General features: G+C 38.4%; 1 protein-coding gene and 3 long non-coding RNA genes across 8 annotated transcripts; all 4 read right to left on the bottom strand.

Annotated features, from left to right (window-relative positions):
• Window positions 1-13,642: 13,642 nt before the first annotated feature.
• On the bottom strand, window positions 13,643-57,493 carry PLPP4 (phospholipid phosphatase 4). Of its 2 annotated transcripts, XM_015867468.3 has the most exons (7): window positions 56,767-57,493; window positions 41,803-41,911; window positions 36,981-37,071; window positions 34,436-34,499; window positions 32,874-32,998; window positions 18,055-18,225; window positions 13,643-16,684 (listed from the first exon to the last, which is right to left on the bottom strand). In XM_015867468.3, exons 1-7 carry the CDS (start codon window positions 56,820-56,822, stop codon window positions 16,485-16,487), a joined length of 816 nt encoding a protein of 271 aa, XP_015722954.2. In that variant the 5' UTR covers window positions 56,823-57,493; the 3' UTR covers window positions 13,643-16,484. The 2 variants fall into 2 exon arrangements, with proteins under 2 accessions (XP_015722954.2, XP_085410965.1); XM_085554839.1 differs by lacking the exons at window positions 41,803-41,911; window positions 56,767-57,493 and having other exon boundaries at window positions 32,874-32,963; window positions 36,981-37,054.
• An 8,745-nt stretch (window positions 57,494-66,238) lies between these two features.
• On the bottom strand, window positions 66,239-69,927 carry LOC146760011 (uncharacterized). Of its 4 annotated transcripts, none has more exons than XR_014948786.1 (4): window positions 69,815-69,927; window positions 69,315-69,377; window positions 68,217-68,309; window positions 66,239-66,541 (listed from the first exon to the last, which is right to left on the bottom strand). It is a non-coding gene; the product is annotated as an uncharacterized LOC146760011 (long non-coding RNA). The 4 variants fall into 4 exon arrangements; XR_014948787.1 differs by lacking the exon at window positions 69,815-69,927 and adding an exon at window positions 69,643-69,735; XR_014948788.1 differs by lacking the exon at window positions 69,815-69,927 and having other exon boundaries at window positions 69,232-69,349.
• Window positions 69,928-71,195: 1,268 nt separating this feature from the next.
• LOC146760010 (uncharacterized) lies at window positions 71,196-72,633 on the bottom strand. The gene is made up of 3 exons (XR_014948790.1): window positions 72,506-72,633; window positions 71,532-71,627; window positions 71,196-71,328 (listed from the first exon to the last, which is right to left on the bottom strand). It is a non-coding gene; the product is annotated as an uncharacterized LOC146760010 (long non-coding RNA).
• A 658-nt stretch (window positions 72,634-73,291) lies between these two features.
• On the bottom strand, window positions 73,292-87,393 carry LOC107316214 (uncharacterized). Its single transcript, XR_014948789.1, has 4 exons — window positions 87,275-87,393; window positions 83,973-84,091; window positions 76,486-76,672; window positions 73,292-73,416 (listed from the first exon to the last, which is right to left on the bottom strand). It is a non-coding gene; the product is annotated as an uncharacterized LOC107316214 (long non-coding RNA).
• Window positions 87,394-132,362: the final 44,969 nt, after the last annotated feature.

The raw sequence follows: 132,362 nt of genomic DNA, 5'->3' as shown, positions 1-132,362 counted from the left end.
CCATAGATGTACCAACAATGTGTGTCAAAGGTTTGTCAAGTAGGTTTGTCTCCAAAGGGAGAGAGTGTAATAGGCTATGTGAAATTTTTCCACAACCTTAAATCCTGTAACCTTGATTTTATACCCTGAGTATTGTCACTCATCAACAGCTGATTTTGACCACTCCCCTTTATGGTACATCCTTTTGGCATGGCAGACCTCACAGGAGATGTCAATGTGGGCTACAGTTCAGATAGAAAACTTTCTATCTAAATCCAGACAGGGCTTGATTCCACCTCTGCAGGTTTTGCAGCAAGAGACTAATGCTTTTGCAAATAAAAAGGGTGTATCAGAGAGCAAACTGTGCTATAGCAGTGAGACTTTGCAAGAGTAGAGCTTTTTCAAAGCTTTTAGCTTTAACACTTACGGAGAAGGTAGGGGCTAATAAAAGAAAAATGCTGATATGTTGATTAACGTGATGGTAGGGACAGAACAGATGAAGAAAAATTAATGGACCACCATGGCAGCACAGGCAAGCAATGTTCAGAAGTCTTATTCTACTGTTCTATCTTGTTCTACTTTTAAAGTCTGTCTTTGGTTCCTCTACCCTCACCTGCAGCTGCAGATTTTTAAGTAAAGCATACAAAAATTGCAGAAACAAACAAAAATACGTAATAAAAAGGAATATTAGTTATCAGCTCTTTCTGCAACACAAAATCCCTCTGCCTCGTGAATTTCCCTCTCTTAGGATTTTGCACACGTTAATTAATGATACGATGCCATTCAGTTCCAGCCTGGGTTTCACGCTCACAGCATGAGCCACAGTAATTCCACTTGGCCTGTACAGAACTGTGGGCTCAGCAGTTTGGTAGACATAGCTTTAAAGAAAATGATGAGATTGTAGGAATGAGCGGAGGAAGACCAATCCTTTTGCTTTACTAATACATTTTCCTAGAATTAATAAGCAATGGAGAGGAATGATCAGAGTAGATCCAGTTTGCTTTTATCACGTAAATCCAAGCTTGTGCTATTTGAGAATAGCACAAATTTGGACAAACAATAATGCAATACTGTTTATTTAGGAAGAAAAGCAGGTATTTATCAGATCATTTATAATATACCATCTTTAGCATGACACAGTGCTTAGGGAACAACTGCAGTCTTCTGCATGTGAATAGGAAAGTGATCTCCAAAACCATGCAAAAAAAAAAATAAAAAAATCAGGAATTTCACCCACATTTGTCTTAATATAAAAGCCACCGGGAATAAAATGAAGTTTCATTATTCATAATTTGGGGCATAATCCAAGAAAGGATGCAGAATTGAACAAAATAAGTAGCACTGTACTGCTTCTAATAAAGAGCACAGATCTCTATAGAAATGCCTATTTCTGGTGTGCATGAATTTGGTATTGATCAGGTTATCGGCCTGTAAAACAGCTTTCTCACTCCTATTAATTTATACTCCTCTTCCTGCTCATCAAATGCTTTGTGTCTCTTCAGACAAGGTATCTCAAGTGTTTATATCCAGCTACTATGAGTAAATGCTTGGGGCAGAAAACTGTTAAAGAAAATAATTGAAATTAAAACATGGAAACACACCAGCAAAATCAGATCCTTCACAGATAACAAATCAATCAAAGTTATGCATTCTGGCTGGTGAGAATGGATTGACTCCATTTTCTGTACTGTGCAGGTTACACATTATCACTGCTAATCACTAATTAATCATAACAGTTCCCTGAGTAAACTCAGTATCAATCTTTTATGTACTTCTAGAGATTGCCAAACTTTTTATTCAATCCATACAGATGCTGCAGCATTATGAGATCATGATTAATCAGTTATACTTCCACTTACTTTTAATTTTAGCTAAGCATCATGAGTTAAACCAAAGCAGCCATTTTCCCTCTCTGAAGCCCATGTGAGCCCTCACTTTCAGCACTTTATCAGAAGAACTATGTATATTTAATAGGCCTGATAAAGGCCTGATATGATTTCTCCACTGAAACAAAGGTATCCTAAGGAAAGAGGAATATAGAAGCACAGTGCACATCTCCATCACCATAGGATGATCAGAGAAGGCAATAAGTCAGGATGTATTACAACATACATGATTGACATCAAAGTTCTAATGTTCCAGGATTTCACTGAACGGAGACACTGCGTTCAGGTTATGTAATATTTTAGTGCTGTTACAATTAAGCTCCAGTAGAAGAGAATATAGACATTTTAATGTAAATATCTATGCAAGCTTGGTCGACGGGTATGCATTGCAGGGCTATCTGGGATAACCATGTAGAGTTGAAGGCTCTCAAAACCCAAGAGCACTTCAATAATATAAAGATGAAATTTATCTGTTTATTTCCTGAAACCAGAAGAACTTGAGAAAAGCCATTCATGTTTATCCTTCATTTGGGTGGATTGCCATGTAGGAGGGAATTCGGCTCACATGCAGTGTAGTGCTCACAGCTGGTGACCAGACAGAGCTGGAAATTTGGTAACACAGTTCCAGTTTTGTTCTCTTTAAGTCTACATTTCTCTTCACCTGGACAGAGAATATAAAGGAAAGCAGCCAGCGAAGCACAGCAAGAACACACCTCTCCTGACTTATAATGGGAGCAAAACTCAATTCCTGCTTACATGGAGAAGCTGCCTTACTTTTGTCAGCTTGCTAACCTAAACTATAGCTGTAGAACTGGAAGTAGTAGCTTTATATAATGTCCAAAGCTCACAGATAAACAGATTTTAAGGAGACAATGACATACTTATGTTGAGCAGAGTTAAGAAATGAGCAATCTAGCATTGCAGAATTTTGGATGCAGCAAAACATCAATAAAGAGTGCAAAAATTATATATATATATATATATCCTGTATGGAATATGAAGTGTAAGCCTGAGTGCGGCTATTATTTCAGAAAGCACTGAAAAACATCACAGAACTCAACTCACAGAGGGCCACTGACCCCATCTTAGTGAGGAATTAAACACAGCTTAGTGTATGACAGGGTGATTTAGGTCTGCATCTCACTCCCCACTTTGGCATCCAAAAGAAACAAATCATTTTCAATCTGTGTTTATTATCTTGCAGCTGTTCTGATTCAAAATGTTCCATGTAAACAATTAAATCCTATGATATTGATCCAAGCTGAAATGGCACTCAAAGTTTTGTTATTCACTTGTCCCTTCTCTGCAGATTGCAGTTTTTCAGCAGCAGCTTCTTACCAGACAATTAGGCTGGTGGCAGCTCTGACTGCTGAGATCATGAGATGAATAATAGCGTTACTTCTGTGATAAATGTCAAGGTTTTGTGCTGAGCTGGTGGAATTAGCAAGACAAATTACAAGTGATGGACACAAACGATTCGAGGAATTCCAGCCTGGAGCACAATGCTGCCTGTGAATTCGCTGAGTGCTTCTGCCTGCAGAAATGCTTTCTAGAGATTTCAGGAAGATTGAAACCACGAAAACATGAACGTGCCTGAGAGAGGAATACAGCTGTTCCCATTTATATCTCCCACTCCTTCAGGTGGTCTTCATTATCTGAACTTTGTGACCAACTGCAGATTGAGAGCTGCAGAACCAGGGCACTGTTGCTCAAACCTGGTTTTCCCAAGTCTTCCACTTCACTGGTTGACAAAGTATAGGGCGATTAAAAACTACCATCATATGGAGTTTTCATTAAGCACCAAGTAAGCATTCATATTATAACTTCCTCACAGCTAGTTTCATACTTCACAAACTTCTTTTAATATTGTTTCTTTTCCCTTAGTCTAAAGACCAAGATAATGATAGTACATAAGCAAGCATTTTCAGAATAAAAATGCAATGCTATTATCTGAACACTTTCCATTTTCCCTTTCATTAACTTTCTGTTATACAAAACTGCCAATAAGTCACTGTGTGATTTCATGGTGAGACAGAAATGCACCCTTTTCCAATCATTTGGGAAGATGATATTCATATTCTTGGAAAGTACTAGCATTCAGATGCGCCTGAGATGTTTTCAGTTTTAGGAAGCATTACAAACATTTAGGAAGCCAAGGGATGACGTTTGCTGCTGACACTGTAATCCTGACAGAAGGACCAGACCTGGGATGTTCCCATCAGCACTGCTGGGATGCTGAAAGAGAACTTGTGTTTGGTGGGGTGTTAACCTAGTCTCCTCCTTACTTACTAGGGCTTGATAATTTTTGGTTTCAAGTAACCAAGTAAGCCCCCACTGAAGCTGGTGAAGACATCCCTTTTCCTATAGACTACAATCACAGATAACCTGCAACCTGAAGATGAAGCTGCCACTGTCAATGGACCTACCGTAAGGTTTTTAAACCATAGTATGATATTAAAATTTGTATTCCAAATCACCTGATACAAAGCTACTGTTTATTTTAAGATGACAGAAGGTAAATTTATTTTGGTCCCTAAACACAAATGCAGATCACGTCCATGTCTGCAACACAAATGTAACGTGTGTCAAAATACCAGTGTAAATTCAATTTCCAATTCAAATTTGCTGTCAGCTTCAGTAGGATTTCCAGGATTTCAATGTTCCTCATCACTTTTCTTAAGCTACATTACCTAATTCCTTTTTAAAATGGAAATGCTAAATGTGCATAACAGTGTATAATACAATTAGGATAAGGTCATAGAAGACCTGGCCATAGCAGCTGTTACAATTCTATCTACAACTAACTGCAGTAATTTGTAACACATAATGGATGACATGAAGTAGCTTTCTTTTACTCAGAATTCACTACTTAGTTTTAACTACACCAGAGCTACCACTTCCTTAGATAAATAATGATGGAAACAGAATAGAACTTAGTCTCTATGCCCTAGAGAGTAAAAGAATGACAACTGATCACACAAGTTATCACAAGGCACTTACACCTGGAGATATGAAAAACTAATGTATTGTGTAGATATGTTACCTTAAGATCAAGTTTTCAGCAGCCTTGGAATTGGACTAATCTCTTTGCCTTCTACCAAAGTTATTTGCAAGTGCAAAAGGGATAACGGATAATGATATATCTGTCAGAGTGACAAGGGGCAAAGTCACTCCATTGGTACATGCAAGCAGAGGGCACACACAAGATCTGCAGGAGCCTTTTTCAAGTTCCATTTCAAAATTGGTTTTTGGTGTTTTGTCATTTCCCAGTGTTAAAGATGTTCTTGTAGAATACTAAAGATGTTTGGTTAGAGCTAAGCATACTAGCTCAGGATACTGTTGGATATGCTGGACAAGTCACCATAGCCGATTTGGTACCACTTCTATAAGCTGTGCGGTGTTGGCTTAGGGCTGTCCACAAGACAAGTTTCCCTGTGCACACATTTCTTCATTTAATGATAGTTGGACTTGAGTAATATTGAACTGCTTCCCCTTATCAAGTGTATTTATTAAAGAATAACCATCTTTATAATTACCATTATTGGCAAAGGTAAAGGATTTGTCCTACTTAAACTAGTATGAAACTAATAATCCAATGCATTTAAACAAATTTTATTTCTATGCTCTACTTTATAAAGCTGAAAATAAGCTAATTATTTCTTGTGTTCTTGTTTCTCTGGAATCAGACATCCTTCTTGGTGCCACTTTTACATCCTGGTACTGAGAGTTCCTGTTTTCAAGTGGGTCACTACTTTATTGGTCTGTTCTGTGGCAGAACAGAACCACAGAGACACTGGAAACAGCAGCAAACCTGGCTTTTAAGGAACTCCCCCAGCACTGAACAATCAGATAATCCACTAGGAAATCCAATGCCTTCCCGTGGGCCTTCGTGACCTCTCACCCTTCCTTAGGTGTGCACAGCCCTAGTCTAAAAGATGTTGTGAATGTGGTGCAGGCTTCATGACCATCTATCAGTTCTGTGCAATTCCATGTATTTGAGTAGATGCTCTGACAACCGCAGGCAATACAATATTTTTGGAGTTAATTGTACATAATTAGATTAATGAGTTGACTCTCTTCAAACACATGATTTGCAATAAACCTTTCTGCTCATTTGTTTATTGACCAGGACAGTAATGAAATCTATTAAACTTCACTCAACCATCCAGTAACACAAACACATTCATGCAGCTGGATGCAGTCAGAAAGGCCAGGCACACTCTCTGCACTATATATTATTTCCAAGACTATTAAATCCAACCCAACGTGCTTCTCTAAAACTTCACCTTTGGACTTTTTCCATCAGTCACAGCCGCAGTGCAAGCTATAGAACTATCAGAGACTACTTCCTTTTTGTTATTTTTATTATCATCTTATATAACTAATGGATTTCTAAAGCTAAGGAGTTATTTTGCTTTAGTTTAACTACCAGGTAGCCTCAGATTTTAGAACAGCCTTACTTTTAGAAAGACATGTAGTAGACATGCTTGGAGCTCTCTACTACTCATTCATGTTCTGAGCTTTGATTTTTACCCAATTCCCACCAATAACAACCTGGTTCAGGACATTCAGCCAGGGGTTAACTACTGCCCATGACCTCATTATTATACAGAGAGCTGAACTGTTACTGTTATGCAGAGCAGAGAACTGTAAGCCACTTGCTAACTCATCCTGGAGTGGAAGAGCTAGGCTATTACAGTGATTAGTACGCCAACAGTGGTCAAAATTCATTACTAAAGATAAATGTTGGTTATTTAGCCAGCTTTCCACATAATTGATCCACATTCTTTCTTGAGTCCTTCCAGACTCATCCCTTGGTGGATTTAAAATGAAATAGATCACTTAAAATGGATAATTCACGGCAAATTAATGTAGAGGAAATAAAAGCCACTCATACATAAACTCTTAGCGAAAACTCAAAGATATATGGGAGTACCATCCAAGAAGCCTAATTTCGGAGACTGCCAGACTTCATCTAACGCTGATTGCGAGGCAGAAATCTTGCAAGCCAAGGAGTCAGCATCTGCTCTGCAATGCAGAACTGCCAAGCTATATGTTCTTTGGGGCTCCTCAGCTTTGCACAGCCTTTCTCCTCCTCTGACATCCAAATGATGATTCTTAACAATATCACCAAGGCTTTAAGTAATCATTAGAAACCTTACAGAAGCAATCTACAAAATTTGTTGCCACATTAACATAATTCTTTGAAAGTTTAGTACCATTTAAAGAGAATTTCAAATCAAATGCCAAATATGCTGATTTGAGGGACATGCAATAAGTATTTTAACGTAAACTTAGGAAGCTGGACTAACAGAACTCCTTTGGGGCATGGCTAAGACAGAGCTGAACATTCATTTTGTAATGAAATGTATTGAAATGGTTTTGTTTGTTTGTTTCTTTGTGTCCTCTGCCTAGTATTTTTAACATGCACATTTTAGGATGTTACTATAGAGTCACATCAGTGTTTCATAGGAACTTTCTTAGCACAGATGTACTCTGGCAGACTGTGCCAAAACAGGCAACAATGCAGAGCACAATGTGGACTTTGTCACCATGTCAGAATTTCCAACTATTTGAGAGGCTCTGATCTCTTGCTACAGTCACATTTCATAACAGCAGAGCACTTCACACACTGATTTTAGCATTGCCCAGCAGCTACAGATGCAAACAGAAGCCGCTTCACCATGTCCTAAAAGGCAAGCAACTGGGTGCTGGAGTCACTGGAGTACACCTGTCTAACCAAGGTCAGACAAATGAGTCCCAAATGAGTGACCCAAATTCAGACTGCAGTTTGAAGGCTTGCAAAAGTTTGCAGGGTAATTTATTAGTGTCAATGTCTGCGGCTTTCCAGATGTTCTGGCTCTGGGACATACACAAGGAAGATCTCAGATGTAATCAATAAATTGGCTTTGAGACATCTTCCCACCAGGAGGCCTGAAAAGTTCAAGATGTTCTACAGAAGAGGATGAAATTAATGACTGACTGGATTGAGGCCAGAGGCAGTGAGAAACATCACTGCAGTCCTTCCTGCTTACATCAGGGTAGAGCAGGCTAATGACCACCGCACACAGCAAATGGCATCAGCTCTGCAGTGGGAAGGAGAACCCAGCCACCATCCCAGCAGCTGCTTCTCAGCCCACTTTGTGCTGATGACACATTGTCTCACTTACAGGAAGGGTTTTATTTAGAGAATGCAGGTGGCCAATTATATCACTGCTCCCCTACACCTGTTAATGAAGGTGCACTCATTGGCCACCAGCCAATGGGATGTTACCCCAGTGAGACCCTGGCATTAATCTCTTCTGTGGGTCACCAACGCTTTTTGCACAAAGCCACATTCCTATGGATTTTGTTGGTAATTTGCAAGGCTAGATAGAGCAATTTTATACTATCTCACATTTAAAACACGGCCTAAGGGAACTGACAACACCAAATAAGTGAAAGGAGGAGGGGGGAAACATCCCAACAATAAAATGATTCACAAATCAATGCAACATGAAACTCTGTGCTATGTGTTCAAGATTTTTCGTCTGCATTATCAGTAATTAACCTACTTAAGCACCTGGAATAAAGGTTCTACTTAACACCCAACACTTCACGAAGATTACCTGGATGATTCTAAATAGAATTAGACATAAATACTTGATACTTGAGGTATTCCAAACTTACAAGCTACAAGAAACACCAGGAAAATAGTAGCAGAACTGTGTGTCTGTATTCAACAGGTGGGAAGAGATATGCGTACAGGATAAGAATTGAATGGGTTCTCAGCATGGACTATAGCAAAGAGCTGCCTCTGGATGGGGGGACCAGTGCTCTTTTAGGCTTTTGCTGTAGAATAACCAGGTTCAGCTGCACTTTAGCCTGAATGGTATTGATATAACCCCCAATGTTGAGAGTTCTGACATATTGCCATGCATCTGGTACAACACATACGCTTCCCTACAATGTAACACATGAAGGAAGCATTTTCCAGACTCATTTAACCACAAACGAATGATAAACAAACACAACAACAACAAAAGACACATTCGCTTCCTCTTTTGACACTTACAACGCTGCTTCTGTGCAAATGAAAGACAGCCCTACATGTTACAAACTATCCTTGTCAGGCTTAAGCAGCAAACAAACACAAGGAGGTAACACACATGGATTCTAAAACACTGTTTAAACCCATCAAACTGGTTTCAGCCTGTGTGTGCCCAGACACCCAAGAGTCTCATTAACAGCAGGAATATTTGATGTTAAGATCTGCTGAAGTTGAACAGAGTTTGACTGACCCACTTTTAGACTTCAGGGAGGTTTATATCATGTAAAGAAGCAATTTGAGTTAATGACCTGTTTAAGAGCGCAAGCATGCTGCAAGCTCACTTTATCACTGACAGAAAATAATGCACAGTATAATTCCAAGCTATATCTGGCCCCCACTGATTTCAGCAGTGATCAAAGGCAGCGCTATTTCAGGCCTGCCCTGGCCTGAAACAAAGTGGAAACTCACAGTGATGGAGAAGCAACAGGAAAGCTTTTAGTGGAGTACAGCTGGGAACAGGACATCTTTTTGTCCCGGTCTCTCCTAGCAAACCCATTGAAATTCACATCACAGGGTTGGTTTAAATCATTTGTACCTGTTAGCGCTGATATTTAAACAAATACTACACAAACCCAATGCGCCTGTGAATGTAAGCAGCTCTACATGTGAGGATCTAGCAGCAGCAAAGCCAGCTCACAGCCATCAGGGGTTAATTGACTACACAAAGCTCTGAGGATATCACACATACTATTCTGTGCATTACTATTAATTACAGCAGTGGCTCTTGTTGTTAAGCAGATTATCACAACATAATGAGGCAGCCTTTCTACAGTGACTTGTAAAAACCTTTTCCATAGCCACTCTTACTGCAGCATGAATACCCTACAGCCATTACCAGTACCAATAAACAGTAACTCCACAAACCAATGGGTCAGGACTACAGTTTTTTTCAGAAAGATGTTAGGTAGCACAAATTGTGACTCTCCTTATTAGTGAGAAAAACTTAATGGGGAAATATGTACTTAACAGCTCTATAGAACTCCTTAAAAATTATCATAAACGTTAAGAACATACAAGTTCAGAAAAGGAATTTTCAGCCAACAGTCCTTCCAGAAAAACCAAGAAGAGGTTAATAGCCCTGACAGGCTGCAAGACATTGCACTTTAAATTAGAAGCCAAGTTTTATTTAACAACAGACAGGAATAAAGTTAAGAATACAAATCCTGGTACTTCTCAAACTATGAAGCAGTTAAGGGAAGAAAGAAATAAAGAAATGAAAGAGCTCACTGAACAGTCAGCTCTCCCTGCTGCAGAAGCCCTCCAAAAAGAACTGCAAGGAAACAAGGCTGATACTGCTGCCCTCCTTCATACAAAAGCTGCTCTGCAATTCCACCACTCCTCTGCTTTGCAAACTTCCAGCTCTCAGCTAATTTATTTGCATTTATCTTAGGAACTCCCAAACAGAACAAAGGTTAAGTCTCTCTCTTCCTAGAGAAAATAAATCCACTTACTTGTCAGAAGCTCTTTATGCTCCACATAGGTCAATTCTCTGTCCCCTCACTGAACTTCAAGCTCTTGTATCACTCGTTGATGCTGCTTCTGTTTATGGTTGTGCTTGTTCCCAGCTGCCTTGAGCTGAATGCAAACATCAGCTGTGCTCATCTGGGGAGTTTATAGCACAGGTGGTTTCTTTTAGTATTAAAAATATAGATTAAATTAAAAGGGAGACTCCCCTGTGCTAAAAATAAAGTGGTCAAAAATGAAAATGGGAGCACTTACCCTGTGAACCAAAACCTTGTTGTACTGAAATCTGGGGGAAGGTTTCTCAGATCAGGTGAGACTATATGAGCAAACATAGTAGGAACAAATCACCCACTTGAGAACAATCTTGTTACTGTGGGTATTTGTAGGGCACGAGTGACCTGGAAGACTCAAAAGGGTAGAAATTGGCTCCACAGGCTGACAGAGGGCTCTGTAGAATGATTTGTGTGGAGACAATGCAAGCTTCTTCCCTTAAAATAGTGTTAAAACTATCAGTTTTATTAACTGATATATGGAGTTAGAACTGTTTTCTAAGCCATCACACCCTTGTGAAATGGAATTGCTGTTTTCCAAGCAAGTCATCATAAAGATATGTTTGGCCTTTTGTTCCATGATCTGTTTAAGGAAGACAGCTCCAGTCCTTCACACATTCAGTGATACAGAGGATGTTTTAAGTCACTTTTCCTTTGTTGGAGGATGCTGCAGATACTAACTGTAGCATATTCGAAATGACAGATATATACCTCTTAGATTGAAGAACAACACTGAGGCACTGCTCGGATGTTCTTTTCCGTTCCTTTGCTTTTACTGTGGCTTCAATTGGCAGAAATGGAAATTAAGATGAAATGCAGTTGTATATTCACAAATGCTCTGCAATGCTGATAAGAAACAATGTGCACAGAATTCAGACTAATACAATAGTATTATATTTTCAATCTGCCTGATAGAGAGTTACTCTAAAATCCATTAAATATCAATAAATAATTTATATACATCGTACAATCTAAAGATGAGATTCCCTTCTCCTAATTAACACTGGCAGAAGGAATTGAATACAAAGCTCAAGGAGAAGTGCGACAATAAATGACTTCAGCAAGGGGCACCAGGCAAGTCTTTGGGCTTGTAACTCAAACATTCCTTTGCTGAGATCTCTGCCAGGAATTACGAAATGGGCATCTATCTTATTAACATCTCTTCACTCTTAATTTTCTTAATGGTGTCAGAAACTCATTTTGAGAGAGATATACTAACCAGAATTGTGGCAACACTGGGACAAGACTCACAGGGCTTGGAGCTGTTGAAAAGCAGATTTATGCCAACAAACAGGATGCCAAAATAACAGCAAACCATATATAAATACCAAAATAAACAGGAGAGCCTCCTTGTGTCTAGCCACATCTAGTCCTGGAAATAAGCTTGTTTCAGACCATGTGAATTCAGTCTTTGTATCGAGTGTTAAATTCCAATAGGTCTCTAGCATTATAGGTAACAGCTGTAAAGCTGCCAGTGAAATTGAGGGTTTTCTTGGTCTGCTAACAAGAAACTCAGTCCAAAGGTTTAAGGTCTGCAGAGCTGGCTGATTTGATGCTTGACGTTCAACAATATATGTGGACTGGTTCTATGCATCACTCTATTGATTTATCAAGTCAAAGCACTGAGCAAGAACTTTCTATTTTGTGCCCCACTCATACCTTGCTACATCAATTGCATGATTCACACTACCCACTGATGCCTCTTTTTTTTTGGAGGGGGAGCTTTCTTGGAACAGTTTCTCAGAAGTGGGCAGCAAAATAATAATGGGCAGATCTTTAACATCCGTGTATACCTATTGCAGGTCAGATGCTTTTCACAGAGGTTTCTGGGTTTCATCAAGATCCAGATCTGGCCTGGATGGTCTGAACAGTCATTTTTTTGCTACCTCTGCAAGTCTCATCAGAAGTCCTCCAGCAGTCAGCCAATGGTGGCAAGTGCCAAGCATATGCAAAAGGCATCTCAGTTCATCTCGATGTACTAGGAAATATCCATCCAGCCTTGTTATTTTAATATTTAACATGTTCATTATGGGTTATCCATTGAGGCTTAATGACGTTCCAGGATGCTGCTATGGAGGCAACAAGAAAATTCAATGCAATGTTCTTCCTCTGTGGTACTCAGCTTCTACTCTGGCTTTCAGGATTGCAACCTAAGAGGAGCAGAAATTCCATTGCCTTGAGTGAATATAAGCATGGAGTAACTCTTCGATGTTGGGCCCTGCACTTGGTTCCAGCAGGCACAATGCTACAGTAGTGCACTAACATTGGTAGGCTAGTTGATAAAGAAATAATAAAGATTATCTTACATACAAGCCTTCACATATTCTGAACATCAAAAGCAAGGGAAACACGTTTCTTCCTTCTCAACATCCTAATCCTGCCATGGTCAACACTTTCCCCTTTGCATCAGGTCGGATCAATCCAACAGTTTTCTAACCCAGGAGAGGTGTATGTTACCAAAAGAAAGAGTCGTGGTCAAATGTAACAATATTTCATTATCAATCCTCCTAACAATGTAAAAATATAAACAGAGATGGTATGAGGGGGTTTTTGCCATTTATTGGATGCGATTAGTGATTCACTGAAATCAGTGGAATTTTATTACTAGCAAAATAAATAGATAAATAACTAAACACCTCCCCATCACAAACTATTTTTAGTCATTGAGGGAAAGGAAAAGGAGGGTTTCTTTTAACACTAAATGTAATTCAGGTGCTTCTTGCATGAGGAAAGTAGGGTGAAACAAGATTAAGCTGCACACAAGAAAATCTGAGAATGAATCAGCACTTGTGCTTCAGTTCTAATCACAGCACACTGTCTGAGATATGCACACAGTGCAGGGACATTCTGCTGACTGATTTGTGATCTCATACATTTGGCGTCAGGGTATTTCTGCTGTGTTCTATTAGATCTTGTTGCCTTTTCCTACTCTAACCACATTTTATTAAATGTGGCATTCTCAGTATCTTCTGAGATACAGAAGTTGACAGGTAAAAGAGACTTGTTGCAGTTTAGCTGGTTTAATGTAGGAAAATTTCAGCCTTGCAGGCTTATGCTGCAGTTGGAACTGCTGTTGTTCATAAATAACTCAGTTGCATTAGTGCTTCTTTGGCTAATACTCCACGTGGTTTGTTAATTAAACTGATTTGTTAAGAAACGGTAACACGCAGATGTACAAACCCATATTCATGTGTTGTTTTATTGGTGCATTACAACATTACATCTCCTTCACACTGAGGAAGCATGAGATTAAAATACATTGATCCACAAAAAATGCCTTCCCCACGCTGACTTTCCACTGGTAATTACAGCATCTACAGATCCCGCTGTAAGTTTCACTTCATTATGTCTTTCATAATTTTAATTACATTTTAATCAAAGCTTTCACATTGTCTGCATTATGACTTTCAACTTAATTACATTAAAAGTTATTATTCTTTCCTGCTTTGCAAAGCTCACCAATTACTCTTGCAACATAGTATCAATGCTGCATTACATTTCATATTCCAATCTTACAACAGCCACTAGTCTGCACACACACTTCCCAACCCAAAGAAAAGCACTTAACTCGTATCAAAAGCCATTAAAATACTGGGAATGTGAACAGCACAGTTAGGAGGCCCCACTCACTTTTGAGAATAAGCCAGATCTATATAAAAACATGCAAAATGCACTATGCGTCAGTATTAAACTTCTACTTTTGTCTTAAGATTCTTTTTTTTTTTTAACATTTGCATATAACCTGGAAGACTAAGGTTCCTGCTGAAAGAAAAAGCTAAGGGCAAAGCCCTATACAATGAAAAGACAACACCTTTACTGCAGGGCTTTCTTTTAGTCATCCCATATGGCGTAATAGAAAATGGTGTCTCTGTTACAGGACCCGATAGGATGGTTTAAAAACTTTATATAAAGGTTAAACCTTCACTAAACTTTGTGGATTTATACAATAAGATCTTAATTTCACCAGAGAAGTGTTTCGTCAAATCCAATGCATGTACAATGCCAGCACAGTTCTGCTTCACTTTTGCTAGCTTCATGACCCGGCACATGTACACCAGACAGTTAGGTTTGGCCAACTCTGTCTACTCCATAGCTCAGAATTCTGTAATTGTCATTAAGAAATCTTGCCTCTAACACCGTGTTTGACTATGCAGTCAAACCAGTATCAGTTTCACAAGTAGATCAGGCCTAATTTCTACAGAATCCTGCTGGGTTTATGCCTTTTAGAATTCATTCCCTCACGTCACTCCCTATTTACAATGATTTCCAAATATCACATATATTTATACACAGTATCATTGTATTCTCTTGTGCACAATAATTACAATTTTTAGATGGGAATTTAATGTATTTGTTTTCCATAAAAATTCAAGTGTTGCCGATCAGGAAGTAGCTCTTCTCAAAGCAAAAACCGACAAAGATTACCTTTGACAAAAGTAAATGACAAGTGTTACATAAAGATGTTGAGCTGTTTGAATCACAAAATGCCTACAAGGCCAATACATATTCCAACAGGAACACAAAAATTATAATTATGGCAGCAGTCTCCTCCAGTCTAAAGCACCGTAAAAAATGATTGTTGGTCAACACTACCTTGATTGCTTTACGTAGCAGCCCCTGCTAAGAAATGTTCAACTGCCTGGACACGGTCTAGAATATCTATCTCTATTTTCACAGGATATCCACAAAAAGAGATTCTGGAATCTGACAATCTGCCATCCAAAGCTATATCATTTCACAGGAATGTGATGTATACTGCATAGTGCATACGTAACAAAACTGGATCCTAATAATAATAAATTAACTAAGATTGTTTGGTCATGTTCTCTGTACCAACGTTGCTTTGAACAAAATGAGTTTTAGTTCAGGTACCAAGCCAACCTTTGCAAATACCATGCACAGAAACATGATGAGCTGAGAATGTGGAATGGTTAAAGTGGAACACCATTGCCAGCATTCCTCTTGATGTGTTACAGTGCTGGAAACCACCAAAAGCATTCATGGTTGTGCACCCAAAGTCACAAATGAGAGTCTTTGCATTTCTTCAGATCATCAATGCTGCAGTGAGTCACTACACACAAATGAACGTGGTACACTGAGAATCACAAAACCATTATGTTTCTTCATCCTCAAACTTTATTTATTTTTTTAATTTGTTTTGAAGACTTCAGCTTGTTGGAAGTCAAGAATATTCCTTACTTTCATTTTGTTTCAATGGTAATTACTGCAAGCACTCCCCAAAAATTGCTAATGATATAACACCAACTTTCTGATCCATCCTATGAACATACATGTTATTGCAAGCTGATAATTTTAACAGTGTGAAATTCCTCAAACATCAGCATCGTCCTGTAGAACTACTAATGTGACAAGGATTGGTTCTTACAAACTTGTAACCATTTGAGCTTGTCAGCTGCTTGATTAGTAGCTCAGAATGACCTTGCCGAAGCTTAATACAAAGTTCTCCTAGCATAGTTTATCATGTTAGAAGGCAACGAGATAAACAGAAGGATGATGCCCTAACTTATTAAATTACACAAAGAAACATCTGGCCAGAACAGACACTGAACACCTGATGAAAAGTGCTGTGTGTACTCATCACCCATTGAAGCGAGTGAGTGCTGAAGACAATCAGAACTTTCTAGGAGATACAAAGTACTTAAGAAAATCCGTTTCCAGATCTACTGTATCCTCAACCACATCTTCTTTAAAATTACTCTCTTGATCAGTCTCCATATGGGATTTCCTTCTAATGTCCTTTCTGCCTCCCCTGAATAATCTATCTGTTTGCAGTAGACTGAAAACAGATAATTCAGCAGTCAGTATGAACTGGAACTCAGAATTTGAAAGTATAGCAATACTATGGCATTAAAAAAGAAATGTTCAATTTGTCTTTACAACAAAGAAAGAAACCAAAGAAGAAGTACAGATCAAGCGTACGGTAAGAAACACTGTGTTAAGAGACCAGCTTGGAGAAAATGTGAGAAGGCTAAAAGTTCATTTTGTATTTCTTAGTCATACTGGACCTTCAGTTATTCCCTCTAGAGGCAGGCCAGTAGCATTATCTGCTGAAGGTCTCTCTTCTTTCTTCATTGAGTTCTGATCTAGCAGGCTGACGTAAGATTTATGACAAGCTGTATTACCCAAAGGAGGGTAGTGCTGTCTGTAGCAAATATAAGCAAAAATGAGGCCAATGATCCCTCCAACAAAAGCATCTAGGTAAGAAAAGCAACAAAATAATGTTATCACAGAATGGACAGACTGTAAGGAACACTGTAAATACAAGGCATATGATTGACCTGTGTTTAACCCCGAATTACTTTCTATGTTTTTCCTTTGCCCATAAAGGAAAAATAATATTCTTTCAATTTCAGTAGTTATCTTTTCTTTCCTTACAAGAATCTCTAAATGGAGATCACAGGGACTTTAAAAAAAATAAAAATAAAAATAAAATAGTCAGAATATTCAGGATTCATAATGAAATATTCCAATATTCACCTATTTTAACAATAAATCTTGAACACTCCATTTTCTAGCCAAACTTAATGGATTTCCTAAATCTCATAATATTAATGTTCTCAGTCTTCTCTATGGCTTTGTAATGTACATATATTCTGCTCCACCTTTCACCTACAGTATGCCGTCTTGGACATGGTCTTTGTTCACACACCACAGCACAGATAAGACAATTACAAAGCCACCACAAGCAATACAATTTGATGACACTGCTGGGCATGAAAAGCAAGGCTTGAGCTTTGGCATAGCACGCTACAGTGTGAACATGACTCCCCCCCTGAGAACACAGTTCTTCCAGCTAAGGGCACAGGCTACCTGCAGGATATTGTGTGCCAGCATGTTTCTAGCATGGGAAGAGCTATCTGAGTTTCCAGCTTGATTTTCAGAAACAAAAATGTGAGCAACTGTAATTGGATACAGACACAACCCCTTGGGTATAGTTTCCATTTATCATATATAAAATACAGCATAATAATGTGCCTCAGAGCACATGTCAGTACATAAATCCTAATCCTTACTCTTGGCAAGATGTAGTGCACAATACAAATGCACATCTAGAACAGCAGAGTACACCTGTATGCTGCTGTTCATGTTCACTTGTGTTAAACAAATTCAAACCAGCCAGGTCTCACACAGAGCATGAGAGCCCTAACAGCTTTGTGCTCTCTGATCCTATTGCACCAAGCCCTGCAACAAGGCAAGAACTCTGCAGGAGACCAAGAGACTCCTTCAAGAGCATGTCAAGGTTAATGGATTGTGATTAAGCTGCCACGGTAGAACAAGATGCTGCACAAACACAGAACCAAAGCAAAATAAAGCATGTAACAGGATGCCTTGCTTTGATATTGGGACTTCTGTATGAGATGGGAAAAAGCTAAGTGGGACCAAGTAACGCTGCACTTAATTGAAACCAAAAGATAGAAATTCAGGAGTGCCAGTCAAGGAACATGGAAAATCTGTAATAATGTGCATTGTAACTCACATGATTTCAATGAAACAAACAAACAATAAAACACAGAAATGCAAAGCTAACTATATAGATATATGAAAAGGTACCTCCATGGCTTACCTTGCCAGTGGTGTTTGTAATCACACATACGCGACAGAGCAATCATCATGGCACAGTAGAGAGGCAATATTGCTGCACAGAGCCGCCAGCTCTTCCCCCGGCCATTTTCCGTGAAGCAATGCAACTTTCCAGCTAGGTAGAACGTGGTAAAGCCAAGGCCTGAAAATGCAACTGAAAGAAAAATGCTGCATAAAGAATCCCTGATTTATTTATTTATTTATTTGTAGATTAAGTTAGACATTAAAATGAATTTATAACTCGAGTCACAAAAGCCTTTTCATGTTTAACCTTCAATACGCCTTTCCTGATTAGAGACCTGGTGTAAAAAGTTCACGCTCAAAGCTGAAAATGATTCATAAAAGGATGCAATTGTCTTACATCTGAATGATATTTTAGGTTCCATTAAGCTGTTCCTACAGCACATGCTGAACTGGTAGTAATTACAGAACACAGCAAGTTTCTGAGCTCCACTTTCTTCCTCTTCTGTTCACCTTCTGGAGTGCAAGCGGGGACAATGGGAACATCCACAACAATCATACACCAAAACAGAGCATAATCACAGAATAGCCAGTTGGAAGAGACCTCAAGGATCATGAAGCTCCAACCTCATGCTGCATTCAGGGCTGCCAACCTCCATATCCAGTACTAAACCAGGCTGCCCAGGGACCCATCCAACCTGGCCTTGAACACCTCCAGGACATCAGGGACAGAGCATAAGCACATAAATTACTGATATTTATATTTCAAAAATATTCAAAATCCTTCTTATGACTGCTTTTAAATGTTTTGCCTTTCTAATACCTACCAAGCTCTCTAAGAGGTGATAAGCTGCACTCATGATAGAAGATTCTGGGTTTCTGCCCTCAGTGCTGGGTCTGATGTGTCTTTTTTCTAATCTGCTAAGGTTTTTTAAATGCCCTTGTCCTCATGTTCCCAAACGCTAACTGTGATAAAGTAATTACTCTGTTTTGCTGATGAATCTATGGGACGGACTATTTTAGCTGACAGCACAATGGTTTTATAAGTTTATACCACACAGCTGTTTAAATGCAATTACTGAAGATTTGCATTTCATCTTCAAACATGCAAATAAATCATTTCTTTAGACTGGATATAGAGAGTCAGACAGAATGCTAATTAATTAGCAAACCAACATGCCAAATGTTTTGTTTCCTAGCAGCTTTTCCAACCACTGCTGATTCAGTATTTGTCAGAAGACAGTGGGAAGCAAAACTTAAAATATAGGAGGCTCGAGCCATTGAATAAACATAAGATTTCTTGCAGACTGGGTTACACTCTCACGTTCAGATCTCTGCAAGTGATATACATTTGCTTTGCCCTTCACACCATCTATCTGACAGGAAGAAATCATTCCTTCTGCCATTTCTCTATCATGGTATTCTTGAAATGAATATATTTTCCTAAGTCTCCGAGACGCATCCTCAGAGCAGTAGGTTTTTAAACAAAACAAAACAAAACAGGGTCTGCATTTCATTCAGACCTTCTCTCTTATCGGAACAAAATCTTACAAGATTTATGAGCTTCTCATGGGATCAGAACAGAAAAACACTGGACTGCCCTTGTATATATATTGTATAACATCTATGATATACAGAAAAAAGAAATTTCATAATGACCATCTCAATACTGTAGATAATGAAGACTGCTGAGAAATCTTTTAATTGTGCAATCAAATTGAGAAGTGCTTGTGCCTTAAATTCTTCAACCTAAACCACAGTTTCTAAAGAGAGGTTTCATAGTCATGATTCAGATAAGACAGAGCTGACCTGCAAAAGCACTACAATGACTATTGTAACACAGCAACATCCATCGAAATCAAAATGCACTGCATTGCCTTTCAGCGACCTGGAGTTTTAAGCCGAGCTCTTCCTCGATAGTTAATCACTCGTGAAAGATGAATCACAGTAGGATTCTCAGAAAGCACCTTAAGAATTTGTTCTACTGTAACACTCTCAGTAAGGCCAAGTTCCTTTTAGGCATGAGACGATTTAATTTTTTAAATATATCTTCAAATCAGACTGAAATACTTATTTTGAAACTGAGCAGGAAAATTGCACACGTCATAAAGAACATCTGCTGCAGATGGAACTGCTGAATGGAAACTGGTCTTTTATCCACAGTAATCTACACTGAAAGCACACAGTTTGCTGCAATGAATGTTTTAAAGAGGTGAAGCAGCACGTAGGAACACTCTCAGCCAAGTAGCTACACACATTTTCATGATTTCTGGACTTAAGTCTCTGTTATTTATTCGTTTATTCACCTTGAATTATACATAACTACTTTCTGATATTGGAAGATGTATGTGCATGGCAATACATAACCAAACTGCATTACAGTTTGGATTTAAGCCCTAACCAGGCATAACTAGGCATGTTCCATAAAACGGGTGTTTGACATAACAGCTCTGGCATACTAAAAGCAAGACAGCAGAGTAAAACCAATGTATTTATCTGGACAAAGCTCAGGAAGTATTCAACTTAAAATGAAAAGTCAGTGTTTCAATTCAGGAACTTTGCCTTTTTTCTTTAGGTCTGTTCCAGCCCATCCAGTGCAAAATGCAACCTCCAGAACTGCAACTGTTTTGTCCTGATGGTAGAGATCTACAAAATAAAGGACTGTTTATTCAAATAAGCCTGGGCGGCAGCAGCAGTTTTAATTAAAGAGGCTTTAGAGCAAACCTCATCATACTTAAAAATATGTTTCCAGAAAGAAGTGCTTCTGAATGAACAGAGAACATCCATAGAATATAAATTGGAAATTGACACAAAGCCAGATTTTGCCACCCATAGTTGTGTTCCTCTAAACTGAAGGTGAAAAAGACTTTAACACACTCATGCAAGGGTACTTAAGCCCAGTGTAAGATGGAAAGGTACCAAAACAACATTCTAGCTTTTAACTATGAAAATAATAATTCACAAAGCAGCTTCACAGTACAATATTATAAGACTGATTTTCCTTACCCTGGAGCATGCACATCCAGAAAGAGCTGCTTGACCCCATATTCTCAATGCTAATGTATAGTCAGCAGAGAAGAACACAGAACTGAGAGCTAAATACTTGAGGATGTGAGACTATTTATCATAACCATAACGATACATTCTGAAGCCATGGTCCCTCATCCCACATTTATCTTCTAGATCTTCTCCTGTTTCCACACAGTAGAGACCATGGAACTAATTTAATAGTCATTACTAAGAAATCTAAGAAAAGCAGTTCTTTTTTCTACTTCCGTAGGAAAGAATAAGGAAAATGTATCAATTCTGAAGATATCCATCTCAGTGAATGTCACTCATAGCAAATGCATCTGAATTCAGCAGGTTTCAATCCTAAGATCCCAACAAGAACTGCAGGTGATATTTACACCGAAGAACTCGTCAGTCAATGGAACGTACTTGAGAAGCCTCTTCTTTTTTACCCCATGCAGGCTGGACTCAATATTTCACTGTATCATAGGAAACATGCAAAAACCAGATGTCCTACTCTATTACATATGGATTTTCAAATTGTCTAATGTAATAAAAGTTATCATTCTGCACAAGAAAGATTCCAAAGATGATCCTCATCTACATCAATACTCCTACTACGTTAATTTCTTATGATCTGGAAGTAACCAATACTCTGTTTACATAAATAAAGCAAGGAGCTGCATAAAATACCAGCCAGCTCTCTCTAGAGACATTGGCACAAATGAAAATGAGAAAATCAGTCTGATTCAATTTAAAACAGCATTATCTTAAGAAATACTTAACGCAAATTCCAGACAGAAATATTTAATTAAGTGCTCAATGAGGAGAAAAAGAACAAAGGCACATTTTTTAAACTACACAATAATGGTGCTTGAAGCACATCGGAAAGAGCTCTATTTCAGCATTATCATTATTGGAATACACAGTGCTTTGTGAGAATCAACCTTTCAGATTGCCTCTGTCACCCCCTCTTAGAAAAAAAAGGCTCAGAGAAGAAGCAAAGGGAATGACAGCATCTAGGAGCACAGCAGACCCCACTCTGACATCTTATTCTCTCAGGGGATGTAGGTGGGTTTAAAAAGCCATCTGTATGGACTAAACCAATTACCAAGTTAAAAGGCATAGAGGGACAACCTGTGAGCAGGAATCTGATCCAAAGCCCCCAAATAAATTATTCATACAAAACAAATAGCTTTTAGGGGTGTTCTCTGGAATTAAAGTACCCCACGAAGACCTTCAGCACCTCACAGTGGATGCTCTGCTAAACACACAGTACATGTCTTCCTTACATGATGCAGTTTAAAAGCTGGAAAATAAATAAATAAATAAATACCCCCCAGCTCATCTTAGTGGCAACAAATTATGAAACTGCAAAACAACCACTGCAAATGGCCTGACAGAGAAAATGATCCATCTCTTTGTCTGTAATGCCTTACACTTGCAATGATTACTGCAGATCTTTCATATTCAAAGACATACTATTCTTCACTGGAATTGCACAGCAGCCTGCCGCAATTCTAGCTGGGACAACTGGTGAATGTTTTCAGTTTCACACTGTTCAAAGGCTGAAATATTTATCTTTCCTGAAGAAAATGTATGACACCAAACGGCTGCATAAATTTCAATGCTGAAACTCGATTCAAAGAGGATTTTATAGGAGTACAATTCCCAGAGTACATTTTGAGCTTATTATCACAGGCAAAATATATATCTGTTTTTCCGAGTGGGATAGTCAATCACCTTCCCTGTGGCTCAGCTTTATTAATTTATTTCCACAACAACAAAGAAATGCAGTTCAGCAGAAGCAACATGAAAAGCACATCACAAAATATAAAAGTATGCAAGGATCTGGAAAACAAAAAGGAAGTACTGGAGACAGAGACACATTAGAACAAACAGAGACTTATATCATCTGAAAGGTAAGTAAGCAGAGTATTAGCCATTAGGTTGCTTTGGCAGGACTGTTGCAAGGAATTCCCATGAAACTTCTTTGTGCATTTTTTGTCTGATTTGTTATTTACAGGAACCCTTCAAGACATCGCACTACATCTGAAATATCTAAAGTGGTCTCAAGGCACACATCACATCTGGGAAAAAAAACAACAGTGAAGTTCTTCTGAGTTGTTCTGTTAATTATTCTATTTACAGAAAGTCCCAGAGGTGAACCTGTTCCATGGACTCCTTTGCCAATTCGGATGACAAAACCTTGAACAAATCCCCTTTCTCCAAGAACAAAGACAAAAGCCCCCAAAAAAAGACAAAGCCCAAAACATCTCAGATTCTGGAATTACTTTGAAGACAAAGGGAACAGCACGCAAGCACTAAGCACAGCAGCCTTAGGATTCATGTACCCTACAACAGATCACCTGGTGAATTCAGCCTTCTTCATACAGTTGTGCCAGACTAAAACATATCTCTGCAAGGCATGGCTTTTACTCTTTACTCATAACTGAAATCTCCATGTTTTTCAGTCACACTTGGTGAAATTAAACCCAACTAATGAATTTATATTAGATTTAAATCTAGGACAGAATGCCATTTGGGCAGTGGCACTGCTCTAGCGTGGTCTCTGGATAATGCATCTATCTCCTTACAGGCATAAGGAGCACCGTGGATTGACTGAATGGTTTTGTTAGATCAGACCTGCGTCCCTCTATGAAATAAAGAAAATACACTTCTAATTTCTTGCAGATAAAAAGAATATTAAAACTGAGATAAGATTTGCTACAGTAGTTCAAACAGGTCAGCTCTAATTCACTGCCTACTACCTTGACATTTATGATAGCCAGAGGATAATTTTCTCTATCTGCTACTTGTTAGCATAAATACAGCATCCAAACACAAGCTCTAGATTATCATCTTTCAATTCTAGTACAAATTATTGTCACTGTGGGATTTACGAGGCAACTAAGTATAAATAAGGCCTGTCAAGGACAAGTTTTTCTTTACAGTTCAACATTCCTTCAAAGGAGAATATTCCAAGTCTCACACATTGAATGGGGTAATGTCTTACCTCCCATTCTGCCACACATAAGTCTTCAGTATTGTCCTTGTAAACAGATGACATACTGCTCGACTACTTGCTCTCTCACTTATCATGCCAGGTAGCTGCATCAATCTCTCTTGGACATATGGACCAGCATACAAAATACAGTCAAAACACAGTCTGAGGAGTATTTTGGTGGACAGAAAAAGATTTACAGCATAGGTTTGAAGTGTTTCCACCACACACACAGCACAGTATGGTAGGGAGCATCAAGCAGTTTGTTGTAAAGGCTGTTGCCTGTTTGTATTTTTAGTTCAAGAGGAATAAGTTGTTTGGAGACCTGTTTGAGATGCACATAACCTGAATCTCAGACTAGCAGGAGTTGACTTATTAGTAGTGCTGGAGAACTAAGCTTTGCAGAGTTTGTCTCACAAGTCCTACATGAATTCAAACAGCCTTTGAGTGCTGAGAGGTAAATATGTCAAAGAGGTAAAAACCTGAAACACAAACATTCCCAAGTATACTTACAGTTTGAATTAAGAAGCCAATAAACTCCACAGGGGACCTTTTTTTCTTGCCTAAGACATTTATCCCTTACTTCTCAAGATACATCTATAAGAGGATGAAATATTTCAAAGAGGCACTGCTATACAGTTGTTAATTAAGAGATTTATCTTGAAAATAGGGAGTAGCAGCAATTACTGCCAAAAACCTGTGGCTTGTAGCTCATCTGTTACTTAAAATGTTCACTCTCAACTGAAGGAAATATGATTATTCTCCATGAAATTGCTAGCTAAAGATAATTAACAGTTGAAATTTAAATACCCAACTATAATTACATGTACTGCAGTAATATTTGATATAAATTATCACGGCATAGCAAACAATTCTATTGAAATTCAGTAATTTCTTCACTCAGAATCAAACAAACCTTTTTTTTTCCAAATAAATGAATACCTTTTAAAGTGAAAAATATTTTATGTTCTAAAACAGACTAATTTCAGTTGCTTATTGAGAAAGTGGAAGAGAAAGTGGCTGTCTGCTGTTCACTTAAAAGACATAATACTTTCCAGCCTCTGCCTCCTCCTATTTTTGGGTTGTTTGGGCTTTTTGGGGGGGACACAGCAAGACACACCACACACACAACACAAACATACATGAATGCATTCAGCAGAACAGCTAATTTTAGAGATAAAGGAGGAATGAAATATCAAGCAATCTGCCAGTCAACATCAAAAGTGTTTTTGGGTTTTTTTTTCCTTTTTCTTTTTTTTAACAGCTATGATTTTCCACATCTAAGTTGACAGGTTTACACCAAGAAGTCTCTTACTCTGTCTATAAGAGATATTTATAACGTAAATATGTTTGAACTCCTACTTTTAGACTTCTTTCTTATTTACAGCAAGTGATAGTTCCATAATTCAAGACAGGATCTTGCTGTGTTCCTCCACACAAACTTACTAATTTCAAGGAAGTCATGAAGGAAGACAGCCAGAGCAGGCAAGACAGAGGAGCCAGGTTAATAAAATGCAGAATAAAATAACTAATAATATGACAGAGGACTTACTGCATCACTGAGCACCTTTCAACAATTCAAATTACATGCACACCTGAGTCTGCAGAATTTGCTTTGCTATCAAAAACATCTGAACCTTCTATTCCTTACTTAACTCACTCAGTACAAACCCCAATGGATTTTTTCCTCTCCCCATGCAAGAGATATTTTAAAAAACACCTCCTATGCTATTATTCAATGGCAATTTCATTTAGGTGTCCAACTTTTATGGTTTTCCAACGTGATATTGAACTTCCAACGCAATCATTTTCCAAAAGTTTCTGCTAGTTCAAACAGAATGCTTAAAATCCTAAAATCATACTTAGTTTAGACTGAAAACAAGCGAGAACTAAAAGTCTCAAGAGAAAAATCACCAGAAAAATACAGGAAATCAGTTGACTGCTACAAAGCAGTATTCACTTTAAAAATGTTTTGCATCAATATTTTATGTGTAGGGTTTGTTAGATAAAGCTGTGGCTTCATTATTTGCTCAGTTCTCTGCACAAGGGAGGAAAAGAAATATTACCTATCTGCTCACTTATCTGTAATAGCTGGTTTCTTTCTATCTAGAACTGACAGTAATAGCAAAACCCAAATGGGACTTTCTGTGGATTCTCTGCACTTCTCTAGGTTTGGCATAAATTACATTCTTGATTTCATGCCATTTATTACAGAGCATTTATCTCAAGAGATTTTTAATATTTCCTTGTTTTCAACAGACCTAAATTTACAAGTTCAGATATCTTTATTACTGAGTCTTCTATAACCTGATAAGTCAGGCAGGCACCTCTATATAAGACTGCCTCACATTTTTGCCTTTGAATTCAATTTTGAGCGTTCTGTTGATTTTTTCTTGTTTGTTTATTTAATCTTAGCATGGTCTCCAACAACATAATGCCATGTGCTGCAAGAGGGGACTTTCAAAACAGCTTCAACAGCTGATCAGAGTGAAAATGGTACCACAGATAGTCTTACCCAGAGCATCTACAGATTTAGAAATTTACCCTACCAAACATTAAGAGCTTCATACAGTCATTCCTGGACAAAATAAATCACAGAACCCCATGCAGCAGCCTCGTCTGTCTTAAGGTCTGAATTGACACATTTATTTTCAAATTTCTCTTGAGCTTTCTGACCCGTTTTGCTCTGGAGAAGAGCTGTCATCACAGTTCACAGGCTAAAACTGATATTCAGATCCTCAGTGCAACTCAGAGTGTTTTTTGCTGAACAGGTCAGTCAGAAGAACAACAGCCTTAGCTTTGCGCACAGCAGAAGTCTACAATACTGTAGCCTTTTCTTCAGGCTATGAAATCAAGCATGTACCTGAACCTTACTGAAAGCTTAAGGTTAGGCAAAAAAATGGAGAGAATTAGTCTGAAAGCTTTTTCCTCTGCACTGATGAAAGAAAATTAGGCTGCAGTGACCAAGAAAACAGCCATAATAACCAAGAAGCAGCAACAGCTGCTGCAAAAACTTGTTTTTCCAAGTCAAATTCAGAGACTCTTTCTTTCAGCTCATTTGTTTCACTTTGCTTCTCCAGCTCTTGAAGAAGAACCATGTCAGCTCTTAAGAGCCCTTCATTCTACTCCTCATTAATGACCTAGGATGCAAGATGACGATCCCTTTTTTTGTTCACACTCCTCCAAAGGAGTTTTTTGGCTTTTCCTAATTTCCCTTTATTACATGAACTAGAGATTAGGAAACACAAAATGAAACAAAAGCCTCCTAAAACCTTTTGGTTTCCTATGCAAATCACAAATTAGAGTGGACAGCAAACAGTCCACTCTCAGTCACAGTCCTGAGATCAAGAAACAGGCCTATCTGGTACAGTTTAGTTACTATTTTCTGATTTCTCATGTAGGCCTTGATAATCCTAAATCACATTCTGCTGTGAAGAACTACACTACTTCCAGGTTTTCTTCCAGAAGGTCTGGTGAATATTGCTAAATAGCAGAGAGATGTAACTTCAGTTTTTTCAGCCATCTTAACAAAAAAGGCTGTGTGCTGCTGAGAAGCAAAGACCCCTCGTACAGCATGAAAGCAAGCCTACTGCTTGCAGAGAAACTAATGGAAAGATGAAGATGCTCCCTTTCACTTTAAGATTTGGTATAGTCTCAGGCAGATAAGTGGTATTAACAAAGAACCTCATAGCTACATGACTATGACTGTTCACAAAGAAAACGACAGCTAAGTAGCCACTTTGCATTAGAGCTGCCCAGTAATTGGCAACCGAGTAATTCAACATCCAGTCTTGATAGCTTGTGGAAATTAACAGGAAACTGTTTCTGGGAAGAATGGAGGGAAAGGTATACATACTCCTAATAGGATGTGGGGGCTGATCTCACTTATGAAGACATGGAAATGCAATGAGAAAAGGCAGCTGGGACTCCTCTCTCTCCTCAGCCACAGATAGGACTTGAGTATCTCTGCAGTATAATTTTCCTTATATATTTTTTAAGCTTGTTACAACAGGCTGAGCAATTACTGCAGTCATTCATAATGGAATCTGGCTACTTAAAGTAGAAGATTACTATTCAGTACTGGTCCAAAGATATAATCTCATTTATTAGGCCAGTAAAAAATAATGATCTTCCCCCCCCATCCCAGCCCTCACCCCCCCAAAGACGCTGCTCTTTCTCTCACCAAATGGAGCACTGAAAAGCACAGATGACCTCATATCCAATACTCTTATAATGCACACAGACTATTTTTAATATAAATAGAATATACATTGTGTTACATGCTCCACTTGCAAAGTTTTCTTAAAGGCAGTAGCTATACTAAAGTGCAAGTAGGTATTAAGATCTTAATTCTTTGGTTACTGCTTCCATTAACTCTGTTTGCTGATCGTATATTTGATATAGCAATAACAAATATTAACAGAGCAGAATTCTGCAGCTAATTCAGTTCTGGCATTGATTCTGACCACTAAAATTACCCTCTACACTGCAAAAGGGCATTTTACCGTAATCGGTGATGAGTTTATACCTGAAAAGGCTCACCCTGAATAGGGAAATTCAAAAACCAATTCCCTGCAATGTTACAATTTGAAATGTGAAACTCCTCCAAATCTGGCCACAGAAAATGTTAATTATCTAAACAGTGACATTTCATCACATAGGTCATTTTCATAAGGAAAGTAGAAGTTGTTAAAAAAAACCACACAGTTTAAAAGAAACAGTACTTGTCAAAGAAGAATTTCTAATAGAAAATGGATAAAACCAAAACATACAAGTTGACCATTTATTATTCTCCTTCCTGTCTATGAAGGTTGTGAGATATTTGCAAGCTGTGGTCTGAAAGAGACACAAAAATTGACATACTTCTAGCAGTTCAGTCTTCCCAGAAAAAAATGGGACTATATGACTACCCAGTGAAGACTCAATACATGAAAGATAACTCAGGTTATGACTGTAAGAGTCTCACAATGACCTCGCTGTGCTGTTTCTCTCAACCCTCCACCATCCCAGACCCCAGCATTCATAGCCAGAAGCACACAACACCCATGATATATATTTGCAGTACATTTGTGCTTGGTATTGGTGGCATATCTTCATTTCAACAATGAATTCTGGGTCAAAGAGGCAATTAAAATATCAAGTAGCAGGACTTTCTCCTTCTGATTCAGAGCTGTGTGTGCAAAACTTGGTACCACCAACCTGAGAAGATGAGCTGGATTCATATTTTTAAACCAAAATCTTCACAGATGAAAGTATGAAAAAAATATATGAAACAGAAACAACTCACAATATTTGACAGGACCAGTTTATAGTTGTGATATTATCAGAACCATAAAGTGAGAGTTTGCTCCTTCAGTTCTCCCCCACCTTACAGACACCTGATTGGTGAGATGGCAACATCACCGCTACCTTAATGGTCACAGTCTTCTTCTCATCTGCCTCTACGTTACAACCATCACTTCTCCTATCATAACCATGGCATATCCTATTTGAAATGCCTCTTTTGTTTCAGGCAACAACATAGTTTACATCTGTCTGAAAGTCTATCACTTTACAAAGGTCTGTGCTCCATATTTTCTAATTTGTTTTATACAACCTTCTTGGCTCAGGAAGATGAAAGACAAGGGAATTTAAGTGGAAAAAAAAACCCCACAAACTACCCACCAAAAATACAACAAGATAATCCATGCTCTAATGAGGAAACTAAACTCTCCTTCAGGGCATAAGTGGGACACAGGTAGTTCACAACATTATTATTGAGTATACAAAGTCAGGTCAGGCCACCTGGGAGTGCCAGCACTGCCACTACTATGTGTAACTACTGTTACACATCCCTAAACCACATTTCTGTCATACAACAGTCACAGCAACATAGACTTCCTTGTTTAAGGCCACATTTTGCATGGCTGACGCTTTAGATCCTGATATAACAAAGCCTTTGACTGACAGCCTGTCCAAGGAACGCTGTAAGAAAAATGAGTTTCAGGATGAAAATGGCTCTCTTCTAAAGCTTCTAATCTTTCTATACAGGCAGTCTGGAAGCTTTCACTTGTAATTTACTTTCTTCAGTGTTCCAGTTAAGTAGAAAATACCAACCTACAGCTGGTTACTTTAAAATGTAATTCCAGAAGGAGTACTGGAGTTCACATCAACCCACATTCTCCCCATTAAAATATCTGCAGAGATGTGAAAACATGAAGGAAAACAAACACAAACATCAAAAACAGTAACCAAAATCATTTTTGCTGTCACTTCACAAATTCCACACCAAACAGGATGATAGAAACATGAAGAATGGAACTCCTTTGCTTTATCTTGTAGTGATCTCATGCTGCAGGAAGAAAGTAGCAAAGGGAAAAAAAGTCTTGGACTGAATTTACAGAAGGAAAGCCTTCAATTAGCAGCATCTTAAGAAGGAAGGAAGGGTTAATTTTTAAAGCATGTTATTTTACTTTTTACAAAGGCAAGGGAAACATAGTTTACATATTAAACTAAGACAAAGACTGATAATGCAGAATTACAGAAACAAATTCCGAACACAGGTGACAATATCCTGAACATCCTCATTGCTTCACGCATCCAGGAAGGCAGTGAAATGTGTTTCCCACAATAACGTTTTCCACACTTCAGTCTATCAAGAAAATAAATATTACCAAGGGTATAAATTATTCTTGATAAAATACTAATGAAAGAAACCTCCATCTAAATAATTTTGCTACACAGAAGGCGAAAGGGATGGCATCCTATGAATATCAATTTGCAATTGTTTCCTTCTCCATTAGGAGAATCAAATATGCATGGATTCAATATACACAATCTCATCAGACTTAAATATTATAACATCAGGCTCCAAATAGTTAAGTACTTCAAGCAACTTCAGAATTACCTTAATCTCACATACACTTACCAACTGATAAAAGCTATTGCATACATAACATCTCTTCATTCTTATCACCTGATAATGAAAGGCTTTGTAGCAGGAAATAAAGTCAACTCAGCCACATGCTAATCTTGTTCTAGTCAAGGAAGGGGAAAGCCACTCATAATTTCTATCTAAGTCCACTGGGACATCATTCTGTTCCTACTGAATTTTCTGTGAGCTGCAGCAACATAACTCAGTGCTGATAAAAACCAATGGCAGTTACAAATAAAACCTCAAAACATTCTGAGAGCTGCCCCACTGACATGGAGAGAACTCACTCTGCATGGAGACAAGTAGCCTTAATAAGAGAACTCTGACATGGGTCAGAACTAACCAGAGCATGTTACACACACACATGCACAGACTGTTTCCAGGCTGAGCAAACCCAAAAGCATCAACTCAGCTTAAACTTTGCAGCCTTAAGGAGTAAACTGCTACAACTGCAATAAAGTAAGCAATTATAACATTGGCTGTTTATTGCGGGGCAACCTGCAGATTCTAGGTACATCAGTGTGTACTCCTACTTATTTAAAGCCTTTGTTGTTACACAGTGAACCGAGAGAATTGCAATTAAGTGTGACAGTCAGCATCTGAAGACAGTCTAAAGATAGCAGTAAGTACCATTTGTTCTAAATGGCATAGGATATAATCTGTTACTGTCTCTCTAATGTGAATCAAAACTAATAAACAAAACTTGAGGCAGCTGAATTGGTTTACCACTTAGGACTATAAAGCTTATAAGTTTGCCACAAACATCTACTACTTTCTTAACTGTTCTGGGACTCAAACAAGAAAAAGGGAACAAGATCAGCCTAGAATTTCATTCATCTAATGAAGCAACTTGTTATGTAACTCTGTTTAGTTACACAACTGGAAGTTATGAGTTTAAAAGAAGATCAGGAAGATAAATTCCAAAGGTTTGCCTTAGTGGTACTGAACTGGCAGATCTCAGAAACAAAACAGTGCAAGAAACAAACAGTATCAGCCAAAAAAAGGATAAAAACACACACAATAAACCAAACTGGCAGTAATCAAGTTATTTTACACACCATAAGAAGTTTCATGAGACCTCCTGGCATCAAACTCTGTAGAAGTCAGTTTCATAAGACAGAGGAAGGAACCTCTGTAACATCTGAGGTAATATAACTAACTTAATCAGGTCTGAGTTATCACAAAGTCACCTAGATGTGTTCCGGTTTCCAGCACTAGCTAAGAGCAGCTGATCTATACCACAGACCATCCCATAATATCTCACATGGATAATGTGGATATTGTCAAAAGAGTAAGAAAACAGGGAATGAAAGATTCATTCATCTACCAGCAAATTATGACCACTTCCAAAGCTGTGGAGACTTCTTGAATCCATCTCATACCCAGTTTGTTACAATGAGCAGGACAGAAATCTCTCTCTGTTCCTTGCTATCCCTTTCACCTCTGAGCATGCAACTTCCCATGAAGAAAAGCATTTTAGTAATATAATATTATAAAATAAAATAAAAAAAAGAAAAAAAGATTTAGTAGATCAAGTACCTGCAAGATATTAACTCGAATTTATCAAAACTATGCCGGTCAAACACAGCCTGCCACATTTCATATTCCAGTGGAATATAACAGTATTTCCTATAAAAGCACAGGATGCACAAAGAGGCATGCATTAAGAAACAGGTATCCCTTCAGAACAGCAGTGTTCTTTAACCCTGAATTACGTATCACTCTACTGATAGTCCTGCTATGGCTCTCAGGTGGTTCTCAAGATAAGGAGAGGGAAATTTATGGCAGTGGTGACTGAAGACAGAAGCACCCCTCTAGCAAAAATCAAGCTCACCATCTAACAAATAAAGAGTAATTCCAAAACAAAGACAGTACAGCTTTTCACAAAAGAAGCACTGCAAGTGAATGAACTTACAGGAGGAGTGGATACTTGGAAAGCTTTTCCTGCCTTCAGACACCAGATCTGGATCACCTGTACAGTGCATTTCAGAGTTCATTACTCCATCTGGAAAGCAGCGGTAAAAGAAATCGGGACGCGGTCTACAAAAAACACCATGGATATTAAAAATATAAATGCTGTAGTAACAAATAAACCTCAAAGCGATTATCACATTTACTGCCTATTTCACAGTGAGTACGTTTCTTCCTGCTTTTAACAGCAGAATCATTTTGTTTTTCTGAAATAAGCAATTTAAGGCATATTGTTTGCAGCAGGCTCTGTCAGGGAGTCTTCCAGTGCAGCATACAAGTTGTAGCCCATCTCTCCCCACAGCTTGTTTAATTTCAAAGAGCACACAGATCTCAGCTCTGAACATGAGTATGTAAGGCTAAATCTCCCTACAACAATCAGTATTGCATAACACTTCCAGGGACAGAGCAAAGTAGTGTAGCAACCCCACAAAGTTTCACAGGTCTCATTGACACTTGGTTGTGAACAGGACAGCTTAGGTTACGGAACTGTCACCAGAATAACCATTTCCCATTGCCAGTCTCCACGCTGCCTCTATATGCAATGATCAAACCAAGATTATTTTGCCCTGCTCTGAGCTGAGTAGTAGCACATAGGTTTGACTGGTATCACAGTGACTGAGCTAATAAACCTTGCAGAGAAGCAAGGTGAACGACCACATTCACAGACAAGCTGACAGAGCAGCTAGCTGCCTTGGAGTGCAGGCAAAATGAGCTCACGTCTGCCTGAAAAAGATGGTGCAGACATTCTTAATTGTACTGCAAAAGCACTCCTTAAAATAAAAATGCCAAGTACTTTTCCTGTCAGGGCATCAGCCCTGTAGCAGAGAGGGTCCATCAGAGACCATGCACAAATACTTAATGTTGCAATGCACCTGAAGCTAATCGGTTAAATGGTGTACAAATTCAAGTCATTTATACACTTTTCAGGAGAATTTTTGATAAAGAGCCAAACCTACTTGAAAATTATTTTCCAGAAAATTGGTTTGCTATAATTATTTTTGGTTCCTTCATTCAAATTTACGCTGCTCTTAAAGAATGGCCAACCAAGAAATGTGCTCACTGCTCAGCTCCAAGGTCTGCTATTCTCAATATACTTCACATAAAATGCAGGCAGTGGTTTATATCAAGGCTCAGTTGATTTCTGTTTCAGCAAACTAGTGGCACTGGCATCTAAACTCCCACACACTGTGACCCTTCTGCGTTATCAATGTAATAAACTGGCATACGCTCAACATCTCTCCTTTCAGACTCCTCATTTGTCTGGATCCTCCAACTGGTCAAACAAATAAGACAACACAAGGGTACACATTCCTATCACAGTTGGATGTCACATAATGAAGTTATACAACACCTGTACTAGGGCAAGGACAGTTTTCCAGGGGCTTCTGCTAACTCAATATGCTTTGGAACAGCAGTTATCTTTTTATTGAGATGTATTGTACCTGTCACCTCTATCTTAGTTTCTTTAAAAGTTAAAGCCAACATTTATAATATGACAAGACTTACCTTCCCACTATTAATTTAATAGTATTTGTGCAGACTCCATTCAGAGCTAGAGCCAAGGAAACAGCTACAAAACAGAATGGGGAAAAAAACAAACAAACAAACAAAAACACAACAGAACAATAGCAACATAAATACCAAGCTATATACTGTAGCATTACAACATTTGATTTACAAACTGAAAACTGAAGGAGCTTTGAAGCCAACTGTATTGTTTCAGAATTACCCATATTTAGGGTATAACCCAAAGCATCACATAACTTACTTTATTCTGCTTTTATTCTTCAAAACCCGATTCTCCTATTTGCACAGACATAAACCACCAATTAGTAACAATAATTAGAGAATCAATTTCTGTGTTTATCACTTTTGTAGTTTACTAAATTAAAAACTTATGCTCTTTTGGTCAATAATTCCTGTATATACCTCTCCTGAAGTTGTGTATACGTAAATACAAACACATGGATACATGCATATGTATGACCCTAGAAACAGTCTATTTTAAAGCTAAAGAACAGCCTTTTGGCTAAAATTAGAAATGAATGATCTTTTATTTTTCTTTCAAAAGGATGTGGATGTTTTGAATAAAAATCTCAACATTTTCCCTACATTCTCTCCTAGGATTTACCAACTTTTCTAATAAAACAGGAGTAATAACCAGGAGCTCTCATGTTAGGTATGACTGGATGCTATTCTTTATTTGCACTTTCACACCAAGTCCCAAGACTTTCCAAATAACCTCATCTAAAGCCTGCAGATATCTCAGCCTTGATTTCAGTGGCACTTAGATCCACTCTATTTTAGTATATAACTAATCCAACGTTGCAGTCCTCAATGTAGCTCCCTGTTACAGGACACACATCACTGAATTTTATTCCCTCATCAGAAAAAATATAAGTAAATAAATCAGGCTAATCTTTGATTTCCAGAACAGTTGCAGTAATAGAGCTTTTGAATGTGACAGCTGCATGAGCTATTTTCCCATTGGACTGCAGCCCCAGATGCTGCACTTGAGCAGCATTCATCCTACCTCCATAAAATCATTGCCTGAGGATATTATAGATCATAAAGATGTGTGCTGAAGGATCTTTTTTTTAGATAAAAAAGAATAAAAAAGGAAGATCTCCATGAAAACAAAATAAGGGTTCTCGGACTTTCATATTTCAACAATAGCTGCCAAAGGGACAAGTAAATTCTAAACAGTGATACTGTTCTAAACAGTCTCCCACTTTCAGCACCGATGTTAACAGTGACTACTTATGCCCTTGCTCTTTTTTCCTCTCAATTGTTTTCTCTTGGATACTTATAGTAATCATATACCATAAGAAACATGCACAATTCCAAAAAATCAAATGCACATGAACAGCTTTGTTACAGCACTACATCCTCTATTTTAAATAAGGGTAAATGCAGAGGTACCTCCTTTCCAAGACATGTAGTAAAGCTTTCTCTTTTCATTAAGCCACTGTTTGTGACATGTCTGAATTAACCATAAATTAACTTCCACTGTTGTATATTGTTTACTATGGCAACCTAATTATAAGGTATCTGTGTGAAGCTGGCAAAAAAAAAATAGTAATAATTACATTTTCACTGCCCACCACAATGTGCATAACTGTGTCAAAGAGACAGGCACTTTGAGAGAAAGGATTAATGGCACCTATAGCAGGAAGCTGACTGCTGCTTAGCCTCAATGCATTGCATCACCTTTCTTATATTAAGACCTATGTGATGAGCAAAGCATTTTCCCATCCCTTTAACTACTTATTCCTAAAGAAATTCACCTTTTGAGGGATTTCTTGTTCTTTCATTATGGATGTTATGTGCTAGATCTCAGCACAAACCAGCAAGGCTATCAGTTAAAGAACCTTTACATCAGCTTACTTAAGCATAATTAAGCCACAAGGAGTTCTACATCTGTGGCACACAGGGATACCTTGCAGAACAGAATGTCAAGGTTGAGGTTTCCTTAAAGTGAGAACAGCGGGGAACATGGACCTGAGAACAGAGATTCCTCATGGGCGCTACAGAGGGAATCATAACAGAAGGCAGCAATAGCAGAAAAACCCAAAAGCCTCTTTTAAAAAGGTGAGAAAAACAGATGAAGAAATTAAGCCAAAGCTCTTTTTCTTCACACACCACAGAAGCTGAAACTCAGCACTGTTACCGTACACAATTTATTAATCAAGGTTACCACAACTCAATAGACTTGACAATAAAATATCTCTGTAAGTCATTTCAGAATTTACTGCAAATGACTGTTGGAAACCAAATCAAAACTAGGATCTTCTCACACTTGTGTTAGAGCACCTGGAGAAAGAACAAGCTGATCACATTCTGGCCTTTGCTAGCTAGACTTTTAAGAAAGGTACATTTAGAAGCACACATAAAATCAAAGACTGCAACATGGCTTGCAGCTACAGCTGTACTGAAACCTACTGTAATGGATTGCAATGGAAATAGGTTTTCTTCATGGCTCAAACTACAACTGGAATTGATCTCTGAGAACTATCACATATCTTCCATCTTGCAATATGACATACGTTACCTAAGAAAGCCTCTTTAATCTCAGTCTTGTCTGTCCGCCGGATTATTTTCACCACAAAAATGACTGCCAGTGGCGTAAGGAATGAAATTGCCTGTAAGAGGTAACAAATATGGTGTGTGAGCATCGATTACTTTTCAGTCCAACTGACTAATAATTAGTTCCAGTTAGCTCCATTTAAGCTGGAAGGCTGAATGATCTTTATCAAACTCTTGACCTCGAGCAAAGTGGGATGATTTGTCTTTGCAACCACGGGGCAACGAATACATTAAAGCTGTAATAAAATTTTGAGCTATAATTGATTTGTAATTGCCTGGAGCTACATTTTAAGGGTCAGCTTCATAAGTGAAAAAATGCAACAAATTCTCAATTCTCCTAATTCCCCTAAATTCACATTCTGATCCATAGAGAACCTGTATGTGGATCTGCACTAAGTATTGCTCCAGGAGGCAATCCAGACAGACTGTGCTCTCTGCAAGACCCTATCCAATCCAACACCACGTTTGATTTTCTGAAGAGCATCTGCATCAGCACAGAACATTGTGCACAATAGTTGATGACTGACATTAAATGTGCCTGTTAACTCTAAAGCATCCCACTCAGTGCAATGCTAATACATTACAGGCTCTCCTCCCATCCCAGCTTTCTCTGCAGATATAAATCAGTTTCTCCCAACTATAATACCAAGGAGTTTATCATTAGTAGCTTCCCATTTAAAACATGAGTTTGTTCCTAGCTGGTTCTTCCATCATCTTGTATCAGACCTTCAATCACAAAAGGCAGCCTGGAAGACAAGGTTGACCAGTTCCTGTCTGAAATCTACAAACCTCTTCACAATCACATTTCTTTAAAGGCAAATCAAGGTCCTTCAGAAGCCTTCTAGCTCATGCAGAAAAGCAAAAATGACTGTTCTTAAATAAGGTAAAAAGTAAGTTGTACATGGCACTTGGGGGGACCAAAGCCCCACTAAAATTATGCTGTCTTTACCGATACTAAAACACAACTTACTTCCCCACTGAAATAAAAGAGACTCTGATTCAGAACACGAATTATGATCAAAGGTCTGCAATTCCTTTCTTCTTTTTATGACACAGACTAATCCTAATCCTCATTTTACACTTTTCATGTTGATGCACACTTAGCACAAAAATGCACTGCATTTATTACTTTGGTACCGAATCTTGGACAAAATTCTCCTCACCTGCATCTGCAGAATATTATCTAACTGTGAGCCACGCAGATTAAAGCAGTCTGGAGTTTGCTTTACCTTATTTTTTTTACATTTAGAAAGAAAGCCAGAGATTTTTGCAAAAGAAACGTAATTTTTATGTGAAACTCACTCAGCCTGGAAACAGAAGCTTTAAGCTACAGAAAAGTTTCCTATCTACACTCAGCAATAGCTCAGTATCTACTTTCAAAGACAAGGAGTAAAATAAAAATCGTTAAAGCAAATCCTAGAATTGTTAGTTTTATTCCAAAAAGTAAGGTCTGCCTCTGGGAAAGAGAAGAAAAAAAGTTCTCCATTTCATTGTTGAAGAATGTGTTGTAATATGGGCAGGCTGACAGGCCTGTAGATGTGGCTTAATGGAGTTAGAAATCCTTGGAACAAGCAGGAGCAGCAAAAAGTCAGTGAAGAATAGAATTCAAGTAGCAACTTGTTTCAAGCCACTTCACAATCAATCTTTGGAAATCTAGTAAAACTACAGACATCCCCATATTTTACAAGCTTGTGGATCTTTTATAGAGATAAAGAACCGCTTGCTGTTCCGTACACAAAAGCAATAGCTGAAGGGTTTGGGTTTTTTTCATTCCACAACAAAACATGCACAGGAAGCTTTGACTTACCAAAAAGATTCCTTCTCCTTTATTTCTTAAAATGATTTTGTATGGCTCATATCCATAACAGGTTTAATAGCAGCCTGATGAGCAACACTAACCTCAGATACATCTCTGTAATGTTTTATTTTCTAGCAGTGAAATATTCCAACACATTTCCTTGCTTTGCTGAAACAGACAAAAAGCCTATCCGTCTCATTTGTTATTCATCCTGGCAAGCCAAAGATATGCTACAGTTACACCCCACAGAGAAGCACTCCATCTACTTTGATAAAACCCACTTCCACATACAGCATGATTTGCACATGGAACAGCAGTGGTTTCCAATACTGTTTTGCATTAGGATCTCATAGGGTTTTCTAGTGGCTGTGCCTTTGGTCAGAGCCCTCCTCAGAACAGTGTGGCAAAAGAAATCCCGCTTTCCAAGGGAATCTCGCACACCACTCTTGTACATAGAAAGTAGTGACCAAATAGCACCAGATGTGACTGCTCTCACTGACACATTTCATATTACTCCAGTTCTATCCCCCATGGCATGCAGTGCTCTGTTGTGAGCCTCCACATGAGGATCCAGTGAGTTCCATTGCCTTAGTTCTACTGCACTGTAGCAAGAAGAAAGCAGTGCACTAATATAGTGTAGTGTTTTAGAGATGGACAATGGAAATTATAAGGCACTGGCATCTTCACACTGGTCAAAGCATTAGACTTAGACCTATTTTCCCATTCAGTCCTACTGTGCATTTTCTTCTGCTGTTCTTTCCTTTCTCTTGCCAGCACTTTGCAAGCTATCTGCAAAGCCTGTATCATCAAAGGATGGGAAGGAATAGGAAGAACAAGAGGTGGGAAGCCATCCAGTTTTTTCCTCATTTTGCTGGTGACACTCTTACATATTCGCAACAGAGTCCCAGAACTGAAGCAAAGTCAGATGAAGGTGGATAAGGCAGAGGCTCCAAGCCTTGTATCTCAGGGGAGCAATGAAAACAATGCAGTCTCACTACCCCAGCACAACCTCGCATTGCAGCTTTCACTGGGTGGTAAAATCCTGCAGCATAAGTTCTAATCTTTCACCGAGATCAGATTGGCTGGAAATAGGGGGAACCAGAATTAACAGATAGACCATAAACCATTGTAACATCCATGGTGTGGTATGGTAGTACTGTGAAATCTGGCGTAAACTTGAGGTTGTGCAAATGATTGTGTTTGCTTCTTCTAGACAGTGGTGCTGCCACCTCATTTGATAAGAAGGGAAGCCATAAGCACAGAGCACCTTCCATGCTCTTGTTTAAGTTAAAGAATGGCAAGTGTATTTTTAATACAAATACAAAAGCTTCATTTTCTTCTGGCTGAAGACACTCTGAAATGGGCTCCCATATACTTCTATGCATCAAGAGTAGTTAACAGTACCGTGCACTTCACAAGACAAGGAATATCCAGTACTACAGAGACAGAACAAGGCTCAGGTCTTCAAGTCCTAATGATGTGCCTGCTACCAATGCAGAGGTCAGCTTCATCTCATTGTATCTGGATTTGGAGTATTCACAACATTTATCTCAAATGCAAAGCTCTGAGTATAGAGCTATCATATACATATATGAACTCTGCAGAAGTTCATAAATAAGATCTAAGAGATCACCTTCTGGTAAGCCATAGCAATATATTTTAATACTGGAATATAATAATAGCCGCAATAAACTCTTTACATAATGAGGGCCTGTGATCAATGTTAAAGTTGGACTTTTTCTTCTTTTTTAATTAAAGAAAGAAGTACAGACCATATAGAAAGGTCCAGATGTTTCTTGTTTTAAAGAAGGTGTTTCCTGGGATATGCTGTGGTCTGAGCCAGAAGGAAAGAACACAGATTTCAGAAGTTACTGACACAGATCCCTGGAAGTTCCAGCTGCCATAAAGTATAACAAGAGCTGGCTCCATGTGAAGTCAGTGACATGGTTAAGTGCTACACTTATATCTCAGAATTATGCCTCCCAATGGATACTGCTTAGCATACAGAGGAAAGACTAATGATCATTCCAACCAGTTTCAAAAATAGTTTTGTCGTCAAAGAAAACTCCTATACAATGATTCACTATTGGTCGTTAGACCCTTTAGTTATAAACAGAGATCAGATAAACTTAGCAGCAAGGTAACACTCAGCCTAAGAGAAAATAGCAAAACTAATCTTTATTTTCATAGAATGATTTCATGTTTCATTTTGGTTGCTGTTTGCCGTGCCCCTTCCTGACAAATGTCCACATGGAGCTTCTCCAGATAGACCTGTTTGTTTTAATAACCCAAACTATATCCTCTAATTTCCTAGCATTTATTTACTGGTCTATCTCACTACTCTCTTATTCATGTAGACTATTTGATAGTTAATCATTACTGCTAGTTAAACTTACCAAACCCATGAATTTTGATAACCAGACCAATAGTCAAAATCAGACAGTCTGCATGTCAGCATGAGTTACGACGGGGAGAACCAGAAGAACATTGGCAGCAAAGCTTCTCTACTGTGCATTTAATGCACTCCCAATACCTCAGGACTGCTGGCAAAAGCCAAAACAAAGGTTTTTTTCTACAGTATTTGGAGACAAATATCTCAGTGCCTTCTATGCCTAACACAAATCGGATTTCAAAATTTAAGCACTTAACCTAATAAGAGCACTTAACCTAATAACAAGGTTTAGTGAGGTCACACAACCAGCTAATTCTAAAAGCTTGGCTAATTGTATCTCTAGCATCTCTCTACTTAGCACTAGTTTTATTCTTAATCTTAGGAATCAGCATTCCTAAATTCAATATGGTATTAGTGGTTTTTAGACGGTCTCCACAATTCATCACTTTTAACTAGTTTGGACACCCCTGTTTTGGAAAATAATGGTCATTAGAATTAAAGGAACAAGCTGTTCTTGTGAAAGGTTTCTTATTACTTGTCAAATGGTAGTGGACTTAAGTTTACAGCTATCAAATGATCATGAAATACAGTACTTACAAACATAAGACGAGTAGGGATGTTGTCTGATTGCACCAAAGGATTTTTATACAACCAGATCTCTTCTGGCTGGATAACCCGCTGGAATGGATCCAAAAATTCTGTAAAACTGAAAATAACAATTGAAGATAATTTTTTAAATTTATTTATGTATTTAGGAATGATAAAAACAAACATCAAACTCATGACTATTTAAAAATTTCCCTCACATTAATTACAGTATAGTGTGCATTAATTACCTTTATGATACACTCCTATCCTACACCAGTGCATTATAAAACCTTCATTAATATGGGAAAATGGTTTTTAAAAGCCTATATTCTACAACTTTAAAGAAGTTCCATTGTCCCATTATACTTTTGTGGGGAAAGTGTGCAAAATATTGTGGTAGTAGAAAAATCACATGCCATAGATGCTTTACACTGAAGAAACTAAGTACCAGTTATCAAACACAAAGGGCATTTCAAACAGTGACAGAGACAGCACTGGTGGACAAGGAAAGAGCTCTGGAAGATCCTTAGTGCAGTCCCACACAATAATCTTGTCTCTGAGTTGCAGATGGAAATAAATAGGTTGGTTGGAAGCCATATTCTAAGAGCTATGGTCAACAGTTTGATATCGTGGTAGAGACCAGTGATGAGTGATGTCCCTTCAAACGAAGGAGAATTTGTTTTTTGGCATTCCAATACTTAAACTGGGCCTATAAGAAAGATGGAGAGACATTCTTCACCAGGGTGTGAAGTGATAGACAAGAAAATGTTTTTAAACAAAAAGAAGATGTATTTAGAATAGAGATAAGAAAATTCCTTTACTAGGAGGATGGTGAGGCAGTGGCACAGGCTGCCCAGAGAAGCTGTGGATGCCCCATCCCTGGAAGTACTCGTGGTCAGACTGTACAAGGCTTTAACCAATCTGATCTATGGAATATGTCCCTGCCCATGGCAAGGACACTAGAACCAGACAACTTTTAAAGTCCTTTCCAACCCAAACTATGATTCTACAATCTTATGACTACATCTTTCAGATTGTTGCATCTTTTCAGACATACTCTCCAAGCTATCTGCTGGCTTGATGACTGTTTTGAAGCAGATCTCAGAGCACTGGGGGTGATGGACATACCACTGAAAGCCTTGAAGCAGAAAAGCATCCTTTGACGTATCTAGGCCTCAAAGCATTTCTTCAGAATGTGAAGAATAAACAATATACAAACATTTATGCTTCAAGGTGATCTCAGTATTTCCAAAAACCAGTGCACTTTTAGAAGTTGTGTCACATTAGAACAGAGATTTAATTATTTTGACATGATGACACTTGACATTATGAGCAGATGTTAAGTCAGTTAAAGATGTGTTTCTTTCCTCTTTGTCCTTTCTTCTTTACTCCTAATTATGTAAGAAAGTTGGAAATCAAGTAAATTGATTATTTTTTGTTTCTCTGATTTCATCATTCTCGGGAATCATAATGACCTTGAAAATATGTACTATCCTACAGCTGAATTACTTTAAATGCACGTGCTAAAACGATGAAATTGTAAAAAAACAGCATTTAATTCCAAATGGTTTTCTGATTATTATATATTATCTTTGTAATCTTCTGAAGAAAGATTAACGTCAACAAATCTATCAGTGTCAGCAATAGTTATTACAATTACCATCTTATTTAGTAGTAGCATTTTTTTGTCCATCGCCTACTAAATCTGATTATGTATCCATTTTTAACTCTTACCTGTGTTATTGTCTTCCAAGAAAACTGGTAGAATATTACACAGCAACATGCAAACAAACAAACAAAAATGCTTAAGCTGTGTCAAAAACAGTTCAAGTCACCAGTGAAGGTGAAAAATATGGATATAGAATATGGTGGCATATTATGTCTGTGTGAGTAAAACAGAAATTAAAAGTAAACAGTCAAAGGAAAGTGACTACATCAAAAGAAATCACTTTTTCCATCCTCAGAAAGAGCTCAGCTGCTAATTAAATTTTTATAACCGAAATTCATATGAGAACAATTCTCCTCTTTATTTGAAGCATCACGGATGGGCAACTGGGTAGAAGATTTCACTAGCTTGAAGGCAATTCCCTTTGTACTCTATTAAACAATCATGAGGACATAGTAGTTTCTAAGCTGCCTGACACTTAGTGATTTATGTTCCTTCAGTGTAACCAAAAATTCAGTCTATTACTATTCATAAGCTAACACAAGCTTGTTTAAATGATTAGATGTTGTTAGAAAAGGATGTGGACTTTGGATAAAGAAAGCTAGTTTCTAGACATTTTCTGTTATGGCTGAACATAGAAACTCAATGACATAATACTCACGGGTAGCAGGTGAGTATTCCTTCATAAAAGTATATAAAAATACACTATTAGCTTCTTTGACTTTACATTTGCTGCACATTTACAAATTTACTCAGCATTTTTAACAGTTTATTAAACATGGTTTTGACTAGGTCAGTCTGATAGCATATACTAAAGGCATAAAGAATTTCCATTAACTTCAAGAGCCTTTTAACGTCACTTTCAAGGGAAAGTAAGAGAAACCAGTTGTAATAAGATGAAAACCTCAGTGACGAACAAGTATCCAAGTGCCTGAAGTTGCTTTGGGCATCCCAGCTTACTGCCTAAAAGACTACACTAAATAAAAATTGCCTTATTTTCTAAGGACACAAGCACTTCCAAGTTGCATTACCTAGATTTTCATTTAACAACACTCTGCCCTCTAAGATAATTTCTGTGCAAGTACCACAACACAGACTGATCAAGGTGAAGTTCAGTGATAACAAATGAATCAAACACTGAATGACCTGTGTGAATTAAACCCTATGACCTGTGCTTCTACCATGTTCTTCATCTCCTATAATGGCAAAATATTGCTTAGCATCTTACCTTAGCACTTCAAATGCTGTAATAAAACCCAGTAATAAAAGCTTTTATCATGTACATGCCAGGTTAAATCATGCAATTGGTTGCCCTAAAGTTAAAGCTGCACAGCTGCGAGTAGCATCAGCAAGACAGAAGCTGGGAGGGCTCTGTACAGCTTCTCCTAATTACAGCAGTATATATACAATACATAACTCAGTGAAACATCCTCACACAACTGATCTGCAGCCCCAAAGTAATTAAAGAAGCACCACGAAGTAAAGCACAGCATAGGGCACAACAGCTGTGAAGGAATTTCCCTTAGGAATTACAGGCACATGACCAAGGTTGAACAGAAAGCTGTCACTGTTTGCAACAGTTGGGTGTATCACTCCAAATGCTGCTTTTGCACATTGTCTGCTCACATCAGAACCTATTTTACCTGACCTGCTCCTACCTGCTAGAAGAGCATATTAAAGGAAATTTAGAACTTCTTAGCAGACTCTTCCAAAGAAAGAGAAAATAAAAGCTTGACAGTCTGTGGCTGGAGTGCAGAATCAAATACAGCAGCTTACATACATGAGTCTATTATTTGGGGAAAAAAAATAATGTTTTTATTGGTTCTTCATAAACTTCAATGGAAACCTGTTATTTTACCCATCATATTGACTTCACTGAGTCAGTTTAAGCAATTTACACTTGCACTGAGAAGCGATAAAGAAGCAGCTCTAACAATAAAAAGTAAGTTTTACATCTACCTTTTTGAGCTCTAGAAAGCTGTGTTGTATTTCCCAATACAAGGCCATGCACTATATGCACCTGTCACTTTTGATTAATAATCTGTAATCCTAATATGGAGCTTTACTGGGTTTGAATGTTCTGCAGGATACAGGATAACATGCACCAGAAATGCCTTAAAAAGATAATTCAGTGGCAGTTTTTGTTGCTACAGAAATGGGAGGATCTGTTGCATCCCTATACTTGCAGAAACCCTCTGTTTGTTTGTAAGCAAGCATTCACAAAGACTGTGTATTGTCAGAAAGGGAATATAGCTAGTGTAACACAGAAACAGAATCCTTAGGGTTGGAAGGGACCTTTAAAGGTCATCTGTTCCAGCTTCCCTGCAATGAACCCACAGCTCCATCAGGTGCTCACAGCCACATCCAGCCTGACCTTGTGTCTCCAAACACTGCATACCTTATATCCCTTATTTTAGCAGCTTAATTTGTAGATTAGAGTAGATGCTATGAAGGTTAGCAAATGTCTCCTCCTGTGGCATGAATGGGTGATCTTTTCCTACCCCTGAGAAATTGCCTTTATTATTCTACTCCTAGCAAACAATGATCTGCAGTCCTAATATTCTTGCAGATATCCCAAATGAAGAACAGTGTCAGTCTAATAATGTTCCTAAAACAGTATGTCTCAAGTAAGGCATTTGAAAGCTCTGTTTCATTAAAAAGACAAAACAACCCTAGCAAGACTTGCCCAAAATTAACAGAAATCAGCAGAATTATTACATTAGAAAGCACATAAGAACAGAACTGAAGGAATAAGGAGGAAAATGGGCAGACATTAATCCAGTAAAATTAAGTGTAAGGAAATATAAGAAAAAAAATATCTGTGATAATCTAAAAAGCATTTTACATTTAGTTTTTATTTAACAACAATAGCAAGTAGAGGATGTTTTCTCCAGGGTAGGTTTGGCTTTGGATGAGTCACTATCACCTGATGGAAAAGACTTCTGAATATTTTAAATTAGCAATTGCAATGTTGTGTTTAATTAGCACATATGCCCACATCAGCCCTCTAGATATGAGAAATCATTCTGAGTAAAGGATTTAAAATAAATCCTGATGCAGATTAATATAATAAATATAGATGCATAAAATCATGGTCCTATTTTCCAGATGTGATGACAAAAGAGTTTCCAGCATCCTTTTTTAATCGTACTAGCATAGCACAGTGCCCAGATTTCCTTCTGTTCTCCTTGCAGCTCGCATGACACCCCAGCCACTGGACCCTTCTCTGATGTGCTATTTGGGGCAGTATTTACTCAAGCTTCACCAGCTGTGCCTGGGATTAGGCCCAAGTCTGCATGACATGCTGCAGCATGACTTGAGCTACATGTACCCAAACTGAATATAAGGAAGAAGTGGATTAAAACCAGACCCACCACTTCTGCTCAATTTTTCCCTTCCAAGCTTAGCCCAAATTCAAGAAATAACATGACTTAAATGACAGGAGTTTTGCTGTTTATGAGACGATATACAAATGATATGTAAATGCTCTTAGAAAATACTAAATAGTGAGCCAACGATTCTTTCACAACACTGAAAAGAGAATAGCCTGGAGTACAAGAATTTAATGTGAATTTCCTTAGTACCTAAATTATATCTCAATTATATCTCTACTGTTTTCTCTACCACAGCATTTCAACTACCTCTGGACATTTCCCTCATGACATTACCTCAGGCACACTAAACCTACAAGGAAAGAGAAAGGATTACCCAAACAGCACAAGCCATCAACAAAGCCAAACAGTTGAGCTGTGAGAACTTCCAGCCTCTACAATCTCCTTGTTCGTGTGCTGCCTGCACATTTAGCCTTAAACACAGCTGAGATTCACTACTGCCAGAATGAAGAAATGAAGCCTGGAAGACTTCCATGCATGGGGAAGTTGGGCATCTGGGAGTTAAAATACTTAACCAGCTTAGATTCAACCTTTTTGCCATCATTTCTTCCCTAGAGAAGTGAAACATTTGGAAATGAGCACAGCAAAAGAAACTGGGAATAGTTGGTCATGCTGCATTGCAGCTTTGAACCGAAGAGACAAGTGGTTATATTGAAACAGGAAGAAAGCACTGTAAAACCAGGCACATTGTCACATTAAGGCTGTTTTTATGTTTTTAAATCTTCTTTCACATAACATGGAAAGAGATCTTTGCCTCTTTTCTCTCCTGCTCAGCAGAATGCTACTAACAAAATTAGTATTTATCAGTTATTGTGATCCCTGCTCACACATCAACAGAGATGTAGATCAAGCACAAGGCAGGCAAGCTAGAGATGCTTCTTATTGCCAGTGTACTATACTTAAGTCAATGCAGTGGAGCTGCAGTACTGCAACTTGCAATGGAAGCAACCAAAAGTGATACAGTCTTACAGTGGTATAGACACCAGCAAAGTGCAAACCACTGCATACTCTTTTCTTTGCATACCTATCATTTTTGTTAATGGACTCGCAATTTATGGTATCCATTGTTCCCTCTGTAGAATATTTTTATTAAGTATTTCCTATTACAAAAGCCATCTCACAGAAGTCGTGTGTTTGTGTGTGTTTTTGGGGAGATGGGAAGAGAAAAAGAAAACCTTTAGTAGCTCAAACACTGACAAAGCCAGCAGAAGTTTCAAAGCCTGCAGTGGTACACAGCTGTAAATAATAGAAGAGTAGAATTCATATTACAGGTTAAAATCACCCAAGCAAGTATCTGAATAATGAAACAAAATACACTGCAGACGGTCAACATTTTGTTTTCCATGCATTTTAATGATTGATTTTATCACCTTAAATGCTTTTTAGCCAAACAAACAGCTCTCAGCAGTTCCTCGCACAATTATCCTAATGTTATAGCAATTCTTGGTCAAGCAGGAACATATCATTTTAACCACAACAGCTTTTTTTGTTTGGGAATCTGTCAAATTCCATTCATCTTACTTTTAAAAATGCAGGTTATAAAATGAAACAATTCAGTACAATTCAAGAGTCAGTTTCCGGGCCGAGATCTTCACTACATTTAATATGAATTTACAAATCATTTTGTTCCCATTCTTCCTTTCAAGTTGTTTTAAGCAATGACTTCATTATTGTCAGAGGGAAAAAAAAAAAAAAAAAAGACCTGCCTAACTATATTCAAAATCAAAATTAAATCCGACTATTATAAACTCACTCCAAAAACACTTGTGTGAATAATTACATGTTCCAGAGACTAGCATTAATGATGTTTATATATATTTTATATATATATATAAACAGGGAATGTGAACATGACTTTTAGCATTTTATGATAATTACTGAAGTCCAATAGTCCAATGGCAAGAGCTACTCTCCTATAAAGCACCTTGGACACAAGAGGAATAAAATCATTAATTGCTTCTGTGTTGGCCATGAGAATACAGTCAGGCTTTTAGAACTCTTCTCCCATTAGGGAAAATGAGCAGCTAATGAAGATATAATGCTTTATATCAAATGATGTTTGACATGCTGTTTTCAATTTGTAAGGTTTCACAATACTTGGTACAGTGCCACACAGCTGACATATTTCTGAGCTGACAGTTACACCTTCGTTATCAATTCTGAGGTCAGCAGTAAAACATCTTACTCAAAATACAGTAAAATGTTGAAATACATGATTGCATGGTTAAATATTTCATGTAATCCATGATTTCATTTTCCTCACAGTCTTATCAGTACAGAGTCTTTAGAATAAGGTATCTGGTGTGGCAATGCCCTCCAGCCATAAGAGATCATCAGCTTCTGCTCTTATCTCTGCTGAAGCATTCTCCAGGTAACTCACTATTAGTTAATACCATTCCTTTCTCTGCCCATCAGCATGAGCCAAACATAAGATGTTGCTCAACGCCTCCAACGTGCTGATATTAACACACAGGCAGAACAAGTCACAGCCTGCTAAGTCACTTCATGACAGCCTACAAGGCCACCAAGTCTATCTCCTTCCAGTAACGTAGTTTCAAATGCAATTTAACAAATAAATAAATAAAAAGAAAGAAAAAACTCCCTATGTATATTAGAATAACTTGCTCTTAAAAATTTCCAGTGGTGCAGATCCCACACATGCCTCAGGTGATCCATCCCAGCGCTCAGATGTCCTTAGAACTGGGTCATACTTTCCCACACTCCACCTATATTTCCCTTGCTTCATTCCTTCCTCTAAGTTCCCAAAGAATGTGAAAAGCAGTTTGCTCTCTTTATAATGTCTCTATAGCAGCCTCTTAAAGGAGGAAATTACTGTCACTTCTAGACTCAACAGCTCAATTATTTCCACCATTTTCCCACCTCCACACAAGAAAAATGTTCTCTGTACCCTCCTATCATCTCAGTCCTCCCTGATTCTTTCAAATTTACTTGTATGAGTTATCTTAATCAGCTCCTTATCAGAAATCACCAGTTGCAAATCTTGTTATGCTAACCTACGCTTCAAAACAAACCAAAATAACCACAAAAAAACCCCACCGCCACCAAATAAACCCAGCCAACATCGCACTTATTCAATTTTATCTCTGTGTATTTTTAATTAAAAGTCACCAGTATTTTAACTAGGGAGATATTTAGTAATAGTAAAAGCCAAAAACAATTTGTAATGCAGAAAAATAAACTAATACAGTGTACAGGGACTGCAGCAATCTAGTTTACAACTACAGAACGTTCCTGATCTGGTTTTCTTCAGAATCACATGGACTGGTCACAGAGTTTCTTGCATGGTAATGATTGAACATAATAATCTCAAATTCAAATGGAATTAATGATTTAAAATACCTTTAAAAGATCATAAATTATGAAAAGTTTATTTCAAGTGCCACACGATGACAGTTCTGCTTATTCTATGAGGACAATCCATTTGGATCATATATGAAGCTGTTATTCTCATTCAGAAAGCACTGATTCTTTCTTTAATCATTCAAGAAGTAAATCCACAATGTTCATCAGCCCATCACAACCAATACTTTAAAAAGGATGCATGTGTTGTCTTTACTTTCTTCGCATCCATCTGTCCTTGCCAATACAGATACTATACACAAAACATCTGTTCGGTATCAATAGAGTACTCACACTAGGAAGGAGAAAAAACAAAACACAGGAAATACATTAAATGTAGTCCTTAATCCACACTCAGTGTCAGTGATTCTGCCAACTGCTTCTGAGCACCAAAAGGCATCACTAGACTGGGAGACCAAAGATTTGGCATGGTAATGCCAGACTAGGCACAAGGATGTTCTCAGCAATGAGACTGCGACACATCTCTACTTCTTACAGCAAAGGCTTTCATAGGAAGTACAAATTGACTGAGCTTAGATCAAAGTATAAAATTCCATTTTTTAAAGACAACTTTCCCTTCCAGAAACCACATCAGGTTAAGCAAAATTCTAGCCATAAAAATTCCTCAATTAAAGCTAAGAGCAAAATGCCAAAGCCAATGAGTACATAGGATTCAATGTGAAGACACAGTCACCAGTTTCTCCTCAGAAGTCTGGAGCAGATGCTTCGGCATTTAAGAATGACCCTTTTTCAGCATGGATTCCTCTGAGAGATCAGCTAAGGACAAAGCTGTGAACCCTGTCCTATTCACGGGAAAATTAGAATTCTTGACATTAAATCCCATTTTGTTCCCTGGAACTCAGGAAAGACAAACAAAATAAACTCACTGGTATAATCAGTCTTAAAGTATTGAGATTGTTTTGTAGATTTTTGTTTATCTTTTGTACAGATAAAAGTCTGCACACACACACACAAACCATGTTATGGGTGCAGCTTTTTTCCTGAATAACTTATTTCTTTTTAAATCAAAGTCAGTAGAATACTACTCTAGCTTCAATAAATAAAATAAGAAAGCAATGCAAACAGAAGCTTCAGCCCTGTGAGGACCAAACTGCAATTGTCTCTGTTAGCTTAGTGATATTTCATCTATATTAGGACAGGCACACAGCCATTGCATTGTGTGCTTTGTATTACATGAGGCACAACGGGAACTTACAAACTTTTGTTTTACAGTAACCTCTCAAGGAGACATAGCTGAGAGAAGCTTTAGGAAAAAAAAATAAAATCAGGTTACTTTGTGGTGTATCATTGAGTTAGAGAAGCTCCACGGCATTCTAATTCTTTCACGGCTTCAAAGGCATCCCGGACTCTGCTGAGCACAGAACAAGCCTGTTGCTTGCTGCTCAAGCTCCATATGCAGCCTCTGAAGCTCCATGTGCTACCTTTGATATATGCCCTTAGATCACAGGCACCAGAGAGGCTAAGGTCATTTTTTAAAGCCGGTCTCTCCCTTAACTGTGCATTAACCATACTCAGTGAAGGAGAGCTCAGCCTGGGCTACTGATTCCCTCATTTTTGCATGATTTCAATTATGGTTTACAATAGAGTGCCTATTTTTAAACAGGCAGTAATCAAGCGTGTGGATACTCTCACTTCCTATTATCATTACTATTTGCGAAACTAACTCTGAAAAGGCTCCAAGAAAATCTACTGCTCAGTGGGTCTGGCTACTGTCCACATGCATTTTAATAAAGAATGTATCATTTAAATGAACCAAGGGTCAGACAAAGTATGAGTCTCCCTTCACAGAAGAGATATCAAGGTACAGAGAAGTCAATGACTCGAGATCAAAAACCAGGTTCTAAACCAGGTCAAAGTTTAAGGTCAAGAAAATAGGACACAAACAGACTAACAAGCCCATGTAGCCAAATACCAATTTCTCTTTGAAATGTTCCCCTATAGATCCTAGCCTTGAAGCATCCTTTGCAGCCTTGGTCCAAGACTTTGTGTGGTTTGCCTCAACATGAGGAAACATCGTGATGTCACAGCCTGGTGCTTTGCTTCTCAATACCATTCTGCTTATGTTACCTACAGCTCTCCAAGTGCTCAGTGGAACCAGCTCACTCTATCCTCCAAAACTCAATGGATATTACATAGAAAACTCAAACTGCAGCAAAACAGGAAGGCAGAACTGCAGCAGTGTGGAATTGCCTCAGCTAATCGATTTTCTATCAGTATTAACAAGACAACACACAGTATCATTTCTGAAGGCAACTTATCCAGTTCCCCACCCATGAAAAAAAAAAGCTGCTTGAAAGTGCCTCCCAGCCTGAAACTTTTCACATACAGTCATAACTCAATTAAAACCACAATACGGTACGTTTTGAAGAGATCCTTCATACACTGTATCACTTTGGATTTCCTTAAGCCAGAGTCTGAACAAAGCACGCATGCAAAAGACATCAGCATTAGTTAACACTGTACACTCACGTGTGTGTAAATTCACATATCAGCTTGCAGATAAACACTCTGCCCCAAGGGAGACTATTAATGAAACTGTGGTGTAGGGAAGACATCCAATTACTCTGAATGACGTTTATATTTTAATCACATCACACTCACTGAATAGCTTGAGGTTTGATGAAGCAGTCCTTGGAAGACTTTTTCATCATTTAGACAGCTCATGAAACATAAAGCAATATGCTGTTGACACCAGAAGTCACTGCACTAAATACACCACAAGACACATAAATTCTTTCATCTTCCTATGAAGACAACATCGTGGTCTTGAAATGACTGAAAAAGTTTTCCTTGTTGAAGAAAACTAAAAGCGAACCACTGAAACAGAAGCAGCCTTACTGGCAATTTCAGGCTTAGTCAGAGCTACCACTCAATGTATTCCTTATTTTTAGAGAAGATGAATATCATTTTAAGGGCATCACTCCTTGTGCTGGCTCACAAATATTTTCTTCAGTCGCCTTAATAAAAACAAGTCAGTCAAAACAACTCGCTTTCCTCAGACATTTAGTGAGCGACAACGTCACCATCTGCATGGAACAGAAAAACTGATTACATTTAATGTGGTTGAGCATCAGTTAGGCATCATAAAGTGCTCAAAGTCATAGGAATAAGTACAAAATGAAGAAAACAGGGATGCAAGATCATGTATCATTCTTCAAACTCCTGTGTTTCTTTTCTTTTTTCCTATAAGCACAGTATTTGTAACAGTTGTTATATTAAATAGACTATTTCTATTTTTGATGCCTTACATGCAAAGAGTCTCTTTCAAAAATCCATTTATGTACTCTCAGATACTTCTGAACAAATAACAATCTAAAACATAAAATACGAAACCATAATTGATTAAAGCTTAACTGAAAAACATGTGAAACTGCACGAAGTAATAACTGGTCGAATTACACTGCAAGGCTTTTCTTTGTCCAGTATATAGCAGACCATCTGTGCTCATTAGGAACAGTCCAGTTCAGTCAAAAGGTGCAAGGCTGAGTATCTTGGGAACTAAATATGAATTTGCTCATCTAGAGGAGTGAGGCAAAGCTGTAGGGTGGATCAGAATTATTGCTGATCTCTCTGCAGTTTGTGACTTATGGCTGGAGAGCTGCTTTGCTGGAGGGTACTCAAAGTACATCTAGTTACTCTCCCAGCCAAGTGAGCATCAAGTCTGTCTTTGACTGCAACCAGTTGGTTTTGAATTCCACTTCTGAATCTTAGGCAGCTGTAGGTCCTCAAATAAATCTCTCGTAACTAATCTCTTCTTCAACAGTAGTAAATCCTGAGGGATAAAATGCCCTTCAGTACGGATCTCTTTTAATGCACAGAAGCTTGAGCTGCTTAATTTCAATACCTAAGCCAGTCTTTAATTGCTAAGTGAACACTTCACAATTGCTATGAACACAGTGCGTAGAACTGAGTCAGTTGTTATCATTAAAGCCTGCTGCACTCACCCATACAAATACACAGCCACCAAAAATGTGCACAACTTGTAATGCTGCACATTCTTGTGACAGAAGAGAACAGAAATGAGAAGTACTGGGTTTTCTGCCTTCAAATGACATGAACAAAGTTGGTAATCTTAGCACCTGGGGAAAGAAAAAAGTCACCAGCCTCGAGGATAGAAAATATGGCTATATACAGCTGCCTTTCCCAATTGCTGTAAAATACATTCAAACTGGCAATGCATTCAATTTCAGAAATCAGCATAAGTTCTGACACCTCCATTTTAAAGAAATTTATCACCAAATAAAGCTGTAACACATAACATGCACCTTTCCCTTTTTACAGTACAAAATATGCCAGTGTATCATTTTGAGTTGCATTAGTCAGTAGGTTGAAACTAGAGACATCTGGGAAGCACAGATGGCTTACATGTCCACCCCATAACTGTGGAACCAGTCTCTTCTCGCTCAGACTTCCAGCACTGGTTTGCAGTGACCAACGTGATCAACATCTTCTCAGGATGAACTAATTCCCTTCAGCCCAATTCCTGGTCAACAATATCAATGCCACTGTTGACATCTTAGACCCAGCCTCAACTCACTGATGCTAATGGCACTCCTTTCCAAGGGAGGACAGAACCACACAGCCTTTTCATTCCTAGAAACAGTCTCTGCAGCAAAGCTTACACTGCTGTTGCCTGGGTTCCAGTCCCAAGGCTTCCAACTTCATCTGTAATTGTTCGTTCTTGAAAAGATATTTCAATGACCTCAGAACTCCATAAAAATGCATGCTCTTGTTGTCTACAAAGCCACAAGAAAACAACAAACACAAAAAGGTTTCAAAGGATAAGTGCCTCTTTGAAAAGCTGAAATACCAAATAGCAGTAGCAATTTCAACAGCAAAAAAAACAGAAGTACTTGATGTTAATATTATGTCACTATAAAAGCCATTGGTTTTGTTTACTTAGAGTTTATATTCTTGCAATCAGCGCCAACAAATAAAGCACAGTTCCTCGTGAAACTAAATGCCAACTCTGATGGGAATGTTTAGATGTCAATTAATGCTCCTAATGACCTATTACAACATCTAAATTATTCTGCAGAATTCCAAGCAGGCAGGAGCTGAGCCATAAGAAAACATGACAGTTGCTTCCACGGGCATCAGCCATTTGGCACTGCAGTGACTCCACCAAAAGCATTTCCTTCAGCCACCCATTCAGTTAATATTAAAACAACTGCATAAAGAACAGCAAAAATCATAGAGTATTTTAGAGGGGAAACAAGGACTGAAGGGAACCACAAGAAAGAAAGTATTATTACAGAGGGGCATGATTTAATAATCTACATTAATAAATGTCATACTGGATGGTATGTGGCATTGGATCCTGAGGTCTGCTCTCATCCTGTAATCACATGCATTCTAGATTAGAGTTCTGCTGAAAGAAGCAGGACTACTTTTAAGGTAAAGAGAATCAAAAGGTATCAAAGGTATCAAGGTTATTGAAAGAAAGCCTTTCCTAGAAGGAAGAGGACAGCACTAATTAGACACACTGTTAATATACCAACGCAAGTGACCATCAGATAGAAATGAGCAGTGAGGGAAAATTCAACTACCAGTGAATTGGGCGAGTTATTCATTAACCATGAGACTCAGAAAGGAGTCAGATCAAAGCACACCAGCATCACAGCTGTAAGACAGTGACACGCTTTAATAGGTGCCCCACTATTGCCACAAACACCTGTGACAATCTGAATCCACTGCTAGGCAGGCAAACAGGCAAGAGCAGAACCTGATCCAGCTTCTATGATACTTTAGAGAGACCACAAAGATTCGGGATATGCATCTTTCAACGTCAAGCCAGCTTAAATGAAGAACTGAACTTCTCATTGATCCAATGCATGGAGAGCCATCAGAAAAAGAAAGAAACGGGTACAGCTCCGAAAGGGAAGGGAGCAAAATAACACGGAACTGCTTTCTGCTCTTTCAACAAGCAGACTGTCATGACTTGCCTTCCCACGTAGCACTGTGCGGCAGCGCCTTTCCAGCCCCGCTACGCGCACGCCTCGCTCAGCTCCAGGCGGCGGCTCTCCACGACAGGAGCTGCCCCGGGGCAACCAGAGCTCTCCCACCGCCCAGACGCGATTGCAACAATAATTGTCAAAGCAAAAACAGCAGCAGGTCTGAGGGTTTGGGTTTGTTTGTTGGTTGGTTCATTTTTGCACACTTCTCCCACAAAGCTTTAGGAACATCAGTCAGAAAGATTTCTGAGTCTGCATTCACATCAGCAGCGCATCATGCCGGGTTAGAAGTGTTCCCACACCTCTCGGGACCAACAGCCACCCCCAATTCCCCCCAGACACAGCGCTCCCCCTCGCTTCATACACGGGAACAGCAGCATCTCCCCTCGCCCAGAGCTCCCGAGAGTGCGGGGGCAGATCTCCAACAGCGGCTGCGGGGCGGCTGACGGCTGTTTCAAGCGCTAAGGGGCTGCCGACCCCTCGCCCCCTCCCTCCCCGTTGCGAGGAAGGAAAGTTGAGGCACTACCAGAGATGCCCGCTGGTACCGTTATCCCCCTCCCGCTGCCCGGCCGCTACTCACACAAAGACCCCGAAGAGCAGCACCCTTATGCCGATCTCGATCGCCAGCTCCCGCATGGTGCGTCCCGGCGGACTCCGGCAGCCCCGCGCCGCAGCCGCCTCTCATTCCCCGCACGGGGCGGGGGGAGCACCCGGGGCGGCTCGGCAGCCTCACGCCGCCATCCGGCAGTTCCCCCCTTCGGTCCGAGGGAACGTAGCCGCCTCTCGGAGCCCCTCGAGGTGCGGTCCGCGTCCCTCCATCCTCACGGCCGGGCTGCGCGGGCAGCGAGGAACGATGCTGCCGCCAGCTGACAGCGCCGACGCCGCGATAGAGGCAGCGCGGGGGGAGGGTCCCGGTGACTCACTCGGTGTCTCCCCACGCGGGGGCCGGGGGGTTCCTGGGGATTTCCCGGGATCGCTGCCCCGCCTCAAGGAGAGACGACCCGGGGCTGTTGGGAGGGCTGGAAAAGACGTGGGGAGCGCTGCCTCTGCTTCTCTTACTGCAGTCCTCCGCTTCAAGCATCAGCTGAAAGAAATTAACTCATTGCCCGCTGCGAAATTCAACCCCCCGGGTACAGTACAGCTCACATGAGGTGCCGTAGTGTTACTCTGGATGGACCCCCCGGAATGGTGGGGTGCGGGTAGCAGCTGCCGTTCCCAATAGCTGCTGCTAGTTTGTGCGACGGGCAGCTCCATCCCAGACCTCCCATGTCGGTACAGAGCTTGGCGTGTTTACATAATCTTTGTGTAAAGGATTTGCAGTGTTTGAACGCTTCCTGCAGGGTTTGCGTAACTGGAGTTCCACACGTTTAGGTATCAGTGTTGTTTTAAACCCTACTGCCTGTTGCTAATGCAAATAACCCAGGGTGGCATTCTGCTTCACCTGGTCAGGCTCTACACTGTAGGTGAGCCTGGTCCTCAGAGCCAGTCCAGCTCAACGAGCAGGCAGAACAGTGGCTACGTGGGACTGCAGATTGCTGGCATAGAACACAGGTGGCAAAACAACCATGGCTGCTGTGACATCTCCACCCCATCGCCATGGCAAGCTCTGAGCCACCTGGTCCTGAAACCAAGAGGTTGTGGATGCCCCCTGGAGGCATTCAAGGTCAGGTTGGATGTGGCTCTGCTGGTCGGCAACATTGCACGTAGCAGAAGGGTTGAAACTAGATGATCGTTGTGATCCTTTTCAACCCAGTCCATTCTCTGATCTTTGTCAGAGTCATATCAGCAGAGCTAATAAATAACAGTAATTCTAAATTAGAAATGAAACAAAAGTTGTCCTGCTGCAGCTATCTAGTTGCAGTGTTCTGATTCTCTAATATGCATTAGCTGGTGGTGATTTATGAAGCTTAAATACTTCTGATTTATTTTCTGAAGTTACATTAAGCTTATATCTTGTATCTGACTTTTCAAGCAAATAGGAGACAGAGGGATAACTGGCAGGGAATAGAGTTCAGGCTACATTGTGGCATTAAGCTACAACCTGCAGCAGGAGCAGTGTGGAGTCACTGTGCTGCAGCAGTGGATTCTCACAGCAAATCACAGTGGGAACAACTCAGCTTGCTATTTGTCCCATCCCTACCATAGGCAGAGCAGGTGAGCTTAGTGCCATTGTCTTAGTTGTTACTGTGAAGGAGAGAGCGCTGACCCCACTCCTGCAGAAGCAGCTATCCAGCCTTCCAGGTGGCTGGCTGGGATTGCCAGGAGTTTTGCTCACCAGTGTTAGTATTAAAGGTGGAGGCTGGCAGCCCCACTTGCAGCAGGAGGGTTGGAGCTTGATGATCCATAGGGTCCCTTCCGACCCAAGCCATTGTATGATTCAGGGTTAAATTCTTTGTACTGACTCCAATTTGGGAGCAGAAAGTAGAAAGCAGCTTCATCCTTTCCTCAGCTGTACACTAGCAGGAAAGGCTGAGCCACCTGCAGCCTGCAGTCCACTGAGACATGTTTAGTGGTGCAAGCAGCTGTATGGCTCATCCTGTGTTTCTGGAGGGTACAGCTCTCAGTGCAGCACAGTGTGCATCTGTAACTCACCTGCCTTGGTGCCACACCTTGCAGCCCTCACTAAATTCAGCCTCAAAAAGACTGGCTTTGCACCAAAGTAGGTAAATTTTACCCAACCAGAAACCTGTGGGAAATAATACACTTGCAGCAAAAGAGTCGTGACAAAACCAAAAGTGGTGGTTACAACTGAAACTGTAGGGTTTTGTTTTCTGTTTCCTGAGAGCTTGTGACTCCTCTGGGATCTTAAGCACAAAAGAAAATCAAGCTTGAAATAATGCTCTCTGGCTCATTCTTTCTGGGTTTTGATGGGTTGGTTTTGTTTTGTTTTCAGTTGGAGACGCTTCTAAGTCCATAAAGCCTCATGGGCTGATGGTCACAGGGCTTTGCTTCTGTATGAAGGATTCTTAAAGGGTTTGAGATTTCATTTTTCCAATCAAAATATAGAAGAATGGAAGTCATGGTTAAAATCATACAATTGTATCAATGAAAGTCCTGTTTAAAGCCCATGTTTCCACTGGATCAGGGTATTAAGATGTCATTAATAAATGACAGGTTGCAAATCTGACATAATTACCAACATGAAGCTCGTTAATTAATGCAAACAGGTGCAACAAATGAGCCCCTTTTTTTCCCCTGAACTTCTCCTAAAAGTCAGTCATTCCATTGCCTTCTTTTCTCTGTCAGTTGCTATTTTCTGTTACCTAAACACAAATGACAAGGAATGAAAAGAATAAGAAATGTGGAACATGTATAAGCACATCATTTATTTCCAAGAAAAATCTCTATGTATATGTATGAGCACCTCATGGGAAACTCTTAAATCTGCATAAGTCATTTCTTAATTACGAGGGCTTATTCTGGAAACAACTGGCCTACTTATTTATTTATTTGTGTTCATCTCTGTGGTAAAAAGCACATCTACAGAATGCCTCAGTTGGTGGTTTAGGGCAAGGTTATGTGACCAGTTTGTACTGTACTGGTGGGTCAGGTCTATGCAGCCACATCAGGACCATGTTACTCAGCAGGGGAAAGCGGCCATCCCTTTTTGTACATCTATAGTTACTGCTAATCAGATTTTGGTGTAGATCTTAAAGATTAAAACATAGAATTTTAAGATATAACACATTTTTTCTCTTGAATGCCTGAACCAACTGTACTGTTTATGGACAAAACACTCTCTTACTATTTATAACTTTATTGAGTTCTTTTTATGGAGCAAATACCTCACTGCTGATGTCAGTAAATCACTGGTTGTTATTACCTTATATATAAAAGGGAGTATATGAGAGCAGATAACTTTCTTTCATGATGGCCCCATCAAGAAAATAGGCAACAAGTGTACTTTCAGAAAGTAAGAGTTATGCCTCCACCATGTAATAATCTAGGGCTAAGCAGCAATCTTTCCTTAATATGGGACAAGTGTCTTAAGGTGTCAAGGGTTCAGAAGTCAGTATGTCAATGAACAGACAGGCTTTGTTCTACTTCTAGAAGAACCATCGCCACCTCTCAAGGAGAGGAGATGGCAGATGGAAGTTCCCCAAATCAGTGGGCTTGTCTGCTCTGCCAAATATGCTGCCAACTATTTCTTTCCTAAGTTGGTCTTATTCTGATGGTCAAAATAAACTTCAGAGAACAAAGCTCAGAGGAATCATAAATTTCAGACAGCACGATGTAGTTGTGCTCATTTTAATTGCACTGCATATTGTATTTAAACATTTATAAAAGCAAATTGGTAGTGTTTCTGTTTAGTTACTACACAAGTGCCTACCATTGGCTTACAATTGTGCCTAATTAAACGGTTCTTCTAAACACTGAATTATGAGCACATTTCTGTAGCTGCCATTTAATGAAACTGTGTCAAGTACATTGTCTGAGAATTTATTAGGCTTGAATATATGTGCTTAGGGCCATCTTGTGGTCCAGAACTACACTGCAATGAATGCACTGCTGCCTGGTCAGGGGCATGGGGAAAATCTGCATCCCGTGCAACCCACCCCAACAAGGCAGTGAGCCCCACACACCCAACTTAGCTGTTTTCAGTGGGCTTTGTCTCCTGAACCCTGGCTTAGGTGGTTCAAAACGAGTCCTTTAGAACTGTGCTTGGCTGTGGCAGACAGAAATGCAGTCAACACACTATTGCACTGATCAAGCTGCCTGTAGGTGAAATTTGGTAAGACTAAGTAATGACATTTGTGTACACATGAAACGTATATGTATTATTTATGAGACAGTCAACCTTTTAATTACTGAAGCTTTAATACTCAATATACTGTTTATATTGTTGAGAGGTTACCACTGTAAAAGTATTAATACTTCCATAGTAAATCTGTGGTAAATTGAAGTTTGTAACATTTACATTAAGCAGTATTCTTGTGCTATATTTAATAGGAGACTGTGACTTAAAGCTGACATTTGCTGTTTTTAATCACAAGTAATACTTCATGCCAAGAATGGCCTTACTGACTTCAGTGAAACAGTGATGTATTTTTTTAGCTTCCAAATGTTGTAGAAACTTGTCAACAGATGCCATAGTCGTGTTCAAATACCTCTTGACTCAAAAGCGAACACAACAAAACAGAACAATTAAATGCAAGAGGGAAAAAGAAGAATCACAGAATCTTTTCAGTTGGAAAGGAATACTTAAAGGTCATCCAGTCCAGCTCCCCTGCAGTGAGCAGGGACACTTACAGCTGGATCAAGTTGCTCACAGCCTGGTTCAGCCTAACCTTGAATGTCTCCAGGGTGGAGCATCCACCACATCTCTGCACAACCTGTTCCAGTGCCCCACCACATTTATTGTGAAAAACTTCTTTCTTATATCCAGTCTAAACATCTGCTCTTTTAGTTTGAAACCATTTCCCCTCATCACAACATACCCTGCTAAAGAGTCTGTTCCCTTCCTCCTTAAAGCCTCCCCTTAGATACTGAAAGGCCGTTCTCAGGTCTCTCCAGAGCCTTCTCTTCCCCACACTGCACAACCCCAGCTCTCTGTCTATCATTGTACGGAAGCATTCCATCCCTTGGATCATTTCTGTGACCTTCTCCTGGATGCACTCCAACAGGTCTGTGTCTCTCCTGCACTGACAGCTCCACATTTGGATGCAGTACTTCAGGTGAGGTCTCACCAGTGCAGAGCAGAGGGGCAGGATCACCTCCCTCAACCTCCTGGCCATGCTTCTTTTGATGCAGCCCGGGATATGGGCTATGAGAACATCTATTCACAGTGGGTGAATCCCAGCTCACAACACAAAGCAGTCTTTGTTCCAAGCCAGTCTGATCAATGTTCCCTAGCAGGGAAAGTAAGCACCATCAACAGAATAAACCTATAGTCCCAGACATCAACAACTGTGCGATGTGGCAAATCGAAGTGCATTGACCAAGGTGAGACAGAGAGTGACTGTCGTGCATAAGTTGAAAACACTAACACTGGTTGATAAAGATGGTATAAAATAATGTTAGCTGCCCCTCAGCTAGGTGCCATCCCAGGCTGCAGCAAGGTGGATGCTGGCTGCTCTTGGTTCACAATCAACGTTTAGCATTCATTTTCTCATTCACATCTGTTTCCTCTTAGAATCAGAAATCAGCAGTTCAGTTCCTGTGCAGTTCTTTTCCCTAGGAAAGCCTAAGGCAAATCTGAAAGATTTATTTGCTTTTTAAAGCATACTATGAAATTTTACATATTGATTTGTAAATTACGATAATTGAGCAAACTGGAGCTAAATCGGTTCTTACATATTTGATTTTCTACAACTGCAGACAAATTTTAATCAACCAGTTTTAAAGGATTTGCGCTTACACCATGTGATGGCAGAGAGAAAGCTTTAACATTAAGCTATACAATACTGCTGTATGGAAACATTGTACTGTAGAACTGGTAGAAAGATCTGTTTCTTTGGTAGAAAGATCTATTTCTCCTGAGCAAATGCTCACGAAAGGATCCCATTGTGGATTCAAGCACGAATTACTGTTTATATCAATTAAACCTAAATGAAATTGTGGGATTCCTACAGAATTCCATATTCATTGCAATTAGATCCATGTATTTATCACAACTGGTGCTGTACAAGAGTGGCAATGATCAGTTACTTGTTACGATGCTTTAGGAAAGGACCTAATAGTGCTCTGATTGTTTCGTCTCTGCAAACCAAAAAGCACAGAGCATCTTTGTTAGCAATTCAGCCCACACATATAACAGGCTTTCTGTTTAAGTTTCCAAGGCTTTTAGAAGAAGGCTTGACACGTTTGGTGCTCTAATTTGTTCTAAAGGGAAAAATTGCTCCAAATGCACTGGAAGTGGGGTATCAGAATGCAGTAGGTACTTACCAGGGTTAGCTGAGAGGCTTTTTCACTGGGCTGCTCTGCAACGTCGCAAAGATATACGTTATCTATAATGCATTAAAATAGCAATGCATTTAACTCAGCACACTGGGAAATTCCTCTGTATGCAGTAAAGCTCTTTTTTTCTCCCCTTAGATTGACTTCGCTGATTATTGTAAAACAGACTTTTTTCCTTCTCATTTTTTTTTCTTTGAAAGAATAGTAAAAAAAAAAAAAAAAAAGAAAGAGAACTGCTACTTTTAGAGGAAGATATGAAACAAATTATGTCCTCAAGTGTCTGCACTGGTTTTACATGAATAATTCATCCTTCTTTAGTCCTCAGTGTTGTTAATGATAATGTGATAACTAATCAGTTATGCTACATTTGTGTTGAATATAGCAAAAAAAAAAAAAAAGAACACAAAAACATCAAACTCCCTTCTAATGACTAAAAGTCTTAAAAGAGTTTCCCTTTATCAGCCTCCTCAATCTTCTCATTTGGTCTGATTAATCATTTCTGATTATCTTTTTCCACGTCTGATTCTTCCAATTTTTAATTTGTTTCTTTTTCTCCTTGAAAGAGCCATGCCTCCATCCTGCCCCAATCCAGAGAATCAAAAATACTTTTACTGGACTACAGTACAGGCCTTGATGGAAAAAGGGGATCAATTAACAGCTAGTGTTTTAGTGCTGGTGTTAACAGAGTATAAACAGAGAGAACTTTTCAATGCTCCAGAACTGGAATCGAGAGCTGTTTAGATTTCTAGTGTTACAAAAATACCGAAGCATTCTCACACCACTATAAGCCAGAAATAGCCTTGAATTCTCATTACTTTTGAAGCATCTCTGATTTGTCCTCCTTTGTAATTCCCTGCAATAATAAAGAGCCGTTGAAAAGCTGCACCTCTGATTCCTGCTAGAAACAGTGAAAAAGAAATTTTTCACAACAGCAAAGAAAGAGCTCAGCAGTGTAGTGCAGGAAGCCCCTTTTAACCAAGGGAATCAAGCCATGATTTCTTTCAGTGCTATTTGCAGTCCACACATGGAGCTGAAAATTCACATCATTCCCTCTCAGTACTAGGTGCTCTACATCCTAGACCCAAAAACATTGCTTTGGTTTATCGTTTAACTGCTTTTAAACAAATCAAGTGGATATAATAAGAAGTTAATACTGCATGGAAATTTAAGGCATCATCTCAGTTTACCATAATCTAGGAAGAGACAGTAACAGAAAGGCATCGTAAATACTGTAGAACAAACAAGCATTTTATGGACAAGGATTTTTTTCATCTACTACTACTTGCAGCATGAACGCAGGATATCAGCCCACAGTTTTCCTTTCAGTGGATGGAAGCACAGCAGTTTTCTGAAACTACGAGCTCCACAGACCTGGCAGAAGGACAAATGTGTAGCTTTGGTCTACAGAGGTGAACTGAGGGGAAAGCACTGAGGTGCATTTCATCTTTTAGCAGCAGAGACTGTGTTGCCTGCTGTCTAATTAGACACTGCAGTAATGGTAATCCAAATTAGCTCAGTTTCAATCTGTATCCGAAGCACCTTCAGAAATCACACAGAGCATAGTTTATGAAAGACAGGAAGAGTTCACTGGTCTCAAGCACTGAAGGTGTCAGTGGGGGATCTCAGTCCTCCCTTTATCCTCCAGCAGTAGTTCACACAGCAGGCATGAGTCTTTGCATCATGCATGATGGAGAAGAGTCCATAGCACAGGTTTCTACAAGGGAGAAATCCATGTTTCCTAATTGTGGCACAGAGTCACAGGTCCTTTTACATTTCCCATGCCTTTCAAACCCTCCACAAAGTGAGATGCTAAACTGCAGTCAGAAGAGTGGAAGAGTGAAGCTAAAGTTGTTTTTGAGTCTTCTTCTTGATAATAATCACATTAAAGGAACTTACTTTGTATCCAGAGACAAAAAATACAGCTCAGAAAAGGTATAAGCAGCCAGTCTGGATGTTGAAAGTGTCTGACTCGCTCTCTGAAATGTAAAATGTCTTGAAAAAAGATATCAAATAACTGAAGCATCAAAAATCAGGTATTTCTTCAAAACGTTATTGCTCCACACAGATAATAATGTTAAACACAGATAAAAATGAGGGGGTGAGAAAGAAAAAAGACTTAAGTTCAGCACCTGAGATGCAGTTTTCTATTGCCATTATGCTTTTGAGTCATCCAACCCTCATCTATAAAACTGATTCCAGAACAGCCTGAAAGTTCTGATGTTTAAGAGACTTGACATAAACAAAAGCACCATCCTGTGTACAGTGGGCACTTGTTTTATGCAGATGTCATGCAGTATTTATCATAACATTGTAAAATTTTGAACACTCTCTTTGCTCAAACTTGAGTTCATTCCAAAATGCAGCTCCTGGCTGAAAGAGAAGGAAAAACACTTAAAGCACTTCCTTTTGCTTTGAAGATTGTAGTGATTTGAACAGTTTCAAAGACACACAAAGCCATTGCCGTCTAAATTGAGATAAAGCTTCTAGTTGCTCACCATAGCCTTTAGAGTTCTTAGCCTTGTAAGATGTGCTTGTAATCCTTAAAAAAACTGCATAAATATTTCAGAACATACTTGATACTGTAGTCTGCATCATATACAGTGTTTTATTTATCGTGAAAATAATAGCTTAAACTGTTGAATGAATTAAATCTTGCCATGCCACATGGGAAGGCTATCTCTTATTTCATCCACTTCTATTTACTGTGCAATTTTATATATATATTACTTGCAATGTATGTGTGGTAAAAGCTTGGATGTTTTATTGCCATTGTTAGGACAAAGGCAGCAATGACATTTAGTGTTATCAGTTGTTATGATTAAAAACCACATTTATGGTTTCTTTGTTCTCTTCCATTATTCCCAAAGAACTGGGTTTTTTGCCAAGTAACTTACATGTCTTCAGGCAACTCCATTACTTTTAGAGTAAGCCAAGAAACTCCAAGGTAATGCTAAATTCTAGGTGACTTTCTTCAGCTAGGAGTAAGAAATGCACAGCATAAACACAAATACATGCATAATTCCAGGGAATTTACATGTGCTAAGCAATCTCAGTGCTTGTGTCACAAGTTGACATCATTCTGAATAAAATATAGGAATATAGGGTATGCTATTTGTCATTTCTAGAACTTTAAAACATCATTGCAGTAATCAGTGTTGGTTTTGTTTTGATTTTTAATTCCTCTTTGTTTCAAAAAGTAGCTGAAGCAATAGCAGGTGGAAAAGTCTTCATCAAAACTGGAAAATGCAGCCTTAGTTTAAATTAATTTATTCGTTGAATGGCTCTAATTTCTGGCAAATCTATTTCTCCTGCAACATCCACAGTGTAAACATTTTGCTTTTCAGAAGATCATAGAAGTGACTTTATGAACTACCTGCTTCTTCCTCAGTTGGCCCATATTGACATTCATGCAGAGAACAGGGACAGTTTTGCTGCTTGTTCAGCAAGTGGCCTCACATCTAACAGAAAGGACAAAACATGTAACCATTATGCTTTCCTTTCCTGTTTCATCCCCCCCACCTTTCCTTCTATAGTAAACTGACTTCAGCTGCCAACAGCAAAGCAGATGGGAGCCTGACCCTGCAGCAAACGTATTTTAAGTCATGGGGTAGTGATAGAAGCTCTGAAGCCTATCATCAAAGCAACAGAATAATGTCCCACAGAGAGATGGAGTTGCACAGCCCACATTTTATCTCAGCAAGACTGCGTAGCTAAGTGTAGGGATTGCTCTGAAAATGAAAAGGGGCTGGGAATTTGATGAGATGCTGATATGATTTTATATTTCATTTCCTATAACATTTCTTGAGCAAAAGGAAAGGAGAAGCTCAGAAACTCTCCAACTATTCATTTCAAAATTGGGCAGAATTGGAGAATGTTGAGGATAAGGTGCTGTGCTTTCAGATGTGATAATGTCAGTGGAGCCTTTGGAAAAGAAAAACAAGTTATGTGGTAAATAAAGGGGATCCCAGCAGAGCAAAATCTTGCTGCAACATCTGTGTTTATCTTTCAGCTGTGCTACTGGAGGTTTTTTTGTGAGTAATTCCCAAGGGAATGTCTGGAAAACAGGGCAGTATTCTAGTCCTTACTAGTATTGGTTGCATGTGCATATAGGTTGACAGGTAGCACAGCATCCTAGGAGTGGACTGAAAGAGCTGGTGCTGAGCACTTGATGTCTGTTATGTGTGCTTAGGTGATTGCTCCAGAATGCATCTAGGCTGGTCCTGAGCTGAATTCCCATGAGGGACTGGAGAACATTTGCTGAGTTTTCTGCTCAGTTCCAGATTAGGTGGATCTTCCAGTTCAGTTTAATCCAAATAAAACTCAGTTCCTATGCTCTGAGACACACCATGGCAATGCTCAATGGCAACACTCAGCGTAGACACTCAAAAAGCACACTTCTGGTGCTAATACACTAATAAAGACACATCTTCAAATACCAATTGGAATAGCAACACCAATAAAAGCTTATGTATAGATTCAGATTTCTCAGGTTCCCAAACCTCAGAAATGATTCTTCACTCCCATCACTTCAGATTCTTTTACTTCAGCACAATCCTCTGCTGACTCTATCAACTCTTTCACAAAAAGCATGTAGTCATAGTCTAACAGAGCTGAGTCTAACAGTCACCAGGCTGGCAGCTGTCATTCATTCACATTGTGCTTCCCAGAATCCCTCTTCCTGTATTTACTGATTAAATGAGAGTATGAATACTGAAGTAGATGTCTGAGACAGCTGGAATGACTATTTGAAGATTATAAAATGTTCTGTTATTATAGTGAAGAATATCTTTACTAGTGAAGAAGAGCCAATGGGAATGCTCCAGTGCTATGTGTTCATTAATTCCTATTTTCCATCTAACCTCAAGCAAATATCTTGGTTGCTATGTAGTATTTTAAATGTAATAGAAACTGAAAAGATTAAAAGAGAGAAATGTTCACAAGGATTTATTTAGAGCTCCTATTGACCAATACATTTCGATCCTACTTAGAATTCAGTAACAGCAGGACATATATGATAAAAAGACCCCCAGACATACAAAACAAAATGCCTCTGGCTGAGATGAACTTGCACACTCAATGGGAATTTGCAGCATGCACACTAGCAATGATACATTGAGTTAAAGGGAAACTGACCTGGATGGTCCTTCAGCAAGTAACTGTCCATCCAGCGCTGAGACTACAAACCATCAGGTCCAGAGTCCAGAAGAGAAGTACTTTATGCAACTGCTTTATGCAACCGATTACAAAAACTAAAATTGATTTAGGGACTTAAAAAACAAAAATCTCTACCATGAAAAACTAAACAATTAAACAAGGACAGACTTCACCATCTCATTTACTGCCCACTTTTATGAACTGTTATTGGCAGCATTCTCAACCAAACTCATTACAAACCTCCTGCAGGTTGTGAGATCCCAAAGTAGCTGAAGTTTTTTTATCACCTAGCAAGCAAAAAAATCCCACAGAATTTTGTTCAATGTTACACATAAACCTGTGATTTGGGGTCCTGATCCCCAAGAGAAGGGAAGAAATATTGCTCTAAAGAGTTTTAATGCCTGGTCATAGAATCACAGAATCATTTAGGTTGGAAAAGAATTTCAAGATCAATTCCCACCATCAACCAGACCTATTGAGTCCTGTCACTAAACCATATCTCTTAGTGCCACATCCACACGTCAGGGATGGGGACTCCACAATTTCCTTGAGCAGCCCAATCCAGCATTTGAAAGAGAATTAGATTATATAGAGTTCAGAAATTAAAAACAGTGTCTTGAAAGTATATATATGGAAGGTGCAGGCAACACCTGGGGTTTTTCAATTACAGGCATTCGAACCATGGATGACAAATGCATCCTTATTACTTCTTTTTATGAGATCCACCTCTGGTACCTTATGCTTAATGAACAGTGCAATATTAAACGTCAGTCACTGCTACAAAATGCAGCACAGAGAAGCCATGTTTCAGGTGAGTTTTTCCTTATAGATAACCTTTTGAACATCTGTTATCATCTTTGTATCATTCCACCTTACACATGATGATACTGATTTCAGTTACAGAAAGGGTGAGTCTGAAAATCATTTATCATTTAAGTCCTGTTGACTTTCATAAAAATTGGGATCATAAAAAACCTTACCTCTGAATGCTTACCCAAGAATCTGGATTTATCATGGTATTCCTGTCTCCTCACTTTGTCATCTCTTATGTAATTTAATACGGCCATTTAAACTTACTTTATAGTCAATGCAGAGAGAGCAGCATCTTCAGAGAAGAAGTCATCCTGTTCATTTTTTGTCCTGATTTTGTGACAAGATAAATTGCTTTATGAGATTCTTTTAAAGGTACTTTGACAACATTGGTTAGTAAGGTTTAAAAATACTCCCATGGTGGAATATGTTTAAAATTATGCATGGAGTTTATTCAGTGAAGTAATTTAAACCATAAGCTCATTAAACTCTAATCACAGATTTATATATACAAGATATTCTAAGCTACTTAGGCTCATGAACTTGACACTAAGAGGGACATTGTATTTGGAAGAGGTATTTCATGCTGACTTACAACCTCTTGAGAGCGAATACAGTCAAGCCTTGAGACTTCTGATGCAGCACGCATTTCAGCAGAGGCCAGGCACTATCAGCTAGTATACAGAGGTCAGTTCACAAGTTAAGGGTCAGTGTAATAATTAAAGGTCACTGTGAAAGGATATAGGATTTTAAATGAGAGCTAAAACCTTTTCAAGACTGCACATTTTGACAGTGGCCGTTCTTCCCTGGCAGGAGCACCATTTCAGTTTTAGATCTTTGGCCATCAGAGATGGTTGCCATGTTCACAGCACGCTTTTCTCTCCAGGAACTCCAGCTTGCATCAAATGAACATAGGCATCTATTTAGTATCTCCTTCTTTCAGAATCAATACAACACGAATTTGCAGAGGCACTAGGCAGGCTTTTGCAAACAACCTGGCGTTTTTACTCACGTGGACAATGTTCTTTTAAGAACTCCAAATTGGAAGAAAAACAAAGGGTAAAAATGTATCTCAATGTGACTCTGCCTATCTCCTTGTCCCTTTTCTCCTAAAATTTCAGCTTCCCCTCTGCAATATATGCATAGTTTCCTGACACGTTATTTCTTTCATTCTGAGTTTCAGTCATGCTGTTTTCAGAGGTTCTGTTCTCCTTGGCTGCCAAAAGCTAAAAATATGTCTGGTCACTTTTCTTCTACCAGTGCATCCGAGGTTATCCTATTCATATGCTGATGGTCCTTGAAAAGCCCTTCATTCCAACCTGGCAATAGCTACAGGTTACCTAATTCCTCTCATTCTGCTTTTCTGGAATTGAATTTTCCTTTAGTCCTGATGGCATCAAACTAAATGGGTAAAATGAGTCAATGTAGCAACTGACAGTATAAAAGATGAATGGGTAAAATGAACCACATCCATCTTTCACGAGAGAAATGCCAAAATTCAGCACCCATCTCGCTACCATCAAAAAAAAAGATGCCACCTATTTAAAAATAATGAAAATTTTAACTTAGCTGCTTGGATTCTTCTGTTATCACATGGCAGGCATTCTTGCTTACAAACAAGTTATAGACTCCATCCTTGAGCGGTGTAGTCAAGTATGGTTCTCTTGGGGCATAGTGAGGAACTGGAATGTTGTACAAAGGCAAGAGAAAAGAAAATTACCTTGATACTGGAATATAACTGAACCCTAATTCTCAGTATTTAGCTTTCAAGAGAAGAGAAAAACTCCTGGTGAAATGTGAGATGTCCCTGGGCACATCCTCCCCTTCTCCAGAGCTTTGGGACAGCCCCACTGAGCCACAGGTACAGCACCCTCTGCACCACAGCCACCCACACCATGCCCCAACTTGAGCACAAAGCAAAACAGCTCAGCTCCCAAAGGGAAAAAAATATAGTATAAAAGTACCATTAAGAATATAGCTCTGAGGAAAAATAGCCATAGTAGACCCATTACTAACTGCAGACTCTTAGCTCTCATAAATTATTACAGAAGTGGAATGAAAAGAGTCCATAGTATTACCAGAATTACATACTGAGCTGTCTAAGAGATCTAGATGGTTTCCTCCTATAGCACTCACTCCTCAGCCCCCCATGTATCAGCTTCCCTGCTGGCAGCTCCTGTCTGCAATGCTACAAAAATCAGTAATCTTCCACATGTGAGCTTCTGTTCCATTCATCCTTCCTGTGCCAGGGAACGCAACGGTGTCAGAAAACATTGGAATCCTACAAAAATGAACACAAGCCATGAATTATTGAAGACCAGTATTAATGTCTATAGAATGAATAATATATGTTGAGGCAAGTCTCATTATTTTTCAGACTTCTTTTGTGACATGACTCATTGCTCTTTGCATGTGAAAATACACCCATATCATCTACACTGCAACCGAATAATACTATTTTTGCAAAACCAAATGTTAACTCACTTCTTTTGATACTTCATCTTAGCTCTACAGAACATAGCAGGAAATAGCAGGAGTCGTTATTTTTACTGGTGGGCCAGAGATGGGTTTTCATCATCCCTAAAGTTTCAGACAGAGGAGATTTGAAAAACATTACAATTGGATCATTTAAATTTGAAAGGTGGAAAGAAATGAAAGATTAGACATGGAACTATGACAGTCTGTCTGAATTCGCTTATGGTGTGCGCTAAGTGCTATTGTAGTGATAGGCGCCCAGAGACAGCAAGAAGATGAAAGGAAGTTAGAAAGAGTCATAGGATGTCAGGAGGTGATAAGGTTGAGTGATAGTACATTTGTTAATAGTGACATTAAAGCGTTTGGATTTGTCACACACAGTGCTAGAAGCACGACATGCTGTGTGACAGTTTCTCAGTGTGTCCTTTTTGACTCTTCTTGGAGAAATAATCCTCTCCAAAAAAACCACCATGGCTCTGGCAAAAGAGAAATTTCAGTAAGGGACTACATATGTCGGTCATTCATCAGCAGATATCAAATCAAATTTTTAGAACGATATGCCTGAAGAGCAGAGCAGAGAAGTTACAAATAGACATTTGTGTAACAACGATCTTCGAATGATGTTATGGCCTCTATTTTCAAGAATGCGTCCTACATTTTGTCGTGTAAATATAGTTTTCTAGAAGGTGGAAAACAGACCATGTACAAATTATTCCATACGTAATATCTCCTAGAACATAAAAGTAATCTGGTTGAAGAAGGGTCTGAGATGCCAGAGGCTATTTCACAGAATTGTTTGATTTGGAAGGGACCCTTGAAAGCCATTTGATCTAACCCTCCTGCAAGGAACAGTCACCCACAGCTCCATCAGATGCTCAGAGCCCAGTCTAGCCTGACCTTGGGTGTCTCCAAGGATGGGATATCCATCACCTCTTTGGGAAAAAGTTCCAGTGCTTCACCACTCTTATCTTAAAAACCTTTACCTTATACACAGTCTAAATCTTTCCTCTTTCAGCTTGAAACCATTTCCCCTTGTCCTACCACACCTTCTTCTTCAGAGACTTCTCAGAGAGCACATAACAGAGGCAAGTTCCATTGAAACAGGCTTTTCCTGGAATATAATAAACTATAAATAGGAGAAGAATAATTATGTTTCCATCAAAAATAGAAACTTGTTTTGTTTGTTTCAAGGAATTGTTAAAAAAAAAAATAATAATAAATCAGAATTAACAGAGGATTTTCATACACTCTGCTTTTAAAATGAAAATTCTTAACTACAGTTTAAATTTTCATGCTCCATTTTGAGACATCTGAAGAGTGCAGATTTGTACTTGATATGTAGGATTAGACTAGGTGCCCAAAGACATACACTGTTTAAGTTCATGCCCTTTGAAACCTCTAGAAATTCTATATTTCTTTCACACACTTGAGTCCAAAGAAGTCTACATAATGTGACCACCACAGACCTGTGAACCACAAGTCCACACATCTAAAGAAATCAGCATTCAAAGGCTGTCTCAAAACTGTCTCAGTGGACAATGACAAGCCAACCTAAGACTGCTCTGTTACCAAAAGGTAACCTCCCCATCTTTCCTCTTGATCCTGGTTCCATGTAATTACCCTTAATTTATTGCTAATGTTACGTGGCCCACAGGGTAAATTCAGTCATTTCATTGCTCAAATGAAAATGAACCATTTAAATTTTGGAGGTTACATTTTCAGTCCAACGATTCACTGCAGGAACTGCATGAATATTAATGCTTGCTTACAGAAACAGGGGGGGAACTCACAGCTGGAAGAGGTGAAGAAGTCAGACAATCCCTTGAGACAGAGAGTCCAGTTATGAAAATTCATCTTCATATTCACAAAAAGTCCTCTAGTCTTCATAGTAAAGCTTTGAAGCGTTATACAAAAGGAATAACAAGTTCATATCCACAGAAAATGTCAAATAAATAATTTCTAAATACCGAGAGATTTTAACATGGACTCAGTCATAACATCCTTCATTAAAGCAGTGGTAAGACATTTGAGCCAGCCATAAAACATATACTTGCGTGTTCCAATTCAGAAAGCATTACAATTTTTATTTAGCTGCATTACTGTTAGAAAATATTATGAAAATTAATTGTGTTTGATTGACACACTTGGTGATCATGTTTGCACAATGACTGTGTAGATTACCCTTAGGCTGAACTAAAAAAGCAGAGTTAAAAAGTAAAAACAATATTTAAATATCTTTGCCTTCCCCCCATAACTTTCTTGTGGGTAAATAAAAACAGGGGAGTTGCTCCAGCAAGCTCAATATTTTCATGCTATGAAACAGCTTTGAAATATAAATTCTCTACTAACAAAAAAAATATTTAATATAACTTTTCTTTGTAGTTTATTTATTGTAAGCACAAAATGCTTTCCCCTCTGTTTTTAATTACAAACTAATCTTCCTTCTGTCTTATATCTTTTCTTAATCATCCCTATATTATGAAATGATGAAGTTATTAACTTGCTTGCATGCTGGGTTTAATGGTGCATCAAAAAAAAAGCAAAAACAACACCATGGTATGTTAGGCTACTCCACTTTGTGGCTGCTTAAATGAAAGTACATGAATTTATTTATCCAACATAGCCCTCAGCCCCCTGTTTTGTTCCCATAAAAATGAAATTACTTTTTGAGTTACTCGATTTCAGTGCTCTTCAAATCTAGGCAGTTATCTCTGTAATAACAACTAATGTGGATTAAGTAGTATGAATAAAAGCTAAAATGTGTATACCTCACTTTGACACTGAGACATAAAATCTGCTTTATAGAAGTAGTGAAATGAGAAGTGCACCCAGCAGCCAAAGTTCACTGGTTAAATTGAAGAAGTGTATTCAGTATTCTGTGCATGAAGCTGCCAAAATGCATAAGACTAGAACCACACATAATTTAATTCAATTATTCAGATTAATATAGTTTCAAAGCCAATGGTATTACATAAATTAATACATGTTGAGAATGCAGATCTAATCTGTTGCAATCCTTGTCAAGTGATCAGACTGTAAAAAACATACAAAGTGAGACCTAACATAGGATAGGACAAGATTTTATTAAACCAAATCAAAAGCAAACTGCAAGAAATTTGGCTATAGCTTCTCTGTATTGTCAGACTATAACACGTATAGCATCAGCAAAAAAGTTATTTCAAAAGGTAAACCCCTCTTCATATGGGAACTCAATACAGCGTTTTGAAAATGGTAGCAAAGTGTCCTAGCATTGTTTAGAGTTCAGTCAACTCCTTGAAATCTGTGACCTATGAAAATTGCCTTGGCTTTTGACTGTTCCCATTTTGAAAAATGTGTCTATATTTTCTAATGTTTCTTCTTTAGTTAAAATTAATGATCTAGCCCTGCAATGATTTTCTTGTAGCACACACTGATACTGAGATATGGATCCCCTTGAATCAAGATGAATGTTTTAAAGACTTGTTTTATAATTCACAGACTGTTTTGAGAAGCTGTATGAATCTAGGACTTTTTAGTGGCTAAGCAGACTGGGCAGATCCCTAGTCAATGAAATCAGATGTTGTTTGCGGTAAAAAAGGCGTAAGAACAAATAGCATATTGAAGAGCTACTTCTATCTTTGCAATATACAGTATGTTACTCACATTTGAGTTATACAAGGGGTGCCTCAAATTGCTAAATTTGACTCACATTGGTTTGTTTGCTGTTTGGATTAATAGAATGGTTGGAACTCAAGTTGGACTCCCAGGGATAGACAGTGATATATCTGTGTGCAGAGGAAATCAAACCTCTGCCCCTTAACTACTTTGCATTCTCAGATCTACATATTCAAAGAGTAACAGATCTGAAGCAAGTAGGAAAGAAGGGGCGAACACACAGATATGCACATCAGCTAGGAATTTTGCACCATACCAATGAGCAGAGCTGGTTCTACTTCTCAGGTCACTTATTTCCTCAGACTCCCCTGGCAACTCCCTCAGCTCTGCAGTTCATTGTGCCTAACACCCTTCCCTGCTTTCAGTTCCCTCTGGCTCAGTAATGATTGATTAGCCAGGAAAATTTTAACTTAGTACCTTTCAGAACATATCAATTACTCTAAAAGCTCTCAAGTCATTGTTTATGTGCCCGTATCACCTTTCTATCTTAGCCTCCATTAACCTGGTAACACCTCTTGATGTAGCCTTTGCCAGTTCTTGTGCTTTCTCATTTCAAAGTCTTGAACTTATTCGCCATGGTAGTTTTTGGTGGTGGCTTTTTGTTGTTTTGTACATAGCTTTATTTTGGCATAGTCCTTTCTGGACTATGTATGATTTTAAGGATCTGAATATACTGCGGACTGTTTCATCTTCTACTGTAGCGCCTTCAAGTTGACCCTTATCCACTGAAAGAATCCATGTATAAATAACTTAATGCACTTTGACACCTTGGAGTAAACTTGTCAGGTGTTTGTTTTTTTTTTTGTTGGGATTTCTTTTTTTCTTTTGTGCTTCTCTCTTACCAAACTAACCTGTCAGTTCCACCACACAGGCTGTCAGGAACTACATGAAGTAAATGCATTTTGTGAATTAGTATTTATAAAGACAGGCAGTGGGATGTGATTTTCATGCTAGAGGAGGTTTCATGCTAAATACAAACTACTTACATGTTAAATTTCCCATCAATAAAAGAACTAATGCATGAAAGAATGACCTTTACTTATCCATCTACGCCATCAGTCTTAATTAAGATACCCTACAATATCATTTAATAGGATAGTTATGTCGTTAACCTGGCACATAAATCTTCAGTGTAAAAATTAGGCATATGGACTGAGTGATATTTCAGCTCTCAGGTTCAATTCTATAACACTTTGTTAGGCTAACAAGAAGAAACAAAGCATTTGCTTGTAAATTCTGGGCTGTCACCCTCAGTCCTTGCTTGAATTAAAAAAATCTGTGAGAGAAATACCTTATTTTGCTTGCTTACCTTTGCACAAAGCTGAATATCAGACCTGAGATGGCTCATAAGTTCTGGTTATTTTCAAGCTATAGAGAGCTCGGGATTGAGGTGTCATGGCAGAGCAATCTCAGATCCCAACTCCCTATGAACATTCTGGGATACAAGGATTTACCACTGATGAAAGACTTACACTTGCCAATGGAAATGCACTTTCCTGAAAAGAAAAAGAAAACAAACAAACAAACCTAGTATAGAAGCAGATAGATCTTCTTACAAGAGTGAATAAACGCTGAAGTTTGGGATTATATGTCTCTGTCCTGTAATGAGGAAGAGCTCTTTTCTCGTAGGGTGCCTCCTGAAGGCATTACTGCTTCTCCATGTGCAGTCCACTAAGGGCATTGTGAATGAGCTGCACACTCAGGCAGTCACTGCTTGGATAAATGCTGCCAGCTCTCAAACTATGACTCACCAATGTTTTATTTGGGGTTATGTCAGTAGAACAGAAGTTCCTTAGTAGAAGTCAAGGTGCTGTCCTATACTATCATGGTTTACATGAAAATATGCAAAAACAGCTTTAAACGCTTACTTATTTTCTACCCTTAAAACCAATCAGGAAAAATGGGGGTGGTTTTTGGAGTTGCTAGTTAAAATCCATTAAAATAAGTTTAAAACTCTCCAGCTCTCTCTTTCTGCTTTCCCTAGTAGAATGTAAGACGTTTAGTCTTAAATTATGAATTCTTAATGATGTAGTTAAGGAGCACTGGATAAATTCTAACTACAGAATGACTCTGGTGTCTAGTGTAATTGCATGTTGCAGTAGAAATGCTATATTTTGTTCATTTCACAAACAGAGAAGCATCCTTCCTTCTCTAGCTAAACAAGTAAAATTGATATGATAGCAGTTCCACTGATTATCATGCTCTTCTGATTATGAAAGACTGTATTCTGTGGAACATCAGAAGAACATGATAATCAGTGCAAAGGACTCCCCAGGCACTTAGACTAATTCACTGTTTTTCTGTAAGTAAACAAAAAAACACACACATACCATTCGTCTCATTCACTGTAAGTTCAATTACATTCCACAGAGAGTTTGAGCTCCATCTGCAAATGCAGCTGACTGTGCTATGCTCATCGAGATCCAGTGCTTACTTGCAGGCAGCAGACTTCATCAAGCAGAAGAAATTACTTAGGAATTAGCTTCAGAGGAAAAGCTGGCTCAAGTATTGATCAAATTTACTGTTTCAGAAAGTTCATAAGTGCATCATTTTTCCACAGTTGACACAGCCCACAGAGATATTGAATGCAATGGAGCGGGTTAAATTATTAATAGCTTTATAGAGTGGGGAATCTTATCACTATATGAAATCAGTAAAATAGGTGAGCTATGGAGTCTACAGATGGTCATTCATCATGATGTACCAAGTAGCCTTCACATACATTCCCAAGTGTCTTTGATTAAGGGTTTTTCATACATAATTTGTTATAAATATGGGGGTATTCATATCCATAAGCTTGTTACTGAAGACAGAAAACATATACCAGAACAGGAACGGAACACTAGATAGCAAAACCAGTAATCAGAAAAAAATACATTTTTCGATGGAGAGAAGAGAGACTTAGTTGTATCAGTGCCACTGTAAGAGAATTGTAAAAGCTGTGATGGAAAAAGGTACATTTATTCTAAGACTACTAAATTAACCAAAGGATGTAACAGGAGACTGGCTTTAATTGATGTAGTCTGGGGATTTCCAGCAGCCCATAAAATAAACAGGGACCTGATCTGTTAAGAAACTGCAACTAGGACTTTTCTTCTCTCTGATTTTGTGTAGTTCAGTGTCTGTAGTATTAATTAATGCAAGAACACATTTGTCAAAGATTCACAGAATTTTAAAGAGGACCCCGTAGGCATATTTGGAAATGTTCCACAAACTGCTGAGTTCTCTTTTTACTCTAAAAATAGTGGTTAACCTGAGCACTGACAATCACTGCATTTGGAAACTTGATTTAGCAAAACAAATCAGAACAGGGAGTGAAAGAGATTGAGGTCAATCACGGGACCTGAAATGATGCTAAAAAACATCCCCAAGGCTTACATTCCATTCCTCTGTTCAAATGTCTCTACGATTCTATGTGTTGTTTTGTTGTGTGTTTGGGGTTATTTACAGAAAAGAGCTAGGGAATTAACAGTGTTATAAACAGGCATAATCTGCAAATTGATGCTTTAGAAGCAGTCAGAAGAACCAGCTATTAACTGTTTTTCCTTCTCTTGTTTATAACATATAAGTTCTCAGACAGCCTGACATCTGAAAGCATAGCATGGTGTAGGTGATCGATTCCCATATGCCCCAATGAAGCGGTCGTGGCACCAAGCCTGCTGGACTTCAAGAAGCATTTGGCCTCCATTTGACATGGAGGTTGAATTTTGGGTGGTCCTAAGAACCCAATCATCTGTGTGGGCCCATTCCAACTACGATTCTTTGATGATTCAGAAGTAATCTTCAAACGTTTAACTAACATGAATATTTTACAATGCAATTAAATTTATTCTTTAGGAGAACTTACAGATAATACAGAGTTCCAAAAAAATACAAATATAAGGGAGATTTACTGACTAGTAGCTTTAAAATCATCAGCTCTACTTCTTCAGTTTGGCTTATGTTCTAGTCAAAGGTGTAGTAAAACAGCAGCTATTTGTACCTTGAGGTTAATATCATCCCAATCAGCTCTGGCAAGCTGAAATAATTAATTGAGGTCATTTGGTAATTGTGCACCTTCCAAAAATTCAGAACAGTTCTTTTCCTCATTAAAACATGTAATTTTTTCTTTATTGGCAGAACTTCCATGCTATCTTTTCAGCTCTTATCTTCCTCATCAGTCCCTCTTGAAGCAGAACAGTTGTTGGGGTATTTTACATCTAGAATCAGTGTTTCTCTCCCAGCACTGCAAAGCATATTACTGCTATCCCACAGCTACGTTTGGTTTGACAGCTCTCTTCTCCTGCGTCTTCCAAATATCAGAGACCAGATTGCACATAACACTCATCTCAAAGTCAGAAGGGACTTGCTCTGTTGAAGTCTCATGCAGAGCCTAATGACAGCAATTGGAAGACTTTTGACAGGTGCTGCATTGCAGAGCTTACCTATCTGTAGAGACATCTTGTTTTCCTTCTCTGACAGATGGGGACTTAAGAAACAGCTTCAGCATTACCACTCCTGAATCATAGATTGGCCTGGGCTGAAAAGGACCACAATACTTATCTAGTTTCAACCCCCCTGCTATGTGCAGGGTCACCAACCAGTAGACCAGGATGCTCAGAGCCACATCCAGCCTGGCCTTGAATGCCTGCAGGGATGGGGCATCCACAGCCTCCTTGGGCAACCTGTTCCAGTGCATCACCACCCTCTAAGTAAAAACTGTCCTAATAAATACGAAGGAAGCTTCCTTCCACAGGAGTTCCACTATTTTGGAGTTATTCTTTCAAAATAAATTCTTGATGGACTTCCTAGTACCAATTCTTTTATTTCCAACTCATTATATATTTGCTGTTTGGAAGGTAACACTTAAATCTTTTCATTCCATCCATTCCTAACTGTTCAGTCATGTTTATTTGCCATAAGCTTGATTTAATTTCTTAGCAAGGACCACAGGGAAATCGAATTGCCCTTCATTAGACTCTTGTAATTATGCTTTTAACTCTGCTTTCTAAAGCAGCTCTCAGATGCCTTCAGCTCTGGGGCTGTTTTGAATCATATCACTGCCTCATTACCTGACATTTTTAGAAAACTGCTGAAACAGATGAACTAACTTGACACGGAGACTGCTGCAGTATGTGTCCCAGTATCTTCAGATAGAAAAGTCTCGAGGATGTGCATTCAGTGGCTTATCAGTACCAGGCTGGATTTGACTACTTTGAACTTTGATATTCTTGCTCATGGATGATAACCTATGCAGATTCAAAAATTCTAACTCTGATTAACTCCACTGCAGCCATCACAAGAACAGTACAGCCTTGATTACGTAGGTAGCATTAAGGTATAAATCTGCTAGTATCTGATAAAGCTAATAAGCCCCTTAAAATGACTAATTGGCTATTTTCGCACTACTTGATCTAGTCTGAGGGAAACTGAACTATTTATTTATTTCTAAATTGGAATAAATTGCCAGCTGATGGAGCAGAGCACTCTTTAACTTCCACCCCTCTGTCTTCCTCTTCTGAGTGTCCCTTGGAAGACAATTCTGTTGCCCCTTGATGAACAAACCTCACTTAAGAGAATGCATCAATGCAGTAATTGCTGAAAACCACATGACTGCCCAGAGAAACTCAGGCTACAAAAAGGGACAAGAAAACAACCCTCAACACAAAACAAATATGACCTCTTGAATTTCTTTCCCCTGAATTGATGGATAGCCCTCTTGGTCAGAAATGCAACTCCATTTGGACATAACAGACGTTACCATCACTAAAATCTTTTCCATTCACAGATGAACGATCTTTGCTTCCTAGTGTGACTCTGAATGTGAGAGAAGTGGTCAGACTTAATATTTTTCTTGAGCCAGTGATTACCATTATTTGTCACTCTTTGTGATTCCTGTAATGGTAAATTTCCTACCACCAGGAACTGAACAGAGAATTTTATTGCCTTGAGCTTAATTCAACAGACTAATAGCACATACAAGAGGCAGAAGCTCCTTAATGTGATAACTCCAGGCTTTAAACAAAATCCAACTTTACAAGCAAATCCAAGTCTTAACACACAGTAGTATACAATTAGTGTATAGTACATCAGTGGGCTAGTATCTGCTAGGATTTTCAGACTTTTTCTCAGCTTCTGCTTTAACAATTTATGAGTAAAATTGTTTGGTTTATGTTTTCTCCTCTATCTCCTCTGTTATCACAAATTGTGAGTTAAAGCATGGAGTGACTTAGCTCTATCCTTGTCTTTTCTGCTGGAGCTGTTCTGTAGCAAATCAGATTCAACATTCCCTGCATCTCAGACTCTAATCTCTGCAATGCCCTGAGAGCACTCTAACCCATAGACTCTAGGCTCAATTGTGAATATCTTTATTTTTTTCCAAGCCAGCAGATACTTAACTTTATCAAACCCTACAGCTAGAGCAGATTAAGCCCTGTACAAGAATTACCCATAGACTTCTGAGAGGTCTTCCTGGGAGTCAAGGAACACACCTTCACAGTGCTTTATGATCAAACTATATAGAAAACATGACTTAAGTTCATGATCATAAACACTTAAGTGAGAGAGACTAAAAGCAGAGATGCCCTGTTAGTTATTGTCTCTACCAACTAGATATTGGCAGCTCCCAGTTCAGCTTACTTTCTATTAAGCACTACCAGGCACTGCCAAGGAAACCAAGTTACCCTAAGAGTCGATCATTTATGTATTTCCCAACCTGGTTACCAGTAGAAAACTCCCTAATGACCAGCTCATTTGTTTTCATCCAACACAGAATAAAAATTCATACTTCTCATAGAAATAAATATGTTTTGAAATCTGGGCATGGAAGTGGAATTTTTGTAGCAGGATCTCCTGAGTGCGTTCTGACATCTTACAATCTGCAGCTAATCTGATTTTCCTTAACTAGAGACAAATGTAGATGTTCTCAATGCTCTGAAAATTCTGATTATAGTTCAATCTGGATATGATTTGTGTCTCTCTCAGGTAAACTTGGCCTTTTCAGCTTTTACTTAGTGATGCATGGTTTATGTGCTGTTACAGCCATCTCTGGCTTTGGCTCAGAAGATTGTGTTAGGAGGTGATTGAATTTATATTCATCACAGGAAGCAATTAAGTAAAAGCAAATCATGATTAAGAACAAAGAGCAAAACACTGGGAGGGAAGCAGCAGAGACAGAAAGAATATGAATACCCAGGTCAGTCCCTCAGGTCCTCTGGATAACAGCTATACCTCATCCCCTTTTTCCCCAGAAACTCTACTTTGTCTCCTATTCTTGGCAAAACCTGTGCTCATGATTTCATCCTGATCTTACCGTACTAGAATTGAATACCAACAACAGTAGAGTGTGATAAGATGTTGTGATATTGCTATTTACACTCAAATGAATGAACTGCAATAAACATTGCAAAGAACGAAACACCAAATTAATTAGAAGTCCTAGAAAACATAAAACAACATTTGGGTTTTTCCCTTTTCCCTGAATTAGTAAGCTGATTTCATTTTTCGCATAGTGCATTGCAGTCTTTCTATACCAGTCTATTCCTAGATTTAGAGTATTGTTATTATCACAGCAAGGAAAATAACAAGACTTGTTGCATTGCTCTCTCTAGATTTTTGTTTTTTTGCATTTTAATTCAGTCTGAGAAAATCAGAAAGAGTTATACTATAGCATCAATTCTGTCATAGTGCTACACCAACTAATGAAAGTCATTAATCAGCACTCCTTGCTTTGGGGAACAAGAAGGAAGAATATGCTGACTTTTTGAGAACAGTTAACATTCTCTTTAATATTATATATATTTATCCAAAAAGTAATTAAACTATTTTTCAAATTATAAAAATAGAATAGGAGCGCTCAGGTAATAAGCATTATATGTTTCTGGGAATCAACTGACTCCATAAGATTTAGCAAATTGTGGATCAAAGTTCTGGATTTCTCTCAGTGTGAAAGCACTGACAGGCCTATCATTTGTGCCTATAAAACATCAAAATGGGAACAGTAGCCTCTAAATCTCACTTCATAGTTACACTACACTACACTTCCATTTCTCAGATTATGTCTAAACAGTTTGTCACATTAGAATCATCATAAAATCACCAAAATTGGAAAATAATCTAGTCCAACCATCCACCTACAACCAACATCTTCCCACTAAACCACATCCCACAGTACAACATCTAAACACTTCTTCAACACCTCCAGGGTTGATGGTGACTCAATCACCTCCCCAGGCAGTCTCTTCCAGCATCCGAACTGGCACTCTTTCAGAATAGAAATTTTTCCTAATATCTACCGTACACCTCCCTTGGCGCAACTTGAGTCCATTCCCACTAGTCTTAACTCCAGCTATGCGGGAGAAGAGGCAAACCCCTACCTCATCACAACCTCATTTTTAGTAGTTGTGGAGAGCTATAAGGTCTCCCCTGAGCCTCTTTTCCAGACGAAACAATTACAGTTCTCTCAGCCACTTCTCATAAGACTTTGTGCACCAGACCCATTCCGTAAACTCTACTGTTCCTATTTCTATAGTGCAAGCTAAAAACTTAGATCATATTTTGCTATGATTTCAGCCAGAAATACATTCTCAAGTATTTGCTGTGCCTGAATATGACTTAAAATTTTGAAGAGGAGAGATACTCCAAAATGAAAATCTATCAAAGTTCTTTTGAGAAAACAGGGCAGGACCTGTTGGCTCCCATAGTCAGGGAATCAGAACTGTATGAACTCACATGTGTCTATAAATAAAACCAAATCAAATGGTGTCAAACTACAGACAGAGCCCCTAAGTACTTCTTAGTGTCAGGAGAAAAGCTTACCTGAATAGAATTTAGTAGTTGGAAGAAGAGGAAAGGACTCCATGCAAGAACAGTTGATTGCAGATGATATGAAACCAAACTAGATTTTTGAGTTATTGCTTGGAATGTTTGCCACTGAGCTATTAAGAAAAAAAATTGAGCTTTTGATATTTTGTTAAACAGAAGAACCAGGAAGAAAACATGCAGAAAGTTTATATATATTAATGTATAAAATAAAACATTCATTAACACACATAAATTAAGATATCATCTAATTAATCTGCTTAACCACTAGATGACTAATTAATCTCATTAATATAGACAATGTTTGCTGATATGCAACAGAAATTAACAGCAGTATTTCCTCTTCCATATTTAGGAACAGCTGTGAAATCATAGCAAACATTGACAGACTTTTCCCCATGTTTGTAAATGAGTATTTCTAAGGCATCTTCCTGAAGAGCAGCAGTTGCCTGGAAGGACAGGAAATGAGCCTAGGTGAAGGGCAACATGAATGTAGGAAGTTGCATTTTAGTCAGTATTGCATTTTCATAAGTATTAATTACCTTGTTGTTTTGAAGGTCTGAAGCTAAATCTATGGCTTAGTTATTATAAAAATAATTTTATTTTCAAATTTTCCTACTTCTGTATATGTAACAATGGTTCTTTATCTATTTTTATGCCTATACTTCAGGTCTGGTGTGTTTCTGAATGATTGAAGTCCACAATCTTTCAATAGAATCCAGTTCAGAAAGAGACAGGAGTCAGAATTTAATACCCCTAATTGCAGTGTGGACTAGAAACAGCAGACCACAACTCAGCTTAATGAGTTTCCATTAACGTGCATTCCTTCTAATGACCTAGTGATTACCTTCTTCCAGTATTAACTCTGGCTGTATTGCAAACTCATATATTTCAAGAGGAACTGTTTAATCAAGGATGACTGAAAACCAAATTCAGTATGTAACTTTAAATCAATTCTTACATGCTGACAGCTTCAAAAAAAAAAAAATATATATATATATATATATATATATATATATATATATATATAAGTGTTCCATTTTTCCGTTCACTGAGTCATAGGAAAAGGACCACTTCAATCATGAAACATAAAACTAAAGCATTTTTACAATTTTTCAACATCTTTTTCTCATCAAAAAGGCTGATCTGGCAAAATAGAAGGGAGATGGAAAATCTCACAATTCCAAATATGTTGTAGTTATCCCTAAAACTTGTTGGTTTTCACTGAATGCTTTCAAATAACTCTCCGCAAAGTTTGAATAGGATTTTGTTCTAGGGAGCATACAAAGAAACAGAATCTGCTTAGATGATCCAAAATTAGATTAAATCAAAAATTAAAGGCAAAAATTGATCTAATTTACTGTGATTTAACACATCCAGCCATTTCATTATCCCCAGTGGTGTCAGTAATGCCTTACTTTGCTCTAGCTGGAATTAATTCTCACACAGCCTGGGATTTTTGAATACACTACGCCAGATGCAGAAGGAAAAAAGATTGTTGTCATGCCCCAAAAGAACGAGAAGATAGGGAAATATTCATCATCCATCAAAATGGTTTTGTTCTGGTACAAAAAAACCCCAACAAAACAGTTGCTTCAAGATTAAGCTCTTGATAAATCCTCCCTTTCAATGCAAGCAGGTAATTCAAGCAAGTAATTCATATTGCTGACTTCAGTGGAATTGTTAGCACATAGCGTGCTTGCATGCTTTTGGGGAGCAAAGCCATAGAGATTTTAACATACTCTATTCAAAGAAAAACCAGATTTGTTCATGTACCCATGCTCTATTTGAAATGTACCCATTAAGACATTTAAATTAAACATGATCAGTCAGCTCCATTTTAAACCTCAGCTTTTGAAGAGTTTTAACTGCAGTACACTATAGGAAGCCCATATAGGTTTTGTTAAAGATGCAGTTTTCATTGGCTGTGTCAAAAACTTTGGAAAAATACTTCTTGCATAACCAAACCAGGAATTTAAAACAGTAACTTGACTTAAACAAATCAAATTGTGCCATTATTGATCTCTCTCACACAGCAGAAAATCTCGTACTAATAAATCTGTTCTGCTTTTTCCAGTAGCAGAGGATTACACATATCTCTAAAATTGCACCTGCTTTAAAGATGAAATTCAGGCAGCTATAGCAAGACCTAATGAATCAGAGTGGAAAAATACTGCTCAGAAACCTGTTATCAGTCGAGACAAGGACTTGTGCTTTGTGAAACTACGATCATCTGTTGCATAGTTCCAACTGCTACAAGTAAAACTTTCATCTGGAAAGTACAACTTTCATCTGGGAAGCGATTACTAATGCAACATGGTCTGCCATTTAACAGCAGTAATGCACTGAGCATTTATGGGAAACAGACTCATTTCTTAAGTCACTCGTTACCTAGCAGTTATGGCAAGGAAACCTAAATATACATCACAAAGAAATTAGATCTATTATTACTAATGGAAGCAAAAGAAGCAGAAACAGGCATTGAGTGAACATCAATAGTACCCCAAGATACAGTGAAAACTCATTAAGCGGGAATGCTGCTTCCTGATGCCAAGGCATCGTTCTCAGCAGGAAAACGCCTTAAGGTAGTGGACAAAATGGGCTGTCAAGTTGGCCATAGCTGTAGATAAGTCTCCTAAACTATGACATACAATGCATTCGTTTTCTGTTGTCCTGTCTTAAATCCAGGCTTGGAATGAGATTTGAAAGGAATTTAATAAAACTTGTAGAAATTACTGATTAGAGTGACTTATGCAACTTCCTAAAAGCAGGGAATTCACGAATACCTAATTTCATTGGCTTATAGTGAGGAAACAGAGCTGAACTATCCAATCTATGCATCAATGACCACACAAATACAGAATTCTTAGCACAACAGGTCCAGACCATGCACTACTAGAACTTAATGGCAGTGATGGATTTTTCCATCATGGAGTCAGAGAGGTTATCAAATATAATCTTCTAGACCCATCTAAAGTGCCATTAATTCTGTTACCCACATACCAGAAAGCATCAGAGACATACTTGTTTGATATATGCTAAATCCTTCAGGCACTGTCTTCTAGTTCTCAAATAAGCTTGTCAAGTCAGCAAAGCTAATTAAACCAAAAGAACATAGCTCATATTGTGAAAATATGTTGAAAAAAACCCATACATTAGGTTAAACACTAATAAATGCTATTCAACACTAAAGTATCTGATTGTATATAAAAGGAAACTTATCCTGCCAGATTCCAAACCAACAGCTCTTCCAACATCTTTTATCATTATATATTATAGAACTCCACTGACTAATTTACCTTCAGGTTCTGCTGAAAAATGGAGTCTTTTCAATCCCTCATCGGAGAACAGCTCTGATGTGGTTTTATTTCTTCAGTTGGAGTAGGTGGAAGAAATCCTGGTTGGATCTATTTCACTTCTGCCAGCAGATACAAAATACATATATGTATATATATTCTCTGATTACTCTGGCAAGCTTTTATTGCACTTGCTTTAAAGGGTCTGTTACTTCAGAGTGCTGTTAACAAAACAGCAGAACAAAATATAGCTCTTCTACCCTATTTGTTGTTGTTTAACAGTGCAAATAAACCACCAAAATTTAGCAAACTTATTTCAGTGAAGAAATGCTTTCCAAAGGGATTCCATTGTCATTAAAGAAACCAGAAGAAGCATTTATCACAAGACATTCCAGCTGTGTCCCATAGCTTCACAATGCTCTGTAGCAGGTGGTAGCTTACCCCTGCCAGGGGAGCCAAATCTTGAAAATGGAGTTGTGGTGTTATCAGAGAGCAGAACCCATGGTTCTGTCCTTAGTGGGATTTTTTACTCTTAGAACACAATGTGAGTATTAAAAAGTATTAAATTATTAAAAAATAGTTTAAAACAAAATATAATTATGATGAGAAAGGGGTGTAATTGAACCACATCTACAACAGAAGTAGAGCTATCAAGCTGATTATGAATTTTGAAGAGTGGCTATATAATAAAGCACTAATGTTAATCAGTGCTTTACCAATTAAATCACATACAGGCTACTAAGATCATTCCTCCTTGTTTACCATCATGCAGAAATGTATAGAAAATATCCTTTTTCCAATTATGATCTAAATATGTTGTAATACATGGCTTTGAGTGGGCAGTGCCTTGCATATTAATCACTCTTGTCATGATTATGGAGGGCATTGTCCTGCGGTCAGAAACTGAATCATATCCACTAAGATGATCACAGCTTAGTCAAGATTCCCTCTCAGAATCTGGCCCACAGGCAAAATAAACATTAAATCCAAGAAACAACAGCACTGAGTGACAGTTTTAGAACAGTTTTTGGTTTGAATTTTTCATTTAAAAGGCAGACTGTGCAAAATCATAAGTGGAACTAAAAGTTCCAGGGAATTCTTTCATTTTTCATGAATAATTCACATAATTCATTCAAGGTATAACAAACTCTTAAAAAGGCTTCCATTTCAGTATCTTCTAGACTAAGCCCCAGCCCTCACAGACATCTCAGATTTGTACCTCCCTACAGGTTCTACCTGTTGCCACAAAATTGCCTGTTTAGGCACCAAATAAATCTCACCCCACTACTAGACAGCATTGTAACAGCCTCATTTTCCATAATGAAGGGGTAGTCAAGCTCGAAGTGAAGTTTATCCCACAAATAAGATAAAACAAGACAGATCCAGTCCTAAAGAGTAACAATCAAGATTACTTTAATGGAGTAACTCCAATAAACATTCAGTGGTGCTGTTTTATTGAACTCTGAGGATTTTTCTACATTTGGATGTTTACCAAAATTGCTAGTCAAGGGTAATTACCACACTAAGCTCTTTAATTCAGCTTTAAAATGCCTTTTTCCTATTTAGTATAACCTATGCTGGAACTATGCCTGAAGAGCTATTTTTGGAGGACTTTTAATGTAGGCATGGCTTTATAATTATGAAAGAGACACACAGTACAATAAACAAGGACCAGGCAATGAATATCCAGTCCAGAAAATCTCTTATTTGCTTATGTATGCTTCAAATAGACAATCGAATACAACTAATTTACACACAATAAGCTGTGAGCTAAAAGAACAGTTGAGAAAAGGCATCTCACCTACCTTGAGCTTCTCAAGAATTTCTTAATGATTCTAAGCATTGTTTTAAGTACAGGACTTCATTAATTCCTGTCATCTCCTTTCATTCACATTGGCTACTGAAGTTCATTTCTTAATTTAAACACCTTCAAGGAGTTTATACTGAAAATCTGTAGCTTGGTATTTATAAACCATTCTTACATAATTGAGGTAGTAATATAACAGTGAAAATAAGGTTTATGAAGAACCCAAGCCACACTGTCTTCTGAAGAGAGAATGGCAGGAAACATTACTGGCTTGTATTCAGGTGGAAACCTTAACATAAATTGTCCTACATTTACCTACAGTGACTAAGAGCTGTTGTCTCTTCTTTTGGGATTCACATGCATCACAGTTCAAACAGGGCACAGAAAAAATACAGTCAAGGCTGATTAAGAAAAAACTCAGAGTGAGTGAACATCTGTGGAGATCTTGGAAGTATAGCTCTTCTACATTGATTTCTAACTTTGGATCAAAGGAATAAGAATACCTGAGTAAACGCAAGAACAGGACTCCTTGAAGAATAATGCTCAATAGCGAAAGAATACTTATCATCAGTAAAGCAAAAGAAAGGAACAGTTCTAGAGCATTTTAGTATTGATTTTGTCTTGATACCTTGTAAAAATATGCCGCTTTCTTCTAACAGGCCAAAGAAGCTGTGACATAAGTGACTAATTTCCTTATTATTCTACGTATGTTCTCTTTTCCTTGGGAAAGCCACACTCTGTCAACTGTCCAGAATGAGAAGTGGAAACGTGCTGGGAACTATGGTACTATTTTGCAGTAGTGGGATCATCATTTGCTAAAATCCCTAGCCCCAGAATGCTATCCTATCTGTAAACTGAACATAAGCTGCAGTCCATTCCAAAACGCACTGCACCATCTTTAACACAACTATAAACGAGCCCTAGTTGCTACTGCTTGTCTTTGCAGAGCTACCACAATAAAACTATGCAGCAACAATCCTGGTTAACTATTCTCAGCTGGTATAAATCAGAGTTATTTCACAGAAGACAATGAAGTGAAGCTAGTTTATAGCTCCTGGAGATGTGGATCAAAATTCTATCAGCATAAAAACTACTACATGGAGCTACTTAGAATTACTTGTGAAGCACCAAATCCCCAGAATCTTCTTTTCTGGTTATTAATCACACTATGCTTGTTATCCCCACCTGCTAATAGAACAGTTAGGAAAAGATTGCATTCCTATACAAAATTCTGCCTCATCTTTTCATACTGTATATTGTTTTACTATTTTGCCTGAGAGTAAAACAAAACAACTTGTCCTTCAAATCCCACATGAATTCAGGCAAGCCCCACTTAAAATTATATCAATACAGAAGGCTACTTTTTGAGTTCCTGTGACCCACTGATGTTCTAATCAAGAGTTCTTTGTATACTGAATGAAGCGTGACTACAGATGTTTGGCTCATCATCCCCACTTTTAAACACTACATCCTTCACTCACAAGGAAGCTCCAGTTCTTCAGTTCTCTCTTTCTGAAAAATCTAGGTCAATTTGGGAATGATATCAGAAACCTCTTACCGTTCTTGAAGCTATTCTTGTTCATGAAATGCCAGATCACCATAAGCTGTAATGAAGATTATGAGATCTATTGGAAAATAATTGACAGACACCATTTTGCAGACTATGCATTTGATAGAACTCTCTAAGGCAAGTGCTGAGAGAAGTGTAACCATCATATTTCTGTGTCATCATGAGAAACCGTACTTTGTATGCCTGCCTACTGACAATAATCACCATCAAGCAGATACGTTCTCAAGTGCTGGAAAAGGGACATTTGTTCCCTGCTTGCTGAAGTGAAGAAATTGGCTTACAAAGTGCAAATATCTTTTGGCTTTCTCAGTTATTATGTTGCAGTTGGGTTTTTGGAAAATTTCTTCCCTCTAAATATGTGGCTGCTTTTGTACCTGTATGAGGTACCTGTCTGAGGGTCCTAGCATAAGTGTGAAGGTAAACAAGGTGTTCTTTCCAGGTCCTGCAATCAGATTCTTAACTAACTTGAAAATAATACTAAATAAACAGAAGCTATTGTCTTAAATGTTGCTTTTCTTGTTAATAACTTTTCCTTTCCCAACATGTCTTCACTTCACAGCTGATACAAAAGTGTATATTAAATATCTCCTTTAATTTCTGTGTGATACCAGTTATTCAGAGAATTTTAGTAGGTCAAGAACTATTGCAGGAGAACAGTCTTTGCCTGTCTGCAAAGGCTTCAGCTGAAATCATAAGATGTAATAGAATGTAAATTAATCATTATGATGAGTAATATTTTACACCAATATGTTAATTAATATGTACACATTGTCCATAAAACTCATACCTGCATTTGGGACTCAGTCCCAAATGAGTGAAACATTACAATCCATGACCTTGCTAAACAGTGAGGTGGATTCAACTGCTACAATTGCTCTTGTCTTTTCTACTATATATTTTACTGTTTCATAAATATCTCAAGTCGTTCTTGCCTCTCATGAGAGAAGAAAAGCTAATTGCAAGTATGTGAAAAGCAAGAAAAAAAATAGTAAACTCAAACTCTGAGATGAATTATTGACACATGTTAATTTTCTCCAGAGGTATTTCTTCACCACCATATATGTTTGTAATATACAGTAAGAACTCTCTTTCGGCACTCAAATTAGGATTACAGAAATTACCTCCCAGCTTGTTCATCTTGCCAGCAGTCTTATGAAGAAGTGTGTCAATGGATGTCAAAGAGTAAACCATAATTTAATATAGATTCTAATTACTGCATTGTGTACAAAAGCAGCAGGATTTTTACTCACTGAACAGCACTCGTGTCACTTGCTGAGGCACTATCTCAGTTTCCAATAGGGCACAGAGACAGAGTAGCTAGCAAATTGTTTAAAGACAATGGTGCATGTCAGTGGTGAAACAGGGATTTGAAAGAAGGGAATAGCTGTATTCATTCCAGACTCAATTCACGTACAGGTGCTGCCTCTAAATGAATTTTGCAAGTCTCGTTACAAAACAAAAGTTTTCCACCTGACAAATATATTGCAAATACAGGAGTCCAATAAGTGGCAAAGAGCCTCAAAAATTAGATTGTAGCCTGATAAGCAAGCAAAAGAAAGCTGTACTATATTCACTTTGGAATTATAAGTTTCTTGAGTTTGAATAGATTGATGTGACACATAGAACATAAACAGTATATGAGCACAGGAGTGTAATGACATCATCTAAAATTTCAGGGCTTAAAGCTAGGATCAGAAGGAACTTTGTACATTTGCTTCTTGCTGTTTTAAGATGCTGCCCTCTAAGTAGCATAAGCCAAAGCACATTTCTAATTCCATTTTGCAAAAGATTTCAATCTATTACATTAGATTGGTCAGGACAAAAGGTTTTGAAGAACAAAAGGTTTTCTGGCAACTGGTTTATTCTTCTTTCTGTAACCCAAGGCATTTCTGTGTGTTCCTCAAGATCTTTTACGTCGATATAACGACAACATCAAAAAACAAAACTCATATTTGCAATTGTCTCTCCATGATACCCTGAGTCCCCATTTTCTTACATAGTAAAACATTTGGTTACGTTGAAGCTATGTCACACATTTGCACAATAATAGAAACCCATTTATTCAGGTTTTACTGGCCACAGAATACTAGGGAAATGCTGAGGATAAGATGAACATCTTATTTTGATTAAGTTGTGACTGTCTTCAACAAGTAGATTTCATATTTTCTGAGGGTTTAGAAATGGTATTCTGGCTGCTCGGCTAATCTCCTAAAGGATGCATGTGCAAAGCAGCTTTCTTACAGCATTGAGCTTCCTGGCTGACAGTTTCATCTGGAACAGTCCTGTGCCAGAATGGGCTATTTTTCATTTTGACAAGCAGAAAGGGAAAAGAATACAGCAAATGGAAAACCTTCATCTAGCACAAATTTTAAAGGCAGTCACACAATCACAGAAACGTGTGGTTGACAGAGCCCTTAAGAGGTCCCTGAGCCCATGCCCCTGCACCAACACAGGATCAATTACACCTGTCATAAATAATAAATGTCTCTCTAAATGAGCAGCACCGACAACACTGTACCTTGACCATATAGTCTGTTCCAAAGCTGCCATATCCTCACCTTTAGTAAAGGGCTTTTTCTTAATATCAAACTTCAGTCATTCTAGAATTTTGATCCCGCTCACCATGCAGAGGGAAAACTGAGCTTTATAATGATCAACCTCCTCACTTTTCAGTGGACTTTCTTTATATTTGATGCATTGGCCAAAACTGGATCACCAACACTGACAAGGGTTACGAGCTTTGCTGGAAAATCCTGGTAACTTTCACACAACAGGTCACATCTTAAAGAAAGTGGTTCTGTGTGTGTGCAAAATAAATACACTAATTGTATTAAGGTAAAACATGCATGTGAATAACTCACCTCATAGCTTCAAGGATTCAGTTTTAATTACTAATCTTTTCATGCATGCCAAGAGACATGATAAAAAAATACAGGTACTAACTGCATTCATGGGACGCTAGAGGAATCTACTGCAGAATATTTTCATCACTTTTACACTTTCTTGGCAAAGTGATTAAAGCTGAGAACAAGAGAAGCACTACTGGAAAAGTATATTTCCCAACCTTTTCCATACTGCCTGACGAAAGGTTTTTGGCCAGACTGCAGTGATTGTCATTCAGGTTTGGCTGTACAGCCAAAGGGGACTCCATATGAGGTCAAAACTTTGACTTCAGCACCGCAGTCTGAAAGAAGTAATAATAAAAATGCTATCTGCTGATCACCTCGACCCCTTTCCATTGCAGTTTCTAATTATCTGTAGTGCTTGTTGTCTTCATCCTGTTTGTGCATGCAGCTAACATGCCTGACATTGGAATATACTCTCTTGGAAACAGAATCTATTTAGTACTGCCCTCCTTGACACCAGCCCGGAGCAGTAACTTACAGAATATAACCCAGGGAAAGCAGAGACTCAATTCACTGCCCAGAAACACAGCAGGGAATCTGTGAAAGAAGCCCAACAACCACCATTTTGTTTTGCCTGAAATACATGAGACAGCTTCCACCATCCCCAGTGCTACTGCTCAAACTCAAGCACAAAGCTAAGCAGTGCTTTGCTATTTCCCAGTATCTCAACAGCATGAATTTGGCTCGGTGCTGCTTTGCTTGAGGGGCTCTGTTCCCATGGGCATTCACAAAACTCACCAAAAAGTCACGAAATTCCACAAGCTGAAAGGCAGCATGGTAAATAGTTCTCAGTGTGTACATATTACAAAGGAGAAAGTGCATTCAATTCCATGCACTCACCTTCAGCTGTATAAACGTACCATTCTTCCCATCATGTTTAAAGCAACATCCAATAAACCTATGCATAGGAAGAACTGGATAATGACCCAATTCTGGTATTGACTGAAGCTTTAAAGCTGTTGGATTGCTGGTTATTCGTGAGGTTCTGTTTGATGTTGTTGGCTTATTTGTGAGGTTTCGTTTGATGTGGCTGAGTTAAAGCATGTTGTAAGAAAATTCTGTTGGATGGCACAATCTGCCCTAGAAATATCAATAATGTAATAGCTGCAGTGGAAAACAGCACATAATTTTTTTCATACTTGTGAAGTAGACAAATCATTTTTATATGCTGTAGTTGAATATAAATTATAGATAAAAATGTTTCTTATTTAGAGAAACATTTACAAGAACAGACCGCACACCCAGAATGGGAAATGTTTTGGCCACTTCTCTTCCACATTATTAACAGTGCATTTGCTCTTGATTTGCCCAGCCTGCAACTTGGTACCTCTGGTTTCTTTTTAGAGACTAATAGGATTTTCTAGTGAGAAATCTCTAATGAGAGGCAGTCAGATTCTCCCTCTCTCCAATTTATGTGATAAGACTTTGATCTAAAGTGAAAACTGCAGTGCTTCAAGTTGTCCAGCACTCTCCCATTCAGCACACCATTAAACTTCTCCTATGAAATTAAATCTTAGCAAGTAATCTGACAAAGCACATATGCAAAAATCATGGCAAGGCTTTTGTGTGAATGCTTCCCTGATGAAATACATTGCTTGGAGAATATTGTTTTTTGGAATGGAAAATCCAACAGTTAGTGTTATCAAATTTAAGCATTTCTTTATTCTAATGGTCACTTTTTACTTGGCACTATGTATGTACACAGCAAGACATTGCCCTCACCACAAATGAGATTACTGATCATTTTCAATAAAACTCGGGAGTTCCAGCTACAGTGCAAAGACCATAAAGGCTCCCAGGTAATGCTGTAAAGACAAGACAAAGAGTGGAATGAATGAGCAAGACACTGAAATCCTGGATGCTGGAATAAAGTAAAATTACCTCCAAGTCAGACCTCATCCAGTTCAGAAAACAAAGAAAATCAAGTTGCTGACTATTACAGACTCTGCTCCCTGCACTTTCCTGATACACAGACATAACATATGACCCTCAGAGGCTCATGGAGCAACCCACTGAGATGCTACCATCTGATTCTTCCCACATGACTTGGTTTAAGTTGTGTGTTCAAGGGAGCAGTTCACCTCCGGAGTTGATGTTTCCAAATTGCTGCTCCAATACCTGAAACCAAGTGTGGCCAGACCTGTTGGAACCAAGCCACATGGTCACCCAGCACAGCTCCTTCCAGTCCTATGGCTATGAGTTAGAAACTATGCTTCCAATCCCTTAAATTAATAGGGAGATGCTGCCCTCAGGCCAAGACTTCAGGAGTTGCCATAGCACTGTTGAGCTGCTGTAATTTAGGGTATGTCAAAGAGAAGCTACACCAAACAACAGTAGGAAGAAGAGAGAAACCCCCGCAGACAGAGATGATGAGGCTGTTTGGATGGAAGCTGTTGGCCACCTGACAATACCAGCCTGACCCTGGGGAAGCACAATGTGCTGATTATCTGTGGCTGGCCAAGCTTGCACAAGAAAAGCTTCTCCAGTGATGGCTGTCAGGATCTTATCTTCCAGTCCGACCGCTAAAACTGAATTTAAGATCACAGTGAGATAATCTCTAATCAAGATAATATTGTGGAAAGGGAGATACAACCAGAGAGCCAAGATTTAGCTGCACATCCCACAGAGGTATTCACCACTGCTAATGGTAACATTAGCTCTGGAATTATACTAATTGCCAGCCTTGTTATGCTAAATAATCACTTTGTTTTGGTAATGCTGGTGTAATTCTAGATTAATTAGCTCTGCCTTAATCGGACCTAGGGGAAAGATAAACTGAGAACACGCTGAGAAAAAAGCACAGTTTAATTGGGGGTTTTCTTTTCAGAATTTTCTGAACAATATATACTGACTCCTCCTTATGTCACTGGTGCTTTCACATTTGAAAAATCAATTTATTTCCATTTCTTTTGGCTTCCTGGGCTTAAGTTTCTGAGAGGGAGGGTAAGAACATGAAGAAACCTCTAAAAGCAAGAAATTTTTGTGAATTATTGCGTTTGGTTCAGGTCTAAAGTGAAGGCCTCTCTTTGAATCTGAACCCCAGAGACTCCTGCTTGGGAAGTTTTACTTTACCCACAGGCAGGGTCCAATTTCTATCTCCACTCTGCACACTGAAGTTTGATACATGTCCATTTTTCTCACTGCCCAATTGCCCTGAGCCTTCTACCTCATGAAGCCTCTGTTACTAAGTGGTTCAGCAGTCAGAAGGATTTAATCCCTGATCAGTCTTCACTATCAGATCACGCAGCTGCTGAAGGCTGAGCTTTAATTCACTACCTTTTATCCTGCTATATGTCTGCAGCACCAGACACAATGCGCAAGGAAGGAAACAATGCTCCATTTGGGACTCCTTGCAGTTCACCTTGGCTGTTGTTTCATGTAATAACCAAGCTCTTCTTCCCTTCTGCTCTTCCCACTGAGTTTTTCAGAGTTGCTCTAATTAAACTTAGATTTCATGTGATTTTATATTTCCTTAGTGCCCAAACAAAGGCAGCATATTAATACTATTTTTTTTCCAGCCAGAAAAAGCATTACACTTCTATTTACAAAACTCTGATCTGTTTTTAGGACTTTTCCTTCTGTTTTCTATATTGTTCATTCCTTATATTACCTGCCTTGTTCATCACTTGCCAATTAGCTTTGTCATCTCTCCCATGTTTATATCATTCTGACTACTTCAGAACTTAGCTATGGGTTTCTCCACTTCAATAAAGCTAGTAGGAAAACATATAAGCCAAGAAAATATGCTTTACTCAGGCAGAAACATGCATCAGTGCTTTGTTTCCAGGTCTTTATATTCCTTGCAACTCACTTGCCCTGGTTCTTTTCCTCTCTTGACACTCCATCTTACTCTTGAACTCCTTACTCTTTATTTCACACACAGATAGAGCACACTGTTTGAATGCACAAACAAATCTGAAGCAAACGTGCAGCTCCAGCCAATGGAAGCTGCATGGCTATTTACTATGTTTGATTAGTTCTGACTTCCTTAGAGGAAGATTAATGAATAAGAATTATTAGAGCTCAGTGAAATGAACTATTAAGATTTAATGCAAAAAAAAAAAAAAAAGTGTTTCTGGCTTATATGAAAAATAATAATAATAAATTGAAAAGAAAAACACACCTTGAAATTACAGCTGAATATGCGAAGAAGCTGCATTGTACCTGAGATGTGCGAACTGTCCTTACATCAAAGAGCTGAAGTTGCTGCTCTTTCAAGGCAGGCTGCATTCTGATGTGGGTGTGATGCTGTTAAAGGACCTAAGCACAAAATAGCTGAAAGCACAATAAATAATAATTTAATCTATGCCTATAATATGATTTCATTGAAAACAGTCACGATGATCAACAGTTCAAATGTTGAAGGACAGTTGGTCAATTTGCATGTAATACCTTCAAGATTAATGGAGAAGCCAACCATGCAGGCTCTAAGTGCCATTGCCTTGCATTACAGCTTGGCAGTATCTAACCCAGTGCCCTGTGCTGTGATGTGAATAGCAATGTCCAGGCAGGTACCTATGGCCTCGCTGAGCTCTGAAATGAATTAGGCAGAAGTAACAGCTTCTCTGCCATCCTGACATGAGCAAAAAGTGCTTCTGTCCCCAGATGGTGACAGCCATAATTTATTCCTCAGAATCTGGGGGAAGAGTGTCACAGAACATGAATCTTTCTCTCAGGAGTCATGGCACGGCCAACTAAGCAACAAGCCTCAGATATCCAGCTCCCCATTTCGGATGCTACTTTCTGAAAAAGGAGAAAAGATGGTGTTTAAATCCAGAGCACTGAAAAACTTGCTTTGAAATCATGGCTTATTATAGCAAGTGCAGAAAAGTGGCAGCTGTGTTTGGGATCCTAATGCTTAGGTACCATAAACTGCAGTGTGACTCCTGCCTAATGAGCTGGAAATATCAAGAGCATTCAGAAGCACTCAAAGTAGTTTGGCACAAAACTATATTTGTGTTAAGGTTGAAGCTGAGTTCAGCCTTATCAGCCTTTGGCTGATGCTGAAGCACTCTGCATCTTTTTTTTTTCCTCACTTGGACAGATCACAAACTCAGAGTTTAAAGATTTTCCAAACCTTCCCCTCCAACTGCTTGTGGATGGATCATTTTCTTTTAGCTTCCTCTCTCTGCATTTACTTTGTTAATCTTATGAAGCTTCATACTTGGAATCGCTAAAAGGGAACAAGATTAGTTCTGCAAGAATAAACAGCAAGGTGGGAAAAAAGGTGGGCTGCATGAGGAGAATATGGACTCATGAAAACCTGAGAAATGAGTCACTGATCACGAAACTGAGTGAGCATAAAGGAGAGAGAGCAAATGAGGAAGGAAAAGGTGGTTGAGAATGTTAGTACATTACTTGAGACCTGTTGGAAAGCACTGCTTGAAAATGAACCATTTAACAATGCCTCCAAGCTAAAATTATGTGGCAGCATAACTTCTAAGAATTTTCCCCACACCAAATAGTTTATCGGTGTTCACATACTGGCAAGAAAATTGCCACCAACAAAATTCCCAAAGGATCAAGTCATTGTTCTTGTGTTGTTTCTTTTTAAATAGAGAGGAACTTCAGGAACACACATGGAAAATGCAATCCTCCCTACTTTTCTCTGCAAGAGCAGATTCTGCTGGGAACAGACACACTGCAGAATCACCCTGAAATGAGCAATGAAAAATCTGATGTTGTGAATGCAAGCGGAAAACATTCAGGGGGGGAAACAAACTTCCTGCAAATAATCCTGGAAATGGTCAAATGTAGTGGCCATTGGATTTGGGTTTTGTTTGTTCTTTCTTTAAGAGCTGGAATCAGTTTTTCAGTGTTTCAAACCTTCCAGAAAATTGCACTGAGAAATTTACTTGTTAGCTCAAAGCTTTTCTCTAAGCAAGATGTGACCGTGGTGCCACCAGGGATGTCATGGAGTGCATATTTGATAACACGTTCCTCTGTGTAAACGTTGCCAATGGGCATTTACAAGCAATTTTAAAGCAAATTTCAATAACTGTTAACAAAAAAACAATTTTAAAAATGTCTCACTTCCATTTTTTCCATCACTGGAACCTTGGTAGACTCACTGTCCTCATCTTTGCTACCACGTCAGACTTTGTCCCCATGCCTCTGGCTGAAGCTGCAGCCATTCAAGCAACATCAAGTTGGCTGAGACTAGAGACAGCCTGGCCTTTGCCAGCAGCTTGCCTGCCTGGAAGCAGCTTGTGTTCTCCACAGGGAAAAAGCCACTTTTCCACCAGCATCACTAGATCTGTGCTCAGTCCTTGCTGCAAAGTTTTATAACCTTGGAATTTGGCCTCGCTGTTGTGTTTGTTTGTTCCAACTTCTTGAAGCCTACACTGCTGCACACTGCCTTCTACCACTAATACTTTCAAATGCCATTCCTCTTTCAGATGTTCGTGGTTCAATAACTGTTCCCTCTATGATACTCATTCTGAATAGACAAGAAAGATGCTGCAGCTCGGCTAATAAAGGAATAAGGGTGTTAAAGACAATCTTTCTTTTTCCTTTGTGCTGGTGGAGAACAGAGGTTTCAGTGGTCTGATCCCTACCAGGATGAGGGCAACATGCTCCTCATCCACAGCACTGTTGTGCCAAGAGCAAGTGCTTATAATTCGCTTTGATCTTTCCAGCTCGTTGGCATTCAAGTGTTGAGGATCATAGAAATAAGACGTTTCTGTTTCAGCTGATCTATGTGAGCCCAAGATAAAGCACTAAGGCCCTGCAGCTCTCCAGAGAGGTAAATGGTGAGTGGAAGGCAAGAACAGGGCAGTTATATTCATTGGACACCTGCACACCAAGCATGTGGATTATGCAGATGTACAAATTTCCCCCATCAATGGACTGAAATCCACAGAAGGGTAGGGGTCCTAGGACAGTTTTGCCTGAAGTCTTACCAAGTCTACAGTTTTCTTTAGAGTTAACAGAATCTTTAGTTTCCTTTAGATTTGTGACTTGAAAAATGTAACCCTTCTGTTTTAAAAGTATAGGGAAATCCCAGAAAATGGCACCACTAGCAGGACACAAACTATGCTTCAGAACAAGAACAAGACAGGACTTTTATCCCCCCAACTCTGTATTGGGAACTTTTCTTCCCAAAATGAAGGTCATTTCTAACACAGTAGGTGAAAGCCAAGTGGGGATGGACTGGGTGATTTGTCTCACTACAAGCAATAGAGACAAGGAGAAATCAAATCTCTCTCCACTGAGACAAAGGTAAGAAATTGGCTGCACATAAGGATTAAGACTGCAGACAAAAGAAACAAGCTTGAGCAGATTTAGTTGCCTGACCGCTTAGGGTTACCTTGTGCAAATTGAAATCTCCATCAGAGCCAGCCCAAGGAAGTGTTCAGGGATGCTCTGCTCCATAGACAACCCCAGGCTGTGCCAGTGGCCGTTGTTGGTGTAGAATGCATAGATGCAGCTCAGCATCTATGTTTCTTCTGTTTGCTCAGAGGCTGCTCATCCCAGCAGACTATTGTAGTACTTGAAACACAAACTCAGGAAAGAAATGATACGGCTCTGATTTCTGACTTAATACCCATTTCTACTAGCAGTTACTGTGTCAGCATCCCTGTGGACATGCACAGTGCCTGTCTTCACAACATGCATGCGTCCAACCCATAGCAGTTACAGTAGGTCATGCTCATTAATCCTGGATTATACATTCACATCCTGAAGTCTAAGAATATTTTTCCAGCACTTTGCTCAATATCCCGTCCTGCCTTGCAGCCTGTTTCTTCTTGTAACACAGTCATAGACTCGCTGTATCCATAGGTGCATCACAGCTAATGCACAGGAGATCTTGCTTACCCCTGCATTTTCAATTACCAGTAGTTACTGCAGCATACCACGACAGCCCTACGTCTATTTCCCAATGTATAACTTGAAGCTAAATTCAGAAAGCCCCTCCACTAAATCCAATTGCCTGTTTAAAAGGCACGTACTGTATTTTTCAATGACATAATAGACCAAAGAGTTTTCTTATATTTACTGGCACTGGTGATAACAGTCACCAGATTTCTCAGACATATTTCAGCATCTCCTATGTTTAGTAAAGCCTGATTTCTTCCATCAAACAAACAAAAAACTTGATCCCTTATTATCCTGAAACAAAAACAAACAAAAATCACAGTTCCAGTTGCAAATCTCATATGTTTTACTGGAGAATAATTTAAGAGATAAAAAAACACTGCAGGTAGCACCAAAAACAGCTAATGGTAATTATAAGAGTATATAATTGGCTATACACTGATAGCCATGGCCATAAGCAAAGTCCATTTCTGCTGCAGAGAACAGTGCAAAGAAATAGGGGGAGAAAACTGAAGTCCTATAGTTGTCTCAAATTCATCAGAACATATAATGAGACTGTTTGATGTACACTGACTCCCTCATGCTTACCACGAGCTGTTCCAAATAAGGCACCTGGGATAGCTTTCCAGGCACTTTCTGCACACAGGTGTTATACAGATTTATGTACTCACACAGCACACTGAGCTAATTTGAACTCAACTGTGTTATTTCTTTCTTCAGAAATAAATCTCACAGCAACTCCAATTTCAAGGCATTTTATCTGTTATTCAAATATTTTACTATTTGGTTAAAAAGACACCTGTCCCAAATAAATGATGTTACCCTGTGATGAATAATGAACAGAACAGCATTAACCGTAATGAACCATCCAGGTCCGTAAGCTGATTGTTGCTGACATGAATTATCTTCTAATTCATAAATCAAAGCCTAATAGGTTTCCAAATACAGCATGTTTAACAGATTATAGCACACATTAATGATATTTAAGTACAAGGGCAAGTTCTGCTGCAATGGCTTTTCCATCTGTCAATTTCTGCTGAAGGCTAAAACATTAATGACAAACCAGCCTCAAAACTTACCCTAGAACACACAGCCTGAGAAGGTCATTATCAAGATGTGGGTATAGAGTTGTCAAGACTGCACAGAGTGTTCCCTAAGCACTGTATCTTATTTCCCCCACTGATGCTTGAGAGCAACTTCAGTTTCTCAGCCCTGGTAATGACCTGGTGTTAGTATACATTTCCATTCAGCATTGGCAGTGTTTCATTGGTGCTGCCACTAATAGGCTTTTAAAGTCAGATCCTGACAGCTAACTCAGCCAGCAGCCTGCCCCATACCCTAGTTTTGCAGCAAAGTACACCATGCCATATTAATATTTTATATATGTATATATTATTTTATATATTTTATATATATACACACACAGAGACATGAAGAGGAAGAGAAAGAATATCCAGCTCTACAAGCAAAAGATACACCAACCCTTGCTGCATGCTGAGGGTCTGAGTCATGAAGTTCATCAGTGGTCTGATCAAAGGACAGGGACCAGCATCTTCTCCAAAGGTCCCATTTCAAGCTCACCCTAGATATCAAATGCTGAAATCTCTTCATAAGAAAACACTTGTTTAAACATCTCAGAAATTCTCTGATCTCTCTCTTTGCCCCAAGTTCATATTTTGTTTTCTTAAGCAGGGGGGTAACCGTTCTTTTTACCCCAAGGAACTGAGCACAGTAACTTTCACTTTTTATCCATAACTTCCTAAAGCTGTTGTTAGTGAGGATGTCTGCAAAATAGCTGCTTCTACTTGAAAACCCAGCAAAACTCAGTTTGTCATGTGCTTTGACATTAATCTCATTCGAATGCAAAAGGGGAAAAAAAAGGGGGAGAAAGGAAAAGAAACAAAACCCATTTCAACTCTCCAAAAATTCTTTTCATGCAGTAAATATGCAGAGCTTGGTGATACTTTCTTCCTTACAAGACTGAGCCCTAAATTCCTAATGAAACAGAGAAAGAGCTTGAGCCTTCCTTATTCCTTTCCGAAAACTTTTCCCTCACCTCAGCTGATTTAGCAAGGTGAGTCAGCAGCAAAAGCTGAATTTCCTTGGTGATTTCTTTTGCCTGCAGAAGCTGTGCCTGTCCACATGCAGCTTATGTAAGGCTGAGTGACTACTGCCCAATTAGTGCTGTTACCTAACCCTCTTCCTTAGCACAGATAAATGATTAAGCGCTTCCATAATGAACTAACTATGCTGTCCTCTGACATTTTCATCACCATTTCCACACCTGATGCACACCACGCCCCAGCACTCAATGGGAGAAAACATGTTTATTCTGAGTGTGGACAGGCTGGGCAGCAATACCTGCTGCTGAAACTTACTCATCTGCCATCTCATAGTACACCAATCTGCTTGCCAGCTTTTCGTGCTATTTTTTTCTTCAAGTTCTCAGATATGATTTAGCCAAGTTTTAGAGGACTTGCTAAAATGAATGCTGACTCCCATTTTAGGCCACCCCTCCACAAATCGGTTTGAGTCGTACTGCTGCCACCATATCAGAAATCGACTCTGCTCTTAGTTTGCAGTTGCAGAGAGCGATAATCCAGATGTTAACAGAATCTCTGTTGTTAACATACATGTTTTCACTTTGCTAGGCACAAAAGCTCTGCAGACCTGACGTGTTGCCTTGGTTATTGATTTCTATCTGCAGCATTTGCCTGGATTTCTCACAGGAGCTGAGCTTTCTGAAAGGCACACAATCTGATGCTACAAAGAATACAGTCTAGAGCAGCTCCAAACCTGCTCAAAATCCAAGCCTGTGAAAAAACCTACACAAAATCGTGCCTCTGTATAAAAAAATAGAGAAAACTGAGAGTTCCACACACCTATTCGTTTTTAATAAGCATTCCCATACATACTTAAATTTGCAGGATTCTTTGAAGAGTGAATATGATGGAATGCTGCAAAGAGATCAGCTTAATTCTGCTGTCTTGTTTTAGACCAGGAACAACACTACTGACTTCAGTTGATTTGTTTTTAAGGAAGAAAGAAGTAGGCCATGTGCAGGTATGTTTTATTAAAGCCTCTGAGGCACACAGCAGTACTAACAGCAATATAAAACAATATGTGAGATTGATTTGCATAAGAAATTCAGATAAAATATATGGTTGACATACAATCAAGGTTAACAGTCCATAGAGAGCCAACAGCCATAATTTTCAGGTTGAAAAAGATAGGAAGGATACTTTAAGACCTTCTGTGTTAGGAACAAAACTACATAGCACCATAAATATCAAAGAGACTACACACTATTACTGTATTCCCCATATTCATCAAGCCTACTAATAGCACCAAATTACAAGGCTACAAGTAAGGTAACAGACATAGGAAAACACACAAGACCCCTACATTTCAGTAACAGCATTATTAGGGTAAAAACCAATGCTCCTGAGAGGCAAAGGAAATAAAAAAGCCAAGTGCTAAGTTGCTTGGAGGAACACAAATACATGATATAAAACAGTCGTTCAAGCAACACTCACAGTACTCTGTCCATGAAAAACACTGGTAAATGCACATATAGGAACAGATACAAGAGCACACAATCTAAACATATTCACCAATACTTGTGAAGTCTTTCTGTTGTTAAAAATGCCTCTGTTCCTAATTTCAAAGTGACGATCATTGTATCAGTCCTAGAGAAAAGGCCGAAGAAACCAACTAATGAGCATACTGGCCATAGAGAATAAAGAAAAAGGCAAATTGGTACGGTGTTATACTGAATACTGCTGTCACAAAGTCATTGATTTTCTGCCTTCAAAAAGCATGGGTAATGATTTCATTTTCATGTTATTCTTAGCTCATTATAACAAATACCTACAGGTTGTATCACCATATTGAATGGATTTGAAAATGAAAACATCTCTAAATTTCTAGATAATGCATGCCCTTATTTTATAGTAAAGGTACTTAAATATGACTGCTTACATCCAAATTTATTCTAGGCTTTGTTATCACAAAGAACTTCAATAAATCACAGATACTAAAAGTTACTTTAAAGTAAAGTTCTTTGGTCTGCAAAGTCAGCTCTCAAATAATATCAACTTTTCTTTGAAACCACTGAGTTCTTTCTTTATCATATGTGACAGGATATTAGGAGGGAAATAGTACATATCACAAATATAGATCAGATGTAGTTGTTGTAGCAGTACATAAATGTGTAAGACAGTAATGTAAACATTGATAAGTAAGAAAAAACTGTATAAATACAGTAGGAATTGCACGTTATGAGTCACATAGACTAATGTGTTGGCAAAATGCATTCAAACAGGATGAAAAAGATGTCTGTTTTCACAAACAGAAATGCAGATACACTGGCCACAATTATAAGTTGATGAATCTGTTCTGAATACAATGAAGTTTTTAATCACTAGAATAGAATGTATTTCCACAAGTCTCTTCAAAGTAGTCAGTGCTGAAAAAGTAATACATTATAAGCTGATTCCTGATGCATTTCTGAAGGCACAGATAGTCCCTGCAATAATGCTGAGTCCATAATGGAGATCTCCTCCCACCAAAGACCTGTGATCCTAGATTTCTCCACCCTGCACTTGTTTATGCTCTTTCATGTTAGCTGACTTTCTTCATATACTCTGGAAAAACATGCAAGTTGGTCAGCAAAATGATAGCAAAAAGGAAAAGAAGCAGAGTTTCAACTCTGAAAGGCCTCACTGCCTAAATATCTTTTGATCTTGAGCACTAATTGTTAATAACCATTAAACATACAAAATCATTAACAATATCTCAGCAGCAAGTTAATGAGAAATGAGAAAAACAAATGTAATTAACCACAGAAAGCATCCACTGAGGCAAATTATTTATAACAAAAATGCAAACCGAGACTTAGATGCTGGCACTCAGCAGACTGACCTAAGAGAGCTCCATCTCTCAACTGAACACAAAGCCCTCAATGGACTTTTTATGGTGTTAGGCCCTGTATGCCACCATGCAGAAAACACATAATCAAAACCACCTCTTCCAAGACTTCCCACATGATGTCTACTCAGCCTTGCTTTCCTGCTCTGGTGCCCACTTATGTTTCCTTTAGCTTTTTCCACATATGTTCTTCCAGGCTGATGTTCAGATGGCAGCTACTTTATGTACCTACTCTCCCTGGTATGGCCATGCTCAGAAGACACGATTGCTTTATAATCCATGCACCATTTATTCTTTGGATTGTACTTTCCCCTGATAACATAATTAATAGGTAACATTCCCTGCCAAAGATGTCCTACGAATATTCATAGGAAATACTGTGTCAGACCCTTTTCATTTTCTCTGAATTGAGGACACAGAGGCCATTTACCTCTTCTAAACAAGGTGAAATGATAGCAAAAAACCAACAGTACATGCACTTGAAGAATGGCACAATATAGGTTCAGTTGTGTGATTGAGGCAACTTCATTCCCTCTTTCATCAACCCAAGGATTCCCTCAAAACTCACTTGTTATTTCTTATGGCCAAATCCCAGATGCCACCCAGGACAAATTCGGAGGATTCTAGGAAACACTATAAAGAGCCCTTTTTAGATGCTGTGAAGCAAAACTGGGCTAAACTTCCTATTTGTGACACTGCCTCTGCTTTGACTGCCCCTGATAAGCCTCCAGAGCTCTTTCAGTGACTGAAAAGCATTTGAGTAATTATGATCGTAAAACTGTCATAAACAAATTAAAGTAACAGCCACTTATGTTGGCAGACTTCTTCACTGCCAGTGTGCCACTGGTCACAAGGATGAGTGCTTTGCACTGCGGACATAGCAAAACATCACTTTCAGGGAGTAGAAGCCCATCATTCTCTGCCTCTTTGCAGAGCACTGCTAGTCCTACACTCTTGCCTTTCATTGCAAATTAAACAAGGAGATTGTTCATGAATAGTAAGGCAACAGTTTAATTAACATACTGCATGAGGGTTGCAAGTAGATTTTATGCCTGATGAAAATCAAATCCATTCTCAGCTTCCTCCTGCTCATTTATTCATGAGTATAATAGACAGAAAAGCAGCAACATATTGTGGTAAGCAACAAAGCATAATCCCCTCAGTCAAGACTGATTAGAAGGCAGACCAACAGCAAGGCTCTGCCTCTGCTGCAATGTGTGGAGCCATCAAGGGAAAAGCAAATTAAGAGCTTGACTGCTCTGCTTCCTAAGGCATTCCCTGCAGCTGAGAAGAACAAAAGGGAAAATATTACTTGACACTAGATAGAATATTATTTAAAAAGAAAAGAACATTATCTTGTTCTTCACCTTATCCCTTCTAAGCAGTTCTGACTATCTTGCACATTAGTTACAATGGACTGCAGCTCACACTTGCATCCTCCATCCTCCCTCCCTTGCACGCGGCAGCAGCACTACAGTTCTAATGCCATATAGTCAACAGGAGAAGCCAAAACAGAATGAAAACCTCTGCTTTAGGCAACAGCTCTGAGTCATAATGTAGTACATGCCTGAAGGGGAGCCTGGAGTGAGACTTCAGAGAGCTCAGACTTACAGGTTAGAGGTTCCAGCAGTCATGAGCAGCATGAGCCACATCCTCCTTGTCCATGAAATATTATCAAGTCCCAGTAGAAAATTCTACTGCTTCTAGATTTGGTTTTGTTTTCGGACAGAATACTCCTGAAATTAAAATTAAACAGGGCCCTGGTGTGCTAGTAATTTCAAATTAGAAATCTGAAGTAGGACATAGCTCCCTTTACACAAATGGCCTTTTACCATCACAATCACTAAGAGCAGATACAGTGATTTGTTTCAGGCAATGCATCTATTGCTATTCTGGAAGACCTGTTTCCAAATAATTATGTGTCCCTATTATAAGTTCAGCTCAATGTGTTTACTCTGCAGTATAACACCTACCTGCACATTCTGTGGGTGAGGCCTGGAACAAACATTTTTAGAGATGAAAAGAATATCAACAGAATGACAAACTCGCAGCCACCTACACAAAGTATTATGTGAATCTAGTAATGAGACCGGAAACACACGAGCAGAAAATATCTCAGGGCTAAGGAAACAAACTCTCAGAGCACTAGAAATATCAGATAATCATCTTGGACAAGAGACTGAGAAGTACATAACTGATTCAAAGAATAACACACTCAGAAGCCCGGAGCTAAAGAATTATGAAAATTCATAGGACGAACTTTACCAGGCTTCTTTATGCAATAGAATAGGTACATCACACAGGGAAGGGATTTTCAATGACAGAATGTTCACAGCTGCTGTACAGGATCCTAAGAGGTTATTTTTAAACACATAGCAAGGCTGGTTTATTTCAACACAGCGTGATTTTTTAAGCTCTGATTGATTTGTAAAATATCAGCTGCATGCTATACATTTGATGCAGCACAAAGGCCCTTTAAGTTAAGAGGAAGATTAACAACAGACTTTTTAACTAGGACAAAATAGGCACTACTGCAAACACCTATAAAACCAAATAAACTGGAGAAGTACTTTTAAGTATAGCACACATTACCATAGGAGGTACAACTCTGAGGAGAACTTCAAAGCATGAGGAAGAAAACTGCTAAGTGAGCAAGTGCAGATGGAATATCAGGGATGATATATGTGATATATATATGATGTATATGTAATACATCAGTACAGCCTTGGGTAAGCCAACTGAGCTTCCTACAAACAGGTAGGGTTCAGACCAATTAATTCATTCCTACTCTTAAAAGGAGGAAGCAGTGGTAGAAAGGTGGCATAATGAATAGATTTATTTTTCTTTTAGATATTCCAGGCTGACAATGAATTTAGTTAGTTTGGTTATTTCACCTCCCAAACCCCGTAATATCCCACAGTGCCAAATCACAGTGAACTCCATGGGGAAGACTTTAAAGCTTTAACTATGTAACATCACACGTATCCATAGATTCCCTCCACATAAGTAGGATCTCCTATTATCCAGAGTTAACACTGCTTATGATCATCCACATTACATCACATTTTGTCCTGTATAGGACATCACTTCTCATTGGCTGTGATGGGGAACTGGAGGTTGAGGGATCAGAAACAGCTACATTGAACCCATTAGGAATATTGCATTTATTTGACTGGGTTCTGCAGCCTGATTTCACGCTCTCCACAAGGAAGACCAAAAATATCTGTTCCTTCTCTCAAAGCAGTTGACATGAGCAAAGTCTCAGAAGAATCTGCCCTTGCACTTGTTCCAGCTCTTATCAAACACCATGCAGATATGTGAGGAGCTGCAAACTCTGGTGTCTGCCTGTTTATATTGGAGCTACAAAGCACTATAATACCAATTAACAGATATACTCTTACTAATTAGTCCTAGAAGTTAACTACCTGCTTTTTGGTATCCAGAAACATCAGTGAAGAGTGCTCAAGGCAAGATAACATTTACTAGAACATTATCAGACTACCACAGAACCACTCAATAGTACCTACATGATGCAAAAGGCAGAGCAAAGAAAAAAGAGCTTCTAAGACATTATGGCATTTTCCCAAAAGAAATAAGGGTAAATCAGCAATAATCTCTACATTATCATGATTAATTTCTGTGTATAAAACTGACCCATAAAAACTGAAGGCAGAGCAAAGAACAGAAGAAAGAACCACTGCACACAGTGCAAACTAATATGGTGGTTCATCTATTATTATTTGCAGCCTTTTCCCATTTATCTTTGTAGTATCTAAAGTGATCACCTGTTTTCATAAATCCTAAGTAAAAAGTAGGTCCCTCTTCATGGAAAGCATTACAGCTTCCTGTTTACAGATCAAGCAATAGAATTAGTACCCAACAATCAGTTTTCCAAAAATAAAAGGCTTTCTGTATAATGCTATTCAGCTGCAGCTTTTGGGAAACATATTTATCTATGCTTTCCAAAACGCCTGGATATGAGGGAACAACGAGGAGGAGTGTCTGCAGCTCTTAAATTATCCATACAATAAGCATACAAAGATTAATAAAACCAAGTTCCCTGACTATAAAAGTTGCCTTTTTCTGCCAAAGTAAGAACATGCTTAGAGATGATCCTAGGAAGTAAACATATAAATAAGTGATAGTTAAAGAATGAGCGTTCCTCTTGCAAACAGGCAGCTTCGAAAAGATTTTCTCCTGTCTGAAGAAATGAAAAATAACACATGCAACAGTCACACCAGGAAGGCTCCTGACCCTCACTTAAATATCTACAGGGAATTGAAGTACAAGGCAAATGAAACAAACTCCTTTCATTTTTAACACCATCTGTTAATAATTCAGATTTATATTTAACACAGTATATATAGAAAGGCCTCCTCTTTAGGAGATAATGGCTCGACTAAAACATTAATCCAAGACAACATTTTTTCTTTATTTTTATAAAGCTGTTTGTTTTTCTATCGCAGAACTAGGAATTTCACACCAGGAGACATATTTTATCTCGAGTGCTTAGTTGAGTTACAAGCAATCTGTGCAAGTTGACTCTGTTTGGAAAATATTTTGTTAGAGCAAACGGTATTTATTTAATCCCTCTCTCTGTTTACTTAAGATCTATGAATACGTGCATTTATTCTGCACGAGAACACAGGAGACCCATGAAACAAAGGCTACTTTTCTTGTTTGCAATTCCAAACACGCTTCTCTTCCAACAGTTTTCTGAAAGGAAATTTCTTCTGTTGGCTTTCTCCTAAGGTCACAATAATAATTGAGTTTATAATTTCCTGCTTGTTTTCCATTTGAATTTTTGCTTCTCTGCTCTTTCTCCTACTTACCACTGAAACCTAAAAGATTTCAGATTACAAATCCCAGCCCCAACTTGTATATAACAAACCCTCAACTTTTTTAATCCAGTAGTGATTTCTGTGCATGTCAGTCTGAAGTATTCAGTGTCACTGGATCATGAGCATTGTTGAGACAGAAAGATTTCACAAATGCACACCTGGCAATGAAACTGCTATTTAGGAACAGAATGTTAATGTATGTATAACAAAGAATAAGTTTCTGGACATAAAAGAAATTAAAGCATTGTTGATCTTATTGTTAGGCACATATCATTCCTTCTTAACCTTTACAATACAGAAGTGCTTAGAAATTTTTGAGTAGATAGGAACATCATGCCCTAAGTTAAACAGGAATTAAGAGATTTTGGCTTATTGTTATTCCTACAACCACAGTAGATGGGAAACTTGATCCCTAACTTCTGCAGTCTAACCAAATGGCATGTGGCAAAGCTAACAGTGCAGTAACACATGGGGAAATTATAGGGAAACAATGGAAAAGGTGGAAATCTGAAAGTGGTGCAGGGGCCCAGATTCAGCACACAAGGAACCAAGTGCTATTCTGTTTTTCGCACAACCTTCTGATTGATGTCCTTCACTTTTAACAAAGGGTCTTCTCCATTTGATATCTCACTGCAGACAAAAGAGACTCAATTCACTTTGAATAAAGAGAAGAATAGCTCCTTTCTATTAAATATAGTCCTGAAACAGGAGTAGGTGCTAAGGAGGAGAACACTGTGACATTGTGACATTCAATAGCACGACACTGAATTGAGGCAGCATAATGAGACACAGCCAATGTACTCTGGTCATTGCTGCTTTCAGAAATAATTGTAGAAAAAGATTTCTAAGATGTATTTTCATCTCCCATACTCAGTAGAGAACAGTGGCCATAACACCCACAGGACTGATACAGTGCAGGCAACAACACAAATGGAAGACAAATACTGTTATATCAAGAAAATAGAATTAATGTTGAAAATGTCATGATCAGAAACAATGATACACTGATTTCTTTATTGACATGAAACCATGCCTCCACATAAATCAAATTAAAAGTGCTACCATGGGGATCATTTATAGCCATAGAAGCTACTAATGTTTTTTTCCTCAGAACAACGAAAAGCATTTTTAAGGAAAATATATCAAAGATTTAGATATGCTTTGCAATAGATTTTCCTTCACTGATCTCACCTGCCAGCAGCACACAAGCAAGAAAGAGCTGCAATATTGCAGAAGTCATCTGTACGATCACATAGCAGCTTGCATGCATTATACCCTTGGCAGCTCAGTTTGCTATGTAGGTCAAATGAAGGCATTGCCCTTTTTCACTCTGTAACAACTTGCTTATAAGCAGTTATCAGGCAGCTTTGTTGCTATCAGGTAGGTTATCAGGGCCTGAAGAATGCATCTGAACCAGGCCCCCAGAGCTTGAAAACAGGGCTGGGATTTTAAAAACAGAGCCGAGATTTACAGTTTCTACAATGTTAAAAACAAATCAGGTTTTGATTCCTGTGCAGTTGCTTCATTATCTCTTTACAAAACTTAAGTCCCAGTTCTCTGTGGTAGGCATTTCAGAAATAGATTAAATCGAGGCTCAGTATAAGGCTTTAGGTACTTTTAAAGACACTTAGGGTAGAGTAATAAGCTCCTCTGTCTGAGGCATTTGCTCTGGCTAGACTGCAAGTGATCTGTGAACACAAACACCTTAATGTTCTCCCCAAATGCATTCACAAGTTCATCTTTTTCTTTTTTGGATGCGTCGCCCAAAACCCAGGAAGAAAACCCTCTAACTCCCATATGGAGTTAGAAAGTAGCATTCCTTTATTCCGCATGATGTGCACGGGTCAAGTTGAGAGGAAAACACTCCCTCTTAGAGTTTGGGTTCTATATTTATACAGTTAAGGAAAAACAAGACTGTTCACCCACTAAAGCTCAAATTGTAAGTTGTAGAACTATCACTTATGGATTCCTTTCACTAAACTAATCTATTGGTTTATAAACTAATGAACTAATCCCTATCGCTGGGCAAACCAACCTGTATCAGATGTATATTCTGGTATATTCTGGTAACTCACCCTAATAAAAAACTGAGGCAACTTTTAGCTATATCAAAGAGCTGACACAAACATTAGAAATATTTTCATTCAATACAGAAAATAGATGTCCCTTTTTCCCTTTGAAGCATGCTTGAATAAAATAAACTCTAATCTCAGTCTAATGAAGTCAACAGAATAGCTTTATTCACTTAGACAGCCTAGGGATGGGACCTTTAGCTAATCACAAAAGATTTGATACAACCTTACAATGTTAGTACAGTCCATACTTCAAGGCTTTTGCAGATCTAATACTACCAGAAAAACAAAACAAAAAACAAAAAAAGAAAACTTATTTCCAACATGAGGGAAGAAAAAGCTCTTGGTATCTCATTTTCTTTGAGAGCAATACAACATAATTTGTAACAGAAGCAAGTGTTTTATGCCAGAGGCAAGTAATCATGGAAGCACTTGCAATAGTGTATTTGATTTTGCTCCTCTTGACCAAGATTCATATTTGCAAGGCAGATACTTAAGGGACTGCTCGTGTTTACAAGCTATTAAATATCTGGTTTGTAGCAAGCAGCCATCTTCCTTAAGGATTCTCATAGCTCTTCAGCACTATTCCTTATCATTAACTTAGGGCAAATCTTTACATCTAGCTGTTGGCACTATAGGAGTAATTCCACTACACTGTTCTAAGAGGGTGCCTTCCCATTAGGGAGGTATTTACTCTTGCTACTACACGCAATCACTCTGTCATTTATGTAAACCTTCCCTTCCAAAACTAGTACTTAGGTTCAGCATCTCTCAATCTGTTACTGTTGTCACCATGAAAATTAAAACATAAAAGCATTCTCTTATTCAGATATGGGGAATGATGTCAGAAGTGTAAGAGTTTGGGGGAGACTGATAGTAAAACCGTTTCCAAAAAGGATAGGTCAAAAGGTCCCACACTTACGCTCTATGGGAAAAGGAAGAAATGAAGGATGCCTCTAAGAGGGCAGTGTGCTCTGAAATTGTTCATGTGCCACCTAAGATACTGAAAGCAGAGGCATGCTCACCCACTTCTGTGATCTCTCAAACAACTCTTATTGACTTAAGAAGAAAGAAGGATTTCTTTGTCCTCAATCTAAAAGATATACAAATACAAGAAGCAGTGCAGATGCAGAAATTCCACCTACAGAAGTTCAAAGGCAGCTGAAATAAAGAAGTCCATACTTTTGTCCCAAACAATACTTTCGACATGGCTTCTAAATACAATATAATTTACAGCCCATAGATGTGTTTTTTGTTATATCCGGTTAAGAATGATATTCAAATGTAAACATCTACAAGCTGTTAAGCATTCTCAGCAAAACCCTCAGTGAGCTCAACTCCCACCAGCTACAGATGGAGCGGAGTGGGCTGAAGTACATCACGAGAGTCATTCCTGAGTACATTTAAATTTAGTTTGGTTTTGATAGGTGTTATGGTTTGGGTCCACAAGACTGCACTACATATTTAGAAGGCTGACTTCTGCAGCAGCTGACAGTTACACTTCAGTCTCTCTCTATGATCTGAGTTACTCAACTGCTTTAATGATGTGGCCAGGTAAGAAGATCCAGAGCATAAAATCCATCACAAAAGCCGTAAAACCAAGAGACCATAGTATAAAGCTTATTTTCTTCCTGTAGATTTTGAATTGAAAGCACAGCAGAAAAAGTGTAAACACTTCCAACTTTTGGAAAGCTGTCTTGCATCAAGGGGATGGTTTCTAGGTAGATAATGCAGATCTAGGGAAAGCATAGGTTATTTCTCATCACAAGTCATTGCTTGAGATTTTTGTCATCTGAATAACTGTAGTCACACCCCAGACATAACCACATGAATTTGTTTCCAAAAATCTCAAGTACATGCAAACAGATGGCATTAACCATCTTGAAGGGTCATGCTTCAAGGCAACACTTGGCAAAGAATACCTCAGCAAACTTCCACCAATTCAATACCATCCTTTCTGTTAGAATTACATTAGAGCCCTCAAACTGCAGCCAAGATTAAAACCATATTATTCTATTTATTATAACAAACACACATTGGTCCAGAGGGTTGAAAACGTATGTAGAGATAGCACAGAAAGGGGGAAAAAAGATAAAAACCGAGTAATACACATTCATTTTAATTATGTGAGTATTCTAAACCATCAGGTATTAAAATAACTTTCCTCATTTGTGGTTTGAAAGAGGCAAGGCACTAAAAATTCACAAAAGGTTATAAGAGTTTTTTCTGGAACTCTAATGGATGGCATCACAATTAGGTAAAAATTCAGTTTTTGAAATAAAATTTCATTATGAGTAGGATGGCAAAAAGGGATTGGAAAATAAACTTCCAGCTCCAGCACATGGCTCATTAAATCTTAGGCTGAGCTCAAATTATTTTTCAAATAAAATGTCCATTACAGCACTGCTTGTTAATTTAGCCACCGAAGTGATATATTAAGAGCTACAATAACAGCTCTGGGCAGAATGACAGTAATTGCCTGTACTGCAATAAAAGCACAGAAGTAACCGCAGCATAACACATTACAGAAATCTTACAAACAGTGAATCAGAGTTATTTTGATTTTTGCACGTTTTACTTCTTTAGAAGTTGAACTGCTTAGCAATTTTTCTCCACAGAGAATCAGGTAAAAACAAATCACATCGTGAAAAGAACAGCGATGATTTGTGACCAGCTCTCCAGCACTTCCGTACCCTATGTTCACATTGCACATTAGCCTTTATTAAATAAGTAAACAATGGCCCAGATTGCTGTGTAAACAAAAGGAGCTATTTTTCTTTTAGAGTATTCAGGTGGTTGACACAAGTGAATATTTATTATTAAATAGACATTTATCAACATCTCAGTTGTATGTAGAACAATTCACCTGGGGGAGAATACCACAGCCATAATAAGCTTTCAGAGAAGGCAAATATCTGGCACTATTATAAGAAAAGTATTTAATTTGCAGGAGATATTTTGACATCAATAAAGAACGGTGATACCAGAAGCAGCAAAACCTCATTAGTCAAGGGAAGTTTTTCCCAAAAAGACAAAACCTTCATAGGACAGCAGGACTTCCTGGTGAAATAAAAGTGGCTCTGGGTCTGTCATCATTCAGGTTGTACCCTCAACCATATGGTCAAAAATGATCAGCTTCTGCACTGACTCCTTATTAAGAGAAGGGCAGGGAGACCTATCTGGCAGTGCACAGAACAGGACTTTTGTGCTCCCTATCTAGATACCTCCTTACAAAAAGAAGGGTTTTAGTATCTTAGTTTATTTGGAACAACGGTTTGATTCTTATAATTTTCATACAAATCCTGGTACGTACAATATTACATCTGAATTTTCTGAATTAGTCTTACAAGTACCAAGGAAGTAGAAGAGAATTTTGGGGGTTCATTTATTGTAATAACTGCCAACACTTAGAAGCTGGTAAGCAGTTTGATAAAAGAAAAAAAAAAAAAAAAGATTTAGGGAGACTTTAAAGAGATTTAAAAGACCATTTAATTGATTATAGAGTTGGGAAGATCAATTTTTTTAAAGGTCATGAAAACACAAAGAAAGGTAGTTATTGTGGCTGGTGAGATTGCCCATGGTCTGTAATGCATTTATCTCTAACAGGACAACAGGGAAGAGAGATTCAAACTCAGGCTTTCATGAAACGCATACAGAAGAGATGTGCATTCATCTGAAAAGCAAAAGCAGGAAAAAAGACACCATCCTACTAGTACTAATAACCACAGAAAAAGACCACAGATAATTCTTGGCTACTTTTCCCTTTTCCATGTGATCTAGATTATAACATGCAATAATTCTAACCTCCCCCATCCTAAGATAGGGGCAGCAGATACTATTTGCTCTGCACTTCTACCCTCGCTCCCAAGATGCCACTTTGTCCATCAGAAAAGGGTCATTTTTCCTCAGTTTTCACACTGCAATGACAAGCACAGGAATACTGACCTCTTAAAATATAAACGATACTCCACCTTCCTGAGTTATAACATCCCAGAGTTAGCCCCAGATGATCAAAGTATCCTTAGATCCCATGCACTCTCCTCTTCAAATCAGAGAAGACAGCTGAACACCCTCATTCCACTTTCTTTCATCTACTCAAGGAGACAGAGTTCACCCTTCTTCCAAACTGATTAAGACCCTTAAGAAAACAGTTTGATCAACTGCTTCCAACAGAGGAGGTCAAGTCAGACATATCTGCAGCTAGAAACCCTCCCTCTCTTCACCTTTGACAATGGCAATAGTCTGAATACAAAAGCTAATGATCAAAAATCCAATTGTATTCCAGAGAGAAATGAGAACAGGTGCACCAATTATGGAATAGATTTTAAAAACAAAAATGTACCAAATAAAATGCTATGCATAATCAACCCAATTTCCAACAGTCTGTTTTCCCCTCACAATACAAATGTGTTCTAACCCATCCCTTGTTACAAGAGTTGTAGCCTATTTAAAATACAACACAATTACTGCAACTAAAATTGTTCTGTTAGATGATTCTGTTCAATGGAAGTTTCTCATATTTGTTATTTATAAATCTAATATTACACTCAGGAAATTGGAGCAATATATTCCCAATCTGTATTTGTATGTTTTCATGTTAACAGTGGAGAAACAATTCCAAACTTGCATGGGATGAAAGAAATAAAAGCCATTAGTGCTATTGCCCTCAAATACATGGAAATTCTTTTTTAATGATTCTTATATAATCAACTTTTATAATCTGATAGAAATATATAATCGCCAAGCCAAATGTATTAACAAAATACTGCCCTTGTCTTCATAACTGAAATTCTTCCTTGTGATCTGGAATATGACTGAGCAGAGCCCACACATTTCTGTTTTTAGCACTTATGATTCCTGCAAGTATCTTCAAAGTTAAACTTCTAGTTACATTCTGTTCTGAAAGTGTAACAATTGTTAAATCCCAGAGAAAAACTGTTAAGACAGAAAAGAGGCAGTTAAAGCAAAGGCTACCTTCTAATCCCCTTGTAAAGAATTAAGTCCTCCTTTGCAGCAGTGGTCAACATCACGCTACATTGTACCTGTGATTCTCAGAACATATTGTCCCTGCCCATCTTCCACGTCCCTTGTTCTATTGCAGTGGTCTCCTAGTCAGTCATGCAAGCCAAGCCTCCAAGCCTAACCTGCAGTGCTAAGCCTGACAGTCCTTCCAGATCAAGTGGCAGAATTTAGATGCCTAGCAACGTATTGCTGCACACTACCAGAATGCCAAACTGTATTTAAGGTATGTGTGATACTTAATCAAGAGTGACTGTAAACATTGATTTGTTTGTCTACAGTGCACCACTATCAATCATTGCTGCATTTTACAGAATTCATTCTCTCAAGAACTTCTCATTTTGGCATCTCACTGTTCTCACATGGATGTCAGGGGAGCTTTCAAAAGGTCTGAAATGCTTCTCTGCAAACCTTGACTCTCACTTATATGTGCAGATGGTCATCTACTGAATCCAATGAGCAGTGGAGTTTCCAAACCTTTCCATGTTGGCTATTCAATGGAAAAAACAAAGATTTCTTAGCATTTATCAGATCCCCAAATTACATGCAACTTCCAAAAAAACCAAACTCAATCTTCTCTATATATTTTCTTAATTATTAGCCTTTGAAATACAGCTGATAATTGTGAGGTAGCTAGAGGGAGTTGAACATTTTCAGCTCAGCAGAGGAAACAAGAAGCTGCTGAAAAAGACCATATGACCAGACTTCTTCCAAGCTAACACAGAAGATACTGAGAAGAGCTAACCTAGAAATGTATGTACTTTTTAAAAAAAGACACCAATATCCTCACCAAGCCCACAAGCAGTAATTCAAAACACTTTCAAACTTGATAAAAGTACATTAGAGACACTAAAGAAAGTAATAGGAAATTTAAAATTGGAAACTGGTGTCATGAATCAGCATTAGAAAACAAAGCACTCTGGTAATAACACTCAGTGTTCTGTCATCTGAAAAGGTAAATTCTATTTAATAGACACTGCATTCCTATTTACTGAGATTAGGAGGAATTAAGACACTGTTATCAAATGTTCCAGCCTAAGTAATATCTTCCACTGCAGTCTCCATACTGAAGTTCCCTGTGGAAGGAGGACCCACTTTCCAGCAACAGGAGATGAGTTAAGTGAGAGAAGAAACCTTACCTACAACTTGCTGGCATAGCCCCCCACCATATCTCTATAGACTCCTTATCCAAAATATATAAAGCATACAACTGGGTTCATGCCAGTTTCATTTCATTATGTTCTTACATCCTCTGCTCCAGAAGCAAACCCATCAGAAGATATTGAAAGGATTATTCAGATGCTTTTATTGCTCCAGCTGAAACCCCAACTTTCTAATTCATGGTAACATTTGACAGCTGCATTAATGTATGTTTTCAGAGAACTGAAGCAAAGTGTCATAATTTGTTTGAAATTCAGTATTTAACCTAAAGATTAAAAATATATTTTTTCAATCTAAATGTTTTGTGACAGTTTCCTCTTAGTTTATAATGTATGACAAGAAAACAGAATAAATGTCAAAAGACAAGCAGCACTGAAAATGAAAAATGAGAGCAATATTTTCCCTTTTTTTCAGTACTGTGATTTATTAATGCCACTCCAGAGACTGCAGAGTTGAATAAATTGGCTCTTCCTAATAGGAAAGAAAATGATTGTTAAAAACAAAACTTACAAGCACAAATTAATTTTTAAAAACAATTGCAAAAATGTGCAAATAAATTATTTAGTTTCCCTACCAGAACTTGGCACTGTCTCACAGATATGGGACGTGACACAGATATGAGCGCTGCTCCAACAAAACACTCCTAAATATTTCTTTCCACGTGCTTAAAGGCTTTATTGAATTACACCTCTATCATTTTAAATAAAAGCTTAACAGTGAGATTCCCCCCAAGGAATAAAAGTTCAGTAACACAACTGTATTTTGATTTTCCTTTGGGTCTGCTTAACTGGCAACTCAATCCAATACAAATGTCAAATACTATACTAACACCCCATCTTCTCCCACCATCAAAACAGTAGGAGATTCTTTTTTTAATCATTATTTTATGTTAGGTTGGCACTGGGCCTACATATTAAAATAGAAACTGTTTTGTGATGCATACAGACGCTTCTCCCTGCTCAGCTGTGAGTCACCTTTTTTCACCTACTGAACTATAGAACGTCTGATGGTTCAATACAAGAGCCTTAACATTTAAAAGAAGCACAAACAAAAGTAAAACCCTTGCATGACAGTAGATGTGCTGCAGCATATAGCAGACAAAAGATCATTGGCCAGAACTGCAAGGAACTCTCAAGGTTTTTTCTTGGACTCATCATAAAGGACAGCTTTTGATTAACAAGTTTAATTCAAGATGACAATATTTCATTTCCACAGTAGTTTGCTGCAGGAAAATGCACATTGTATATGCACAGGTTTGCAAACCAGACATATGGTGTGTATTCTTTTTTTGTTATTAACTGCCTTGCAGTAATTAATAACAATCCATCTCAGGCTGCTGACTTGCATTTCTCGTTAACAATGACATTGTTAAACGAGGTCAAAACTTCAAAAATTAGGGAGGTGACATGCTGCCTCACTGCATGCACGAAGTTCTACCACCTTTGAAAAGCTATTACTGCTCCTAAGGCTTGGAAAGAAAACACCTGTGAAGATCTGCTACTATATAAACTGAATATTTTAAGGCTGATAGTAAGCATCAAGAAATCTCAAGAAAGAGGTTCAATGCGGGTTTAACTGCTGTCTTGTTTGCACACAGAACTCATTACCAGTCAGTATAAGGCAGAGTAATATGCTCCAAATATGAAAAGCCCCTGAAAATGCAACTGTATTTCATCACTCTGATTACTCATTTCTATTACTTATTTGCCCCCTCCAAAAATCTAACCCAAAGCATAAGCTTAGCTTCTCCATGTTGTGTTCAGAAATCTCAACCTCTCTCCCAACAGAATTCTTAGGAGTTGTCACAGAAAGCAATGAGAAAAGTGTCAGGCAAGGGAAATAACTCTACCTTGTAGAAAAGAAAATGTTTATGACAAAAATAGATGAGTGTTTCTAAGCACGAACACCAGATTAGAAGTGACAGCAGCCAGTAAACGTGAAATGGAGAAATATAAAAATTGATAGCACTCTGAAATCTTTAAAGGACAACAGAGGAAGAAGGACAAAAGCAGTAATATTTAAAATGAGATGTCTGGTAGAAGGCAATAATCAATCACATTTCATAGTTGGGGGCCTGAGAAGATGACATTGTCATGTGTTGCTGTGTGAGATGAAAAATGAAGGATCAGAAAAAGCATACAAAAAAAGAACCATGCTGAAAAATGTGAAAACAAGACAGATTCTTACTAAAAGGTTAAGTACCATTTGGGAGCTGAAGACAGTAAAGAAAAAACATTTTCGTTCAGTGTCTACATTCATATGTATTACTCTGTCCATCATATCCTCCCTCACCCAAAGACAAATAACCCCATGAAGCACTGCAAACTTCAAAAAGCAGTTTGGAAAACAGCTCTGCAGAAGGAACCTGAGAGGCCCTGATGGGCAACTTGAACGAGTCTGCAAAGTGCTCTCTGAATTACCAGAAGTTCCACATGAAATTAAAAGCTCACGCTTTCACTATGATGGTGGTAAATGTTCTGATCCCTTCTGTTTTGGAGTTTGAACTCAGAAAGTCCATTCAGACTCTGAACATCATGATTTTAGCTTGTTCTGAGATTTTATACCTCAGAAGCATTCCATAGAATTCACTGGGACCAAAAACAGGAGTGAATCCATTACCAAACTAAATGATTTTGTTGAGAGGATGTGGGCTGCAGATAGTCACAGAAGTGAAAAGTTGGCCATAAATAGCATATAAAGTTCCTCCCTGTTATGGTAGTACACCTCCCAGTTCATGCACATAAACTCTCCTTTGCTTCTGTCCTTAGCCTCACAGAAATTTCCTTAACAATAAAATAAAACATGTATTTATATAATTTGGCAGAAGTAAATCTTATTTTCTTACTTACATTTAGGAGCCTGAATTTTTACACTAAATACCAATTCAGTCTGATTAAAGAGGATCCATTACACTAATCCAAGAAATGAGAAGCTTTCCAGGAACATCTTATTCTCAGTCATTGCCATAAGCTCAACAGTATTCTAAAGTACTTAATTTCCATGGGTCATGCTATCCAAGGCATTTCATGTTGTGATCTGTTGTTTCATTAATTTCTTAGGATTATTTTTCTTGCTCAAGCAGCTTTTCTATGAAAACCCAATGTTTGTATCTCTTTCCTGAAATGGATGAATTGTCTGGAATGTCAGAACCTTAATTTCTATTCCTGAATACTCATCTTTACAGACTAGAAATAGAACATGCTTTTATATCCTAACTGTTCCCCCATAAAATTTCTATTAGTTATGCTAAGCAGTAGATGCTTATAAGCTAATGGAATTGGGTGATTTAATTACAGAAGCTTTTTCTATAATCATCTACATCTGTGCATCACAACATAAAGTATCACCACAGCTTGCATCATTGTAATATCAAACACCAATATCATTCACTTAAAGTATTGTGTTGGGAACTCAAGTTAATTTCAGCTATAGAACCAACTAAAATCTTTTGGCTTTCCACAAGGCAATCACTGTGCTCTGCAGACACCCTGCCAGACAAGTGTGCTCTAAGAGGGAAAGAGATGACTGCCCGACAGGCAGACCCCAGGGGCACAACCGGGACCATGCTCATAAGGTGCACCCAAGATGTTGATGGACATCAGAGGAATGGTTTTCTTCTTGAGGTTTTTACCTGTTGATAAAAAAAACACAAACTTCGGAGTGAAAAAGGGTAGTCTGCAGCTTTATCAGACCCATTTCCCAACACATGAGCTCTGGGGGCTTTTAAGAAGTGAATGCACAAAGTTCTCTGAATTCCTTCAAAACCAGTACAGTTTTCTATTTACAAAGATGTAATTTCACTCATCCATATTTCTCTTCAGAAAACAGATACAGCCACCACATCTTAGAACATCTTTGCTAGAACAGGGACCCCAGCAAGAAAACAGGAGAAATTTCTCACTAAACCTTTATGAAAAGTTATGAGAAAAGCTTCAATTTCTGTTCCTAAAGGCATTCATCTCCTTGAACGACACATTTAACATTTACCACAGGGTTTATAGAAGATGACAAAATTTTACTCATTCAATCATGTGCATTAAACATTGACCTTTCTCAAGAGGGGAATAAGTCTGGCAGAAGGCTGTAGCCATTGGCTGAGATTTCCCACATCCACAATGACTGAATGATACTAGGGATTCTTTCCATCCCCAACACACATCATCCCAAAAAAGATTAATATTCAGGTGATGCTACCAACTCACCTGCAAAAAACAGATGCTGATAGAATGGGTGCAGGGACTGACTGAGGTTAAGTCTATTCTAGATGACCTTTAAAAGTCCTTTCCATCACAAATGATTCTATACCAACAGATGTATGCAAGTGTATGTTTGAATCCATATGGCTTACAGATTGGAACCAAATGCCCCTTCACAAACAAAACACATTCAGAAAAGTCTGTACCAACCCATATTAACATTCTACCCATAGACTAAAACTGGACATTGTTTCTCAAAGTTTATTTAAATTCTAGAGATATGCTCCCTAATGATCACTATGGAGGGTAACATTGTACAGCTCAAGGAACTGCTTTCAATGCAGCCTAATCTCTCTGCAACAAGTTGATTTTCATGCATCTGGAATGCACTAAACATAATTGTCAGCTAATTTTCTTAAGTTAAAAAAATGAATTTAACTTACTGAAGCACAACAAAATGCCTTCAGCAAATAGCCTGTCTAAAGCCTATTCTACCGTATCTGCAAAGTAGAAATATTTTGATCAAATTATGCCCTAAATAACAATGATACATTTACAGAAATGTTTTTATAAATGTTAAGTATAAACATTAAAAGAAAGAAATGGCTTTGCATGCTTTTGAACCCTGCTTAATTCATCTTTCATTCCAACATAATTCGAGTTCACATGGATAAGCACCTCCTTTTAGAATTTGTTGTGCAGACTTCAGTCTGTCCTTGTCTCTGTCTTTATTAACATGAATGACTCCAAAGGCCATGAAACTGTGAACAGGATTACACCATAGTTTAAATGTGGTGTATATGATAGTAAGTCTGTAGCACACAATCATTAAAATTATACACAAATAAACTTTATACCATGTCAGTCATACAGCAAATTGAAAGCAACCGCTGCAATTAAGGCTTAAAATAAAAACAATCAAAACACCTGCAGCTTTTCACTGCAAGAGCTCATATATATACTGACCCCAAATACATTTCAGAGAGAAAAGTAAGCAGGATAATTGATCCAACAGTGACATGGCTCCATCATGCTAAGTAGTCAGGAAAACATCCCAGCTCACATCAGATCCACAAGAAAAATGATAAACTTCAAACAGGATTGATCTGCTACTGACCATTTTGTAATGAAGCTTGGAGTCTACAAGACACAGCACAATGTTAGACATAAATCTATTAACTGTATCCTAATTACACCTGATTTACCATAGTGAATATGACAGAAGGACTTGAGTCTACTGATCTACAGAATAAAGCATCCTTTGGTTTGTAGAAACAGTCACTTCATTTGCTTTATATGTACTTTCCAAAGCAAGAACAATTTAATAAATCTGCTTAGAATTTCAAACATATGTATGTTTATAGGATTAGCTTTAATAACTAGAAATTTAACATATTTATGCCTTTTAGTTGTTTATAGAACCTGTTTGCATCTTGTTACTTCCAAACTGCTTACTCCTGGAGCATTAGTATGTAATTGCATTGAAAATTAATTAACAAAATCAAAATCTACTCTGAAAATGAGTTTCTTTGCATTCAGTCTTCAAGAACATGTCAAGGGAATTTAGTACTTAAGGATACTGCAAACATAACAGCTAAATGGATGGCTTATGCTATCATATAGTGAAATCTGCATCTATTGGGAGATGCACCCAATACATGCCTAGAGAAAAGATAGCAAAATCGTTCTGCAAAATAGAACCACAAAAGAAAATGATTTAGTCTTCTGATATTGATCTTCCAGCCCTTGAGCCCTCTATCAGATGCAGCAATGAATTCCAGAAGTAAGAAAAAACTATTAGAGGTGTCACATCAAACTTCCAGGTTGGAAAACCAAGCTTTCATCCCTCCCAAATCCCATCCTTAGGACTGATCTTCAGGGACACAGTCCACACAGAGTTCATTCTCTTCAGTGCTGTGGGCAGCAGTACACATTCAGCATCAATTAACACAACACAAAAGTGAAGCCATCCCAGAAAATTAAAGTAGGAATTAAATAGTCAGTTTTGGAGTTGAAGAAAAAAATCCCTTGGTTTTTGAACATCAAGAAAATTTGCTTATCTTCTTCATGATTTGAAACAAGAACTTGTTTCGTAACAATAAAAAGCCACTAAATTAAATACATGGACATGCCATGTTTTGTCTTTCCTCCCTTCTGCCTCCTGCACAGCAACACTTATAAGCAATGCCCCATTTACAGGGCTTAGTCCCCATTTCTTTAGGTTTCAAAGCTTTTAGATCTCTGCTCGAGTTTTCAGTCATTGCTGTTTGATTTAGGGTTTTTGTTTTGCATTATTTGGTTTGGGGTTTGCTTTTGTATGCATTAATAACACATTTATTTTTAAACATTCAATGGACGTCCTTCAGAACTTCTTATTTCGATTAGTCTCAGCTGCTAACTCATTCTTTTAAAGTAATCCATTAGGTTTGGTTAACTACTTTTTCTGGGATGTGAATACCTGCCTTTATACTGAAAAATGCATTTTTAAGTGAATTTTCAATTACCATTGTGTTTTCTGGTTTACAAAGTGATTGCTTCTGGCAGCCTCAAGAGACCTAGCAGGGAGAAAAAAAGCGGTTAAACAGAAATGTGGGGCTTCTACACTTGATAATCTAACATTACTGACTCCCTAAAACAGCATCTTTTATCATCATAAAAGTCTTTTAGTTGAAGTTGAGTTATCTAAATCCTCACTTTCTATTTCTCAGACTTTAAAGCACAGCTTTGCCTGCTGCTTCCTCTGATGTGTCCAAAGAAAATGTGACATGAAGAATTAAAAATAAAAAGAAATGTCATGCTGCTGCACTTTGATGCTTGGTTCATTTCTTCCCTAGGAAATTTAAGTCTTCTCTTAAATAACATTCAGAAGCAAATGTAGTTTCTTGTTTTCTCATAATCAACTTTTAATTTGCTGAACGGAATGGAGTTGACAAGAAGATGTTCAAAATCACCACAGAACTACTTTTTTTCCCCTTTTTTCTAATGTGACTGCATTGGCTTTAACCTTTTGATATCTTGTACCATTCATCTCAGCCCATTGTATTTCTTCACTGGATTAAGATCAAACTTGTGAATTATAATTACTCACATTTCCTAATTAGTTACTAGTAATTATCATACATTCTCACCTCAATCAATAGGATACAAGTTACTTCATAGGAGACTATGAAACAGTCCAAAAGCTGTCACAGAAGGCAAATAAAAGTTGCCCTGTGAGAAAACCAAAGCACCGCTCAGCTCTTGGACTGGAGCTCCTACGCATTAAAAGAGAGACAAACAGGTTCTTAAGTCATTTCTCCTCCAGCATTTTCTTCCTACAGTCTAGGCCCTTTTCTCCAAATCCCATATCAGTTCCTGTTATTAGCGCAATAGTCACTGGTTCTGTGACTCTTTCTCCCCTCCCTAGCACAGCTACTGCTTCTTAACCTCCACTTTCTTCGGTGGCAAGACTTCACTCTCCTTCTTATAGGTTTTTTTGTTTTTTTTAAACAGCCCTATCTTTAAAACACATTCATTGCTAAACTATGAAGATATTGTTCAAGATGAAGATATAGCTTTCAGATATCCTGTTAATCTGCAGGTCACCACTTGAAAATGGCAATATCTTCCATGAAGAGATGAAAAGACTAAGGGAGAGATCATGTTTCTTGAGTGTATTAAATCACGCTATAAAGAAAAACCAGAATAACTTATTGTCCGTATTCATAAAAAAGCAGAACAAGACAGAGGGCAGCACTTCTACTGTAAAGTGGGGGGGGGGGGGGGGGGGGGGTTGTTTGTTGGGTTGGTTGTAGAGTTGAATTTGTTTGTGGATGTCCTTGTCACAAAACATGCCTACTCCATCACTAAAGTAAATAACTTTCTTCAAAACACTGATTATATCTGTTGATCATACAAAGCTATCAATAGGGGAGGGAGGGTCAGACTCCATAGGCAATCTAGAAGAAGAAGGATTGATCCAAACCCAGATTCTTTTTCAATTTATTTTTCCTTCCATGTGAGCACACATTCACTTGACACACAAGAGGGATTTTTCTGCAGAACACATTAAACAGAGGTTTGTAAGGAATTTAAGGACATGACATCAAACTCAATAAATTCAGGAATGAACTATGAAGGTAAAAAAAGAAAAATCAACCTGCCTCGGTGATTATGCAGGTACTCACTATAAATGAAACAGATACACTAATAATTCGTTTCAAATAATCAATTATCTTACTTTATTTACTTGTAGCTGTTCTACAGGGTCAGGGTGAACATTCATTTCTTCATATTTTGATTGATCTGATATCCCAGAAACAATCTTTCACGCTTGGTCATGATCATGATGATAGAGGTAATGCATTGACTGCTCGCAAAAAAAGGCTGATCTTAATGGAAACACCATATGGACCCACACTTATACACTCTCAACTCTCTGCATAGATTCCTTCTAGCCTCCTTGGAAAACCCTGCTATAAACTGTAAATATGCCTAAGTCTACATACTTGGAAAGCTTAACTTACAAGTCACTCTTTTCAGCACACACTCTTTTCCCTTTCCTCTTTGTTTGCTAGAATATCACTATTGAGGCTGTTTCTTAGTCAAGAGTTTGGAGATCTTAGAAATTTCCCTGTGCTTAGAAAGGACGGGGAAAATGTAGTAAGAAATCTTCAGCCTGACCACAGAGGCGATAAGCTATTACAGGGTAGCCTATAACCAATGCAGCTACCCACCCAGCACTGTTTCATGGTCCACATTGCACTCAAACAACAGAATCAGGGCTTAGAAGCTCAAAATAGCAGCATTGTCCCAGAATAAGGCACTGAGCCCAGGAAGGCAAAGTAAAATAAACAAGGGTAATAGATTTTGGTGTTTTGTTTATAAAATAAGCGTATAGCTGAGAGCATGTATTGACTTTCTTCCCTCTTCAGTTTAACAAGCTTTTTAAAGGTTGGTTAAGTTTGTAACTACGTGACAGATTCCAGCCTCATTAAAACTAAAATGGAGAAATAGAGGACACAGAAAAAAAAATAAAAATAAATAAATAAAAGAAAAGAAAAATGAAACAATTCAGTAGTGAATCATATAATAAAACACCATTTTAATCAGGTATTTTTTCCTTAAGAGAAGTTTCAAAGCATCTGAAAGTACCCAATGCAGTCATGCCTCCCCTCCTCAGCCATTCTCTTCTTCTGTTTAAGCAACCTGAAAACCACTGTATGTCTCCTAATAAAAAGTTCAGCCAGGTAGGCTGCAATAAACCACCTCTTTCATCAACTCCTTTCAAAGGAAGAGATTCAATTTTACCAGCCTGTCCCAGGATCTCAAGGGGACTTCATTTATGGAAATAATCTATCCAAGTGCTCAAGTTCACACATTCAGTGGGATTACTCATGAGCCAGTATCCACAACACTATGGCCATATGCATGCACATCAGGCACCTGCCCTCCTGGGAAGAGTCAAAAAGTCAGGCAGAGAGCAAGGGAGACAGCTGTCAGCTCTATTTGTTGGGAAATTGATAAGTTCAATTAGAGTCTTAGCACTACAACTAATGACCTTCAAGGATTAATTTACCACTGGATACATACAGTGCATGAAAAGAAAGATTAGCAAAATCTTTTTCATGCTAAGCAGTATCACAGAGTAACTCACACCTTCTATCCAAATTAGGCTTTTGGCAATCAGTCTCCACAGAATCCCCTCTAGGAATTTCCCAGTGGAGATATGAAGATGGATGAGAGAAATTCCTATTACTTCCCTGCCTCAAAGGCAGCTCTGAAGCCTGGGTCAGCACAACGCTTGCCTGAAGATGACAGACCATGTCAATACATTTTACTGGACAACCTCTTCAGTCAAATTGCTGTGGGGAAAGCAGCAGAATGAAAATAGTTCAGCACTTGGAATTTAGCTATAGAATTTATCTAGCAGCAAGTTCAAGTAAAAGTATCAAAACTGTTCATCGACCTTAATTGCTACCTCTCACTGAAGATGGAGGTGAGGGGAAGGAAATGGAGACTGAAAGACCCTCCTAAACTGGGCAGTGCACCTGCTTGTATAAAGGTGCCCTCCTGCCTGCCCAGTAACTGACTGTGGATAAGTTAAGCATCTCATTTCACTCAAGAACAGAAATCTGATAAGAAGCTGCTATTGAGCTAAGTCTTGACCTAAAGTGTTCTAACAGTGCAGTGATTCCAGGTAAAGATGCCAGATTTTCTTGAGCTTCACCCATTGGCTCAGCTCCCAGACCAGAGCCAGTATATTTTCCTTCAACCAACCCTTTTATCATCTTTGGAAGAGAAGAAAATTTGTGTGATGTCAATTATCTAAAAGGCTGGCCTGTTCCTTGAGTAGGCCCTTAACCCTGCTGCGAATATGAGCTGTAAATGCTCAAGAAACTGTCAGATGTTGTTTCTAACGCCTCAGGGAGTTAGAAATTACCATTATATAAAAGCTGATAGATGCCTCTGCAGGAGTTACCTATCACGAAGCCCGCATTAAACCCTCATTTATATCCTTAACACTAGATGCCTTGCTGATTTGAATGTCCTTAAATGAAGGATTAATTGCCTCTCCCCCCTGAATATCTGATTTTGTGCCATCAATCTGATTACATCAGATTCCCTGGTCTACAGCACAAAACTTCATTACAGCCCAAACCCCGCATGCAACTCTATTATGGTAAAAGCAGTGCCAACTGTGTTTTCTATGAAGCACCATTATTCAAGGTGATTACAGCTCTCAAACTTCATTCTTCATCTTTGCTTACCACTGAGGTTTACATTCTGGCTACAAAGTTCATGTCTGTCAGGACAGAAAATGTGAGCAGCAGGCAGCCTCACACACAATGAAGCTGAAAGCAAGTTGCTTCAAAGGGCTCTTCTTTCCTTATAGCTGGTGAATGGTCACTCACTAATTATGGAAACCGGGCTGTTCCTCAGATTGTAAGGCCAAACTACAGTGTTCTGCAACAGATGTACTATAGAGGCAGAGCAACTGCATGATCTGCTCAACTGTTTAGGAGAGAAATTGTTAAATATAGTAATTCTAGTATGTTTAGCTAGCTAGAAATTTAGGTCAGCACTATCTGGCAGAACACACAATGAACTCCTCTTTATTCTTCTATGGAAATACAGCAGTGAACAGCATGGAGTTTCAACAGTAAAACCTAGTATTATTTGCTCTGCTCAGAGAGCACAACTCTTCTCTAGGAGTAGCACTCAGATAATGTTCATTGCTAAACATTCTGCTTAAAGAGTTTTTTTGAAATCACTGGACAGTGTTAGTAAGTTCTATTATAAGCCAGAACTTGCTTTCCTCTCTTCAATCATTGCAGTGATCACAGCTGTCCTTAACACTCAGCACCATTTTCCAAGATGCTTCAGCCTAAGAACTGACCCTCATTCATTACATGTTGGTACTGCAGGAGAGTAACACAGAACTTTTCCTGCCTTTTTAACTTGCCTAATTAATTTTCATATTCATATTTCTACAGCAGAATATAAACAATCTTTTGTAGGAGATGTGAAGGGAAGAGGATGAAGGAAAAAAAAAGTTTAAAATCTCACTTCAGATGCACAAATCATACAAATCTAAAGCAAATGCCCTGGCCCCACAATTCAATATAAGCAGAGTGCAGTGAAAGGACCTGATCAGCAGCAGAGTGAGCTCAGCCCAGCTGAAAGCAGCTTCTCCCCACAGCAGTGCCTCACTCCACCCCAGGCAGCTCGCTGCTCAATCACTGCTCAGGCTCCCTGTGGGCACTATCAAGAAGAATAGTGGGAACAATTGCTATGAACTGAATAGAGAGTGGCCGAAAGTATAGTGCTGCTGCTCCTTCCCAGGCTGTAAGGGTCAGCCAGTACAGTGAGGAGTGAGACACAAATGAAATATTCCCCTTCAATCACATCTTTCAGCCTCTTCTGTCTCCTGAGATAAAGTGCCTGGGTCAGTCCAGGCATTCAAAGGCTGATTGCAATTATTTTCAGTTCTTTACTAAAGATAAACAAAAGCCCATCAAAACACTGCAATGAGTGGAGGCTGCTTTTAAGAATTCAAGTTCCTTCTTCATCAGAGCAACAAAAACATTGAAGAGACAAGTTCTATAATTTGCAGGGTTTTTTTCCCCACTTTTCTTTAATGGAAATGCATTTCAAAAATGAAAGTGAGCTGATATCAGCAGTTTTAAGAACAACTGAGACTACATTTAACGCACACACCCCTTACCCACATCTTCATTGAATATCATTGAAAATACTTAGTATTTAAGAAAAGCATTCTGTTTTTCCAGGCATTTTCAGAAACGTGCCCTCAGGTTCCAACACTGGTTTGTCTCTATTTTAGTAAATACAGGGTTACAAAGCATTCTGCATTTACACCACTAATGCAAATCCTAATGAACAGTCATCCACCAAAAACAGCCAGATGAAAAGTGCCCATTAGGTCCCTGAAATAACAACATGCCATGTTGTCACATGGAGACAAAAATATCCTGCCTTGAAATGAGTTGTTGCTTACAAGAGCATTACAGGAGCTGCATACATAAGAGGCTGATGAGCACCTGTGAGTGTCACTTGCAGCTGGAGTTCCTAAGCATGAGAAGAATTCTTCTCTTTCCAAGAAAGGTAATCTCAAAGATGACGATGCCTTTTTTTCATGGCCCTATTACAAGTCAACTGTTACACCTGTATGAAATACAAGGAAGGAAATGCATGGAAAGGCTTCTGTACAAGGAACAGCCAGGGAGGCCAGGGCTCTTCAGCCTGAAGCAGAAATGCTTAGAGGAGGTATTG

Source organism: Coturnix japonica, chromosome 8 (genome assembly GCF_054131305.1).
Source record: "Coturnix japonica strain WE chromosome 8, WE-NBRP24, whole genome shotgun sequence".
Taxonomy (NCBI): Eukaryota; Metazoa; Chordata; class Aves; order Galliformes; family Phasianidae; genus Coturnix; species Coturnix japonica.
Note: the sequence above shows the minus strand (reverse complement) of the source record. Positions and strands in the feature narration are given on the sequence as shown.

Excerpts from the sequence above, each read along its gene's own strand:
- PLPP4 (XM_015867468.3), bottom strand. The coding sequence starts at position 56,822 with ATGCGGGAGCTGGCGATCGAGATCGGCATAAGGGTGCTGCTCTTCGGG. Across the intron at positions 34,500-36,980 it reads GATTAAAGAGGCTTTCTTAG|CTGTTTCCTTGGCTCTAGCT; the intron begins GTAACGTATGTC and ends TCTGTTTTGTAG. Across the intron at positions 16,685-18,054 it reads TTACAAACACCACTGGCAAG|ATGCTTTTGTTGGAGGGATC; the intron begins GTAAGCCATGGA and ends TTTCTTACCTAG.